This window comes from Squalius cephalus, assembly GCF_949319135.1.
Source record: "Squalius cephalus genome assembly, chromosome: 22".
NCBI classification, from domain to species: Eukaryota; Metazoa; Chordata; class Actinopteri; order Cypriniformes; family Leuciscidae; genus Squalius; species Squalius cephalus.
Genome location: NC_137143.1, coordinates 24,549,230 through 24,686,628, shown reverse-complemented (window position 1 = coordinate 24,686,628; position 137,399 = coordinate 24,549,230). Strand labels below are relative to the sequence as shown.

General features: G+C 36.7%; 11 protein-coding genes across 16 annotated transcripts; 6 read left to right on the top strand and 5 right to left on the bottom strand.

Annotated features, from left to right (window-relative positions):
• The first annotated feature begins 12,227 nt into the window (after positions 1 to 12,227).
• Positions 12,228 to 18,821, top strand: LOC307149973 (uncharacterized protein). 3 transcript variants are annotated; one of them, XM_079856649.1, is made up of 10 exons: positions 12,228 to 12,342; positions 12,441 to 12,617; positions 12,726 to 12,898; positions 13,327 to 13,542; positions 13,788 to 14,082; positions 14,178 to 14,311; positions 16,577 to 16,816; positions 16,990 to 17,151; positions 18,084 to 18,235; positions 18,359 to 18,821. In XM_079856649.1, exons 2-9 carry the CDS (start codon positions 12,443 to 12,445, stop codon positions 18,201 to 18,203), a joined length of 1,515 nt encoding a protein of 504 aa, XP_079712775.1. In that variant the 5' UTR covers positions 12,228 to 12,342; positions 12,441 to 12,442; the 3' UTR covers positions 18,204 to 18,235; positions 18,359 to 18,821. The 3 variants fall into 3 exon arrangements, with proteins under 3 accessions (XP_079712775.1, XP_079712774.1, XP_079712773.1); XM_079856648.1 differs by having other exon boundaries at positions 12,237 to 12,309; positions 18,084 to 18,173; XM_079856647.1 differs by having other exon boundaries at positions 12,237 to 12,342; positions 18,084 to 18,173.
• On the top strand, positions 18,813 to 28,754 carry pir (pirin). Its single transcript, XM_079856650.1, has 9 exons — positions 18,813 to 19,134; positions 19,213 to 19,305; positions 21,627 to 21,707; positions 23,496 to 23,702; positions 25,746 to 25,830; positions 26,633 to 26,677; positions 27,636 to 27,718; positions 27,832 to 27,898; positions 28,297 to 28,754. Exons 1-9 carry the CDS (start codon positions 19,039 to 19,041, stop codon positions 28,413 to 28,415), a joined length of 876 nt encoding a protein of 291 aa, XP_079712776.1. The 5' UTR covers positions 18,813 to 19,038; the 3' UTR covers positions 28,416 to 28,754.
• Positions 28,755 to 29,431: 677 nt separating this feature from the next.
• Positions 29,432 to 39,040, top strand: vegfd (vascular endothelial growth factor D). 2 transcript variants are annotated; one of them, XM_079857783.1, is made up of 7 exons: positions 29,432 to 30,067; positions 33,805 to 34,003; positions 34,119 to 34,309; positions 35,116 to 35,252; positions 35,613 to 35,716; positions 35,940 to 36,061; positions 37,911 to 39,040. In XM_079857783.1, the coding sequence occupies exons 1-6, from the start codon at positions 29,978 to 29,980 to the stop codon at positions 36,035 to 36,037; spliced, it is 819 nt and encodes a 272-aa protein (XP_079713909.1). In that variant the 5' UTR covers positions 29,432 to 29,977; the 3' UTR covers positions 36,038 to 36,061; positions 37,911 to 39,040. The 2 variants fall into 2 exon arrangements, with proteins under 2 accessions (XP_079713909.1, XP_079713910.1); XM_079857784.1 differs by lacking the exon at positions 35,940 to 36,061 and having other exon boundaries at positions 29,436 to 30,067; positions 37,911 to 39,036.
• An 18,420-nt stretch (positions 39,041 to 57,460) lies between these two features.
• On the bottom strand, positions 57,461 to 63,377 carry grpr (gastrin-releasing peptide receptor). Its single transcript, XM_079857034.1, has 3 exons — positions 62,864 to 63,377; positions 59,587 to 59,938; positions 57,461 to 58,600 (listed from the first exon to the last, which is right to left on the bottom strand). The coding sequence occupies exons 1-3, from the start codon at positions 63,262 to 63,264 to the stop codon at positions 58,220 to 58,222; spliced, it is 1,134 nt and encodes a 377-aa protein (XP_079713160.1). The 5' UTR covers positions 63,265 to 63,377; the 3' UTR covers positions 57,461 to 58,219.
• Positions 63,378 to 77,037: 13,660 nt separating this feature from the next.
• xk (X-linked Kx blood group (McLeod syndrome)) lies at positions 77,038 to 85,539 on the top strand. Of its 2 annotated transcripts, XM_079857033.1 has the most exons (4): positions 77,038 to 77,415; positions 80,285 to 80,547; positions 83,121 to 83,616; positions 83,726 to 85,539. In XM_079857033.1, the coding sequence occupies exons 1-4, from the start codon at positions 77,171 to 77,173 to the stop codon at positions 83,835 to 83,837; spliced, it is 1,116 nt and encodes a 371-aa protein (XP_079713159.1). In that variant the 5' UTR covers positions 77,038 to 77,170; the 3' UTR covers positions 83,838 to 85,539. The 2 variants fall into 2 exon arrangements, with proteins under 2 accessions (XP_079713159.1, XP_079713158.1); XM_079857032.1 differs by having other exon boundaries at positions 83,121 to 83,931.
• A 382-nt stretch (positions 85,540 to 85,921) lies between these two features.
• On the top strand, positions 85,922 to 94,037 carry cybb (cytochrome b-245, beta polypeptide (chronic granulomatous disease)). The gene is made up of 13 exons (XM_079857031.1): positions 85,922 to 85,993; positions 86,222 to 86,314; positions 86,739 to 86,849; positions 86,945 to 87,029; positions 88,075 to 88,223; positions 88,901 to 89,082; positions 89,624 to 89,756; positions 91,820 to 91,912; positions 91,986 to 92,239; positions 92,869 to 93,031; positions 93,165 to 93,311; positions 93,417 to 93,541; positions 93,782 to 94,037. The coding sequence occupies exons 1-13, from the start codon at positions 85,949 to 85,951 to the stop codon at positions 93,897 to 93,899; spliced, it is 1,698 nt and encodes a 565-aa protein (XP_079713157.1). The 5' UTR covers positions 85,922 to 85,948; the 3' UTR covers positions 93,900 to 94,037.
• Positions 94,038 to 94,471: 434 nt separating this feature from the next.
• Positions 94,472 to 97,881, bottom strand: dynlt3 (dynein light chain Tctex-type 3). The gene is made up of 5 exons (XM_079858021.1): positions 97,749 to 97,881; positions 97,240 to 97,281; positions 96,837 to 96,960; positions 96,610 to 96,687; positions 94,472 to 95,621 (listed from the first exon to the last, which is right to left on the bottom strand). Exons 1-5 carry the CDS (start codon positions 97,773 to 97,775, stop codon positions 95,545 to 95,547), a joined length of 348 nt encoding a protein of 115 aa, XP_079714147.1. The 5' UTR covers positions 97,776 to 97,881; the 3' UTR covers positions 94,472 to 95,544.
• An 857-nt stretch (positions 97,882 to 98,738) lies between these two features.
• On the bottom strand, positions 98,739 to 112,951 carry rpgrb (retinitis pigmentosa GTPase regulator b). The gene is made up of 17 exons (XM_079856645.1): positions 112,837 to 112,951; positions 112,090 to 112,215; positions 111,901 to 111,993; positions 111,229 to 111,291; positions 110,380 to 110,538; positions 110,097 to 110,246; positions 109,052 to 109,210; positions 108,803 to 108,958; positions 108,574 to 108,698; positions 107,580 to 107,756; positions 107,269 to 107,416; positions 106,517 to 106,614; positions 106,209 to 106,268; positions 101,153 to 101,365; positions 100,989 to 101,037; positions 99,617 to 99,714; positions 98,739 to 99,476 (listed from the first exon to the last, which is right to left on the bottom strand). The coding sequence occupies exons 1-17, from the start codon at positions 112,865 to 112,867 to the stop codon at positions 99,285 to 99,287; spliced, it is 2,097 nt and encodes a 698-aa protein (XP_079712771.1). The 5' UTR covers positions 112,868 to 112,951; the 3' UTR covers positions 98,739 to 99,284.
• On the bottom strand, positions 101,153 to 105,332 carry LOC307149972 (uncharacterized protein). The gene is made up of 2 exons (XM_079856646.1): positions 102,683 to 105,332; positions 101,153 to 102,026 (listed from the first exon to the last, which is right to left on the bottom strand). Exon 1 carries the CDS (start codon positions 104,965 to 104,967, stop codon positions 103,144 to 103,146), a length of 1,824 nt encoding a protein of 607 aa, XP_079712772.1. The 5' UTR covers positions 104,968 to 105,332; the 3' UTR covers positions 101,153 to 102,026; positions 102,683 to 103,143.
• Positions 112,952 to 113,352: 401 nt separating the features above from the next.
• Positions 113,353 to 135,307, top strand: plekha3 (pleckstrin homology domain containing, family A (phosphoinositide binding specific) member 3). 2 transcript variants are annotated; one of them, XR_013819663.1, is made up of 9 exons: positions 113,356 to 113,726; positions 114,129 to 114,245; positions 114,352 to 114,507; positions 115,417 to 115,553; positions 115,702 to 115,872; positions 117,343 to 117,386; positions 117,491 to 117,600; positions 117,758 to 118,070; positions 134,380 to 135,307. XR_013819663.1 is itself a non-coding variant. In XM_079857035.1 (8 exons), exons 1-8 carry the CDS (start codon positions 113,687 to 113,689, stop codon positions 117,877 to 117,879), a joined length of 897 nt encoding a protein of 298 aa, XP_079713161.1. In that variant the 5' UTR covers positions 113,353 to 113,686; the 3' UTR covers positions 117,880 to 118,900. The 2 variants fall into 2 exon arrangements, 1 of the variants encoding a protein (XP_079713161.1); XM_079857035.1 differs by lacking the exon at positions 134,380 to 135,307 and having other exon boundaries at positions 113,353 to 113,726; positions 117,758 to 118,900.
• On the bottom strand, positions 118,909 to 126,535 carry gucy1b2 (guanylate cyclase 1, soluble, beta 2). Its single transcript, XM_079857030.1, has 12 exons — positions 126,381 to 126,535; positions 125,841 to 125,940; positions 125,157 to 125,344; positions 124,700 to 124,811; positions 123,885 to 123,988; positions 123,353 to 123,569; positions 122,843 to 123,163; positions 122,609 to 122,757; positions 121,939 to 122,085; positions 121,692 to 121,846; positions 120,185 to 120,375; positions 118,909 to 119,629 (listed from the first exon to the last, which is right to left on the bottom strand). Exons 1-12 carry the CDS (start codon positions 126,480 to 126,482, stop codon positions 119,397 to 119,399), a joined length of 2,019 nt encoding a protein of 672 aa, XP_079713156.1. The 5' UTR covers positions 126,483 to 126,535; the 3' UTR covers positions 118,909 to 119,396.
• Positions 135,308 to 137,399: the final 2,092 nt, after the last annotated feature.

Below are 137,399 nucleotides of genomic sequence, written 5' to 3'. Positions count from 1 at the left end.
ACACACTGAAATTCAATTCCTTTTTTCACTGATAATACATCCCTCCAGTGAGATGACCTTGCCAGCCATGGTCACCACGAATGAACTGTCCTTGAATGACAAAGAGCTGCATGAAGATTCTTCAAAATTCTCCTTTTTGTGTTCCACAGATAAAAGAAAGTCTTTGGGTTTGAATAACTAATATCAGAATTTTAACTTTTGGATGAAATATTCCTTTAAAGTAAAAATGTAGTTTTACAAAAACAGCTTTATAGTAAGGTCAGTACATAGGACATTCTCACACACAAATACATGACAAAAACAGTACCAATGGGCGTACAAGACCCTCTGACACAAACCAGAAGGTAGATGTTCTTTAACATCCTCGAAACCTTTAGACAAGTCAGAACAACCAAACACTCTTAACCAATTTCACATATCAAAATAGAGGATTTCTCTCTGAATTGATCATGTAGCCCCTACAACAGACAGCATCAATACAAAACGAATACGTCCATATTTTCAGGTGAAAACTCTTGCAGAAATTCTAAGTCATCATGGCATTTAAAGGATAAAACAAAACTATGTTGACTTTGTGTATTTGTACTAAGTAACTTATAGGCAACACTTCTAGGATATACGCCAACTTTCTAATTTGTATGCTTATTTATTGACAATTGCAGTCTCATATTTGAAACTAAAGCATGTTTTGTAAGTTGCTCTTACACCCAACTCCCCCCCCCCCCCCCACCACCACCACACACACTTTTATTTTTTACAACCATTTCCTGCTTGTCCCTCCACAAACCTACATGCATGCTGTCAAACCACCCACTGCCAAACTCCCATTTATAGAGGTAAAACCGACAACAGGTTACATAAGGTAAAACCGACAACAGGTTACATAAAAATACAAAATGTATATGTGCATATAAAATAAAAATAATAAATAAAAAGCATTGGTTACACTTTGATGGTCCACTTTAGACACTCTACCAACTAACTTGTCAACTAACTCTCATTAAATCATTAATAGACTGCAGAAGACTGTTAGGTTAGGATTAGGTGTTAGGGTTCGGATTAGAACAATAAACTGACATATAGTTGCAAAGTTTCTTTGAAAGTCTGTTGAGAACCATCAAAATAGTAATAAAGTGTTAGCAGATATTAAGCAGAGTCTACTAATAAGAGTTAGTTGACATCTAGGGGCAACATTTCTTAGAATGTCTTAAGTGGACCATAGAAATTCAGTGTTACCAAAGTATTTTAGTAATAAGCCATGTCCTCAAAATATAGAACACTTTATAAAAATAAATAATAATAAAAACCAAGGGCCTAAAAAAAAAGGGCCATTTGAGGTCAAGATCACCCCAAGAATAACATCAGCTCTACATATTTCCCTGGTGTTATCATCAAAGGAATATATCACTCATATATCACTCACAGAATGAGTATCATGATTATACACATAAAACAAAAAGAGTACCTGTTAAGATGTAATGCACCTCAATGAATTAGTTATTTCTTGTTTTTATTTAAATATGTCAGTAAAAGCACCGGCATGTGTTTGAAATAATGCACAGGTGTTTCTGAGTTTGAGCAAAACCACAGGAGAATGACTGCATGGAACAGATGAAGTGTTACACAAACCACAAAGCTTAGGTGATGCTGAACTCTGTCCTCTACTCTCAGTATTCTTCTCTCAGCAGGAAGTGTGTCATGTAGCCATGGGTTGTTTCAGATCAAACAAAAAAGAACAGATATTTTGAACAAGAAAAAAAAATCCATCAGTGAGGGTGGGGAGATTATAATGTACAGAAAAGGGATTACGGTGCAACAAACACCATTTTCAATTTTTCCAAACTCAATTTTTTGAGATCTGAACATATTTCACATTATATCAACACACAATATCCATTAATTAAGGTCTAATTAACACTGTTAACAAAACAAGAAACAGGTTGTGCCATAATGAAGAAACAAGCTTGAGGGCAGCTACTAAGGTCATTTGATGAATCTAGGCAGTTCGTGACCAAGAGTTCATAGCCCAAAACATGTGGATGTTCTGTGACAGATGAAATGCATGGCAGAGGTTTTGGTTCATCAGAGGACAGGTGTTGCAAGCAAACAAATGCAGTTAGGACCAGAACTGGGTGAAGATACGCTCTTTAGACATAGGGTGTAACTGAAAGAAATTCAGCATATCCATTTTGACTGTATATTAATGGATGGTGAACAAAAGAAACAAGTTTAAAAAGCTGAACTAAAAATGAGAAAGAGGAAGGAAGAAGTGGTTAGCAGAAATAATTTTAACCAGAATCGAGAAATAAAAAGAAGATAACAACACCTAACAACCCCCAAAACCATGTTGGGTGTAACTCAAGATGAAGATGACGAAGGTTAGATTCACAAAAAAAAAGTAGATATTTATTAAACAAAACTGAATGAGACAGCGTGCATCAAACTTAACATGAACAATACTGGACAACATTCATGGATTCTTCAACATTCTCATTTTGTGTTCTGCAAAAAAAGAAAAAATTCTTAGGCAAACTATTACTTAAAATTAAATATTTCATTTTACAATAACAGGTCTGTTAGTAAAGTTTGTATATTAGTTAAGTTAAGTTACTTTATTGTCCCCCAATGGGGCAATTTGTTGTGCAGCAGATTATAATACAAATCACACACAGTCACACACACAATACAGATATAACAATACAAGTTATCTATGGTACTTTGTATAGTTTAACTTTGGAGTTTAAAGCGTGATCCAGAATGCAACATCTGAAATTCAGCCTGTAAGGGATGAGAACTATCTGACAGGATAGATTCAACCCTTCTTTGCATCTGCTGCTGATAAAGTTCCTCCAACCCTTTCTGCTTAGAACCTATAATGCAGCTGCTCACCTTAATTAACCTGGAAAGGGAGATTTTTTTTGTTTTACAGTAATGGACCCGTACCAACAGATTAAGGAAAAGGTGACAACTGACTCAACAAAGGACCTATAGAAAAGAGTCATCAGAGTCTTGTCCACAGTAAACTTGCCCAGCTTCCTAAGGCAATACAAGCGCTGCTGGCCTTTCTTGCAAAGCAAACTAGTATTTGGCTCGAAACACAACTTGTCATCAATAATAGATCCTAAATACTTATAATCTCTAACAACCTCTATTCCTGACCATTTATTCTAGTCTTTGAGGCATTCAGTTCAAGAAAGGCTTCCTGACACCATGTTACAAAGTGGTCAATAACCGGACCGTGTGAAGTTTCAAAAATCAATGAACACTTACGTCTCAAAAATCGAACAGGATTTTTTCACAAAAGTGACAGCCTTAGTAATAAGCTATGACGCAGTTCAGCGGCAACCAATCAGAATGTAGAAGTCCTCCGCCTGAGAGGATTCCAGAGAACGCAATCCTGTAAACATTGGTTTAAAAAGATCACGCCTTCGTTCTACGTCAGAGCATTGGAGCGTCCCTGAATCTTTCTCCAGTGTCCTTGGCAGGGCGGCGAGAGCGAATTTTGCCGCTCTTAGCACGTAGGCTCACTATTGGCTGACGCTGGTCGTGTGTGATGCGTGTGACGTACAACACATAAGTGCTGCGCTATTACACCATGTGAACTCACTCAGAGGCACACATAGAAGAAAATGAATAGTTGAATAAAGTCGTTATTTTGGAGTAACAACTGAAGTCGTATATTGTTTGTTTTTTACGCAATAAAAGTATTTGCGTCACTTGATAAACTTAAAGTTGAGCCACTGTAATCACTTGGACTATTTAAAACATTGTCTTAAATAACATAGAAGCCTATGAAGGAGTGAGCCAGCTCTCAGATTTCATCAAAAATATCTTAATTTGTGTTCCGAAGATGAATGAAAGTCTTACGAGGGCTGGAACAACATGAGGTTGAGTAATTACTGACAGAATTTTCATTTATGGGTGAACTAACCCTTTAATATTAAAATAAAATACACAAAAGTTAAGTGTTTAGCATAGCTTAAATATAACCTACCTCATCCAACACAGCCAAAATGTTGTGTATCTTTATTTGAACAACTCCTTTGGCATATGTTTGTTATTAATTATCAATTAATATCAATTAATATGTTGATTTAGTTAATCATGTGAATGTGTTCTAGGGGGGTGGTGGCGCAATGGATAAGACACATGCCTTTGGTGTGAGAGACCCGGGTTCGAATCCACTGTGAGACACCAATGTGTCCCTGAGCAAGACACTTAACCCCTAGTTGCTCCAGAGGCGTGCGACCTCTGACATATATAGCAATTGTAAGTCGCTTTGGATAAAAGCGTCAGCTAAATGAATAAATGTAAATGTAAATGTTCTTAATCCATGGTCATAATAATTGCATTGTAGCTGCCTCATAATACACTCCTGAGGTAAAAAAAAAAAAAAAAAAAAATGACAGTCTCAGCTGCTTCTCGACACTTTCACTTTGTTATACCCATTCATAATCATGAAAGAGGTCCACCAGTCGACCATTGTAAGTGCTGACTGATGGTGACATGGTGCGCATTTACCTCTCTATGGATGTTCCATTATTCCCTATGCCGTCCGCAGCATGATTCGCACTCGCAGTGCCCTTCGAACTGAACATGTTCGCTCCCTTCGGATTCGAATCTCACTCCACTTACGTCCACTACGGTCGATTGGAAAGCACCTCGAATCACTCTGGCGACTCATTACCCGAGTAAAAGATGAACGACCCATCACTAGAGTAGATTGTATAATTTTACATTTATATATATCTTTATTTGTTATAGACCCCTTTTGCGCCGACGTCACAGGTACGTCACGGCGCTAGCTGGAGGCAAAACAAACGGAAAACTGGAGGCGGCCAATACAAACCAGCACAGATTCGGCTACATAGGGAGCTTAAATTATTATTTTTATTATTAAATGTCATCTTGTTGTGTTGTTGGGTGCAAGAATCGATGAAAAATGAGTATGCTGTATCTGGAATTTTTATTTCTAGAAAATATTCATATCATTAAAATTGCACCGTAGTGTCACGTTACATTGTCGTCTTCTTGGCGCTGGCTAGGCAGAACTGCGGATCGTACCACACAAGTCTTTACATGACCATTCAGCACATAGTTATAGGCATCTAAATATATATATATGCCCTCAGTTTCTCTTTACCCTCGGTTTCTCTATCGGGTAGGTGTAAAGCAGGCTTCTCAACCGGAGGTAGCGTTAACGTTAATCCTGTCAGATCGTCCATTGACTGAGCGTGTACGGTCATCTGGTTACGTCCGTTAAAATTAACTTTTGCAAATAACAATCGCGGTCGTGGACAGTGAGTGACCTTGCACATTAAGACAAAATCGGATTTTCTACAGTCATTGTTAAAAAACAAGCTAACAAAACTGGCAAACTAGCGTTAGTGAAGCGGTCAGAGGGATCTTTCTGCCTCCAGCTAAGCTCCGCCCACACAAATACGTCACCATGTTTGACTGTAAAAGGGTCTATATTACTATGCTTTTAAAAAAGATGCCGCAAAATGTGACGTCATTTCACGACCGTTGCAAAGTGCGGACTGCGATCGCTTACTGTATCACCAGAAAATGAGATTCTTATAGTTTAAACAATATACAAAACACCTCAGAATTACAGACAATTGTAACATCTCACAGACAAGCTAAACTACTGATTTCAATGTCAACGGAAACGTTTTTTTTCACCACAGCTTTGCCAAACAAAGTGTACAAAAAGAGGGGGGAAAATCATAGACTGTAAAAAAATAGGGGAAAATACTTATTTTAACTGTGACTGGGTAAGAAATTGCATTATTATTGTTAGAAATGTCTTAATGTTACTCACGCCCAACTTTAGCAGGATCCGTCGAAAGTTCTCGAATGGCGGCAAAAAAAAAGTTTCTCGAACACAGTCCACAGCTCTCAGTGACACGCGCAGTAGGCGGGGTCAGGCCACAAACTTAAATTTCAGTCATTAATCCAAGTAAATTCACTCTCATTACATGTACAACCTTGGTAATTTACATTTCTTCTTCTTCTTCTTCAAAAAAAACATCTCCTTATACATGTATAATATTTGAATTGATCTAAAATAAGTGATTTATGATCATCCAATGAATGCCCATGAGCACTTTTTTGAGTGTAGGTGATGCTGAACTCTGTCCTCTCCCTATTTTTTTACAGTCTATGGTCCTCTCAGTATTCTTCTCTCAGCAGGAAGTGTGTCATGTAGCCGTGGGTTGTTTCAGCTCAAACAAAAAAGAACAGATATTTTGAACAAGAAAAAAAAAATTCCATCAGCGAGGGTGGGGAGATTATAATGTACAGAAAAGGGATTACGGTAGGGATGGGTAAATGAAGCCTCATGAATCACTGAGGCTTTCCCCTGACTGTTCCGGGAAAAGATTCAAAGCTTCGAGAGTGTCGAGAACAGCGCCGAGAACAGCGCCATCTGGTGCTTATTTAAAATAAAGCAGCCAGAAGCCTGTGTTGGAAGCTCTGGCAGATGAAGCAACCACAACACACTCCATAGTTTCAATGTTATTCTGTGTACAAATAAAAACCTTACATGTTTGTTTGTGTTTGATTTGTTCATTAAATAAATTCAGTTTCCCATTAAAGTGTGACAATAAAATAAAATATAATAGCTTAAGCTTATATGATTCAATAAGATTTAATGTAGGCCTACTCTCTCACTCTCTCTCCACACACACACACACAATGAATAAGGACATTGTCTGATAGGATCATCTGTTATTAAATGTCAATATCAATAATTGTAGCCTACATATCAACCAGACTGAGGCAACAATGACTCGTTAAATACGATCTGAAGTTCGAGCCTTCTGACACCCAAAGCGAAACGCGCACGTGACTGGACAGAAAGTGAGGCTTCGTTTGTCATCGATCACGTGACTCTAGTAAACACGCCTCGATACGGGGCTTCACTACACTACACGGGGCTTGTGTCGCTTATGTGATAGGCGCATCGAAGCTTCAGTGTCATATGTAACATCACTAGATTACGGTGCAACAAACACTATTTTCAAATTTTCCAAACTCAATTTTTTGAGATCTGAACATATTTCACATTATATCAATATCCATTAATTAAGGTCTAATTAACACTGTTAACAAAACAAGAAACAGGTTGTGCCATAATGAAGAAACAAGCTTGAGGGCAGCTACTAAGGTCATTTGATGAATCTAGGCAGTTCGTGACCAAGAGTTCATAGCCCAAAACATGTGGATGTTCTGTGACAGATGAAATGCATGGCAGAGGTTTTGGTTCATCAGAGGACAGGTGTTGCAAGCAAACAAATGCAGTTAGGACCAGAACTGGGTGAAGATACGCTCTTTAGACATAGGGTGTAACTGAAAGAAATTCAGCATATCCATTTTGACTGTATATTAATGGATGGTGAACAAAAGAAACAAGTTTAAAAAGCTGAACTAAAAATGAGAAAGAGGTAGGAAGAAGTGGTTAGCAGAAATAATTTTAACCAGAATCGAGAAATAGAAAGAAGATAACACCTAACAACCCCCAAAACCATGTTGGGTGTAACTCAGTGTTACGAACTGCTCCGAGACACGAAGGTTGAGATCCAAATGCAGCTTTAATTAAGGGGCAATCCAGACACGTAATCCAATATACAGGCAATAGGTCAAAACACAGGTAGGACAAACAAACAAACAAACAAACAAGCAAACAAACAAACAAACAAACAAACAAACAAACAAACAAACAAACAAACAAGGCAGGGGTCAGAGGCAAAAGAGTAATCCACGGAACAGGCAAAAAATCCAAACACCAAGAGACATGAAACCAGGGAAAACACTCAGAAATGCAGTGCAACAACATACAAAACTTCGCAGTGAGTGAATGAGTGAACATGGTATAAATAGGCTGAGACTAACAGGGTAATGAGACACAGGTGAATGCAATCAGTGATGATGAGTCCAGGCAGTGAGTTATGGGAAATGTAGTTTGTGAGGGAGTGATAATAGTCTGGTGTGGAGTGCCCTCTGGTGGCTCTCAAGGGCACTCCAGCTGGTGACCGTTACAATTACTTTTCCCTTGAAAAAATAAAGGGACTGTAATTTAATTACAGTTTACTTCAGATGTAATTACATTCAATACTGTATAGACTAGAACAGTTCTATATAAAACAGTACTGGGGTCACGCTTTTGTCCAATGAAGATGACGAAGGTTAGATTCACAAAAAAAAGTAGATATTTATTAAACAAAACTGAATGAGACAGCGTGCATCAAACTTAACATGAAGCAACATCTGAAGACAACATCTGAAGCAAACTGAGGAGAGATAATGAACTAAATGAAGACAGATATACTCATTAAATGAATCACCATGACAACAGATAATGGTGGGAAACTAAAACAAAGGAAACGCAGGAAACAGGTAACTGAGGAAATACAAACTAAAAGTCCATGAAAATGAAACTTACAACATAATTGTGACGAGTGGATTTAACATCAACATTTAATGCCTATTATTCAAATGTATGTTTTCAATGTAACCTTCTCACTTTAAATTCTTCAGTCAGTTCAAGAATAATAATTTATGTATAGTTTTATATTATTTATTTGACAGATTTAAGTCTATCCTTGTATTGTTCAACTGGTCGAGGTTGATATGGGATTTAGAAAGTAATTAGTAATAAGTAATGGAATACTATTTAGAGAGTGTATTAAGTACAGTAATCTAATTACACAGTTAAAGATGTCATTAGTAGCTAGTAATTAATTACTTTTTTAGAGTAACTTACTAAATACTGCCCAAAACACAATTACAAATATTTTGGACAAATATTTTGGACATCTCTCCCAGTGGACGTTTATACAGTATCTGTAAATGTACATTGTAAATGTAATCTACAGCAGCGCCTTAAACTTACTGATTTTCTAATGCTGAATAATAGATCATTTCGAATCTTTATCACAGAAATACCAGATAAACTGTTATAGCCTAATGTTTTAGCATGAAACCCCAAAAAAAACATCAGTTAGGAGGACTAAGGAAAGAGTAACTAAACACATGTCTCTGACAGAAAAGAAAAGAATCAAGAATATGTTTGGAAAACATAAATTAAAAAACTGTCCATGTATAACAAAGAGCTGCATGAAGATTCTTCAACATTCTCATTTTGTGTTCTGCAAAAAAAAGAAAAAATTCTTAGGCAAACTATTGCTTAAAATTAAATATTTCATTTTACAATAACAGGTCTGTTAGTAAAGTTTATATATTAGTTAAGTTACTTTATTGTCCCCCAATGGGGCAATTTGTTGTGCAGCAGATTATAATACAAATCACACACAGTCACACACACAATATAGAGATTGCCTACCTTGCAGGCATAGTTAAAAACAGTAAAAAACAGTAAATAATCAATAAATAGTATGTCGATAAGTTATCTATGGTACTTTGTAGAGTTAAGAAGCAGAATGGCTGCAGGTACAAAAGAATGTTTATATCTGTTGGTTCTGAATTTTGGGAGTTTAAAGCGTGATCCAGAACGCAACATCTGAAATTCAGCCTGTAAGGGATGAGAACTATCTGACAGGATAGATTCAACCCTTCTTTGCATCTGCTGCTGATAAAGTTCCTCCAACCCTTTCTGCTTAGAACCTATAATGCAGCTGCTCACCTTAATTAACCTGGAAAGGGAGTTTTTTTGTTTTACAGTAATGGACCCGTACCAACAGATTAAGGAAAAGGTGACAACTGACTCAACAAAGGACCTATAGAAAAGAGTCATCACAGTCTTGTCCACAGTAAACTTGGCCAGCTTCCTAAGGCAATACAAGCGCTGCTGGCCTTTCTTGCAAAGCAAACTAGTATTTGGCTCGAAACACAACTTGTCATCAATAATAGATCCTAAATACTTATAATCTCTAACAACCTCTATTCCTGACCATTTATTCTAGTTTTTACAGTGTCTGTGACATTATGCCTAAAATCAATACACATGTCCTTAGTCTTTGAGGCATTCAGTTCAAGAAAGGCTTCCTGACACCATGTTACAAAGTTGTCAATAACCGGACTGTGTGAAGTTTCATCAGTGTTCAGTAAGCTGACAATAACCGTATCATCAGCAGATTTCACTAAATGTGTCAGTTTTCAGTCACAGAGCGAGAGTCATTGGTGTACAGAATGTAGAGGAGGGGGAAAATATGACATTTTGATTCTGTGGTTTTCCTGCCAACAAGTCACTAGACAGTTTTACTCCATTCCGCACCACAAACAAACAAACACACACACACACACACACACACACACACACACACACACACACACACAAATACAAAGTGGCAAAAATAGAGCCTACATGGCCCTCTGACTCAAACCAGAAAGTAAAATGTTCATAAACATCCTCAAAACCTTTTGACACACTTACACAGATAAGGTAATACATTGGAAGAGCTAACAGCCACATTTTTGAAGTTGACACACACACAAAAACTTACTCTCTCGTGTTTGGCACATCAAAATAGAGGTTCCTCTTTGAATTGATCATTATGTAGGCCGTACATACAAAACAAACAAATACATACATATTTGGCATATACGTCCATATTTTGTGATTTGGCATCATATCTCAATAATCAGAGGTCTGTTGAAGATTAAGTGGCAGGTATTAATTTTTGACTTTCTGTCATTCTCCATAATTTTGACATGAAATAAAATATAATATAACCTTAACATCACTATAATTTCCCTTAATTACAATTTAATATACAGTTAATGCCCTAAAAGTCTTCCTTGCATGCTGCCATCTGTAATTTAGTGACATCAAGTCTAATTTACACAGTCTGTACACAGTTTATACAATTAGAAACTACACTGGTACTGTAGCACATTATTTTACAGTCCCGTTCCACCTGTACATACTGTACTTATTATAGTAATTACAATAACTGGGTATTAACTAAGTAATAACTCTGAACCTACCCCTAAACCTAACCTAACCTTAACCTCAAGAAAGTACACTGTAACAATACTGTAAAATAAAGTGCAACCACTACACTCCAAAAGGGGGTTTTCACAGCAATATGGATACTGCCATATTTATTTTTTAACAGGAATGAAAACAAGGCTGTGAGGATATAGAATTACAATGTGTTCAACTGATTATAGGCTACTGTTGTATAACAACATACTGATTGTTCAGCTGACGAAACATCTTTAAAAAAACCTTCATTAGACAAAAACTCCACAAAACAGTTTTGAAAGTTGTGAGTTGTGAAAATGATGTGATCCAGAACCTTTATACAGTGCATGCCATTGTAAAGACAGAAGAGCTGCATCTGAAATCACATACTTCCCTACTATATAGAAGACGAAAAACAGAATGTGACAAAAGATGTCTGAGTTCACAGTACTCATAAAAGCGTAGGCAAAAAGTACTAGGGTGACCTACTTCTTCCAGCGAGATTCTGAAGTGTGCATCTGATGGACACTTCACTATCCCATGAGGCCGCGGGAGAGGATTTCCGAATGACAGAGAAGCAACGTAACTGACGCTGCTAGGTCATGTGATAATGACAACATGGCGAATGTAGTACGTCCAGATTACATTCAGGCTACACACATGCATACTAACATCACAGCCTCGTTTTCATCCGTGTTCAGTTCAATATGGCATCTAACCTGACTAAGGCCTATAACATAGAAAAAAGCAGGGAACAGTTCTTAAAATAACCCCCTTTTTTCTAGTGTTAAGAACATTTTAATAATCTAAAGAACCTGTTGTACAATGGAAAGGTTCCATGGATGTTAAAGGTTCTTCATGGAACCATCATGCCAATAATGAATCTACACTCTAAAGAGTCTAAACTTAAATGAAAAGTAGATCAACTACCAACAATATTAAATTATATGGTCCTACGCCTTAAACAGATGATATATATTTATAAAAATAAATTTAGACCACTTAACATTGCTATCCGGAGGAGACCATTAACCAGCATAACAAAAAAAAAATCTGTGGAGAATCACCTATTGCACCTTTAATATATATATTAACAATATTAAAATGTTAATACATTTTGGACAATTTATTAACATTTAATGCAATATATAAAGTTATTGCTTGTTTAGATAACAGTGAGGAGTGTGAGCTAAAATTAAGCCCCTCTGCTCTAGGACAGAGCTATTCTGAGACCTACTTCCAGCCAATCAGGAGCCAAAGTATCTGGAGTAGACAGCGTACCACATGCCACACTATTTCCAAACCGAAAACTGTTTGTCCAACGGGACTGTTTGTCAACCAACTGCTCTTCATCTTCAGAAAACAGACCTCATCAGCAAGTACGAGATTCTACTTTCTGTCTACTAGTAACAGTAAGATGGTTCAACTAGGTGACATGCAAAAATAAATTCTTCCTTGCTTGATTCTGATTGCTTTTAGTAGTTCTTGTCTCTCTCTCTCTCTCTTTTAGTTATGTTGGATGTTTTAATAATTGGAGGTGGTCCTCATGCTCTAACCCTGGCTACCCTGCTCTCAAACCCTGACCAACCTCTCTGCCAATCTAGTGCTGACATCCTTCAGGGAATTCAGCTGAGCAAAACTAAAGCTAAAAGTGAACGCTACAAAAATAAAAAGAGACAACCCACCAGTAAGTTCAAGCAGTTTGTGATGAGGACAACAATTTGGTATTGGTTTATTCTTCCATCCATCTATCCCTATTGTATCATCAGACAGATTTAGATCTTCATTCCAACAGGAGCAGAGTTTGACACAGAGAAGGAAGCCAAACGTCTGCCATGTCCTCCGCTGCACTTCAAAGTGGTGGATTCCTATGGAAAATGGACATCACTGTGGGAAAGCCAGTTTACTGCCCTGAACATCCCTCACCTCCGATCACACACGCTGGTGCACACCGATCCATTTAATAAGGTAATAAATGTGTTGACATATGAGCAACCATTAGGATAATATGTGCTTTTGAAATACTGTAGTGTACAGTTTGAAAAAGTACAAGCAGTATTTGTCAAACTGAGGGTGAAGGAACTGCAAAGGTTTCTTGAGTTGGAAAAAAAAACTAAATAATTAAATGATTAAAAACAGCTGAAGTGAAATACTTACCAAACTAAAAAGGTTAAAACAAATTTAATAATTGAAATATTAACTTAAAATCTCAGAGGGTGCTTCAAGTAAATATTTTAGGTCAAAGAGTTTCGGCTGAAAAAAAGGTTGGAATTTGGAGTTTTATATACTTTGTTGTAAGAAGTTAAATTGGTCCGATTTTTGTACAAATAATAATGCAAAACAATAATGTTGCCTATCAAAGGTCTGATAGTTCCTGCATCTGTGTGCAATCTCAGAAGGCCTTGCAGGACTTTGTGGTGGAGCAAAATCGGGTGGAGGAGCTGTACCGTCTACCTGAGCGAATTTACATTCAGGACGAGAATGCATTTTTTAACGACAATCGGCTGGGAAAGAAGAACAAAAAGCTTCTTAGCGCAACAAACGGCCTGCAGAAACACCTGTATTTCAGTCTTCCAGGAACACAGCTCAGTATAGACTTCTTCCAGGAGCAGGTCTGAACGTCATGCAGCATGTGGAATCAAACGGAATGCCTGACTAACAATAATTCATAAATTAATTGTAAAACATTTGGGTTTAACAGCTCTTCTGGTATTAAGAAACACTGTGTTGCATGATGCCCAGCTACCATTATCAGATTTCTCATTTGGAATGCTACATGCCAATGTGTGTTAATACTAAACTAAATATAAATGAAATAACTAAATTATGGATTACATTGAAAAGGAATTTCACCCAGGTACGCAAATATGACCTGGACAGTGTCTTAATCAAAGCCACACTGGACAGAATCATCCCAGTCTTAACTGAGGATGAGAGCAAGGTGAAGTTTTTCAAGGCGACGCTACACACTGGGGAAAATGTAGAGGCAAAAACGGTTATTATGGCGACAGGGCCTTCGAGGGCGCAGATGGCAAACATCCCATGTTGGGTGCGGGCAATCCAAGAGAATTACCCTGAAGAAAGTCTGCAACACACAGTGCAGCTCATGCATTACTTCTGTACACATGAAGAGATGGATGAACCCTCCTCAGGTGGGTTTCTAAACGTGATCAAAACCTGATTATCCAGATATAAATCCAAGCAAACAAATAACCAGAGCAGAAAATGAATACACTCTTGTTCTCAGGTTCTCCTGCTGTGTGTCAGATGGGCCAGAGAGTGATGGTGGTAGGTGGAGGTCTGACCAGCGCCCACATTATCTCAATTGCGCTGAAGCAGCGTGCATGTCATGTGACCTGGGTCTTACGTAAACACTTACAAGTAAGTTACACCCAATTTGAGTGTAAACAAACATAAGGGATAACGTAGAATAAGATGATCAAATAACCAAATAATCCCTGACAGGGTGGTCACAACCCCAATACGAAGATTAGGGGTCTTGTATCATCCTGAAGGGATTTATTTTGTGATTAACGAACTGCTGCTTGCCACATAAATAAATAAATGAACATGGAATGATGATTTGAAGGTGCTCTAAACCAGAGTTTTAACGCCTACCACACACCAGCTTATTGGTGGAGCAGTATACAGCATATGGGGATGATTAAACCCCTACTCTGTTTTCGAAGAACATCCTGGGATTTTTAATTGAGCAGAAGGTCAGGACCTCAGTTTAACATCTCACCCGAAGGATGGTGCTTTTTGACAGTATAGTGTCCCCATCTCTATACTGGGGCGTTAGGACCCACACAGACTACAGGTTGAGCACCCCTACTTGCCTCACTATATAACAACTTTTTCAGCAGCAACATAGTATTCCTATAAGGTCCCTGCTTAGCTTCAGTGGGCAACCAGTCTTGGGCTACAGGGTGATATGGCTGCTGGCCATATTAACCTCCAAATGAACCATGTCCCCTTTTTCTGGGGGCGACAATACCCTGCCGATTTGTCGATAACCTTAGTATTTTTACCTGTCAAGAAGTGAATCAAGCTCGGGGTTTGTTTCCAAGCATGTAGACTGTAAAAGAAAGAAAGTGCATCTCCGCTTCTTTTCACTGTAGAAAAATGAATCCAAAATATCCCAGTAACGGTCTTTGCCGATTATGTTGTTAAGAGCCCGAATCTGTGCAGTAGAGACCCTGAGGTTGAGCTACGGTATCAAGGTCCTGCCCATACGCTCCCGCAGACTCAATCGCAAGCACAGCTGTCAATATGTTACCCCCGTTTTTATAGCATAAAAAAAAACTAAAAAACTAAAACCAAACTTATTGTTAAAACAAACGCTTGAACATAGGTCTGTGTGATGAGAATGACCTAAAATGACAGAAACTATTTTTTTTAAATGTAATTAGATTTTTTTTAGCTAGCATCCCATTCAATTACATGGAGAGGATGGGGTTTAAGACCTATACTGCAGCCAGCCACCAGGGGGCAATCAAAATGCTTTTTCAATGTTCACTTTTGTCTTGCTCTTTTAAGAAACTTCACCCTACTTCTAGGCTGTTTAAACCATTGTGGAAAAATTTGAAACTATATACATTTCAAACTACAATCATATATATAAATGTCTATGTTTCAAACCCGCAAACATAGCTTCCGGTTTCCCATAGACCAATATGTACTGCCCGATTTGAAGTTGAACACGTATAATGATTAATTGTCATGATTCCGTTCTGTGTCTTGTGTTTTGTAGGACTTTTATGTTGAAGTGTATTCTCAATTCCCTTTGTTTCTGTGTTCATTTCTGTGGCCATGTTTGTAGTTTTTCCTAGTCTTCCCCAGGTGTGTCTTGTTACTTATCTTGTGAAGCTTGTTTGCCCCTATATTCCCTTGTGTTCAGTTGTATTTTGTCAGTCGTTTTCATTTCATGTTCATGTGAAGCTGTCTTTGGATGTTGTTCCTGTTCATGTTTATGGTCTGGAAATTTAGTGTGGATTATTTTATTTGTGTTTGTAAATAAACTGTGCTGCATTTGGATTCTTGCCCCTTCGCAACCGTGACATAATGACTGACCAAAGACAATGAACACAAGGGTATACACAGGGGCAAACAAGCTTAACAAGATAAGTAACAAGACACACCTTGGGAAGACTAATCAACAGGAAAAACTACAAAACTACAAACATGGCCACAGGAATGAACACAGAAACAAAGGAAACTGAAAACACACTTCAACATAAAAGTTGTACAAAACACAAGACACAGAATTGGAAACATGACATTAATAGGAAGAAAGCGCCTCAAAAGCGTTCAGATTAAGAATTTGACCGTGGCATGGTCACAAATTCATGTTTTTGTAGTTGACACAGAGACCATAACGGTATTGTTTTCAAAAACTTAAAACCCGGTTCTAAAATCACATCTAGAGCAAACCCCAATGATCTAATCAATTCCCAATGAACAAAATCAAGTTTCTTGTTCAAGAAGCCGCTTCACTTGGATAGGCTATACGCCACAATTTGATAAGATCTATCACAACTTCTGTTTCATGCCGACTTTAAAGTTTACAGAGGCTAGGGCTATCAGAGATCGGTGTGATTTCACAGTAGTTATTTCAGTGATATTTACCAAATTTTACTCTCTCAGCTTAAGCAGTTTGACGTTGGGGATATAGAGAGTCTGATTGGACGCTATTCCCACGTTGAGCATGGGATCAAGATGGATGGCCTGGCCTACCTAAGGCAGTTCTATAATGAAAGAAGTCTTCACAAGAGGCTAGCAATGATAAAACTAGCCAGAAAAGGAGGAGCAGTGACCCCCGAGGCCTACTCACAACTTCAGCCTTTCATTCAGAGTGGCCAGCTCCAGATCAGAGCTCACTGCCAGGTGTGTCTTTATATCGTAAGGCTGCTATGCTTATGTGGGATGCTGTCTCAGGAGTCTTTGACAGTTGAGCACAAAGTTAATAGACAAGTTCTAGGAGAGTCCATAGCAGTACCAAAGTGGATTTCTTAACTAAATCATATCTATATTTTAATAATTAATGTCTTTATACCAAGGTGACTGAAGCTAAATGGTGTTATGAATCCCAGCGTTGGAGGGTCTCCCTGTGTAGCGGCGAACAGTGGATTGGGGAAAAGATTTGGCTGGCAACAGGCTGCAAACTGGATGTTACCCAGGACCCTTTACTCTCTGACGTCATGTCAAAATTCCCCATTCAAGTGAGCACATGGACATTTGCACTTATTATAAAAATAATATCTTTAAACCAGAGGGCTTAAATAAGGGTCAGTAATTATTATTTGATCTCAGACAATAAAAATAATACTGGTCAAAAGTTTAAAAATAATTATTTAAATTTAGAATAACTGTTTTCTATTTGAATATATTTTCAAATGTAATATATTCATGTGAAGGCAAAGCTGTATTTTATGATGAATAGAAAATTCAATGTATTCATTTGGAATAGAAATCTTTTTGTCTTTTGAAGTCACTTTTGATCAATTTAATGCATCCTTGTTGAATAAAAGGATTAATTCGATTTTTACCCCAAACTTTTGAATGGTAGAGCATCATGGTTTCCACAAAAAAATATAATATAATATAATATTATATAATATAATATAATTAACTTTGTCAATGATTTCGCTTAACTTACATATTATATATAGTTAAGTGAAATCATTGACAAAGTTAATAAGGTAATGCTCATAAATATTTAATACATTTAAGTGAATTTATAATAATTTAAATAATCATTTTATTGGTTTTGCAATGCAAGCATCATAACAAAAATATGTGAATACATGAATACTGTATACAATACACAACCCTGCTCCTGAAGGACCCCCAACACTGCACGTTTTCTTTGTCTCCCTAATCAAACACTCCTGATTCAACTCATCAGCTCATTAACCCATGTGATAATGAGCTGATGAATTGAATCAGGTGTGTTTGATTAGGGAGACAAAGAAAACGTGCAGTGTTGGGGGTCCTTCAGGAGCAGGGTTGAAGAACACTGCTATACAATACACAATGTAATATAGACCAGGGTCTTTCATTTTATTTCTCTCATACTGTCTTAAAACAGTTTTTATTTAGTCATATGCCCAAGATTCAAAAGTACAAAAGTAAAGCATTTCCTACTTGACAGGTCCTGGAGGGCTGGCCATGTATAACAGAATCACTGCAATGGACCGCAGGATGCCCCCTGTACCTGATGGGACAATATGCAGCACTACAGGTTCTGTTATGCTCTTGTTATGTAATATGATGTGTCATACAAGGTCAAAACACCTACAAGAAGTGAGTCATCACTGAGAAATTTTCTAGATAACACCTGCACGGCAACTTAACACTATCATATTTTAGGCTGTAGATGGCATCAACACAAGCACTTACAGTAAATAAATATATGAAATTCCACAGGTTGGGCCTCATGCTGTAAACCTTGCAGGGGGTCAAGCTGCGAGTATACGCATTTTCAAAGACATCATAGCTCAGCACAGTGGATTGGATGAGAGTGCACCAGCAAGGATGGAGAAGAGCCGCACTGAAGAGTACATATCACACATGCACGGCCTCATGTGGCTGTAAAATCCACCTGCGAAGAGGGAGGGATGAGCGGTCTCGTCTCAAGTGTCAAAGTGACCATAACAGAAGAGAATGATTCACTGGGGAAAATGCTGAGAGTGACAGCTTTGAAATGTCTTTAAGATGCTGCACTGTATAGTACAGAACTTGATGAATAAATAAATCACATGCATTTTTATTAATCTGCTAGTCATGTGTAAATGCACAGTCACTCTTTGTGGCTCAAAATATTGCAGAGTCATTGTGACTTGCACTGCGCCTTTAAATAGGCTAATCTAAATCTGCTGGTATTGTGATCTGTGTAGGAAGCCTTGGCAAACCCAAACCGGCAACATAAAACAAACACCTGTCATAGGTGAATACAGACAATCTGACAGCGAATGAAATTGCAAAGCAGAGTTTTTGTTTAAATAAATGTGCATCTGAATAGGCTTTTGACTTCCGGTGCATTTGGGCGCTCACAAACTGAGAGCTGAAGCAAAATATTGTAATCATAAGTAGATACCAAGGTGTTTATGATGATGATGAGAAAAGTTTCTAAGATGGTTTTGAGTGTCGAACAGTCTGAAGGCGTCGGAGCTCGAGTTCGCAGGAGCATTGGACGGAACGAGGTGCTGGTTTGATCACTTTCGTATTACGTGTTTGCTTCGAAATGCACGATAAATAAACTGCATTATGATTGATTTCAGCTGAAGAATCTCGACCCCTTTTTGATGCTGGATGAATTCTGTATCGCCAAACCAGCGGGTTTTCCTGATCATCCTCACCGTGGATTTGAGACGGTAAACGCTATAAGTCGTGTATTTTAAAACTATACCATTGCATGGAAAGGGCGACACTTGTCGAATTCGTGCAGTCAGGTGAAATAAACTGAAATTATTAGTGGATTAATGTTACTAAACCAATACCTTGTTGCTTCCGACCAGGACAACACGGAATCTTCCGCCAGAGGGCGCGTGACGGCTCAAAAAGCTAAATCTGGACTTTTATTTTTGATTTACGAAGTGCGTTGGTACACTTAAATGTACCTATTTAATTCTACTTAATAATAATAAAAAATTCTTCTGGCAAACAACCGGAAATCTGTTTACGGTGGGGCATCTAAATAGGATTCTCATCCTGTAATGACAAACGGGTTATGATAATCGCTGATAAAAGTAACAGGTACAACGTGATAACACCGTTCTGCGTGTTTATGAATGATGGTCCTGCAAGCCGTCTGAATGAAGTATTACATTTCTCCTTAAATTATGACACTGAGAATTTTATCAGTTTTTTCAAATAAGCAACGCTATGCAGAGAGTTAAAATAGAAGAATGAGGACCCATCAAAAGGACAATATTGACACTTCTTGACCACTAGAGGGCTCATATTCTTAATATTTTCTCACAGCACAGTCGCCCAAACTGGCTTTTAGTTCATGTATGTTAGCGATGAGGTCGTCTATATGTTTATGTACTCCCAAAAGATGGACAAAATTAACTTTTAGCAGATATGCATTTAAAATGTAAAAATATTGATGACTCATCCTACACTATAGACTTTTGTCCAATCAGATGCTCTCTAGAGTGATAATTCTTTGATATGCAATGTCCAAACACAGAAAAGAATATGAAAGACGTAAACTGGCGACTGGCGAGAATATATAGATCATCCAGTAAACCACTCCCGTTGTTTTTGGCAGTTTGTTTGAGTACTCAAGTTCTGTTCACTCAATGTGAGAGGATGTATGGTCATTAAAAACGCTTCCTTCAAAATGACAGTGTTTTGGCCAGATCTTGTCCTGAGAGTATTATTTGAAACTTGACTAAAGAAAAGCTGACCAACTCACTTAGCCTCTGAATTTATTTACAACATCTGATGTACTCATTTGTTAACTCACAGTTTGACAAAATGTCTAGCATAAACTGTTTCTATGGAAAGCGGTCAGTGCGGTTGTGGAAATCATTTAGACTTGTTTATGAGTGTGATGTCATCAATTGCCATCTGCATTCATTTCTTATAGAGGATGAGTCACTCTGTGTCACCTTCCTTCACGAATGGATTTGTCTTCTAATATTTGTCAGACTTGCTGGAAATGATTGCTTAAGAGAGCACTCTAAATCCAAATCCTGGAAAAAATAATCTAAAGAGGTAATTTGTTTTGCAGGGATATATAACACAGACAAACAATATACAATGGACTTCAGTTATAGGATACACAAATTAAAACGAGGCTGTGAGGCACAAATGTCCAGGCTGTTCATCGGGTCATCTATGTTGCTTGAGACATGCAGGTGTGTTTGTTCGCGAACGGTCACGTGACCATCAGATCGCAGCTGTGCTTAGAGATCACAGGCGGCCTGTGGCCACAGGTCAAGCAAGCCTCTGAGGGGTCAGATGTTGACCTCTTACCCTGCACACCGTATCCTGTTGAGAGCAACGTTGTCTGTGTGGGAGATGACATGCAATCCCTCCAGGGTGTATGTCGGACCACCTCAGCTGACCATGGAGATTCATTTTTGCTTTTTTTTCTGTGGACAAATGGGAAACGGCTGCAGGCAGATTTTGTTCATTGAAAACATGCTTATATAATATATGCAAATTTTAGATAATGACACATTAGCATCAAGCCTCTAGCTCTGTCTTGGCTTGGAAGAACTATGTTTTTTATGGTGCGTAAAAGACCTTTACTGGGCATTCATAAAACATGTACATTTTTATTTGTGCCAGAATTATTAACTAAGATTTTGATCAAAAATTCATCATCAGCGTCACTCATTAACAATTTAAATTTTCCATCTCACTGCATGGGATATATCTGCTTTTTGCATTTAACTTTATAGTCCATCAGGGCTTTACCAAAATCCCTTGAACATAAAAATTTTGTGTCTACTCTGCAAGCACAGCCTTGAAATATGTTTCACCTTTCACCTGTTCAACTTTTGACATGTTTATTTTTCTCTAAATGAACATCAAGTTGATGACTTTTCCACACTTTCTGTCTTTTGCGAGAATTTTTCCCCAAGAAACTGCTTCATTTTCAGAAAACTACAATCTTACACCTCATCCCTCTATTTTAAATACTTCAGACGTAAGGGTTTTGTTTTCATTTGTTTCACAGGTAACATACTTGTTGAGTGGAGTAACAGCCCATGAAGACTTCTGTGGTCACAGTGGGAGGTTGGAGCCTGGGGACCTTCAGGTAGAACAACGAGACCTCATTACCATCTCTCGAAATGATGAAACACTCATTACTTAAGGTGCTGTCATATTTACCATTGTTCAGCGAATTTGTGCTGGCAAAATTTAGATATTTTCCGTGAGGGTGAAATATTTTCCCAAGCAGACTCCGTGACAGGTTCAGGTTGGTCACATGAATTTGCAGTGTTGATGCCGTTTCTTGGTCTGAAAGTGATTTCTGTGTGCGCTGTGCTTCATTCAGCACTATACTATTGACAATAGTGTGGTGCAGGAATGACGTCAAAACCAGACTGCAGGTAAATGTGGTAAAAGGTAAATCAGGTGTTTTTGTGACTCTGTTGTTCCCATGACAGAGTGAACAGCACAAACCACATGGAATCTGGAATGGAATTCAGATGATCAACATTTGACACAATTCTGTGCTCATGGTAATCACTTCAGAGATCTTACATACTTGACGTTATCAAGAGTTGCGAAAGGTAGTCGGTGGAAGGTCAGAACTCATAAGTATTACAATGACAGCTCTATGCAAAATATGAGGGCCCGTATCATAAATGTTTAAAAATTCTGCTCTTTTTTTTCACATCCTCCTCTTTGTTTTTATACTGCCTGTGTTTAAATTCGCTGGCTTCGTGGCAGATCACACAATAAATAAATGCATAATTGCTTACTTTAATGTCTACCTTATTAACTTCCGTATGCGTGAAGTCTTTCGTCAATTGACGGTTTTATCAATTGAAATTGACCACTGCAAACCTTAGGAAATCACGTTGTATGATTCATTTAAATATTCTCCTCCCATAAATGTAGTGGCCTGACAGGGAAACTCCAACAAATGCATATGCAATAAGGTCAGATACAAAAATAACTGAGTCTAATTTCTCACTGAGTGTCTTAGTAAATCCTGACAGTCATTTTTATAATGCCAAAAGAGGATTTGCGCTGGCGCAAGCTGTTAGTAAATCTGACTCTTAATATCTAATATTGTTTTAAAAGGGCCTTTTACTGAACCAAAATTAATGTACACCAAAAGTATGTAGCTACACTTGGGCAAGTCATTCATAGATAGAATGAAAGCCACCATTTTTATTTTTTTATATGCATGCTGTAAAAATGCAAGTTAAAATTAATTAAAATGAAAGCTATAAAAAAATGTAATTTTATATCCATGCACACATGCACTCACCAAATGGACTAAGCTCGTATACCCGTAGGGCACTTTCTGTGTTTTCCTGTGTCGTAAAGCTGTCTCACTTTCTCCCGGGTCAGTGAGGGAATTTTAATGGGCCTTTAATAGGTCTGTAGCACTCACTACTTTAACTACAGCTCACACCTAACCTCCAGCTACCTGGGCTACTGCCTCACCATCAAACATAAGGGACTCCCTGATAATACCCGGAAAGCAGTGAAGAAAAAAGCTGCATGAGTGTTTCACGTTTCAAACCACCTATTGCATAATGGCTCCCTGAGAGGGGCTGCTAAACCTCAGAAGGAGTGGAAACTTTCACTAAGAGAGAACGAGAAAGGAAGAGGAGAAAGAAAAGTGCGCCATTAGGGATATTAAGCTGTTGTCGTAAAACTGCAGTTGTTCATTTTTACATTGAAATATAAGCTCATAAACCTCTCTCTTGCTCAACATGAAGATGACATTAACCAGTGTAAAAGCCCCTAAACCAAGCGGTTAGTCTGTTTATTGGTGATTACAACCAGATAAGTCTACCATTAGGAATAGAATAAAACATTAGTTTTTGTTCTTACTTGGCTATGTATTTGTTCTCTTTTGTGTTAGTGGATGACGGCAGGTCGTGGGGTGGTTCATGCTGAGATGCCTGTGTCAGACGGAAGCATTCATGGCCTTCAGCTTTGGGTGAACTTGAAAAGTGCAGATAAGATGGTGGAGCCTCAGTACCAGGAGCTGAAGAGCAAAGAGATTCCCAAACCCAGCAAAGATGGCGTCACTGTGAATGTCATCTCGGGAGAAGCTCTTGGAGTTAAGGTAGGTGTTTTATGGTCATAGAAACATCAGAGATTTCCCATTAATAAAATCTTAAAATTCATTATATTGCTTGTGTAGAATAAAACTAGCTCACAAGCTATAGTGATATCTGATTTGTTTGTGAATCATTCATTGGAATTATGCCCGGTACACATTGAACGATTTTGGGCTGTCCAAGATGAAAGAGGACCAATCGTGGCGATTTCTCCTAAACAGTGGTCCTATGTTGTACAGTGAGAGATTTTCAAAGACGAACGTTGTCACGGTCTTGCGACCAAAGATAGCCTACGATTAATTTTCTGACAGTGTCAGAAATTTAGCATGATTATCTCACAGTGTGTTTGTTTTTACGACTTGTTTCTACTGACTAGCCAATAAAAATGCAACATGAAATGGCGTATTGATCCACGCGACATGGCGCTAAAACTACTCCTCCTTTCTCCTCTTTCGCTCCCTACGATTCATCTTGCTCTATTTGTTTACATCTAGCGCATGCCGATGACATTTTATTCTTCTATACTAGCTTGCGTCATAGCCTACGATGTGTTGTGATTTGTAATGATCTTATAGGATTGCCGAAATCCCAGTCTGTAGCAGGCTTTAGACTTTTCCAGTCAGAACTGTTCACAAATTGATATGTATCATTCATAAGCGAATATATCTAAATTTGAATTGTTTTAAAAAATTTAGAACAGCATTTATCCAGTAATCACAAACAACTGGAGAAGCCATGGAAATTCATTTGGGAAAAGATTTGGGAACCCTCTTGAAAGGTTGTGGTTATCACAAGTGATTCATAGAGCAATCTTAGCCCTGTCCCAAACGGCACGTTAAATAATCGGGATCTTCCTATGAGTAACGTCGCTTTGACTGTCGGGAAGAAGTCTGCTGCAGAGCTCGCCTCAGTGTGGGCTAGGCAAAAGTACGCTTTGAGGCTGCATATCGACCGCAAAGGGGGCGTTCGCGAGCACACTTCTGTCTCGTGGACTTCACGATCACACTCAAGCTGCGGCCATTGCAAGTCAACAGGACCAAAAGTGCATATGAAGTGTGCCATTTGGTACAGGGCTTCAATCCTGTTTGTCTTTCTTCCCATAGTTTCCATTCATATCTCTCTTTTCACCATCAATACATGTTAAAACCTCCAAAAATGATTTCAAAAGTTGTTTATTGGAATAAAAAGGTGGAGGTTGGAACTGTCTCTGTAGTTTTCTGATATACTGAAACATTAATCTGAAGTATGGATGATTTTGCCAGCCAAGAGGACTGCTTGTTTATTAGGTGATAAAAAACATGCTCCTCATAATTATTCTAAACTCTATGAACCAAACCACTAAGTGAAAAAAAAAAAAAGTAGCCTGTACGCCTCCATCTCCCTGACACTTGCATCTGCTTATCGTCTGTAATTTTGCAAACATGTTCATTTGTCCATCCATTTATCAACACATTAAAGCTATTACCCACACTTCTGTCTGTCTTTTCTCATCTATGATTTAAGGCAAAAAACAAGAGCCTAGAGTCACTGCTATCACTGTATGTTTGATCCAAACGGCCGACTCCTTTGTAAATGTCCCATCCAATCGGAACGTCCGAATTACAATCTGATACTGGGGTTCATCACGCTAACTGTTGCTGCAAGGCCATCCTCTTCCCCCTCTCTCAGACAAACAGCAGGAAATTTGGAGCAGGCTTCATTGGAAGTGTTTTTTGCAAAATGTTTTAAACGTATAATGTGGTTATGGAGGGTTTCTCTAGGGCAGAGGGGTGGATGCGGCGCTGAAGTTAAATGTGGGTCAGCCAAATACTTGGGCTTACTGGAACCAGATATGCACTGGAACTCACACACAATGTTTTTACATCTGTTAGAGCTCATAATTTAAACAATATTGAACAATTTATCTAGATTTTTGTCTTGTAGCAATAAAGATATCTGGTAAAAATGCATATGTTATGAATAAAGAACATAAAATGTTGTTGTCACAGTAGTCTTCTGCTGTAATAAAACATTGTGCTGTGGTATTTACATGTTATTTCTGTTGTCAGTCAAAGGTTTACACGAGAACTCCAACCATGTACCTCGACTTTATGCTGAAGGAAGGTGCAAAGCATGTGCAACCTGTTCCTAAAGGTAAAAGATGATTATCAGATGTATTTTTTTTATTACATGTGTTTTCCCCCATGTTAGGGAGTTTTCCATTAAATCCCAAGTTACTTACAGAGCGAAATTACAATGTTGTTCACAATTTTGTCATTATAAACATGGTTTACCAGGCAAACCTTGTAAAGGCAAACACATTTAGCAAGAAATGAGTCTTAATTTTCCTTAAAAAGTGCGCAACTAAAACATCATTCCTCACTCAAAGTTCTGGGAAAATACAGTGTTTCATTTTTGCTCAAATAGTGAATGAAGTCATACTTGATTCTTTGAGTCACAACAGTGACTCCTCCTTTGGCTACAAAGGCAAGACGTCAAGTACCACAACTAATCCAAATGTATGACGTGTTTTTGTATACATGGAACAGTTTGACTCACACTTGAAGTGTTCTTAAAGATACAGTAGCCTACTGGCATCAGTATTGAGCTTGTTGTACATCATTATCAGAAACTGACCGCAGAAAATCACTCAAGGACCCCAAAAAAACGATTGGAAAGGTTGGGTCAGCCTTTTCAATCCTGGTCCCGTGTGCATCCACATGTAGCCCCAGAATGGCCTAACAAAATGTCAATCTTACATCTTCCGATTTTATTGCGGGTTTAAATCTCATGTTTTCAATGTGATCTTAGACTTTTGGACCCCACTGTATAATAACATATTCATGTAAATTGAGTCACTTTTTGACAGTTATCTCAATGTCAAAAGTATATTACTCCTACGCTTATTTTATAATTATACAGTTCCATTGTTTTAATTATCGTATTCCTTTCTCAGGTTGGACCGCTTTCATCTACACCCTCACAGGTTCTTTATGCACTGGTGAGTTCAAATGAAGACCACATAAAAAATAAACTTTGCCCTCCTGCAGGCAAATCCACTACCATAGCAGCTTTCTGACCTTGAAATTCGAGCAGGTGCTTTATGATTCTTTTTCTCTTCCTCTCTCTCTCTCTCTCTCGCTCTCTCTCGCTCACTCTTGGACATCTGACAGACATTTAGACTATTCCTATGATCTTGTGCCAATGGCAACTCTAAACTCTCACGTTGAGAAATGAGATTGCCAAAGCAGTGTTTGATGTGTTGATTTATCAGGTTGATTTTGATGATTTCCAGGTTGTAGGAAATTAAACACACAATCATTAAGAGTGAATACTCCACCTTTGACTTCAAAGAAGTTTCTAAATGAATCTTGTATTTGAATTTTTCTCTGAAATGCATTTAGCATAAATTGAGCAGCTGTTGAGAAACAGACTTCTTGAGAAATGATCTAAGTGGGTGGGATGCGATGCACGACCATCTTTACCCTACAAAGCACATCTCTTGCATAATTTTATTTGGTCTTCTGTATTTGGTCGCATCTGCAACCAATGAGCTTGCTATTCAACATTTGAATGGCTGGTTACCATTTACTATAGCAGTTTGCAGCGCACTTTCAGAGTTTGTCTAAAACCCTCCACCTTCCCCAGCTCCACCTGTATAGATCTGCTATGGGTAATTGATATATGCAATTTGTGCAGCAGCAGTATGTCTTACATAATCACAGCAGCGTATTGGCAGTAGCGAGTTCCTATACTTGCTCTGCAGCAGCAATAATCTACAACAATAATCAACAGCAGCAGCAATGTAGCAGATCTATTCCGCCAAGACCAAATGCATTAACATTGTCATATCCATTACCATGCTAAAAATCATGCAGAATTGTCATGATAGAACTAGTTTTAAAACATAATTTGTATAGGATTGTGAAATTTTTTTTGGCTGTTTGAATTCCCCTCAGGCCCAGACGATGATCTGCGGACGATTGAACCACACCACACAGTGGTTTTGGAAGATGGTGAATGCATCAGAGTGGAAAACAAGGTTTTCTTTTCCTATTGTTCCTGTAAAGCTACTCTGTTTTTTTTTATTTTTTTTATACAATTTCAGGTTTAGTCTAAATTCAGTCTCTTTATTCCCTTCATTATTATTTCTAGGCAGAGGAGGAGTCTCACTTTGTGTTAATTGCTGGTGAACCAATTAATGAGCCTGTGGTTAAGCATGGTAAGTTATAATGGTAGAGGTAGGTAATATTCTACATTTTAATAACCAAATATTTGAATTAAGGGTATCAAACAATTAAAAATGTGTAATTGAATTTAAATGCGTGATTTGATGATTAATCATTAATTAAATAAAATTAGTTGCATAAATCAGTATTTGCTGAGAAAAGACCCCAAATAAAGATTAAAAAAAATATATATATACAAATATTATTTACATGGGTGAAGGGTCAAGCATGCTTCTTTAATTTACATTAAATTGACAGTTAATTTGCATATACTGTATATTGCTTGTACATTGATTTTATTAAGATATATTTGCATTTTTATTTGTTATATAAACATGTATATCTATGTTATACAATTTATAGATTTTTCTTATTTATTTGTTTGTTTCAGGGCCCTTTGTCATGAACACACAAGAAGAGATTAATCAGGCCATCTCAGATTTCAGATCAGCCACTAATGGATTTGAGAGGGCAAAAGTTTGGAAATCAAAGATCAGTCAAAAGTTCTAAAGTTTGCATAAATATCCCCTTCTATAAGAATATATCCAATATGTGCTTAACTTTAACTGAGCAGCCTCAAAAAGTGGATATTTAAATCATGCTTTTGAAATAAAAAGTGGCACTTCCACTTTTTCCAACTAAAAGAAAAAAGAAATTCCAACTAAAATACATATATATATATATATTTTTAGGGTGCATTTAAATTTATATACTTTTTGGGGCCACTATATATGCAACATGTTACTCAAATTTCTGATGTAATTCTGATTGTAACAAAGGATTTGTAGTCTGATGTATCACCTGAAATCTGTCATTCTTATAATTAAAGAATATATCATTTGACTATTTATTTCTGTTTTTATTTTGCATCTGGCTCTGGTTCACATTGAATCTGGTTCAATGTGATTTACTTTATCTAATATCTGTGGCAAGTTTCCTTTTAACCCTGAGGATTTCCTTATATTGGACCACTGGGCCATCCACATTTTATAAAAGCGACCATGTCCGATCTACGCAAACAATCGTCCTTTGACTGCTGATAATAGATTCTTCTGAAGCTTTTAAAGTAAAAGCATTTAGATGATCCGATAGAGCACGTAGAGTGTGGGTGCAGAGAATGGCACTCACAACCCATTACGCTGCATTAAAGCTTCCTCTAATTCCTGATTTGTTTTACAAGCTCATTGTTGGATCTGCTTGAGAGTGACGCGCGCACTCAGAGAACGAGAGAAATGGCATGTCGGCTTGGCTCCCCTCCTTTTTCATCCCGCCACTTTGCTGCATTTAAGTGGGATATTGGCTGGATACAGTCTCTCTTCTCCTCGCACTCTCTCTCTCTTCTCCCTTCTTCCCTCCGTTCCCCCTTCCCCCCTCCTCCTCCTCCTCCTCCTCCTCCTCCTCCTCCTCCTCCTCCTCCTCCTCCTCCTCCTCCTCCTCCTCCTCCTCCTCCTCTTCCCCCTCCTTCACTCCTTGTCCTACGTAGAGGTCTGGATCACATTTAAAACCACATGTTCCTGTGTGTGAGCAACTGAGCCTGGAAGTCTGCAAGCAGGAAACGTGACAGTGGAGTGGGACTGGAGCGCACATCGACGGGACAGACATGCACGCCTCCCAGATGGCCTTGCACGCACTGGCGGCTGGAGAATACTGGATGTGAGCTTGTGGCGGATTTTGAAAACACACATATTGTGTGACACATCTGGGTCTGTGGAGAAACTGGGCCAAATTTGGCCGGTCCAAGACGGATGACAACACCAAGGTGTCGTCCTGATCAGAAAGAATCCTACAAAACAGAAGGGAAAGACTGAGAAGTTATTCCTCAGCCAAGTTCTCTCCTAGACCAGCACTGATTGATGCTTCTTTCTCCTCCTCTTTTTTTTTTTTTTTTTTTTTAAAGAGGAGATCCCATTTGGCTCCGGAAAGCTCGTTTTCACAGGTTTCTCTTGGTGTGCCTGTGTGGTCCTGTTTGAGAAAGCTGCCGTGTGATTTGTGAGTGTGCGTGAGTGTATACGCAGACTGGCCTCCTTTCACTGCTTAATTGCTGGACGGTACCCTGGAGAGTAAGTAGCAGGATGAAGACACAGAAATGTGCTGGATTTCACATGTTGCTACTCCTGTATGTCAGACTGATGCTAGCAGTGGACGCCTACAGACCCCAAAGAGTGAGTATAGCATATCTCAGCATACATTTAGAACACCAAGAGCAGCAAAAACTACAGGACACTTTTTGTTCGCAGTAGAATTTGAATGATACTGAGGTTTAATTCAACAGAGGTTTCATTTAGAACTGTTATAATATCCATATTTAGTTGTGAACCAGTTTGGCATCATTTATACTCTCAAATGTCCCGAAAGGTGTTTTTATTTTTATTTTTTTATTTTTTTTTTTAATTTTTTTTTTTTGCTGCGATGTCATGAAGAACCATTTTTGGTTCCCCAAAGAACTTTTCAGTGAACAGTTGTTAAAAGATAAAATTTTCTTAGCTCTAAGAACATTTATAAAATTAAAATTGTTGAATGAAAAGATTCCAGTGATGTTAAAGGTTCTAAATGGAACCATAAATGCTAATAAGGAACCTTAATTTTTAAGAGTATACTCACCTCAATGTCATCCCAAACGTGTATGACTTTCATTCTTCTGTGTAAATATTCTAAAGAATGTTTTTATTCATTCAATGAAAGTCAAAGGGGTCTAATACAATATTGGACCCCACTGACTTTTTTTTCATTTTTTTTTTCTTTTTTTTCATTTTTGGGTGAGCTGCCCCTTTAAAATACGTCAATTTGCGCTGACTCACTGAACAGGGACCTGTTACAAGATCAGGAGGGCCGGATGGGGCCTGATGGATGGTGACTTAATAGCAAATTTGATCATTTTCCTGTATGTTACCTTGGGAAATGAGGCTTGAATAAGTCTAAAGTCAATGAAAATGTTTGGAATTGCAATTTTTTGCGGTAAGATTGATGGTTCCTCTGGAAGCATGCTGGGGAACCCTATGGCTACTAGTAAGAATTTCCAAAGACAAGCTGTTAAGGCCATTTATCTGTTTTTCAGTGTGTGTATGTGAGTATATCAATGATAGGTTACATAAGAAGGGTGATGAGTTCCAAGCAGTGGTGCAATAGCATAATATCCAATTCGTTTTTACAGATACGCTCCATAAAGAGGCAGTGTTAGTGTGTGTGTGTGTGTGTGTGGCATGAAGCCTGGTATCCAAGTGCAGCCTGAGGCGTCGTAGGGTCTTTTATATGTTCAAACTCTCACTGTTCTCACCCGTTTAGTTTCTTCTTCCTTGTTAGGGGCCTCTACCTCATTAAGCTTGTCCAGGGAAAATTCACAGTTGTAACTCATATTCTTTCTTTTTAAACCCCTCCTCATTCTCTCGCTCTTTCTGTTTGTTGTTGCATTGTCTGCGTGGGTAAGTGGAAGCAGACGTCTCCACCCTAACATACTGAAGGGATCACAGAAGATAATGTCACTACACGACAGCAGGATGCGAGACTTCTCTGATGATGACTTTCATATCGCGTGCCAACCCTCTCCATCCCAGCCTCGGCTGTTTTACTTTCCGCCCGCTTTGTGGCTTTCCCGTCTCATAAAAGCATGATTGGGATTTGGAAGTCCTTTGGCCTCTATTGCTGTTTTTTTTTTTTTATTCAGTCTTTTTTTTGTGGGACACACCCGGTGTGTAGTAAACAATCAAAACCAAGCCAGTGCTGGTTTTTGCCTGCTTAACTCAATATTCTCAATAACTCATGTGGTATTGATTTGAGAGGTGGTTGACTTTGTGTAGGGGTTTGTGTGTAAATGCACTCCAGCAAACCTTACATGGGCATAATCTGCTCCATAAACTCTGTCCACTTGCTCTTCTGTTTTGTAATGAAGGATATTGGTGACTGATGTATTTATCAGGCTGGCCAAAAAAAGTACCCATATCCGATTAATACAAGTACTGCAACATTTTCTTTTTTTTCTTTAAAGTATTAATGAGTTTCAAGCTAATATTGTATAAAATAAATGCTCATCAAATCATTTGTTTTTATGATTTGTGTACATTTGTTATTCAGTTTTATGGAGGCCTAAAGCTCAGTGGTAGCCTATCTTTTGCTATTGGCTGCTAGTAACTGTACATTATCACCATTATCACTTGACTACTCACAAAGTAAATAAATACGTGGAAATTAAATACTGTTTTGATTTGAAAATTATGAAGTTATTTTATAATCTTATTTGAATATAATTTTCCGCTTCTGTTAAGAAAACAAATAGTCCACCACAGTGTACAAAACAATTCTCCTAGCAACAAGACGAGCACTGAAACTCTAATAGCGAAACTGTAAGTTTATCTGCTTAAAAACCGTGCCATTTTTAGTGAGAATTGTCATGTAGCTTTTAACTTGCTTAACTTTTTACTGATAAAATCATCAGAGCTTCGCTGACAACACATTTCTGTGCAAGTGTGTCCTCCTTGGAGAGAGCGGGGGAAAGATAGTATGTGCTTTCCGTACATAATAAAACATAATTTTGTGGCAAATGCAAATTTTTTCACATTTATTTGCTTGGTCAGTGTCGTTGTGGGTTTTGGTTCTTTTGCTGTTGTTGGCTGTAAGGAAATCATTTGGCGAAGTGATATGGAACTGTAATTAGGTCAAGACCTGTCTGGAACTACTTTAGCCATGTGTTTCCCTGAAAATAATTGCACACCTTAGAATGTTCATCAAGCAATCAGATTCAAGCATTCAACAGCCCCGTAGTAAAGTAGGAAATATCAGATCGAACCTCACATTTGACCAGTAAGAAACATCAGACAGAGCTGTGGTGTAATATAATATTGGCATTATTTTGACGATTTGCCCATTATTTACTTGACTTTCTAGGTATCAATATCGACATTAGTCACTGAAAGAGTGACCACTGGTGACTTTGTAAAGGTTATTCCGCAGCTGTCACCAGGCACTTAGTAGTTATTCAATCCATGTTTTGCAAAGCAGCCATGATCTTCTGTTCGTATTGGTGGCAGGCGTCCCAAACTCCAATCACTGGGATCTGTGTCTTCACTGAGCTTCTAAACAGGTGGTCCATACTGAGCTAATAGAGTGTTTGTTCCAGTTGTTTAGAGTGGGCCTCTGCCAGAGGGTGTTCTGTGTGTTTGGCTACACAAGTTGGTTTGAAAGCAGAAAATCTGAACTTTATGGCCTGACAACAAACATAGACTGAACACAAAGTTCTAGATAAGTTCTAAAGAGCTTAAAATTCAGTAAGCCTTGCAAAGTCTAATTGTGTATGTGTGTCCATTTAGAAGAGCTTTAGAACTGCTTCAGATGATTCAAGAGTTCATCCAGCCATCCATGCAGATTCTTTTATAGATCTTTTCAGCAAGTTGTGAGGGAACACTCTGTGGATTATATTGCAGTTGTAAAACTAAGGCGCTGTTTAAGGTCTGATGCAACCCTGGTATATAAGTCATGACGATAGGAACAGCTGCATCCTTTCCCTAGTGTAATACCGATTCTTTACACAGCCAAAAAAATGCTGAGAAATCCAACATTGATTATCACTACTGCCCTCTAGTGGACAGAATTCTCATTTAAATCTGTCTCAGAATGGTGTTGGTGGTTATATCCTACTGGTTGGCCTTTTATCGTGGCAAGACTTCACATACCTCACAGACAGCAGGGAGTTTGTATGATTCAAGGGGAAAGAATCTGTTCCTAATTTGTGTAGAATTAGGGCATTCATTTTTCTAATCCTTTTGATTTATCTAACTTCTGCTGTGCTCTTCCATACTGTGGCTGATTTTTGCTCAGCATGCCTCAAACATATTCTTCTGAGAATGGTTCGCCTCTGTACTAAAATCAGCAGCCCCAATGTCATTATTCAAGAGTGTTTTTCTCATAGGACATAAACCAGGAGAAGTGGGAACAAGAACTGAGGGAAGCTGGAAGTCTGGATGAGCTTCTGATGTTGACCGAATACCCGGACTGGAAGCTGTGGAGATGCAGACTCAAGCTGAAGCACTTTGACGACACTTCTCCACCTGAGAACCGCAGGTCAACTCGCTATGCGGCCGCATCTTTTAGCCCACAGATGCTAAAAGGTTGAGACCTTCATGCAAACACAATTGAGAATATGTGGTGTCTAAGTACACAGATTTGTGATTAGCAATGTGGTGGCAAATGTACAAGAAGTATAAATGTTTTTGTCTTTTTCAGATATTGATGATGAATGGCAGAAGACACAGTGTATGCCCAGAGAGACGTGTATAGATGTGGCTAAAGAGTTGGGCACCAATACAGCAGTGTTTTTCAAGCCCCCGTGCGTCTCTGTCTTCAGGTGTGGCGGCTGCTGCAACAAAGAGGGAGTTACCTGCCGTAATACAAGCATGACTTATGTCAATAAAACTGTGAGCACTACTCATTGCATTGCGTGGGTATTATATAAAAATTAATGTCCAATATAATCTCTTTGTACTTGCTTAATTATATGGAAATGATGTGCAGTTCATTCAACATGTTAAGAATTTGATATAGAGCATACTCAATATGCAATCTTAGGACTCTTTCACACAGAACATTTTTTGCATTGAAAAAAAAAACCCAACAACATAACATTTTTTAAAGTAGAAACTTTAATTAGAGCCATGTTTTTAGAAAGCACGGGACGCTGCAAAAGATCTGATTGCAAGGCTCAAACTTGTCAATGGAAAAGCAGTGCAGTGATATGCTGTCATGTGAGGCGCTGCACAAGATGTGAGATGCGAGTGCAACAGTCAAATATATCCCTCTCTCGCATGTTTACATAGAAAAACAATGGAAAGGCAGCACAGTGATATGCAAAAATGTGTTCTGTGTGAATAGCCCCTTACACAGTCTTAAAGGGACAGTTCATCCCAAAAATGCAAAAAATTCTGTCAACATTTACTTACCCTCATTTTAGCCACTTTTATGGTGCTTTTGTGTCCTTTTTGCAATTTTAAAGCATTGGTTGCTGTCGATTATAATTTAATGGAAAAGAGCGGCCAGTATCATTCTTCAAAATTTCTCCTTTTGTGTTCCACAGAAGTAAGTTATGCAGGTTTGGAATGATTTGAGGGTGAGAAACCAAAGACAGAATTAAAAATTTTGATTGAATTATCCCTTTAACATGTGTGTTTAATGTGCACATACTGTTCCATTTGACTGTTCGTAAAAGACGTCCTCTTCCTCACAGATATTGAGTGTGAGTCTGGCGCCTTATAAATCTGGACCAGAGCCTGTGCTGGTGAAAATAGCCAATCACACTGAGTGTAAGTGCCAGGAACACGCGCTGATCCGCAGACATGTTCGTGAGAAGCACAGGAAGAACGGGTCAGTACCAGACTCATATGTACTGTAACAATATGAAACTAGATAAATTGCATGCGATTAAATAATAGTGAATGTTTCTCCAGTTAACAGTTTTAGAGCTTGATGAAGTTATCAATAAGGCATTCAACATTCCCCTACTCTTACATTAAGTGCAATATATTTTTATTTAAATTGGCTGAGTTGTAGTGTATCATCAAACTCTTTGAAACGTTAGACCCAACCCTTGTTTTTCCAGTGCCACACTGTTATTCACTGCTGATACAACAGTGTTGCTCTAAGAGAAATTACAGATTGTGCCATGCTGAGTGTCAGCCATATGTAGGAGTGATTTCTGGCATAATAATATGTGTCTGTGTACAGTTGGTCTCCTACACGTAAGCCAGAAGACAAGAGGCTATGCAACAAAGGTTTAATATGGGACTGGATGGCGGAGCGATGTGTGACGTACTCCTCCAGCAAACAAGGTCAGTGAGCAATTGATTTCAACTCCCCGTATTGCCAATTCTTGTTCTGGCCTAAAGCACAAATGACTCCGTTACTTTTTATTTACTTGCTATATTGCAGGGACTTTAATTTAATATAGACCCAACAAGGAACACACAACAACATGATTTTTATATGTGATTTTTTTTTTTACACCTGCGATAACACATTTATTTTATTTTTTTGCATTTTTTTTTTTACCAGAACCGCCATCTTCCGTCAGTGAGGAGGACTGTGAGATTGATGTAGAGCGATGTGAATGTATTCCAAAAGTATGGACAGACAGATTCCACCATACGTGACACAATTCAACAAATCTTATAAAGGTAGAATTATTTTCAAAACTATACATTTAATTTATCTCACACTATTGGATACTTAAACTAATTTGTTTGCTGTTTAATACTTGATTCTGATTGGTCAGTCACGCCATTCCGCCATCTGGTATTTCAGTGCGCTCTTTCAGTCTCATATTGCACTCACGCTCTCTTTTGATTCAAACAAACGCAACTGCCGTTATCTTGCGTCTCATTTATCAATTGCAATACAAATCACCTCAGAAGACTTCAGCATTCATATTGTTGCAGTCTTCTTTTTCTTGTTTAAATGAAACTTATCCCATAATTTACTCTCCTTCAAGCCGTCCTAGGTGTATATGACTTTCTTCTCTCAGCCGAAAACAATCAGAGTTATATTAAAAAATACATCCTGGCTCTTCCAAGCTTTATAATGGGAGTGAATAGTGATTTAGATTTTGAAGCCCAAAAAAGTGCATCCATCCATCATAAAAGTAATCCATACGACTCCAGTGGGTTAATAAAGGCCTTCTGAAGCAAAGCTTCATAAACTTTATAAACTAGAATCACTGGCTTCCGTATGCGAGTCGAGTTCTGGCGGAGGAGTGAACTCTGACCCAACACATAATGTACTGACGAACACGGAAGCACAGAGGATATAGCAAAACAAAACACCGGCGACAAATTAGAAGTCTAAATATGTAGGGTCAGAGTTCACTCTTCCGCCAGAACTCGACTCGCGTACGCCCGTTACCGAAAGCTAGTGATTGCAGTTTATAAGTTATAATTATGGATATTTTACTTACAAAAACACATCACTTCACTTCAGAAGGACTTTATTAACCCCCTGGTGCCGTATGGATTACTTTTATGATGGATGGATGTGCTTTTTTGGGCTTCAAAAAACAAGGGACCATTCACTCCCATTATAAAGCTGGGAAGAGCCAAAATATTTTTTAATATAACTCAGATTGTGTTCGGCTGAAAGAAGAAAGTCATAGTATACACCTAGGATGGTTTGAAGTAAATTATGGGATAATTTTCATTTTTGGGTGAAATAACCCTTTAAGCCTAATTTATGCATAACATTATAAAGTAACGTTAGCACAAATTAAGGTTTCACGTCCACGTAGCTGTGCCACTCCACGTTGGGATCTGATGACCCTGTCAAGCTTTATTTTGACTCATTTTAAATAATCCCTTAACAAAGCTTTTCAGTCTGATACGCATAGCCTGTTATTCAGATCCGTGTCAAATATTAAACTACCCAGCAAACAAGAACATGCTCCTAAAATGTTTTAAAAAACGTTAAAAATCTTGGTTATTTTAAATGTTCTTGGCTATGCTAACATTTAGGTAATGGTCTATTTTGTTCCGTTTTCTATTTTTATTATCATTTTGCAAACATTAGTTAGCCTATACTTTGGCCTTTAGCCTATACACATACTCTGCCAAGGCATCACTTTATGTATCTTGTGTGACACGCCCTATGGAAGAGAGGGGTGGGGTGAGCAGTTGCTCATTATCATTTAAAGAGACATGCACCGAAACGGGTCGCTATGAACAGAGCTGTTTTTGAGGAGGTAAAAAGGGTGTTGTTTTACACAACCATTGAGTTTTAAAACCATTTTAACCAAAGTATGTTACAAACTTTACATGAAGATCCTAAAGAATCATACCAACTTAAGGAAAATGGGCATCCGATGACCTCTTTAACGTCACTTACATTTTTTTTGTTTTGTTTATAGCATTGAGAGAACCTTGCCAGAACGTAAGCCAAAGTCCTGAGAATGTTCCCTGTTAGCTGGGTATGGAGTCAGGTTTGAGCTGTTTCTCACCAACTAATCAATGACACTCTGTTTCATATATTCTTTCACAGCTGCAAGAGAGAAAACAACGATGAACACGACGCCCTGACGATCTGCAAGTGCCGAATGTAGAGACTGCAAAATACCATTTAATTTATTTATCTCTCTATTTATATCAAATAAAAATACTTTTATTAACATTTATTCAAACATCTCATCAGTATCATGGCAGTGATAGCTTTCTAAATATAACAACAACACTGCTTTTCCTGTCTGAACACAATGAAAAATGATATCTGAGTTATATGTCTCTTTTGCACTGAAGTCAACATTTCACCCTAAAGAATATCTGTGGAATTTCTTAGATATAATTTATATCTAAAATAGTTATATTTAAGTATAACTTATATTTTTCAAAATGTTTCCAAATGGGCTAATATGGTCATGTTTCCATTTCACAAGAGGACTTTATGCGGGATGGTATAAATACAGAAGTACTTGATGACTCAATGACTAAGCCTCTTTTTAAGTTTTGTTCACCACTGAGCATGCTGCCAACAGTAAGAAAAATGTACCGAAGATAAAATGCTGTTCAAATAAAAAAATGGCAAATTTAATAAATAGGCCTATGATTGTGATGTTTTCAAGGACCATTATAATGCTGTAAAAGAGGGTCCTTGGCATGTTTCAAGGACATTTAATTTATGTAAAAGGCCAAAAGCCCATCAAATATTACCAGAGCAAATTGTGCTCATATAATTGTCTTTCCAAACTTTGTTTTGTAGTTTTTGGTCTAACCTAAAATCAATATTAATCCAACAGTGAATATGGTTCTTTCAGTATTGCGTTATATAGACTGGGGTAGCATATAACTATGAGACAAATCCTTCATTAACTAGTCATTAAAAGTCATGAAATACCCTATGAAAGACTATAGCAGGCAGTGTTGGGGGTAACGCATTACAAGTAATGTGTATTATGTAATCAGATTACTTTTTGGATGCAACAAATAAATTTACGGGTTACACTTTGTTTTAAGGTCCCGTAGTTACATTGTACTTACTCAGTACTGAGTAATATTAATTTACTACATGTGCTTGCGGTTTGGTTTAGGGTTGGTTACTTGTAATTATGCATAATTTACACTTTGTACATAACGTGTAACTACATCATCTTAAATTAAAGTGTTACTAATTAATGCATTACTTAAGAAATCTACACATTATTTTAATTCATTTGCTTACACATTTTTTAAACTAATGAAATAAAATTCTCTTCTCCATAATATTAGTCACATAGAAATGGGCATTCATGTATGCGTTGGAACAGACAAAAAGTTCAAAAGTAACAAAACACTTTAATAGTAACTTAAAAAAAAAACACACAGTTGTGCTGTAGGTAATTTAACACGTAATGTTAAGAATTTTTCAAATGGCATATATAACTTTAGGAGTCAGGTAATTTTCTAAAAGAAAAATGAAGTTGTATGTTATATAGGCTGTTGAATGCATTACTGCGTTAAACATTTGCAAAAAAGGGTAACACTTTATTTTGATGGTCCTCCTACAGACATTCTACTGACTATAAGTAACTTTGCAAATACATGTCAACTTATTCTAACCCTAACCCACCAGTCTGCTAATTCTATACTAACACTCTAATGAGAGTTAGTCGACATGTAGGTGCAACGTTACTGATAGTCAACAGAATGTGTAAAAGAGACCATCAAAATAAAGAGAAACCCAAAAAAGTTCTTCTCAGTAAAAAAATAAAATAAATGCCTGCAAGGCCTAGAGGAGGGAGAGTATCAGCAAGATGAGAAAAACTAAAGCAAAAGCAACATACAGCATTACTTTAAAAAAAAAAAGTAACTTAGTAATGTAATTACTTTTTTAGGGGGTAACACAATATTGTAATACACTACTTTTAAAAGTAACTTTCCCCAACTCTCATAAAAGGACATATTGTCACAATGGAAAACTGCTATTTAATAGTCATGTGTGTTTACTGAACTGAATGGTGGAAATTTTTAAGGTGTGCTTTTATAGAAATATAGACTACTTCCAGTGTACGTTTGTTTTTTTGAATGTCAGATGAAATTTCCTGTAGATTTTTGTTCCAGATCTCCTTTTGTTCTTATCTACACTTATACACACAAAAATAATTTTCCTTGGTGATCTTTCTTTAAATGTCAGAATGCCCAACTAGAGACTAATTTTCTCGAACAAATACGTTTATAGTGTCCATGCTGGTTTTGCTTGACGCATTCTTAATCAGGTAAGATTTCCATGGAAACACTTCCATTTACTTACAGTAGTGCCATTATAGCCCTGATATTAATAATAGGTCTTAGCATCTTGGGGGCACACGTGAATAAATCATTATTAGCACAAAACATTTGTAAGAGCACCATGACTCACTGCCTGATGTCTGAACCTGTTTGATGATGACTATCAACCAGTATAACAAACGGATATCAAAGCTGACTCCAACGAAACTAAAATGACATATAGTTGGCTCACTTTTTTCAGAAATTATCCTGTTTTTCCCAACAAGTAGGGATTGAGCCGCTAAAATGCTATTTTCTGCCACATTGTATTGCAACAGCAGCTTATACCGATGCAAACAAATAAATGTTAACTCACTCTCTTAAAATATTTGCTCTGAATCGTACAAATGAAGCACTGAAATGTCTAACTCATTTAGAATATTGGGTCAATCAAATGCTTTTTTTGCAGCAGTAAACTAAATAATATGATGGATATTACAATAAGTGTGCTGCTTTCAGCAAGCACACTTAATAATAATTATATTAATAGGCATACAAAATACTGAATTATTGAGAAGATACAGTTTCAAAACAATTGTATTTTCTAATAGAGGGCTGTGACATATGTGGTTGTGATAAATGGGTGAACAAAACCTCCAGGATTTTTGCACTGAAAACTTTTCACATCAATTCCACAATAAAGGCAACCTGTCACTCTTGACATTTTCACTCAGAAACCTATTCATCTCCTCAAGATCATCATTGACACCCTCTTCCTCCAGGTTGCGACTTGCCCACATACTCTCTGTCCATTACTGTGTAAGGTCACAGTCGTTGCCCCCCCGGAGTGTTAAATGCCTGGGAGTTGTCCAAGATATCTTGACCTTTACGGATCACTTTGCGGCAAAGGCACAGTCCAGCCTTCACGTCCCTATAAGACAAATCCTGCACTCAATGCATCCCTACTGCCCTCATTTGCTCTATTCATCTCTTCACTCAAGGGTTGTAAATCATTCTGTTCATATGACCACTTGAAAACATCCGTCATTATGCCCCTTAAAGGAACACGCCTACTTTTTGGGACTTTAGCTTATTCACCGTATCCCCCAGAGTTAGATAAGTCCATACATACCCTTTTCATCTCCGTGCGTGCCGTAACTCTGTCTGACGAACCCACCGCTAGCTTAGCTAAGACTGGAGGTAAACGGCTCCAGCTAGCATACGGCTCCCTATAAGTGACAAAATAACGCCAACGTTTTCCTATTTACATGCAGAATTTACATTCTGCGGAGTTATTTACTCCAACTCTGAGCGAACTCTCTGCTCTTCACCACGGGGCTTCTCAGGTGCTGCGAGCAAATCACTCCGCAGAAGTAGCAGTGCTTCGCCTTCTGAGAATATAGTTCCCAGTATGTATACGGTTAGAAGATGGCTGTGTCTCATGTGACCTTGTTATTTGTACACACTGTGACTATACAAATCACAACATCTACATAGGAAAAGGTTGGTGTTATTTTGTCACTTATTGGGAGCCGTATGCTAGCTGGAGCCGTTTACCTCCAGTCTTTGTGCTAAGCTAGGCTAGCGGTGGTGCGTCAGACAGAGTTACGGCACGCACGGAGATGAAAAGGGTATGGACTTATCTAACTCTGGGGGATACGGTGAAAAAGCTAAAGTCCCAAAAAGCCGGCGTGTTCCTTTAAGCAATGATGGGACATTTTATCTCTGATAATGCGTATCTGCATTTCACATGAAATGCAATTTTTACAAATCTGTTTCGAGCTACGTGGTTTGAAATCCTATTCAAATCGCATGGAAATCCGTTTCAGTCTGACCGCTCTGATCAGATTTCACGTGGTTTGTGTGAATTTCAGACGTTATTATAGGAAACATGCTGAAAGTGCGGACATGCAGAAAATGACAAAACTGAACAGTTGCGATACACATTGTGGACAGTCAATAATTTTTAGATCAGATTTCAATCGGATACACAAATAATCAAATTTGGACTGACAGTGTGAACATATCTGGAGAGGCTCTCTTCACATGAAAGGCACTTCAAAGAGGTCATATCAAAGCTTTTTATAATTTCAATTTTCCCTGAGGTCTGCAATTAGTTAAGTAGCCTATTGTGCATCATTTTGTTTATCATCATTTTCCACTCTCTCTCTGACAGTTTCTTGTCGCTGTGCCTTTAGGACTTCATACAAATACTTTTCTGTTGAGTTCAAGTTTTTAACTGCACCATCATTCATAAGCAGATTCATAAAATAATGCATGCTGTAATGAGACGCACGAACTCTCAAGGTCAGACTGAAATTATCAGAGACATTTTTAATTGAATTAATTTCTTCTGAAAGTTCCAACATGATATAGTACAACAATGAATTCTTCTAGAAAGATAAAGGGAAATTTTTAAATAAATGTCTCTTTCAAACTGACCTTTTATAAATAACTGTAAATGAACTTTTTAGCTTCAAAAGATGAAAATCAGACAAAAAAAGGGGGAAAATTAAACAAAATTTCCTAAAATCAGGTTTATTTGTTACAACTGGATTGATTCTGATGGTTGCAGAACTGCAGTAAACGCTATTGTCTGTCCAGTGTTTTTAATCAAAAATAAAAGCCCCAAAGCAATCAAAATCAAATCCATTTGATCAAACTGTCAAAAGAACTGATTAATTTTGGCTATTTGCTACTTTATATTAGAAAAGTGTATTGGATTTGAGAACACAATTTTAGGATACAACAAAAACCTCAAACTGTTCAGTACAAAACAAAACAGTTTTGACAGCAGACTGACCTCCTTTTTTTTCTGATGGTCTTCGAAATCATGCTTCCCGTAGAGATTCAATTTCATCTTACAGTTTTGAAGCTCCAGTGCCGGCATTTCCACACAACATTCTCCAACATATTCATGGAAGAGCCACAGACACTTATTCAGGTCAGCCTGTCAGAACTAAACACTGCTTGTCAGCGTGCGAATGGGCAGCATGTGACCTCATCTCTACATGAAAGGGTTCCAGGGCATAGAAGAAGTGCAAGGCACAACAAAATATGAAAAATGGGAAATGAGAGTCTCATGGGTGTTTTTGTCTGCGTTCCTACATCATACTGAAATATTAGTGTCCTGAACCTGTCTCAACTCTGTGTATTTCTACGTTATAAAATTATGATATAATAAGCTTTGATCTTGTTTAGATATTTCTGTCTGGCTCTGATCTAGTTATCTTAGTCCCAGAGGGGAGTTAAAAATGTACAGTCCAGTAAAGCTCATAAGAACAAGAAGACGCTTATAATGAGTTTTAATCAAATTATAAACAAACAAAAAATGTTACTTTTAAGTTTAAAAAAATGGTGTCCAAAAGTCTTGAAATTGCCTTTAACAGTTATTGATTGGTGACATTATCATGAACTTTGTCGTAAACTTTGACTGACTTTCAGTATAATAGATTTTTAATAGATTAAATCCTTGCATAAGAAAACTACATAGAAATATGTCATCCTTCATTTCTGCCTTTGATATATACATTCTTGAAAAGAAGATTTATGAGTTATTGTCTTTTAACCCATATAAAAAAGTACACAAGCATATAGACAGCAAAAGCTAAAGCTATATTTTGTATAGCGTTGTGCTTTTGGCATGAGTGGAAATAAATTTAATTACTTCTGAATTTTCCAGTGTTTATGAAATGCAATATGTGCACAGATAAGGTGGATCGGATCTGCTCTCTTAAACTTTCATTTAAGTGTTTGAAATATTTCCAGATTAAATTAGCTATGCTGATAATACCTCTGAACTAAACAGTGTTTGAACTGCATTTTTTGTTCTTTAAAAAAAAAAAGCTTTGTCTCATAAAATATCATGCCTGTCGCATGCAATTCTTTATTAGTAGGCTTATAATTTCATGCCAACAATATGCCTAATACTTTCAATGGAAAAAATAAACAGGTTGTTATCTATCCACTCACCCAACTGAGTCATTGAAATTTCCATATAAACAACATACAGGCCTGTTTCACATATGCCATTCCAAGGATCTTTGTTTCCAAGGATCTTTGGCTTTCTTTGCAAAAAGATTTACGGTTGTAAAAAATAACACCTTACTTTCTGCGATTATACTGGTGGAGATACACCTAAAATAATTAAGGTAATCAATGCAGCATTCTTTTTTTCCCACTTCCTGAGCCTATGCTTTTTCCTATTTTTTTTTTTTTTTTGGCTGGCTGGCATTTTTATCCTCTTGCTATTTGCTATTCACCCTTGTCTCTACAAAGAGAGCGGCCGACAGAGGGCGGTTTGCACGTGCCCTATAATCGGATGCGCTTTAAAATTAAAAAGCTTTAAAAACGGAATTACCATAATTATGAGATTCCGACTTGTAAGGGCCATGACACACAAAGCCAACGATCGGCTGTTGGTGAGTGTCTGTTGGGCTAGTTTTAGTGTGTTTCACACGTCGGCGGCAATACAGCATATAAATCGGCGTCAGGGCCATAAGGTAGAGACACACCAAACCAACACCAAAGAACAAGCGCTGATGAAAGCTTCTTTTTTTGCCTGTGACGGGGCAAAAAAGCTACGCTTGAACACACCGAAAGGACTGGAGGCGACTGTCAACTAGCACGCGCGTTCTGCGCCTGCGTGTAAAGGAGATATCTGTCAATTTCTGCAGATACACTGTAAAAAATGGCTGTGAAATCTACAGTTATTTACTGTAGATTTCACAGTAACATTACTGTATAAGATTTTTACAGTAGAATATTGTAAAGTTTACATCAGAGTGATACAGTATTTAAATTGTACAGAGAGAAACTGAATTTACAGTGATTAACTGTTGTATACTGTTTATAGTACTGTATTGCATACAATACATAAAAAACAGTGCTTAACTGTTTTTTGTAAATGCAATTGAAATCACAGTATTTATTTTTTTCTTCTACAGTAAAACAATCAATACTGTAAATACAACTAAAATCACAGTGTTTAATTGTTTTTTATTTTACAGTGAATACACAAAATATTGTAAATGTAAGTACAGTACCCTTACTGTAAAACGTATTCACAGTAACTTATTGGCAACAATTAGCCAGTAAGTTACTGTAAATACAACTAAAATCACAGTATTTCATTGTTTTTGATTTCACAGTGTATACATAAAATACTGTAAATGGAAGTACAGTACCCTTACTGTAAAAAGTATTCACAGTAACTTACTGGCTGATTGTTGCCAGTAAGTTACTGTAAATTTTACGGTACATTTTTTACATTGTATATTTGTCTATATTCGTCAAAAAACCAACACAAACCGTAAACAAATCAGTGTGTGCTTACTGTTTTGAATATCAATCATGCTGATTACTTTATTTATTCCACTTGCCTCATTTTATTATTAAAATATTTGCCCAGGAACACTCAGGTAAGATGGTGTAAAATTAGAACAGCCTTCTGTCTGTACCATCTGTGGACTCTCTCTCGACTCATTTACAAAACTGAACAGCCAATCAGAGTTCTCTCTTTCACCGACAACACTACGCCAATTCCAGCCTACATGATGAATCGCCGCCCAAAAAACCTGACCCTTTCCGACTAGAGCCAACGGTGCAGAACACACCGGAAAAACCAAGTCGACCGAAGCTTAAAAACAGCCCGACGGCCGATCGTCGGCTTGGTGTGTCCCGGGCTATAGAGTGATACAGGTGCTTCACTTTGTAGGCCAAACGGCACAACAACAACAACAACAACAACAACAACAACAAAAAAGCTCTTTGATCAGCAAAAGTGTATGATACTTACACAATTTGTCCATCAAGGTAATCATCATAGTTGAACACAACTTTTATGAATTTAGACCTTATTTCAGCCATTTAACCAAAATCCCATTAAAAAAACCCATTGACTTCGGGACATGGAGCCAGAAGTGCTAAAATCCTAACTATAGTAAATGCTAACTATATTTTCATTACAAAGTGAGATGCCTGGATTGAAGACAGTGATAAACATGATTGATATTCAAAATGGTAAGCAATTAAGCACTGCTTTGTTTACATTTGTATGTCTGCAGTTCAAGTTTCAGTTTCTCTTTTTGAATGATGAATATATTGATACCTGCTAATAAAGATAGTTATTTCCTTACACAGTTGTTCAGACACAGGTTTTGGCCAAGACACAGCCAACGCAAAGGGACAACGCAGTCTGCTTTTGTCGCCTCTAGTTCTTTAAAGGCCTTAAAAAGCTTTCAGGTTCTCGTAGAACTCGTAATCACAATTTGTAAACTCTATATTTTCTGAGAGCTTGTACTACCTGCCCTCTGCAGATGCATTTTGCCGTTATTAGTGTTGCCATAGAAATGCATAATACAATTATGACATGTGAAAGCAGCATTAAGGCCTGTTCACAACAAGGATGATAACTATAAAGATAATGATAAAGATATATAGTTCTAAAAATATAAAAAGCTACAAAGAAATAATATATTGTGTCAATTAAAGTTTGTTTTTTTGTGACTAATCTTGGTTACACTCTGCACCTGATGCATATACAGTAGATGGACTAATCCACAGTCATTAAGTGCTATTTTTGTATTATGTTATTTCTCGCTCACAAGAGAAATGCGAGACAAAATGTATCAAAATGGCTTCAGTTGCATAAATGTTGGTTTTTATTCCATAGTGGCTTTCTTGTAGGGCAGTTTTAATTGGAACAATTTTCATGGGGAAAGTGTAATTGCAGGGGTCTTAGAGTGTAATTGCAGGGGTCTTTTTCACAATCTACAGATGCATACAAAGAAACTTTTTGAATGAGGTGCTTTTCAAGAACATACACATAGCCTATTCATCCATGAAAATTTCTTGGCCTTTTATGTCCGCTCAGAACAATCTGCACTTGAGGTACATATAATGGTTGCTTTAAAGGTTGTCTGTTGGGTTATTTATGGACTGCCACATGGTCTACTGGATTATTGGTTTTATTTATTGGTTTGATGGTATTGAATTGACTGTTGTTCCATGCATTTTATTTTGAGTTTATTTGATTCTTTACTGGTTTCTTAAAGGGATAGTTCACCCATATATGAAAATTGGACATAATTCCAAACACTTTCTCTGTTCTGTAGAACACAAAAGTGGAATTTTTGAAGAATATCCTGTCTGATCTAATGGAAACTGTGGATGTCAAGCTCCAAAATTACCATAAATGTTTCATAAAAGTGGTCTATATGACTCATGTGCTATATTCCATGTATTCTGATGTCATACAGTCCCCAATCATTATATGGAGTGACCAGGTGACCAGGATATTTTTTAAAATTTGTTCTTTGGTCTTTTGTGCTCTACAGATTTGCAATAACATGAGGGTGAGTAAATTATAACTGAATTTTAAATATTTGTGCTAACTCTTCTATTAAATACGTTTTCGGGAAATAATAGTGCTTCTCGTTTTGTCTCTCTCTTCAATCAATAGCCAACACACAAATGAGAACAGTTTGATGTTGATTTCTTAATTTTCTTTTTTTTTTTCTGTAATTTTTTTCTTTTTCAGTTTTGAGGACTTTCTGATTGAAAACATGGGCACCCACTAGAGCTGCCAGTCATTCTGAGAGGAAAGAACCATTTAAAATCAAATTCACTGGCAAGTGTTCAGTCCAATGAGGCTCTGTACTTGGCTCTGTTTTCCAGCTGCTTCATCTTGACACTTCTACATTTAATCCATTTCACTTCACAGACCTTTTCAAAGACCTTTTGTTTTGCTGATGTCACTTTCACACATGTAAATTATTTTTATTCAGGTTCTACACAAGATTCATTCATAATTTAGTGCACATTACTACCCATGCTTTGAGAACAGTTCTGTTGGGAAAATAAGTCATTTTATAAAGCCTAGCAAATTGGATGCAGATTCCTCAGCTCTTGAGTTCTTTGATTTCTCCGAGAATAACAGTGTTACTTTGCATGACTTTGTTGGGACGCCCAGTCCCATGACAATTAGCAACTGTTTGAAACATTTTCCATTTGTAATACTTCTCGCAATTGTTTCATTGTTTGGATATTGCAGAAAGTCTGATGAGCATCGATACAGTCATGTGTCTGTTTCATTCGTGATCATTAAGCTAACTTAGTTTTTTGCAAAACCTTTTTTATTTTTTGCACAGTTGTGCTATGTTTGTGAAAATGGCTGTTCTGCCTAATGAAGTGGAAACGGCAGTACAGTGTCTTTTTGCAGTTACTGAATTGCATTCCTTGCGATTAACTTTACACTGGCAGATTAGATTTGGCTATAAATATTGTTTAAATATTGAAATAAAAATAGTAATTTGTAGCATGATGAATACTACAAACTTACAGTCTCTTACTTCTGCCAAAATGGATAAATGTTTTTGATGACATTACTCATCAGATTTTCTGTCCAATCAAATGCTCTCTAAAGCGTCACGCCCCCAACATTATAAAAATGTTCGATATGTCCCGCTCTGTTTTCCTGTTTCAGTGGAAATACGCATTTCAAGGCACTTCAGTGGACCTTTAACTCAATATGCTCGCAATCACAACGTTGAATAGGGCACAGCCGATTGGTTCCTACTGTATCAGCAGCCAATAAGCTTGTTACTCAACTTTCATATATGGTCAGCGTTTGCTGTAGCAGTTTCAGAAACCCTCCACCTCCCCAGCTCCACCTGTATAGATCTGCTACGGGCAGTGCTGGGTAGTAACTGATTAAATGTAATCTGGATTATTTAATCAGATTCCAAAAACTTGTTATTAGATTATATTACATTTTAAAATGCTCATAATCAGATTACAGTTACTTTTTATGGATTACATATTATGGCAGTAAATGATTCATGATTTACTGATTCTTTCCATCACACTCCTCTGAGCCCATTGCTCATACTCAGAGGAGAATGATGGAAAGTTACTGTCCAATCAATGTTTTAAATTTTCCTTTCTAAAAAAGCCTATTGTCATACCTTTTAGTTTTGACTATATTCACAATGTAGAATGGCATCAGCAGAGGCAGCGTAGCAGATCTATTCCAAACAGACATATTTTTCACATTATCCATTATTACCAATGCAAAACACTCCGTCATGACATATATGTCTAAAGTATATTGTAATATTAGATTTTTGGTCAATTTAATGCATCCCTGGTAATTTCTTTCAAAAACTTGAACGTGATTCTGAACAACATAGTGTATACAGTATACTGTAAAATACCTATAGTGTATGATGTTATGTTATAGCTATATAAATTATATTATCCCTGTTTCTCTATTTACTTTGAAAGGTTTTATCATTATTTTTCTTTCTGTATGACATGACTCTTTACAGGCACATTTTGTTTCAAAAGCAAACCTTTATGTACAGTCCACAAATCTGGAATGTTACTCAGGAAATGTTTTCAGTGGTTTTACCCCATTAAAGTGATAGCATCAGAGGACAGAAGCTTGCAAAAATATCTGATTAAAGATCAAAGGCTATAGCTTGTTTTTGCAAGGTTTTAGCTAAGAAATTGACAGATTACCAAAGCAACTGTATAATTAAGAGAATGATCTGAAGACTCGTAGGACATGACTCAACACGGTTATGAAGGCAGAAAGCTCTCATTTGTGCACAAATATATTTTCTGAAACACTTAATATGTTGTTAAAGATGTTATACATGCATTGCACAGCAACTGCTTTGATAAATTTCCCACGATGCCCTGATATTGATGATGAGGTACTATTTACAGGAAGTTCGCACCCCATTGCACATACTTGAGGAGAGTGATGGAAAGATACTGTCCATTAAAGAATAAAAACAGGCCCACATTTAACATTCCAGTTGGTGTAGTCAGTTTGATTCACTCATATTAAATTATACGATATGATTTGAAAGCTACGTTTAAATATGATATATGATATATAGTATTCAAGTCCTTGGACTTGCAGTTGTAAACAATGTACTTGAACCCAATGTGATTCAATGAGCTCAGTATAGCACCACAATGTTACCTCAGTTCTGTGACGTCATGTAAAGTTGTAATACAAGATCAAATGTTTAATTATACATGATAAAACCTGCTGTTAAATTTATTTTACCTGTCATCTGCAGCAGTGTGGGGCACATGAAGGCTGAATTTTACCACTTGACAATAAATCCAACCTCATCATTGTTGACCTTTAGTGCAAATTAACGACTTAAAGGTGCAAATTCACTCTAAACACACACACACACACACACACACACACACACACACACACACACACACACACACACACACACACACACACACACACACACACACACACACACACACACACACACACACACACACACACACACACACACACGCACACTACTATAAGCTGTCCCCATAAGGTCAAAATCTACTGATATTACTATCCTTGTGGGGGACATTTGGTCCCCATAACGTATGGGAATACCAGGTACACACACACACACACACACACAGATGCGCATAAGCAAAGCACTGATGCAAACTGACAAGTCAAAACCCACATCAGGGGAAATGTTAAATGCCAAGTTATTCGAAAGCACATAGCACTTTCACTTGTTCACTAACCAGCAGCACTAACACAATATCATTCTGAATAAATACAACCACATGGTTTAATCATAATTATTCCTGCAAATCACAATTCAGATTATCACAATAAATCACAATAAACACTCAGTATAAACAGATACATTCTTGGTGAAAGTAACTTTACTAAAAAATTACAGTTTTTTACAATCACTTTGCTACTATTTTCAGAACCTTGATGTCATTTTTCAAAACTCTAGACACAAAACTCAAAACAGTTATCACTTGTAACACAGGCTGTCTAATGTTCAAAACATTGCATTGTGCATTCACATCTTTAAAGAAATCTTGCACTTGCACAATCATTGGTTCAAAAAAACAAATTTACTGTGAAATACCATTGAAACATAACTATAGATCACCCCACAAGCAACCGATAGTTTCACTGTGTCATTGTTCGTACAATCATTAAATATTGTAGAACAAAATAGGTGATACAGGTTTCATTATGGTACTACATGTACAGTAAATACATCTCTGTAAAAGTACTGCAGTAGTAGAGAGAATACTACAGTGGAATCATTGAACAAAGTTTGTAATATATTGATGCAAAACACTACAGTACAATCACAGCATAGGTTTATTTGAATCACAGCAAAAATAATTAGCTATGAAATAGAAAAGAAAAGACAGTACTGTAAAACATCAAATGCAGTGTTCCTCAACTTGCTTGCTTGTACTGTAAGAAACAAAACAGGAGTGATTATCTATACAGTGCAGTGCTGTCAATACTGTAAATAGTCTGAAAAGGTGGTACAGTATTTGGGACCATACACTGTCTGAAATAGGGGTACAGTAGGAGTCCATTTCTGTTCCCCAAGGTACAATCTACACTAACGTACTCCATAGGGCTTATTTATTGGACCTCAAGGTACACTGAAAAAAATGATTCATTGACTAGTTGAATTTACTAAAAAAAATTATGTTAATTGGATCCACATAATTAATTTTAGCTACATTTAAACAAATGCATTACGCTGAACTAAGTTCAGCTTAATGCATTTGTTTAAATGTAGCTAAAATCAATTGTGTGGAACCACTTACGATAATTTTTTTTAGTAAATTCAATGATTTCAGTAAATTCATTGAATTTACTAAATGTTTTTATCGTAAGTGGTTCCACACAATTGATTTTAGCTACATTTTAACTAATGCATTAAGTTGAACTTAGTTCAACGTAATGCATTTGTTTAAATGTAGCTAAAATTAATTATGTGGAACCAATTAACATAATTTTTTTTAGCACATTCAACTAAGTCAATGAATCATTTTTTTCAGTGTACTTTATTTTCTGAGAGTGTAGACACAGTGTCTGATGAAGCATTATGATAAAATATTAGGCTACATCCATGGATATTGTAGTCTAATTGGTTCATGCTCCACGCTAATTGGTGACAATGAATCTCGTTATCTTGAAACTTTCATGATTTACAGTAAACATGGAAGATTGTTTGTCTGTTTCCATACAACTATGCATTAAGAGTAATGCAACAGTTACTTATCATTTTGAGCAGTTGTATCAATTGATAGTTAGATCATTGTAAGGAAATGAATAGACACTCAATTGAAATGTAATGTGTGAATTGTCTTTTGAAATAGTAGTACTTTGATGTTAAGTTGTGTCATTGAACAGGTGATTTTTGTTGAATGAACAAATGATCTAAGTTTTATGTGTATTGTATCCAAGCAATTGAGAAAAGGGTTAGAGTTTTGAAAAATGTGCATTTTGATCATTGGTTTTGAGTTTTGTGTCTAGAGTTGTGAAAAATGACATCAAGGTTCTGAAAATAGTAACAAAGTGATTGTAAAAACTGTAAATAAGCCTTTTAGCCTGACACACAGAGACTGGCTCAACCAATAGAATGAGTTCGGGGGTGGGACGATCTGTCTGCCCAACCAATGGAATGTAGGGGGAGTGTTCGAGAAACCTGTTTGAAAATGATTATCTTTGCAATTCTGTTTGATAGAAACATTAACAATCAGCATAAAGTCAAAGATGAACAGAACACCTTGAGAAAAAGTGTGGGTGCAGGAAAGATTCGTATTATCGTTCATAACTCATGTGTTTTCTCTTTTTATAAATTTTTGCCCTGTTACTGTGACAGATTTACATGTCTATATTTTTGTTTATATTGGCTTTACTGTCAATAATGAGGGCAATTATGTTCTTATACTAGTGTAATTTTAGTATTTAAAATACTAGTTTTTATTAATATTTTTCATTAATTTATATTTTTAGCTTTTCCATTTTAATTTTAATTAACATTTTAGTCATTTTGTTGTGTTTTTGTCATTTTTTAAAAAAATATGTCCATAGTTTATATATATATTTTTTTTCAGTTCATTTTTTTTATGGCTTTAGTTTTAGTTAACTTAGTCATAAACTAAGCAAAAACAGTAATGGGTTGAATGAAGGAAAACAGATTATGTCTTTAACTGCTGCCAAATAGAAAACAAAACAAAAACAATTTAATTACAGATTGATTAAATGACAGCAGAGAAAGCAACAGTGGGAAAACAACTGATATTTTTCAGTACAACCATTCTTAAAAGGCCTGACTGGCCTCAGCGGCACTTTTTGCTCCCATACATCTATTTTTACTTGATCTAATCTCCTTAAATATCCCTAAGGGACAGATATGGCTGTTAAATGCTTCTAAGGAGAGAGTTTATCTCTGATATGTTCTCTATTTTATATCTAAATTTGAACTTGGTGAGAAAATACTTAAATGATTTCTACCCTGCTATTCTGATTTGCAAATTAACGGAAAAAAAATAATAACCCACATAAACGCTCAGTGTGTTTATAGCATCAGTTGTCTGAGCATTAAATATCTGAATTGGACAAACACTGGGCACATCCAAATGAGTTTTGATCTCAATGAAAGGTCATATTAGTGCATTCGGCATTATGCATTTAAATATCATTCATTTATCTTTCTCATCATCAATCAGATTAATAAGTATGCACTGATTGTCCATCTCATCCAAGAGGTCAAGGTTAAGCATGGTCCAGTTTGCCCCTGTTGGTAGATGTTGTAACTACATCACTCAACATCTTTCTCCCTTCATCTTCTCCTTTTTTTCATAGTTTTAGCTCTCCATTTCAGTTGACTGCCTTTTTCTTTTGTTTTTTGTTGTAGTGTTTTTTATATATATATATATATATCCAGATTGCTTGTTGATTATTGTACTGTTTGTACACACTACATTTTCAAAAAAGGGACAATCACATGTAATATTCAACTATTTTGCTGGGTAAATGCACCATTTTATTCACAAAGTCAAATACACTTGAGTTTCTTCATGTGAAACAAGATCACAAGTCCACGACAACAACATGATTGCATTCACAATAACCATTACAGATCAAAAAGTTATGATCATTCACAAAATGAAAAGCATAATCATACTCTTCAGAAAATACAATCAGCACAAAAAGCATTATGAAGGATTGAAGCACAAAACAGCAATGAAGGAAATAGTTTCATGAAAATACCAAGGATGATTCCATAAAGGCACCACATAAGCACTTCAGAAACCCCAGTCCATTCCTGCCAGGATTCAACTTGTACACAATACTGACTAAATAATGCAGCAAAACATCAAGCAATGATCAATACAGCTCTTTTAAAATGACTTTTACTTGTAAAGCAGACAAGGACACTGACTATTTTTTGTTCACATTTGAAAACAGTGAAGTGCTTTCTCCAAATCAATGCCCAAAACACTAACCTCTGTAAACTTAAAACCAAAAATCTTCATGAAAAATATTTATCTATTCCAAATATTTAGAAAAATCACAGTCCCAGTTACCTCATTAGAACTACAAGTCACCATGAAAAAAATTTTTTTTTTTATATATATATATATATATCCAAACAGTAGAGCCGCTGCTCCTCCACATCGAGAGGGGTCAGTTGAGGTGGCTCGGGCATCTTTTCCGGATGCCTCCTGGACGCCTTCCTGGGAAGGCGTTCCGGGCATGTCCCACCGGGAGGAGACCCCGGGGAAGACCTAGGACACGCTGGAGAGACTATGTCTCCCGGCTGGCCTGGGAACGCCTCGGTGTCCCCCCGGAAGAGCTGGAGGAAGTGTCGAGGGAGAGGGAAGTCTGGGCATCCATGCTTAGACTGCTGCCCCCGCGACCCGGTCCCGGATAAGCGGTAGAAAATGGATGGATGGATGGATATATCCAAATATTGCAAATAAAACAAAATAAATACATACTAAGTATATTACAACAAATTTGTTCATTCCTTCACATTAAAATGGGGTTTCCTCTCCAGCGGCGCCTGCAGGTGTACGAGTATATGGACAGGGCAAGTGGTTTGACTGTATAGAGAAACTTTTCTCTGCTAATATTTCATATGAAAACATACAAATGAGAAACAAATTAATCGGAATTAGCTACAGTATTAAGATGCCAAAACATAAAATAGTTACAAACTGCCATGAGGTGTTGGATATTCACCTATAAACTGAAACAAAAGACTGCTTTTTGAGTGGTAACCAAGGGGCCGTTTACACGGCACCGTTTTCAACTAAAACTGAAAACTTTTGATGTGTTTTGGCCCTTCATTTACATGACAGTGGTTTTTTGGGGGCCTGAAAATGTAAACTTTTGAAAATGGGATTCAAAGTGCATGTTTTTGAAACCGATTCCATTATTGTCTCTGTGTAAAGGCTGTGTAAAGCATAGATATCCATATAAGGCTAGATGTCTTAAGGCGGAGTCTCGAACGGCATCACCGGCGGCCATCTTGTCACAGGGAAGCTTTCTGGCGAGCTCTGTGGTATCTGAAGTAAGGTGAGTGATCAGCACGAACACAAATCCTCTTATCTTGCTGAAATCTTGATGGATTTACAAACGGTTTGGTTTCTTACAAACGTTATTAACGTGGCTATAATTCTGAACGCTGGAACATGTTGAAATTGCAGATTTTCTTAACTATTCATATGTATGCAGTGTCATAACTACATCTCTGACGTTTATAACAAACCAAACCGTTTGAAAATTGGTAGAAAATTGAGCAAGTTATGGTTATGCACCATTAAAACACAATGTTACGAGTGAGCGAGCTCCCTGTGGCAAGATGGCCGCCGTGTGCGGACGTCGACCTCCATTGGCCAGCAGCGCGGACGAGACATCTAGCCTTTATTATATGATATCTATGGTGTAAAGTCTATAGGCACAAAGTGTTTCTTTATAAAGTGACATCGCCAACTGCTGGCCTGGCAGCTTAATACAGTGCTTTAGTCGCTTTCGCAGGGATCATTTTGACAACGTTGATGTCTGTACGCAAGGAAAACGTTTCCGTTTTTAGAACATCGTTGGGATGTAAACGTATAAGGCCTGTTTCACACTGGACGTGTATGCAGAGCATAAGCCATGTTAACGAGCAGAAGCGGCAGTCATTTCAGCACAAGTCTATTTTTTGCTGTGCCATTCACGCTGAATTAAAGCCACAGTGCCTTGTTCTTGATCAAATGACACCTGGGTTAACAAGTACCTGTAAAAAGTAAGGTGTGTGTTTTTCCACATAAAAGTCACCATATGACTTTCAGCACTATGAACTTTTTTTAATAAAACAATTTTTTGGTGTATGCAAACCTCAAAAGCTTGTTTAAACGATTAAAACTAGAGGTATAGCTTAACTTTAAGATAACTTTTATCACATATAAACAACATGTTATATGCATGTATAATATGTGTGTGAGGGGAACGCAGTAGCATCACAGCAGAGTATGCTGCACATCATAAATCAAAGCATGTTGCAGACAGTGTTTGTCGGAGAACACCTGAAAAAGGTGACACAATGGATAATTCTCGTCTGCATTTGCAGTACACGAGCCGTGGTTCAGCCGCGCGCGACAAATGCTGCCAGTTCAGGTGCGTTCACGCCATGTCGTAATTGACGTAACGATTCTGAACTGTAAAAAGCCTTCACATGCTTGTAGAACTTTTAACTTCAAGAGACAACATGTAATTTGCTAAGAGCTATGACTTGTATCACATGGCTGCTGTACCACATGAACCAGGTAATTTATGGTCATTTATGGTAATTACAAAATGGCGTGAACGCAGCAAAAGCACAATTGAATTGACACATTCTGCTTCTGCTCCACGTGCTTACACTCTGCTTATGCGTCAAACAGCATTCGTTCACACCGAAAGTGATTTTGTGTTCACCTGCATTGTTTTTCAGTTCTTATATGAACATGCACTACATGAATGTCTTTGACTATTTCGTTGATTTTTGAGTTTTAAAAAGTGTTAGACACCTTCGTTCTGTTCAGTTGTCCAATTGCTCTCACGGATCGTTTGATCTAAAGTGTCTCAAATCTTATAGAAGTGAGTAAGGCTACATAAATACTAGATAAATTCAAGAAAATGACTTCTCTCAGTTTTAAGTTGTTAACATTTTTAAACTTTTTAGTGTTGTTTTAGTAACGCAAATCATGAAAACGTGCAAATAACCAACTATGAAATCCAAAATAAAATTCTTTGTTGTCTCTTAAAGGAGTCATAACCTGCAAATTTCACTTTTCCACGAGAATCAATGTATGTTATGATTGCATAATGATTATACACTGGCCGGGAAGCCGATATTTAAAAGTGAAGCGTTTGTTTACCTCAGGGTTTGTAAAATAGCCCACGTGCACGCGCACTAAAAAACGAGATTTTGATTTCAGCCCCGTCTTGACGTCAAGACGGGGCAGGATATACCATATATGGACACCGCAGCAGGAAGCCCACCCTTCCCCTCTCCCCCTCATATTCAGTTCAGTCGCGAAAGATGGAGAAACCGAGTGCACACGTGAGTTGCTCTGTGGTTGACTGCCAGAAACAACATGCGAATGTGTTTTCTATACCAAAAACGGACCAAACTATCAGGGACCAGTGGATAAAATTCATTTTTAATGACGCTGTCCCAGCAACACTTTCAACTGGCTTATTGTTCGGTGTCTGCGCTAAACATTTTACGCCGGAATCATTCACAAATTTGGGCCAATATCAGGCGAAGTTGGCCACGAAGCTCCGTTTGAAAAAAGGTGCCATTCCAACCATCCGGGACTTGCCTGAAATTGAAACGGTAAGACTGTTTTTATTGCTCTACTGTGTGTAACAAACAGCAGCTAACTACTAATGCGGCTATTGTATGTAACGTTAGCTTCAAGGTAAACACGGGGAATGGACTCTACGTCCACGACAGCCAAAACATCGCATCAGATCTCGCGAGACAATAATGCCTTCAGAAATAAAGGTTTTAGGAGCTCTGTTTTTATTTTTTTTTCCACTTTTATTTTTTAGAAGGGCATGAAAGACTATAATACAGCAGTAGGTATCCAAATTAAGACTAGGTTATGACTCCTTTAAACTAAACATGATTAGTTTTAAATCTTTTTTTTTTTGTGGAATGCAAAAGGAAAATTTTGAAGAAGAGAAGTTCTTCTTTTGGTTGAACTAGCCTATTCCTATAATTTAACTCTGAAGAAGAAGCTAAATATGCTTGTTCAGCTCTAATGGCAGACAGCGTGGCCATTGACCAGGCTGAAGCTGGCCACAGAGTGGTTCTGGGTGCTTTTGAGTGAACTCAATCGCATGTTACGCCTAGTGTTTTGTGAACGGAGAGAGATGGATGGGCAGCAGCAGCAAAGCTGCTTGTTGAACTGCTTCCTAAAGGATTTGCTGAGCAGATAGAGGGCGAAGGGGTTCACACAAGAGTTGGTAAAGGCAAGGATACGTGCGCACACACTGGAGATGAAATGTGCCATTGAGGTGTCCACTTCTGTGTAGTGGTAGGACCGGTAGAGGTAAATCACATGGTTGGGGAGCCAGCAGATGGCAAAAAGACCCACGAACACCAGCACTGTCTTGGCAAGCCGCATCCGTGACTCAATCTAGGAAGCAGAGAGGTAAATAGCCTATCACATGTACAGAAAAGTAAATATCACAGGTTGTCCTAATATAATCATAAATCATAACAACAGCAGCAATTTGATAAAGGAACATTTAAATTGTTCCCGCATGGTTCCTTTCAAATGCATACAGACTGTATTATTCACATAACAATGGAACCGCAGAGCAAATGTATCCAGTCTCGTTTTGTTTTGTGAATACCTTTCAAAAATAGCTACTGAATCAACCTTTCAAAATTAGTTACAACAACCAGAGATGGAGGTTCAGTGTAACATTACCTCTATCTGCATTTTCAAACTCAGCAATGGAAAAATATTACAACTACTCAATAGAAGTAAAACATTCAAAATATATAATATAATATAATATAATATAATATAATATAATATAATATAATATAATATAATATAATATAATATAATATAATATAATCTTTTTATGTTGAGCAAAAACATTCTAACACCTAGAAAAAAATAATAAGAGCCTACTTATAATGGAAAAGCCTTACATAAAATTACATGGTGCTTGTTATAAATACATCTTTTGAAACTGGAATATCAAAAATGATAACTAGGCTGTGAGTGTGAGTGATATGTATGTGATATGTGACATATCACTAAATGATACAGTATGTATGTTGTGTGTCATCATGCATGATTTGGGTATATTAGATTAAATTAAGTTAAAACTATAGGATATTTTGTATAAATCAGAAAAACTGACAAAATGAGTTGCTGTTAAACTTACAGCACTTTTAAAAAAGGAAAAAATATATAATAATAACAGGTTTGAAGCATAACCTGTGGACACAGCGTTATGTCATTTTAATGTAAACTAGGAAAGTCACTGAACTTTTGTTAATACATTTAGAAAAATGTATTATATAAGTTACTCAGCTGTTCATTGCTAAACAATTAAAACTGTTAATCTAACTTCAACAACTGAAGCACTTGATCTTTGTACTCACCTGCCTCCGAATGTGCGCATTTCCTTCCACAGGCATGTTAATCGCACTCTCAATCAGACTCCTGGCAATGAAGATGTAGTACACAGAAATAATGAAGAGAGGAATGATATAGAATAAGAGAAAGGAGGCCATGGAATGGATTTTAGGTTGCAGGTCTCCAGCGTGAGGGTACGGGGCGCATGCTTTAAAGGTCTCATTGCTTTGTGGGATGTGGAAGGTATGGAGATCGGAAAACACCGCCTCAGGAATGGCCAGGGCCATGGAGAGCAGCCAGATCGAAGCAGCCCTGAGGCAGACCTTTAGCGAAGCTTTAGATGTCTTGATATCCATTGGCTTGACAATGGCCTTGTATCTAAGAGACAGAAAAAGACCCCAGGAGCAGAAGGAGATATTTTAATTAACCTTAAGGACAACGTTTTAATTAAGAACGAACACACATAAAAAATTTGACTAATTAACTCAGTGTCTGAGTTGCTGAGTTCAGTCAAAGACAAAGTCCCTTTCAAGGAAAGTCTGTTCACTCGGCGGCCATATTTGCAACACCTCTGGGCATCCAAGACCAAAGTCCAAAGTACTTGAATGGGGGAATCCTGAAATCTCAAAAAATGCTTGCCGAACTCCTAATTAAATATCATTCTGAGACAGTCCTAAGTGTGAGTCTCAGGTTTCTATGGGAACCGGAGCTTCTAACAGCTGCAGTGACGCGGTGACTTCACCAATCAGCGATTGGCTCTTTTATTCCGCCATATTGCGCATAGCAGTTTCTCCCCATAGACCTTCTGTTAGGGATCAAAGACTTACTGTGTTTTCAGTTGCAGCCATCCGCAGTAAAAAAGCTGTGTAAATCTCCTAGATCACTTGTAATTTTCCACAGCTCATACTGGTTTTTTTTTTTTTCCAACTGAAATTTCTTGGATAGATATTTTTGCATTGTTTCGTCAGTAGAACAATCCAAAAAAAATGTTTTTATTATAAAGATAATAGATATAGAAGAAGAGAGATAGGAGTAATAGGAGTGACCAACCTTAAATATCTAGTCTTTGGTTCAGTTTAGTTGTATGTAACCTAATGTTACAATTGTCTTAATGGATCAGCTGAGAACAGAAAAATTGCCCATTAGGCCTTTAACTAAACAATCTGCCTATAGCAACAAGTTAATGCTTTTGTTGAAGTACATTAGCCCACGTTATTTCAACTGGTTTTTTAAATAATAATGTTTAATTGCAGGCATGTTGAGAAACAACATTACTTATGATTCAGCAAAGAAACTCCACCAATCGGAGAATTGCAAAAAGCAAATCATGACAAACACTTTACTGTCTGCCTACTCCCAAGAAGCACTTCAAATGATATAGAGTCAGTTTCCCTACACTCTCAAAATACTTTGTATGCATAATAATATACATATTTTGCAATGAATGGAAAATATATTGTAATAATATATAATATTATAATAATATGTCTTTCAGAACATTACAAACTTCAAATCAGCATTTATAATGTTGTGATTCACTTCGTAGCTGATGGATTTTTCCTGATGGAAAAAAAAAAATACTTGCAATACCAAGGTAAAATCTGAAAAAGTGGTTGGGCACTTTTGGAATTATCAGATCACTGGATGCAGGATTGGCCAATCAGAACTGACTATTCCAGAAAACCCATGTAATCTTCTTTTTTTTTTTTTTTTTTTTTGTACCAGAAGTGAGAGTAGCCTATCCTATGACTGATTTGAAGCCCATCAGATCCAGACCACAGGAAAAGATCCTCCCACCTACGAGTTCCATTTACCATCTGTTGTTTATTGCCGTTCACCTAAACAGATTAGCCTCCAGTGCTAATCAGACATCAGACTCTCCCACCACATAGATCATGGCACAGTCTTCCTGCTTATTCATTTTTCCTTTTCTTTATCAGAGGGAGATAAGTGTAAGTGGAATTTAATTTCAATCACATGAATTTGGATAGTGCATATCACAATATCCGTGTTGTTCCGAAGCAGCTTTACAAAGAACATTGCCTCACAATCCCCTCAGTGAACAAGTCAAAGTCAACAATGGCAAGGAAAAACTCACCAATAAATCTCTGACAAAGCACCTTCAAGTTCTGTCATTGATATAAAAATATGAATCACTTCACCACACTATCAACTGTTTCTCATTTAACGCGAGGGCAACTCAACCCTCAGTTGATCCATTGCTCTGGAGGTGAGTTCTCTAGAATCAACACTAACAGGCAGAGGAAGCAGTTTTCTCCATCATTAAGCATGTTCTTTTTCATTTCCGTTCACCTGCTACTATCAGACACCAAGTCACACACTTCCTCAAGAGAACTGACAGACCAAGAAGGCATAAAATTGGAGCCTTGAGTATATGGGATATAAATACAGATGTTTTATAAAAAAAATAGAATAGAATAGAATCAGTCCCTGGATTGCTAAAGTCTGGGTTTATTATACACCTTTTCTCTTTTACATTGTGAATTACACAAAAACAGTTTTTTGTGTGTGTGTGTGTGTGTGTGTGTGTGTGTGTGTGTGTGTGTGTGAGGCTAAAGTGGCACTTTGAGTGGGATTTTGAGTTACCTGCATGTGGCATTACAGTTTTCTTCTATTGAGACAGTCTGTGCCCCTACTCGAAAAAGCATGTCATCTTTAGATTGTCGTGATGGAATTTCAGGTGGCTAGTTACTGGTCTATCAACCCTACCAACTTGTTCAAGGTCTGCCAGGTCAGTCTCACTCACACTTACTAGTCACCTTGGACCAGACCCTGAAGCCTACAAACCCTCACAAATAAATAAATAAATACATCTCTTGTAACAGTACAAATACATTTTATGTAATTGATCATTCAATAACCATTTAAAAAACACAATAATGTTTTATAGCTGTCTTTTTATAGAGGTTATGTTTAAAAAGAACATCCCCATTCTCAAGCTTGATTAATTGACAAAGACTTTAGAGGTAATTATTAATGACTTTCACATTTTAATCGCTTCCTGATATCTAAAAGGCAATCAATCATGAAACTTAATGACTCATTTTACCTGATCTCAGCATAATAATAATATTTAGTGACATTTTACGTTAGTGTTTATGTTAATGGTGTAATAATTTGTAGTATGTAGTATTGTAAAATGTAGTAATTTCGTAATCATTTCGAGGAGCTTGCTTCATCAACACATTGTGATGACTGTAATTAATGACATTAAAAATATATTTCAAATGAAATGGTGTTTTGCTTTCTGAACTGATGCTAATAAAGGATATATCTCGTTACCTGTCCGCTGCCAGCACTGTGAGCGTGAACACCGACACTCCGACTGAAGTCAGTTGAAAGAACGGAATGAGTTTACAACCCATCCGCCCAAACAGCCACTCATCCGCTAGAAACTTGCTGGCATCCACGGGCGCACAGGTGACCAGTAGCAGCACGTCTCCGAGGGCGAGACTCGACATGAACAGATTGGGGACATTGCGCATGGATTTCACGATGCAAAACGTCCTAATGAGCGTCACATTACCAATGAGTCCAGCAGTAATGAGGAGCGCGTAAACGGTTGCGATGATGATGCCTGAATGCAAGTGTGGATGCACCGGAGCGGTGCTGGTGTTGTTGCGCTCCAGAGAGTCGCTCAGAAACTTTACATCTGGTGTCGGGGTTAATGTTGCGTCAGACATGTTTTCAAATCAGTTCTTGCGCATTTCGAAACTCAAGTGTCCAATAGACGCATATTTCCATGAATACGGTTTAGTCCGGTGATATTCCTTTCCAGCTCATCCTGTGCGCAAATGGCGAGTCCATGCGAGGATTGGCTCCTATATGCCAAATCGATGCGCCTGCGCTCTCATGTGTTGGAAACCTACATTTTATTTAGCCATAAATCCTGTCTCTAAATAGTGATCTAGTATATATGTGACGCTGTTCATGTCGATATGCAAAAGCCTCTAAGTGCCATCTGAAATTTTCTTCTAGAATGATAATTTTTATCAAGCTCGTATATTTAAGTTCAGTAATTTCACTTAAATGGCAATGAAGATTACCTATTAATTGTCATTTAAGTGAAATTACTGAACTTAAATATATGAGCTTGATAAAAATGATTTTTACAAGTAGTGAATAAAGTCAAAACATTTTTGATGATTTGTTGGGAGTTTTGAATTAAGAGTTATGAAAAGTTACTTGTGAACAGTTTCTATTTTCACCTATTATTGTTACTAATTAATTACTACTAATTATACTAGTATAGCTCTCCTATCAATTCTGCTAATTACAAATTATATTATTTAGATTTATTTTTTCCCCCCACAATCTCTGTCACTGAGACAGTACCCTTCACAAGGGTTCTAATGCACCATTTAGGTACTAATATGTACACTTTTGGTACCAATATGTACCTTTGAGGGACTAATATGCACTCAAAGGTGTACCTTTTGAAAAGGTACCACCACAGTGACAGCTTTTGTACCTTTGTTTCTGAGAGTGGCATGCTTGTACAGCTGGGCATAAAAGGTCAACTAGATCCTCATGGCAACGGTGAATCATTATTATAAATACATTTTAAAATTCATTTACAGATAATTACTGATAATTGTCTTGATAACACTTTCATAATCCTTTTATAAATGTATAATCCCGAATAACTCTGAAATCTGATGTAAAAATGAATAGCTCTCGGTTTGTGCAGTTCTTTGAAGCTTGTTTGTAGCCATCTACCCTTATAGGGTGAAGGTATGGTCTGAATGTATGATCTGAATAAATGGTCTGAAAGTACAGAACACATATTACCACAGAGTGACGGTCTCCAACAGACTTTAAAATGAGTGCAAATGAATGCAATGCAGATATAAGTGTTTCACACAAAACAGGTTGATGACTAAAAAGAAAAGTTGACACTCAACAATGGTTGTGCATAAATGATCCATGTTAACGTTTTCCAATGATCCAATTTGCACTGCGTTGATTATCCGAACCAAAACTACATCAGAATTGATTTGCTGAACTGATTAACAATTAAGCTGAATCAGTATCATGAATGCCGGCGTGCATTTATTAACCAACCACTCCATAATACACAAGAGACACCAGCTATCAACACAAGACAGCTGTTCACATAAAGAGGCTTCAAGTACTGTACAGCTGAAAGATCTGGCTGTATAGTGGAGAAAAACATTTACATCTCCTTCCCATAAACTAATGCCATAGTCAAAGCCATAAGCAGAACTTAAGATGTACATTTATCATATGTCATGCAGCTGGGAGAATGGATGAAGTGTGTTTAGTGAATGAATAGGGCTCAGACTGAGGCCTCATTGTGTTGGTGAGATAATCTTGTATTACACAAAGAGAGGGAATGACACACAAAAGGCATTTCTAAAATCCATCTCCCAGGTTCCCCACTTCCCAGACCTCCCACACCTTGCCATTATTTTGCAGGTGAAATGGTCCACCTCATTTTCAGTCAGAACATGCTTTACAATCAAAATGCCACATGCGGTTCCCCAATACGCCCGCCCTCCTCTTCTGAGCACTTCACTAAAAAAAAAAAAAGAGAGAGAGAAGAGGTTCTTGTGTCTTTTTTAAGACTTTTTTTGTGTGTGGCTTTGCTGGTTCAAGGTCACTGGTAACATGCAGAAATCTGTGTTATTGATGGTGATACTTACACAGCAACAGCTTTATGAGTGCCAATGAATTCAGAAGTGCCTATTTGTCACCGTTTATCACAATCCTGCAGACCACTTTCAATGTCCCAGAGCCCATTATTAAAACAATTATGATAAGTGTGATATCTATGTGAAGCTGTATAAGCAAAGCAAAAATCATGTCTGAACAATGTCAGCAACAGGTGAATTGATTTGGCTAGTCAGGTTTGACCAGCATGACCAGTATATGTTGTGTTGACACCCACAAAAAATGAATTTTGGGACATGCATGCTTCTTAAAAATGTTTAATACGCCTTCAGGCTTGATATGCAAAAGGAAGTGACCGCTGAGAGCAAAAAATGGGTCGCAGATTTGCAGACAGCAAGAAAAGATGCAAATAATACAATGCCACTAACCATATGTTCTTATAGTTAGGATAAAATAAGCAGGCTCATATCTTTTGGTGTTTATGTCAAAAGCAGTGCACAAACTCCATATGGTGTTTTCATGCAAACTCATCAGTCACTTTTTAGTAGAAACTAGCCAAATTTGTCAGAAGCCAACATGGACAGACTGTGTGACATGACCTCATCCTCAAAAGCATAAACAAAATGATTTAAATCAAATTAAATTAAATTAAATTAGTAGCCAATATCATGTCATACTTTTAACACACAAACAGATATCTACATATGTCCCCTACTCACTGTTTAGGGAGCAATGAACAAGGGACCATTTGAATATGAGCACATCCTTATTGATTAACACTGATTAATACTGACAAAACTTAACTTTCCAAATGATCTGTAACGAATGAGAGTCATGTGAGATATTAGAAATCCATGATTAAAATGAATAATAATAATAATATTTAAAAAAGCAGAAAAATGAATTATAATATTTCATTTGACCCACCGTGTGCAGGGACACATATTTTTTATTTCTAATTATAAAAGTAAATCTTAAGCAACTTCTGGAGGAGTTTGTAAGTTAAAGTAAGACTTATAATAAAGTTATAAAGTGTGTAAAATACAACTCTTTTACCATGATGAAAAGAAAAGCTATGAGAAGACTTTTTATATAATATTGATTCTTTTTTCAGTCTGCTCTGAAACGCTTCTCAATTGCCTGTTATTCAAAATAATGTCTTTGTTTCTCTTTGAAATACAATTCCACTTCAGTGTGGCAATTTTCCTAAATGTCACAGCATAGGACATATATAGGACATTATTGAGACACCACTCCTTCCAGATAGGCAGAAAGGATTTGGGAAAAAATGCTGCAATTACTGAGTCGCAGCCAAACCCCGGATATGTTGATTAAATGTCATTCTTTATTATGTTCCATAAGCAAATAGACAAAGAGCCCAGCTATGGGCTATGAATCCAATCCATAATAGCATTTCTCAAAGAATGACAAGAAAATGGTTTTCTTTTCTTCGTCACGAACAATGGATAAATAAGAAGACAGATATTTTCAAGTACATATTTATATCATGCAACACAGGACACCTTCCTCATGTGTTACAAATTAAACAACAACTTGATACCAAGTAGTAATAAATTCTGGAAGGAAGAAAAGACTAATCATGAAAAACAAGCAAAGAAAATTCATGTCAAAGGTTATCAGGCTGGCAGAAAATTGCTGTAACCTTTTCAGTAAAACCGACGATGAAACGGTTCAGTTGAGACCTTTGCTTCTTATCAACTATAGAGATAACCACAGAATGATAGTGCTGTGTTATTATCTCAGCAATAAACAGAGCACATTCCTGATGATGGAAGCATGATCGAAAGGTTTCTGCTTCAGTAAATTTCAGTGCGCAGAATTTTTTTTATCTCCCTTTACAATATTTCTGATATTTCCCAAACGTTCAGGAGCATGCAAGGTTGTTGTTGCTGTTTTTTACAGTATTATTCTGTACTGAATTACTTTGATGAACTCTTCTATTCATCAAAGAATCCAATAAATGTATTACAGTTTCCACAAAAATATTAGCACAAGTGTTATCAGCATCAGCAATAATAATAAATGTGTCCTGAGCACTAAATCAGCATAGAATGATTTCTGAAGGATCATGTGACACTGAAGACTGGAGTAATGACGCTTTGCCATCAATAAATTACATTTTAAAATAAATTCAACTTTTTAAAAAAAATTTTTTTATGCTATTAGTCTAGTTAATTTTGATGTTAATTCTTTGTTTGTTGCTAAAATAATAAAAAATCAGGGTTTAAAACTGTAGACATGCCCCAAAGATTGATGGGGTGTCACGAACCCCTGGTCGTGATCCTGGCTCTGGCTGATTTGAGATTGCTGGTGGGCGTGTTCTCGAGTGATCCTGTCTTCTCACCTGAGGTTCATCACGTCAATCAAGCACACCTGTTTCATATCAAGCGATCAACTCTCTTATAAAAGCCAGACCAACTTTCCAGTCCCCAATGGATCGTTGAACCATTCAGTACGAGTACACGTCAGCCGACCTATATCCTAAGAGTTCTGTATTTTGTCTTTTGTTGGGGAATTGAGAGCTAACTAAGTTTTTCCTATTTTTGATCGCAGTGTTCCAGTCTGAACCTTGGAATCAAATCTCTCACCAGAACCTCAGGACACAGATCACTGGAACTGGACCACCAACCCTCTGTTCTACGAGAACATACACTGCTCAGCTTACATCTCTGTTTACACTTGTGGTTAATAAATTCACCTTTAATTGAACTGACACTCTGGTCTGCGTTTGAGTTCTGGTTCCCGGTCCTGACATGGGGTTGAAAGATTTGAAGAAAAAAAAGGTCATAACAATTTCAGATAATCAATCTTTCTGAAGGTTAAGCACCTCTTTTGACAGACCTCCTCCTAAACACCTCCTCTGTTTAAAATCATGTAAGGTTTTTTTTAGTTAGTTTGCACGAAAACATGACTTTTTTTTATTTTTACTCCGAGTACCTAATTTTGGTCTGACTCACATTCAAAGATTAAGGAGAGACTAAATTTGTGAATTATATGAGGGCAAAAATGGCACTAATATTAGGGAAATTAACATTCTTTCCTATGAGTGATGGCTCAGTGTGAGGGGGGTGATGGATGATGGCAGAGCAGAACAGTGAACAAAACCTTATGAGCAAAAATGGTGAGTAAATTTCAAAGAAAAAAAATTGGGCTGTAATATTTTTGATTAGCTGTCTTTTTAATTATCCTCTGTTTAAAATCATGTAAGATTTTTTTTTTTTTTTTTTTTTTTAAACAAGGAGATGGATTTTATTTCCTTAATCAAACAGCCTGATCAATAGTGGACTGCAGTTAAACCTATAACATGTACTCTTAGTCATGTGTCGAATGGCAGAAGATACTGTATAAGTCTGCTTGATCCCTGGAAATCATTAATGGATCTGAGGGGGTCCTGCTATTTGCTGCTCGTGTAACTCTATGACATTTTCACTATGCACGTAAATGCCATCTTTGCACTGATGGTTGAGCACGGATCACATATGTCCTTATAAATTGATCTCACTTGTTCACACATATGAACACTTACATAGGAAGGAAACCATAGCAACCTCACAACCATTTGCCCATGGCAGTTGCCTTGCCTAGTTCGCACGAAAACAGGACTTTTTTTTGGTCTGACTCACGTTCAAAGATTAAGGAGAGAGTAAATTTGTGAATTATATTAGGCCAAGATCAAAAATGGCACTAATATTAGGGAAATTAACATTCTTTCCTATGAGTGATGGCTCAGTGTGAGGGGGGTGATGGATGATGGCAGAGCAGAACAGTGAACAAAATCTTATGAGCAAAAATGGTGAGTAAATTTCAAAGAAAAAATTTGGCTGTAATATTTTTGAATAGCTGTCTTTTAATTATTCACATTCAAATGATAACCATATTTTATCCATAGATCAGTCCCATTCACTATGTTAGCTCATTGCAGCTTTCTAAATGAACTACTTTATATGCATATATACTTTATATTAGACTTTAGGATGGATGGATGGATGGATGGATGGATGGATGGATGGATGGATGGATGGATGGATGGATGGATGGATGGATGGATGGACAGACAGACAGACAGACAGACAGACAGATAGATAGATAGATAGATAGATAGATAGATATAGAGAGATAGACAGATAGATGATAGACAAACAATAGATAGTCTGAGATAGACAGACAGACAGAAAGATAGATAGATAGACAGATAGACAGACAGACAGACAGACAGACAGACAGACAGATAGACAGACAGACAGACAGACAGACAGACAGATAGACAGATAGATAGATAGATAGATAGATAATTTATTATTTTTATTATTTATATTTATTATTATTTTCCTCTTTATCAGGGCCAACAGAGAGTGATTCATGGCAGATTTTGCCTGGAAACCATGATAAATGTGTTTGCAGTTCTAAAAAGCCTATATTCTCGCAATATTCTCACAAAATCCCTGCAAGCAACAAATAAAGCATTTCATGACTGTACACTAGCTTTCTCCAGGTATTATGGAAATCCATGAAACACATTCACACAGCGTCATTTCCTCTTTGCTTTGATGAACCTACATAAATGAAATGAAAATGTAACTCAGAGAAAATGACGTAATTTATATCCCCTAACACTCCCTTTGTATACATCATTACAGAACATACAGGCCTTTTGCTGACTACAAAGAAATAAGAAAATGATAAGGAATTGAGACACAATTGACAATTAAATGAACCCATACAAGGCACAGCTGATCTCTATGGGGTTTCCACTCACATAAATGTAATGACGCAGAGCACTCTATTCAAAGTCATTTATCTAACAGCTACAGAAGAGGACCTTCTGTCCATCCTCTTCCGTTTACAGGGCCCGATCTCAGTGGAAAATCACACAATGATTACGCCTTTCGTTCTCTTTAGTATTTCTGTATAATTCAACTTTAGAATTCAAGTTAGATTACCGCTGGGTTTTATTACACGCTGGTCAAGATAATGCATAGCCTGAGCCCACCAGAAGGATTTTTATTAGGGTATTCAAACTTGATAGTTACATTTGTAATTCACTTGTTTAATTGGAAACCCTGTCAATGAGGCATCAGTTGTCAGGAGAAAATTCTGGATTTCTGTGGTCTGTTAAAAACACAGTAACAGGTAGAAGTGGAAATTGGGCTATTATTATATTATCTTGATTTTAAAATTACATTTCTGATTGTTTTATATTGTACGTGTCTGGCTTTTGAATGAAAATCTAGCTATCTGTCATTCTTCCACCTCTCTAACCTCTCGCTTGCTTCCTCTCCCGCTTATGAAGCTGTGTGTTTATGTTTGAGGGTCATATCCAATTTATCTTACATTCTCTTGAGTCAGCGCCAATACTAATCCCGTTTGGAGTGCCTGGAGGAATAACAGGGCAGAGTGGAATGGGGGTCCGTAATCATTGCAGAAATCAGTTCCTGAAAAACTGTCAAATTACACAGAAATGGGATCCTATTACGTTGCATTTTAAAGATTAGCTCACAAAACACACACAAACAGAGCTTGCTAAATCGATAAGACTATGGGAATCTATCTCAAGCATTAAATGGGCACACACTGCACTGTAAACATCGCTCTTATTCTTACCACTCACTGGTTTTAGGATTTTCCGAATTGAATTTCCCCAGCCTAGTGGATCAGGCAGAAATGGCACTTACTGCATAATGAATGAGACATGTAGGGCCTACTGTATAGTAATAAACACTTTCACCTGCATTTAATCGGTGCCTTTTGTTTCAGGGCACATCACGTAAGAAGGTATGAAAGTTAGCCTCAGAGGACATTTTTTTTAAATTTCATGTAAAGTGCAATCACACTTTGAGATGTAAAGTCGCAATTGCAGGAAATGAAGCAATTTTTGAGATTGAGTATTTGAGTAACAGTTTTAGTATGTGAGAGAGGATTTGTGAATGGTGATGCAACACAACTAGGCCACATGATTAAGACAACATGGCAGATGTGATACGTCCAGATTACATTCATACTACATACTAATACTATTCTTACTAATATATAGAACACGTTCTTAGCAGTCGTGAAGTAATCAAGAGAGTATGCGATTTCGAACGCAGCCATAGTCACAATGTGAAATATAAAGTCGTAATTATGAGAAATAGCTTTCTTTTTTTTTTTACTTAAAGATTGCCACACTGAAAAAAAATGATTTGTTGAATTTAATAAAAAAAAAATTATCGTAAGTGGTTGCACACAATTGATTTTAGCTACATTTAAACAAATGCATTAAGTTGAACTTAATCAATTTTAGGTCAACTTAATGCATTTGTTTAAATGTAGCTAAAATCAATTGTGTGCAACTACTTACGATAAGAAAATTATTAAATTCAACGAATAATTTTTTTCAGTGCATTAACTCGTGTTAAAGTTTCTATATATATATAAAAAAAAAGAAAACTGGAAAAAAGAAAAAAAATGGAATGGATTGACTTGTCATACATTTTCATTACTTTGCCATTTAGTTATACGGCATTTGGCTTTACTTTAATTTTAGTTAATTAATTTGGTCTAATGAGCTCTTATTCAGGGTGACTTGCAAAAAGTGCTTTTTAGTTGTACTTTCAGAAAGGTTATTTTCAGAAAAATAAGTGCTTCCTGTATACAAAGAATTGCTCTCTACAAAACCTGATTGAAACAATTTGGGGTTTTTTTAACAATCAAATTGGTACAAATACGCAAACACAAATAATGAAAATATTGTAGGAAGAGGTGAGTCATCATGAGTCTGTACCTGAAGATTGGGAGGAGGTTGATTATATCCTGACCCTGGGGTCTTAGAATATAAAGCACTGGGCCCTGCTGGAGGGGACAGCTCTAATTGGGCAAGCCATGGTCCAAGGGATAAGCATGTATAGTTTGTACTGTAGAAGGTTGTCCGTTGACTGCCATGTATGCTACTCAGGCCCGTCGCGACAAGGCAAGCAAACCAAGCAATTGCTTGGGGCCCCGAGCTGGCCTGGGGCCCCAAGACAACGACTGGTTAAAGGGTTAGTTCACCCAAAAATGAAAATTTTGTCAGTAATTACTTACCCTCATGTTGTTCCAACCCCGTAAGACCTTCGTTCATCTTCGGAACACAAATTAAGATATTTTTGATTAAATCTGAGAGCTGGATCACTTCTCCATAGGCTGCTAGGTGACCGAAACTTGCTGGCCCAGAAAAGTTATTAAAGAGATTGTTAATATAGTCCAAGTGACTACAGTGGCTTAATCTTAAGTATATCAAGCGACGAGAATACTTTTTGTGCGCAAAAACAAACAAAAATAACGACTTTATTCCACTATTCATTTCCTTCTCTCTGGGCCTCGTAGTGTTTTTGCGCAGTGCGTCTGTGTTGCACGTCAACACGCATCACACACATGACCAGCGTCGGCCAATTGTGAGCCTACGTGGTGACGTGTAACACAGACGTGCTACGCAAAAAAATCTACGTGAATAAACTAGAGGCCCAGAGAGAAGGAAATGAATAGTGGAATAAAGTCGTTATTTTTGTTTGTTTTTGCGCACAAAAAGTATTCTCGTCGCTTGATATACTTAAGATTAAGCCACTGTAGTCACTTGGACTATATTAACGATCTCTTTAATAACTTTTCTGGGCCAGCAAGTTTCGGTCACCTAGCAGCCTATGGAGCAGTGATCCAGCTCTCAGATTTAATAAAAAATATCTTAATTTGTGTTCCGAAGATGAACGAAGGTCTTACGGGGTTGGAACAACATGAGGGTGAGTAATTACTGACAGAATTTTCATTTTTGGGTGAACTAACCCTTTAAGAATAAAATGCAACGACAAACTGTGTGAGCGCCCCTTTGATAGTCAATGCAGTAAAGTGCAATGACACTGTTATCGGGATCCCCCTCAAGGGGGCCCCTCTCAGTAGTCGCTGACAGCAGCCAGCCAACCACGTGATCTCTGCTGCCGGCAAAATACAAAACCTCCTCGGCAGTCATCATGAAGCGGAATTATGCTTCAGGAAGCCAGAAAAGAAAGAAGAGAAAGGTAAAACAAGATAGTGGTAAGTGATAAATTACACTGGATAAAATAGCTCTACTTGTCTTGTACAATTGGTGTAATTTTCCAGCAGGTAGCTAGGCTAGCAAAAATATGTTTATGTTAGCTACCTGCCTATTTACAAAATGGGGGTTAGGAAAACCACACAATAAATTCCGTGCATCAAACATTAGCTTGGATGTTTTTAAAGCTACGTTAGCATGGAAATGCTAACATATCTTTTCGGTAACACTTTATAATAACCATCATTAATAGATGGTAAATTGTTAGTCATTTAATCTTTAGTTAATTGTCATATAGCCTAACTGTTAGCAAACAGTCTTTTTACTTAACAAATACTTTGTAACCCATCTATAAACATTATTTTATAATGTTAAAAAAAAAAAGAAAAAAAATTGGGGGGGGGGGGGGGGGGGGGGGGGGGTTGGGGGGGCTGTGCTCCATGTCCATTTTGCTTGGGGCCCCCAAATTCCTTCAAACGGCCCTGATGCTACTTATGATTAATCTGAGAGCACTCAATAACCACTATTTTATCAGTGTCTAAAGCGCCCTCTATTGGTGTTTGCTATTCATTACAGCTAACGCATGACTGTTATGTTGATGCACAGCAGTGCTATTAATAATCCAAAAAATCCGTTCTAAATTCAAATGAAAAATTAGTAATTATAAAGTCCCATAAACTATTAGCTCTACCATATCTGGACTAGATAGGCCACAATCCTTTAATATGAATATATTATTTCATTATTATCCTATGGTTTCCTTTAAATTAACGTTCAACCCGACCACCTAGCATGATAACTTTTTCTCTGCAGTTATAGACCTTCTGTAGCCCCGCCCTTTTTCAGCACTGAGCTCGTTGTGCTCTGTATTTTTGTACTTTGTGTTGTTTGTATTTCCACAGCATGAAGGTAAGATTTAAATCTCCCCGGTCCACTGACATTTGTTATGACATCCGCTTCTAACATATCAGTGCTCATGATAATTTTTGTTAACTCTACAATAAGTAAATCCACTTCACCAGCTAATTACTCTTCGGCAGCGATTCCATAGAGATTTACTGAGCTACTGCAAAAATGGAAGTTCAAAGACGATATTCTAAAGATGGCTGCACACTTGTTTCTCTGTCCCAGATGGCACACTTCGACCCTGTCCTAAATGGCACTCGTGGTCTTCCTCTGAGTCGGTCCTTTCGTGACGTAATGCCGCTTTGGACACCGGCACGGACACCGGCACAAACACCGGTGTTGTGCCGAATTTCGACCCCCTGCCAAATTATTACCCCCCTCGTTGAAGTCAGTACCTGATTGCCTAATCCTAACACCACCCCTAATCTTAACCCCTCCCCCACAACTAATCCTAAACCTACCAATACTAGGGGGGTAATAATTTGGTGGGGGTCGAAATTCGGCACTACACCGGCACATACACGAACACCGGCACACACATGGACACCGGCACGGACACCAGCACACACATGGACACTGGCACGGACACCAGCATGTACAAGAACACCGGCACAGACACCGGTATGGTCACCAGCATGGACACCGGCACGGATAAGGACACAGGTTACTGTCCACCGGTTACTGACATGGACATGGACACCGGCACCAACATGGACACAACGGAATGGACACCGGCACGGACACCAGCACGGATAAGGACACCAGCACGAACATCGGCACAGACACCGGAACGAACACTGGCATTGATAAGGACACTGGCACGGACATGGACACCGGCACCAACATGGACACAATGGCACGAACATCGGCACAGACACCTGAACGAACACAGGCATGGATAAGGACACCGGCACGGACATGCATGGACACCGGCACCAACATGGACACAACGGCACGGACACTGCACGGAAACCGGCACGGATAAGGACACCGGCATGGACACCGGCACCAACATGGACACAACGGCACGGACACCGGCACGGACACTGGCACAGACACCGGCACGGATACCGGCACAGACACCTTCACAGACACCGGCACCAACATGGACACACCGGCATGGACACAAACACCTTCACAGACACCGGCACCAACATGGACACACCGGCATGGACACAAACACCGGCACCAACATGGACACACTGGCACAGACATCGCTACGGTCACCGGCACGGATAAGGACACAGGTTACTGTCCACCTGTTACCAGCACGCACACCGGCACAAACACCTGCACCAACATGGACACACCGACACGGACACTGGCACGGATAAGGACACAGGTTACTGTCCACCGGTTACCAGCACGGACACCGGCACCAACATGGAGAGAATCTATTTTACACTCTTGCTGGTTTACCAGTCATTGCTTATTTCTTAGGCCTTATCTTTTATTTTAATTACTTTTTTTAAGAGTAAGAAATTTGAAATTCTGAAATTATACATTCAAAATTGACTTTTAAAGTTAATTTTTTATTTTTTAATGTCTATAACCTTTGTCAACATTTCGCTTCAGTATAATTTCGACCAGTAGAAATTCTTGCCAGTAAATTTAGGTAGGGCAGATTCTGGGTCTTAGAGCTAGTTTATGATAAACATTTTATAAGCTTTATATTCTTATCAGAGAGCACTGAACACATCAGACACACTTTTGGCAGAATTCTCATGTCCTTGCGTCATTCAGCCTGAGGGTGGCGCTCTAATGATGATTGACATACTTTAGTCCACGCGACAAACGCATAGAATGCCATCTTAATGTATTTATTGCGTCCGAATGTTGTTTTAGAATGCTGCAAGTTATGTAGGAATTCCAGCGAGGAAAAAAAAAAAAACATAAAACAAACACAATATAACTACTGTATCTAAAGGCTATTCACATGAGCACGTTTAAACTAAAGGGTTTATACTTGTAATAATTTGATACGCTAGTCCACATAGGAAGAACAGACTGTTATTGTGACGGACCTGGTGCAGACACGTAGGGTTAGAAATCTGAGAGCGCGCTGCAGTTCCATTTTCCCCCACAGATTTACATTGGAAATGCTTGGGGCGCTGTAGAGCTAGGGAGGGCTCCGAGATGGCACGCTTACTATCATAATACAGCAGCGCTGCTCACTTTACGACTTAAAACAATCTAGAAAATCCGAAAAACATTTGTTACAGAATGCTGAACACATTTATAATTTATTATTATTTCAGTGTATATAGAGGTCTATGTTTGGATTAATATTTTGGTATATTTGGTATATTTTGGTATAGGCCTATCACCTGCCCATACAGACGAGCCGCGGCTGATTTCGACTGTTATATCATAATTATGACTTTTTAAATCATAATTTTGACTTTTCATATCATATGTAATAGACTTAGGAATTTCCACTTTTTATTTGATAATCATGATTTACAAAAGCATTGCTAAATTTGGAACCGCATAGCACTGCTATTACTATTTTTGCCATAGAAAGAAAATATGGTAAGAGTAGTAGGCTACGAGTAGGCTATAGTATGCGGATCTGAATTCAGCACATGACTTTTTTTCTTGTGTGGCATAAATTGGCATTAATCCATCCCAGCAATAATCCATCATATGGAAACCTAACTCTGGATTGAAATACTTACTTGTAGGTATTTTAGCATTATAATATGGCACTAAATGGGCTCAACCAACCCAGGATGTCAGATAAATGCCGCTGGTGATCATTGTAGTAGAACGTAGCATGTTCGTGTAGCATGAACACGCTGCCGACACTGACAGCAGTAAATATTGAGCTCACTGCGCCCTCTACCGGTTAGACGTGTAATAGTACTAGATCTATTCGCCGCGGTGATCAGCTGTGAATCTGCAGCTGGTGGTTGATGCGTCCACTGGAACTTCAAAATGCTGGCTCGTGAGATCAGAGAGCAGAAAAGAAACATGGCTGAGTGAGGATGAGACTACCCAGCTCTGTCCTTGTGTCGGTCTCTTTGTTTACGGCCGAGACCACGGCGGCTCTGTATCTGAGCAGCACTTACCGCTCCGCTGGTGATCAGATTTGGCAGTGTTTCACGCTCCTCTTCACGCTTGTGCCATCCGTGCTGGTGCAGCTCACACTTATCTTTATTCACAGAGACCTGAGCAGAGACAGACCTCTAGTACTGCTGCTTCATATATTACAACTAGGACCAATAATAAGGTAAGTGGCGACTCTCATTTTGCGTTTCTAAAACGCGACAAGCCTTGCAAGGCTCTGTGGAGGGAATTATACCCATCATCCACATAATGGATAAAGATACAAACGATGTCCATTGTGAGCGACTACACATAACAAAGGTGTTTCCCCTCACCCCCCTTTTTTTTCTCACGCGCAAGATGAACCTGTGCTTTACCTATTCATACATATTATGAATATTTGTCGATTAATTTATAGTCCAAGGTGCGCATTCATGTCAACGGTTTCATGGTTCAAGGATTCATGTCCCCGGGACTTTCCATAAAATCTGTACCTTCTCATTTTTGAAAAGGTGATTTTGAATAAATGTTTAAGGTGTTAACATTCTATTAGACATACATTTAATGTATATTTGGATAGCTTAGACCTATATATAAAGACGTATAAAGACTGCAAGGGTTATTAGTTTACAATTCGTTATCAGATTTTTTTCTCAAGGCCATGGAATTGCAGGTGTTTATTGCAAATAGAATTTAATGCTGATAATTCTACAAAAATGCAGTTTCATTCATTATTATACTATACAAAGTAATGGTAATAGCACTGTAAAATAAGAGGCACATCACATCATAAATAGATGATGATGTCATGATGATTCTTTTATTTTATTTATGGAATTTAGCAAGTGAATTCATGACAATAAGCGGCACCTAACACCCTAGCAACAACAAAGCGCTCTTGTAATGTTATCATAAGATTCCTGTTATTTTATTTTAGGTTAGGTTATTTTTTTGTGAACCAATTACTAATATTACTATAATTAATTATCATTTCTATTTTTAATAAATTGGTCAATGAATCCTGAAAAAAGTATCACAGGCTCCAAAAAAATATTAAGCAGCACAACTGTTTGATAATAAATCAACATATAAGAATGATTTCTGAAGGATCATGTGACACTGAAGACTGAAGTAATGATGCTGAAAATTCAGCTTTGCGTCACAGAAATAAATGATAGTTTTAAGTATATTATGGAAAATTTAATTCTGTATTTTTGATCAAATAAATGCAGACTTGATGAGCATAAGAGACTTCTTTCAAAAACAAAAAAAATAGTAATGTTTCCAAACTGTACCATGCCACTTATGGAGAATTTGTGTCCTTAGATTATCTAGTTATTGGTGTTATTGACAGCTTCCATTCCAGTCCATGCCTCAGTAAAACTGTTCCATCTCTATCAGTCCGTGTGTTGTTGCATTGACCATGTGTATAATTGAATCATTGATATATTGCCTCTATTTCTCTAATAGTACAGTTTAGCAGCACAACATGGGCCAGCTCATTCTGATTAAGCTCAGCACAGTTTCAGCCCTGTGTCATTAATGTTTCATTCAGTTGTTTATTTCCTTGAGTTTGTGTGAATGGCCTGTGAAATCTATTCTTGGCCTTCTCTTAACAAGCTCTCATCCATCACATTATCACCAAGGTTGCCGACAACCTATTACTGTAAGATGGCAAGGTTGTTGTCAAGGTTTGGGATAGGAAATGCTCACTCAAGGATTGGCATCCACTACCTGTCCTGTGAGACATAGTCTCTGCATTTTAAATGAAAGAGATGGACAGATTGTCCACTGAGGCCTTAGAATAGCTGTCCTCGGGTAAGCTACAACTGAACTGGTGAGCTTTCATTGGATTGAGTGCAATTCTCTGAGCACTGACATGGTCTACTATGACACGGCGGATGGATCCAACAATTATAAGACATTCCAGCAAACCCAGCGACCCCTTCATATAAAAATGGAAGCTTTTCTGGGTTGCTACGTTTAATTAAATAACACTACTAAACATTATGGTAAACCAGTGCTGATCAGGTTTCTGGTCAATTTTGCTTTTGTTTTTTTAATTTAATTTTAATAATAAAAATAACCAAAGGCAATATATGCTGTTTCTTTCAGCTATAATTTAAAAGGTATAGAACAATGTTATTTTATATATTTATTTTATTTTAAAAATAAAAATAACTAGGATTGTAACGATACCCACATATCACGATACTGAACTCACGATACGATATTATTGCGATACTCCAAGACATATAATAAAATGTACTGTTGATTAAAATGCTAAATTTGATATTTCATTGTGTGTGTAAATTAATAGTCTTGGACTTGATGCTGGAAACCCAAAGCACAGGACAATAGAGACACCAGAATAACAATATTCATGATTCTGAAGATGAAAACACAGAATTATTTTAGACGAATATGCTTGATCTTGAGATATATTTAATATAATGTAGGACACTTTTTACTGGTAACATCAGACATTATCAGGACACACAAATATGCATTATTAAACATTATAGTCAACATTATATATAGTAGTTTAATGTAGTACTGACACTAAAACTCTGAAAACGTGAATTTTTTTTCACGAACAGTAATTTTTATTTTGGGTGAACTATACACAATACATATTGTCACTATAAACGATACATACTGATGCATTTTTGTATTGCGATATATTGTGACACGATATATTGTTACACCCCTAAAAATAACCAAAGGCAATATATGTTTTTTTTTTTCAACTGTAATTTAAAAAGTTGAATAACTATTTTATTTTATTTTATTTTATTTTATTTTATTTTATTTTATTTTATTTTATTTTATTTTATTTTATTTTATTAACCAAAGGCATTATATGTTGTTTATTTCAACTATAATTTAAAAACTTGTAAAACTATTTATTTTATTTTATTTTATTAAACAAAGGTTTATTTCAACTGTAATTTAAAAAAGGTATATGACTGTTTTGATTTTATAAAAAAATTATTATTTTCTATACCTTATCATTTGAAAGGCTATATAACTATTTAATTTGATTCCATTAGGTGCCTGGATGCCTTTTGTATCTATGGCAGTGCTGGAAAGGTGGAGGAGCCGTATGTCACCATCACCCGTAAGAAGCAGATTCCCCGGGACGGGCAGACCGAAGAGGTGGAGCAAGAAGTGGGCCAGGCGGAGGGGAAGTTAGTCACGCACAGAGCCGCTTTTGCCAGGACCTCGGTCATACAGGCCTTCCTGGGCTCTGCACCCCAGCTCACGCTGCAGCTCTACATCTGTGTGCTGCAGAAAGGAGTGTCTGTCGGCAGAGGTGAGAAGTGAGAACACACACATTCGCGATCACGAGCACTCTTGTGTATAGGGAGCAGCAGTACTGACAGATTTTTACACTGAATTCTGCTGCACTGTGCTGCGACTCAACCTTTCAGGCGCTTTCAGGTTATAATTGTAGCGTCCATTGTCCAACTGAACTAAATGGTTTTTATTTCTATATAAAAGCAAAGAACAGTGGAGCTGTAATGTGTATGGCCAAAAAACCTTTAACACCAGTAACACACAGACTACTGCAGCAAGTCCGTGCACATAATTATTTTTTAAATTCATGTGCCCTCGTATTCTTTAATCAAAATAACTTCCAGCAACGTCTCTTCTCTTCTCTGACGATGTGTTTACTGGCATGAGGGCATGACAACATGTCAATCACACGAGATCACAGCAATAGCAAACCACACCCAATCAGTTCCTGATGGACAAAATCAAGTCCCACCCTACATTTTTTTCTAGTTTGAGAAGCCGCTTCACTCGGATAGGCTATAAGTCACAATGAAAAAAAAGACAATCGCAACTACCATTTCATGCCGATTTAAAAAACAAAATGCTGGACAAATACATTTCCAGAATGAGACTTTTTAAGTCATCTTAAGGGTTTCTAGAGCATGACTAAGTCTTTTCTTATTCTTGCTTTGTTTTCGTTCTGTTATCTGGCCTTGTGAAGTACAGCAAAGTGGAGCTTTGCAAGCTTATGAGTTTCACTGTTGATGAGTTTTGTCATTCTCCACCACATCTGTAAAGTGTTAAATGTCAGGGAGAACAATTGGTTTTTATGTCACTGAGGCATGTCATGTTTCCACCCAACAAGTATAATCTGTACACAGTCTTTGTTTCATATTCTGCAAGTTTATTTGGCAAGTTTCCTCCATAGAATATCTTTGTAAGTCCTCTCTATTGGAGGTGGAACTATTCCCCACGTCACTCGTCTAAATTTAACAAGCTCCTCTCAGTGAGACATTCTGCACACATGCTTGAGTTTCAACTAATGCCTCTGAAATGACTTTGACTGGTGTACTTATCTATTTTCTCTTGCTATCACAAGGACGCACACTTTGTTTCTGAGAATATCAGCTAAAATAGATAGCGTGTTTTCAGACAGGGCCTCAACAGACAGAAATAATTTCTAAACTGGACAACAGATACATTCATTTAATGAAATCCCCTGAAGCAATTCACAACAAAGGAAATTGGAAATCCCTGAAAATTACCAATAAACAACTCATACGCTGCCAATGTATAGTGTGTCTGAGACTACAGTACATTAACAATCTTTTATATTTATTCACTATAAACATAAATATTCAGAAAGTTTAATTTTATTAATGTATTACTTTTATTATTTGATAATAAAAAGCTGAAATAAATTGAAATTACTTCACATAAAAACTAATAATAAACGAAGTATACTGCCAATATACTACGCTACAGAACACTACAGTCAATATTTTTTTTATTGTTTATGTTTATTGTTATTTTTTGTAAACCTGGAAATAAACAGAACGTTTTATGAATTTGCATAACCAACCCCCCCCCCCCCTTTCCCTGGAAGTAAACTGAAAGTTATGCTGGTAATGTAATTAATTAAAATGTAAAATGTGTGTTTTATTACTTAAGCAAGTCTATTTTGGACTGTTGGACCCCACTGTAAATTGTTGGCATCTGTGTCACTGTACACTGAATATTAAGATATATAGACCCGACTCTGCCTCGTAGGTATTTTGTCATCCGCACTGCATGAGGAATGTGTTGGCAGCCTTGCAGTCTGTCCTTGAAAGCAGTATTGCAGATGGAAGACCATAGTGGACAGTGAATCAGTCTGACCCCATTACCCATGAGGCATAGAGTAATGAAACGGTGACTGACTTTAGATCAGATGGAAGGCTGAAAGAGGCCATATGTTTGCACTGCTGGTGGATTTAGGCCTTCAGGGTTTCTGCTTTTGTTATTCTTTTATTACTTAACAGCATAGTAAATTATGTAACCAAGTGGCAACATATTGTGCACCGCAGTTATGGAGGCGGTGATTAAAGATAAATGAATATATATAATAATATGAGAATAAATGACTTGATAAAACAAACACAATTAATTTGAAATTAAATTTAGTCCTGAATTTATTATTTTCTGTATTTATTTTTAACTTTTTTTTTTTTTTTATATTTATTTATGCATTCATTTATTTTTTATTTATATTTATTTATTACCATATGTGTTTAGTTTAATATTTATTTAGATATTTATAGTCTATTATTATTTTTTACATTTCTTTGAGTTATGAATTTTATTTTATTATTTATTATTTTATGTTTTAATTATTTATTTATGCTTCATTTATTATTATATTAATTTATTCCAATATTTAATTGAATTTTTATTTTATTTTATTTTATTTTATTTTATTTTATTTTACCTCCCTACATAGTAGAGTGGTTTATTCCATATCCACATATCTAACACAAGATCTTTGTTCAATTGCTAGTTTTAACCACAAATTCTGTTTTTACTGAATTTTGTGATTTTGTTTTTTGTTTTGTTCTTTTCTCTCCCTACCAGGTACATTGATGGTCATTTCCCTCCTCTCAATTGTATATGGAGCCCTACGCTGCAATATTCTCGCCATAAAGATACGCTATGATGATTACGAAGTGTCCGTGCGTCCGTTGGCGTACCTGTGCGTGTTCCTGTGGCGAGGGTTCGAGATCGCCACGCGCGTGACCGTGCTGGTCCTCTTCAGCTCAGTGTTGAAGGTGTGGGTGCTTCCGGTGGTGTCGGTCAACTTCGTCCTCTTCTTTCTTCGCCCGTGGGTTATCTTCTGGAGCAGCCGCTCTCCGTTCCCGGAGAACATCGAGAAGACGTTGACGCGTGTGGGGACCACTATCGTCCTCTGCATGCTGACCTTCCTGTACGCTGGCATCAACGTGTTCTGCTGGTCCGCTGTTCAGCTCAGATTGGACGATCCCGATTTGATCGATAAGGGTCAGGCGTGGAGGCGGGTGGCAGTGTATTATTCCCTCCGTTTTGTGGAGAACACGGGGCTGACTTTGATGTGGTACGTCCACCGGACTGAGTTCTACCAATGGGTGGATGCTCCCGTGTTAGAAATACTGCTGTTGTTGGGTTATGCCACAGCTGTGTTTTTTATGTTACTCTTTTACCAGTTCTGCCACCCTTGCAGGCAACTGTTCTCATCCAGTCCAGCACAGGGCTTTTGGGAGTGCTGTGGATCTCTCTGCCTGCTACGCGGGACTCTACCCCAGCCGGGCTCCATAAGGACCAAACCACCAGGGAAAGACAATGGAGATGATCCACCCTGCGTTACCAAAGGGGACATCGGGCAGAGTTTGTGCGGCGCCGTGTGAGCAAAGCACAACTTAAAGGAATAGTTCACCCAAAAATTCAAATTCTGTCATCATTTACTCACCTTTATGGTGTTCCAAACACATAAGATATTGGTTCATCTTCGAAACAAAATTATATTTTGAATGAAACCTGAGACTGTCCCTCTGCTGAAAGTCCACGTAACCAAAACATAGAAGATCCAAAATGGTCATAAAGGCATCGTAAAACGAATCTACTTGAAGTCTTGTGAAGAGATATGATAACTTTAAATGATTTATTCACATTTAAACACATGAGAGCGCATCACTTATGGTTAGAAGAATTCTCATTGGTTCTCGTGAGTGTGTGAAGCATGTGATGCATGTACAAGCTTCTGTGTTTATAATATGTTTAGTATGTGAAGATCACTGTTTAGATGTAAACAAAAGCCTAAATTAAATCTGTTCATCATATAAAGCGGTCGTATCTCTTCACAAGACTTTGATTAAATGTTTTGATTTATATGGATTCGTTTTACAATGCCTTTTTGGATCTTTTAAGTTTTAGTTTTTTGGACAGAGGGACAGAAACCTTTTGATTATTAAATAAATGACGAAGTCTCATTGGTTTGGAACGACATGAGGGTGAGTACATAATGACAGAATTTTCATTTGTGGGTGAACTATTCCTTTAAAAACATTGTCATGAAGTGTCCTTTAAGGATCAAAAGGGAAAAATGAAATTAAAATGTTGGATTTCTGCCTTTTACACTTTATGGTGGAATGTAAGAGGCAACGTTTGTTGAACTTTCAGATGAATATACTTTTTTTTTCTTGTTTTGTTTACAAAGCATATGAGCCAGCATGGTCCACTGAAGTGCATGTGAATTTCCCTAACAAGATGAAAGCGCTGCTTTTGTCTTGAAAATGTGATGTGGGAGCGCTCTGTCCCTTGTTCGGTGTCGGTTTGATTAATGTTGTGGCTTCTAATCTCTCTCAGTGTCTGCATTATTTACAGCAGATTTATTTAAAAGATTGTATTTGCTAAGTTATAAGCTTTCGTTGATTTCTCCATCACTTTAAGGGCATTGCTTTCTTGACAACCTCTCAGGTTCATTATTAGTACTTCTTAATACTAATTTAATGCTTCAAATATTATTATCATTTTATTACTTAAAGAACAAAAATAGTAAGACTGTTAAATTAGTTCTGATTGTTCATATGATCTTATGACAACATATGGCCTAAATTCAAGTATTTGCCTAAAAATGCTTTCAGATTGTAATGATTTATGAATAGTAAAGATTACAGTTGGGTTACCAGGCCAGGACCGTCATAATCCTGCAAAGAATAATTTAATTGATTGTTTTTCCTTTGTTTACACTCCTATTTTGAACTCGTCTCATCTGGTCATTCATCTCGTCTCATAGGGCCTACTCAAAAAGTATAAAATGTCATTCTTTTCATAGAGGGCAGTATATGATTGTATCTTAACTTTACTGCCCCCCCGTGGGGTATTGAATGAACGAGTTAACTCATTTAGCAAGACTGTGGTCAGGGTTGCATCTGGAAAGTCCCTTAAAAACATGTCCATAAGCACTGTATAGCACATCACATCACTGCTTTTGATATGTGCAACTGTCAGCTAAACCCATAATAAAATAAATAAATAAAAGAGAATGATATTTTGTCCATGAAAGGACATCAGTTTATTGATCTTTTCTGTCTGTCTATATGTGGGGGGCCAGGTTCACTTAAGTTAAAACCAATTTAACGAAAGACTGTAACAATTGTAGAAACATTATTTAAATCATATAACCATAACAGTTTTGACACTATAATAACAACTAACATTATATTAAAGATTAACATGCAGGCTGAGCTATAAACCAGAAAGAGAAGTGAGAGTTCACCTGATCCATCCCCTAGGGTTGAGGAACTACGCTTGGTGGTTTCTGATTTGTGATGACATTTCCTGACTTGCTTCAATGCTTTATATCCCCATTTATATTGTGTCTTACTTCAATTCTCTCTTGATCTTCTCTTACTACACAGCTCAAAACCATGGGAAACTTTGCAGCAAATGAAGGACTATCCATTTTTGTTATTGTAAGGATTAGGATTTTAGGATCTTATTTAAATGAACTTTTTAAAATCTTTTAATAATCTTTGGATTCTAAAGTTCTTCCTTTTTTCAGATTACTTGCTTTTTGTGTTCTCTTTTAGCACAATTATTTGTTAAACATACTGAAAAACAGAGATACTATTAATGTTTTACACTTTAATTACTTTTAATCAGTACCAAATGTCTTAAACGTCCCCCGTTCTGTTTTTCAGCTTGTGTGGCTCGGCATCAATGCGTTTCTCTTTGTACATTTTTACATGGCATTTTTGTTTGACAGATACTACTATACTAGAGTCATACTTGGGGTAAGTGTCAAATCATTTATACATTTTAAATATTTAATTTGTTCATTAATATATTACTATAATTAATGTATTGTTGTAATTTTATAATTATTTTAAGGTCAATTATTATATTGATGCCAGTATGTTTTTCTTAAATGTATGTTGTGTAATTTGTAATTGTAATAATCTGTGTAGTTGAATATAACGTTATATAGTTATATTGTAAATCTAATTTATTGTTTGTATATTGTACTTTCATTTCTATGTTAATGTATTGTTAGATTCTACTCAGAACTTCTGTAAGAGTACAATGTTTATATGTAAAATGTTACATTTTATCCGGAAGGACTATATATTTAATGCGTATTTTAATGCAGATATGTTGTTCAGAGCTTAAAATAGGAAATGAAACTTCCCCTGTCTCTCTCTATCTCTGTGCCCACAGCATGCTCTCTCCTGGGCCAGAGCTCCAGCTGCATGTCTGAATTTCAACTGCATGTTGATCCTGCTTCCCGTCTGCAGAAACCTGCTCTCATTCCTACGCGGATCCATACAGGTCAGGAGAGGAGCATCAGAGCGAAAGTGAAAGGCTTATCCACTCCAGATAGTGAAAAGTGATGTGTCTGTGTTTGTGTGTGTGTGTGTTCACAGTGCTGTAGCCGCACTGCAGCCCGTCAGCTAGACAGAAACATCACTTTCCACAAACTGGTGGCCTACATGATTGCCTTCCACACAGGTACAGTAAGAAAGACACTTTCACTTAGTTTCCACGTTTAAATCCTTTTCCTAATCTTTTTTCGATTTTCAAATCTGTCTAAAATGCCACTAAACTTAAAATCTAAATTTGGTGTAGAAACAATTTTCACTCAGTAAATTGCCAATAAATTTCACAATTAACTGTGGATCAGAAGTTTGAATAATTACTGTTTTTTATGTTTTTGAAAGAATTCTCTTATACTCACAAATGCTGTAAAACAGCACAACAGTAAAACAGTAATATTGTGAAAAATTATTTCAATTTAAAATAAATGTTTTCTTTTTGAATATATTTTAAAATGATATTTATTCCTGTAATGGCAAAGCTGGATTTTCAGCATCATTACTCCAGTCTTCAGTGTCACATGATCCTTCAGAAATCATTCTAACATGCTGATTTGGTGCTCAAGAAGCATTTCTTATTATTATCAAATTTGAAAACAGTTGTGCTGCTTAATTTATATTTTTTTAAAAACTAGAAATTAGTACTTTTGTTGTGCAAGGATGCTTGAAATTGATTCAAGTGACAGTAAAGATATTTATTATATTACAAATTTCTATTTCAAATAAATGCAGTTCTTTTTAACTTTCTGTTCATCAAAAAAATGTATCACGATTTCCACAAAAAAATATAATAACTGAGCAGCAAATCAGCATATTAGAATGATTTCTGAAGGATCATGTGACACAGACTGGAGTAATGATGCTGAAAATTCAGCTTTACCATCACATGAATACATTAGATTTTTAAAATATATTGAAAACAGTTATTTAAAATTGTAATACTATTTCACAATATTACTGTTTGTACTGTTTTTTTTTTTTTTAATAAATGCAGCCTTGGTGAACAGAAGAGACTTTCAAAAAGTCTTAATTATTCCAAACTTTTGACCGCCAGTGTAAAACATGATCTTTGTTTTATTTACAACTTCAAAAAAATTCATATTTACAGTGTAGCCTATACGTCTTGCATGTATAATATTTTATAGATAATTAACTTGCTGATTTCTTGTATATTCCCCCAGCCATCCACATCATAGCTCACCTGTTTAACTTTGAGAGATTCATGGATTCCCAGCTCATGATCAACAGCAGTTACCTGCCTTACGTGCTCTCTCAAATCGGCAACAATGACAACAGATCCTACCTGAACCCCATCAGAACCAATGACACGGTGAGTCTTTCCAGTGAGTTTTGCAAGGTTTTTACTCATTTCAGTCACACATTTTTGTGTCAGAGTTACACATTCTCAGTGTCAGCAGAAGTTCCCTCTAAAACACTGATTCTGAAGCAGCTTCCTGCTCATTACGCAAGGAACCTCCAACTGATCTGACTTTAGGCCCGTAGGATACCTCCCACTTCCACCCACGGTTACATCACAGAACCATCATGCTGCTGCCGATGTTGTGGTCACATGATTTTTTAAAATTCTGTTGCCATAGTGTTGCAATGATGACCCAGTGGACAATAGCCAGAAATAGAAAATTGAGAGGATGAAAATCTTATGATCATAACAAAAACATTTACAGTATAGTGCCATGTTGAAACACAATCGACACTGCTAAAAAAAAGTATACTGTATTTATAGCTGTAATTGAGAGAACCTACAACAGATTTGAAATTTTCTTTAATAGCATTTATTTGAAATTTTGTAACATTTTAAATCTCTTTACTGTCACTGTCCCTGCTGAATAAAAATATGAATTTCTTTTCCAAAAAAACAATCTTTTTAACAGTAGTGTACATCAGTCTGAAAAGTGCACAATGTTCATTTTTGCTGTCTACTCTAACTTTGTCTCTTTTTGACAGTAATGTTTTATATGGTAATTTTTGGTGTTTTGGATTTCCCAGAACCCGACCATAGTGATGTTCACAACTATAGCGGGACTGACGGGGGTGGTCATCACCCTCGCCCTCATCCTCATCATCACTTCCTCCATGGAGGTCATCAGAAGGTCGTATTTCGAGGTGTTCTGGTACACCCATCACCTGTTCATCGTTTTTTTCATTGGTCTGGTGCTTCATGGAGTTGGGTGAGGGTTATATTTTTATTTTTTGTTCATCGAAATCTAAACCAAATCTGAATCTCACAATATGATACATTAGATAATCCTGTTTTGAACAAACAAATGCAATAATACATCTAGAGAGAAGTTTTTAGTTCTTGAGCAGCAAATCATCATATTAGAATGCTTTCTGATGGATCATGTGACACTGAAGACTGGAGTAATGATGCTGAAAATTAAGTTTGCCATCACAGGAATAAATGACATTTTAAAGGTAAGGACACACCAAACCGACACAAAAAAAAAACTAAGTCGGCTTGGTGTGTCCCTGGCTTAATAGTTGTTGATTTGAAAACACCAACTCATTTCTGATCATTCATGCTAGTGAACACACAGTTGGGGTTATAGTTGCAAGCTAATAAAAGGCAGGTTTTCCAGCAGCCTTTATTGAAGCATCATGTAAATTGATGGCACATCTCAGTCATAATACAGTACTTGTTGACTGGTACATAATGCTAGCAGGAGAAATATCATGCATTATTCATGCAATAACAGTATGTCTGTGTAGGCGTATTGTGCGAGGCCAGACTCTTGAAAGTGAAAAAGTGCACAACCCTATTGAATGTCACAGCCAGTTTGAGACCTGGGGTCAAAATGGCACCAACTGCCCTGAACCTGTCTTTGCTGGGAACGCACCGATGGTATATCATAAATCTCAAATACAATCTATAATCTATGGAAGCTTGTTTCTGCCACAGGGCAGATTCATTTTGACTTTAATCAAACAATTCTTTTTTTCTCGCAATTGCTAGTTTATATCTCCCAGTAAAGATTTTATAACTCACAATTGCTAACTTATATATCACAATCACAAGAAAAAAAGTCAGATATAAACTCAGAATTGCAAGATTAAAAAGTTCAAATTGTGAGATATAAACTTGCAATTAAAAATGCAACTTTTCATCTCACAATTTCTTTCAACCTGCACATAACATGCAGAAGAAAATATTAGCATGATTTACTAATTTGTTCCCTCGTTTTAAGTAAATTGTGTACACAATATAATAATTTGTTCCCTCACTTTACCACATAATGCCCATGACATTATAATTTGTTCCCTTGTTTTACTAAATTGTGGCCATGTTGTAATAGTTTGTTCCCTTGTTTTAGTTAAAGGAGCTGTATGTAAGATTGTGGCCAAAACTGGTACTGCAATCACTTTCAAATTACTGTAGAGCAGTGTATCCGCTCCCCCTCCCCCCTGACTCGAGGTTGCCAGACATGCTGCAGGATCCAGCAGGAACGTAGGCTGCTACAAGGAGCTGCAGCTGTGGTAAGAGCAGCAGAGCTGGCAACCCGGATGCCGAAACACTTCTGACTTCGTGATTGGTAGATAGGTGGAGGGTGGGGCTTCAGGCCAAAACACAAGATGACAACATCAACATCAGTTGAGGGCTGCAAGTTCACTTTTTAAATGACAATATCCTGGCCGTACTACTGTTGTCAGCGATATAAGTATTTGAAATGAACATGATTTCTTAATGTCTAGTGACATATCAGGGCCATTTTATGATTAATTGAAATACATTTCTTACATACAGCTCCTTTAAAGGATTAGTTCACTTTCAAAAAAATGTTTGCTGATAATTTACTCACCCCAATGTCATCCAAGATATCCATGTCTTTCTTTCATTAGTCGAAAAGAAATTAAGGATTTTTCTCCATATAATGGACTTCAATGGCAACCAACTATACCAATGTTTAAAGAAGGTTAAAATCTCAGTCTCAATGCAGCTTCAAAGTCTCTACACGATCCCAGTCGAGAAATAAGGGTCTTTTCTAGCGAAACGATCGGCCATTTTCTAAAAAAAAAAAAAAAAAAAAAAAACTTTTTAACCACAAATGCTTGTCGTGTACCATCTCTGAGATGTGCGACGCATTGCATCATCATGTTGGAAAGGTCACGTGTCACGTCATCTATCTAAGTTATTTGTTCAAAAAGGTAGGAAAGGGTGAAAAATTCCATCTCATTTTCTCCTCCAACTACAAAATCGTCTGACATCTTTGTTTTAATTTATTATTAAATTTTTTTTTTTCGTGACCTTTCCAACGTGATGACGTAATACGTGGCGCATCTCAGAGATGGTACAAGACGGGCATTTGTGGTTAAAAAGTATATAATTGTTTTGTTTTGTTTTAGAAAATAGCCGATCGTTTCGCTAGATAAGACCCTTATTTCTCGACTGGGATCGTGTAGAGACTTTGAAGCTGCATTGAGATGGACATTTGAACCTTCTTTGAACATTGGAATAGTTGGTTGCCATTGAAGTCCATTCTGTGTAGAAAAATCCTGGAATGTTTTCCTCAAAAACCTTAATTTCTTTTCGACTGAAAAAAGAAAGACATGGATATCTTGGATGACATTGGGGTGAGTAAATTATCAGCAAACATTCTGTTGAAATTGAACTAATCCTTTAAATCAAAACGAGGGAACGAATTAGTACAACATGGCCACTAATTACTAAATCGAGGGAACAAATGAATAAGTTGTGAGAATGAATTTGAAGTTTGTGGGCATGTTTTAAACTAAAATAAGGGAATGAATTAGTAAATTGTGTCTTAATTAAATTTTTTCTTGCAATTACCTTTTATTTTATTTTAAATTTCATGGTGGAAACAAGCTTCCATAATAACCATATTTTAGCACATAAATACATACAAATTTATTGTCAGCATTTAAAACACATGTACTTTCTTTTTACAGACGTGGAAGTGGGTGGTTGGCCCCATGTTTCTATACGTCTGCGAGAGACTGGTGCGCTTCTATCGCTCACAGCAGAAAGTGGTGATCACCAAGGTTAGGAAATCAAGTTATTTAATTAGCAACCAATCAATTTCTTCCCCTCTCACCATATTACGCCACTTTGCAGGTAGTGATGCACCCTTCCAAAACCCTCGAGCTGCAGATGAAGAAGAAGGGCTTTAAGATGGAGGTCGGTCAGTATGTTTTCATCCAGTGCCCGTCGATCTCTCAGTTGGAGTGGCATCCCTTCACCCTGACCTCTGCCCCGGAGGAAGACCACCTTAGCGTGCATATCCGAATTGTAGGGGATTGGACAGAAGCCCTTTATAAGGCCTGTGGAGGTGACAAGACTGTGGTGCTGGATGCTTGGACACTACCGAAGTAAGATTAAAGTGACAGATGTGTTATTTAAAGAGATGGTGAACATTCTGTCATCATTTAACCCAGCCTCATGTTATTCAAATCCTGTATGACTTGTTTTGGACAGCACTAAATTTCATTGTATGGATAAGAAAATTTGCAAAGAAGAAAATCTGCAGAAGAAAGAAAGTCATACAGGGTTGGAACAACATGAAGGTGAATATTAATGTGCAAATGATCATTTTTGGGTGAACTATCTTCTTAATGTCAAATTTTTCTTATGGAACTCAAAAACTTGAATTACACAGATGCAGTGTTTTAAATAGTACTTGAGAGTTTCACTTGTAAAATGTGAAAATACATGTGTAAAAAGGGGATGTGGGCGTACAATCACAGTTGCAAATAAGAGAAGTATGGGAAGACCAGGCTTCTGTTTGAGAAGATGGCAGGCAATACAGCGATTTCAACATGGGTGAATTTTTGTTGCCGTTTCTTCTGCGTTCCCTAATTTCTTCCTCCTTCAGTACAGAACTGGAAGAATGCAAATTCTACAACACGATAAGCGAACAATGCAATGCTCAGTTATTTCTGTGAAACGTTTTGCAAAGAATGTTCCCATGCATAATGGCTCTCTGGTGTTCTCTGTGTAGGATGGCTGTGGATGGGCCGTTTGGGACGGCCAGTGAAGATGTCTTTCGTTATGAAGTTGTGATGCTGGTTGGCGCCGGTATTGGTGTGACACCTTTCGCTTCTGTTCTGAAGTCTGTGTGGTACAAGCACGTCCAGGAGAACAAAAACGTCTTCACCAAAAAGGTGATGAACAGCACTAAGTTTAGCAGTTGAAACTTTGAATGATAAAACCATACTTTCCACTAGTCTGAAAGAAGTCAAGTAATGCGGATTGCAAGGGTTACTAAAGTAATGTTCTGACATTTGACTTGTGCAGATCTATTTCTATTGGCTGTGTCCGGAGACACAGGCTTTTGAATGGTTCGCAGACCTTCTGCAGAGTTTGGAAAGACAGATGACAGATAAAAACATGAGGGATTTCCTCAGTTACAACATTTATCTCACACGCTGGAAAGACGCTGAGGTGGGCGAAAAGATGTGCTTGTTGAATGGCAGATAATGTAAACCATTTTGAACTTCACTGAAATACGAACAGTCCTCTGATAGTCATTTTGATTACTGTTTAAAGGCGGCCCACCTTAGGGTTCAATACGAGGCGGAGGATGATCCTATCACTGGGCTTAAGCAGAAGACTCGGTATGGTAAACCCAACTGGGACAATGAGTTCAGTGCCATCGCTACCCAACACCCAGGGTATGTAGAGTGTGCTAAAAAACCCATTATTGTTCAGATTGTTCCAGTCCTTGATTATAATTGGTTGAGCCACGCTGTAAATTATTCTAAAAACAGTTGTGCCTAACAACGCACCTTAGCTGTTCTAAATTCACCGTAAACCTCGGCCTCTTGGGGCTTATTGCTTTAGTGAAAAAAATGCTTTTTTTAAAGGCTTTCTACATTTGCTGAGTATTATTTGTTTTCTCTTCCTTCTCTCAGTTCAAAAGTTGGCGTTTTCCTGTGTGGTCCCACGGCACTGGCCACAGCTCTGGGGAAGCAGTGTCATTCACACACAGAATCTGGAGCTGAATTTATATTCAACAAAGAAAACTTCTGATGTGCTTCACCACCATTTGGACAACTCATGTGTATCAGAACCTATGGATACTGATGAACACATTTTAAATCAATGTATACACTGCAACAAATTCTTAAGAGTATTTTTGGACTTGTTTTCTAATAGGCCTATATATATATATATATATATATATATATATATATATATATATATATATATATATATATATATACACATATATATACATATATATATATATATATATATATACATATATATATATATATATATATATATATATATATATATATATATACATATACATATATATATATATATATATATATATATATATATATATATATACATACATATATATATATATATATATATATATATATATATATATATATATACACACACACACACACACACACACACACACACATATATATATATATACATATATATATACACACACACACACACACACATATATATATATATACACACACACACACATATATATATATATATATATATATATATATATATATATATATATATATATATATATATATATATATATATACGTACAGTAGTCAACATTTGAAGTGGATCAAAACCTTTAATCAAAGTTATACATGAATTTTGAACAATACCCATTCTCCACCTCAAAATAAAATAAAATTACTGTGTACAATATTAATACTTGTTTTCAAAGATTGTATCTTGAATACGCGTTTTGTCTTACTGAATTGGTAGAAATGTATTTCACTTTTAGTTGTTTAAAACGGTTTATGTTTTAAAATAATGAAATTCTTAAGAATAGACTTTTTTCATTTCAAGTTTTTGTCATCATGATGCAGAAATAATTGATTTTTATATACTATAAAGATCAGTGTTATTTTACTGTTAGTGTGTGAAACTACCCTGTTGTCCAAACATGCTTCCCCTTTCTTAAGTGGAAGTTGAATAAACCCTATGAAATCTTGAGTTGTGAATTTTGGTGGTAATCACTTTCAGTTCTTTTCATTCATATTAATATGGTAGATAGTGGGTTCCCGTTTGAAAGTTTTTAACATGGTGCAACAATTCTGTATGGGATTTATAGATGGACGTGTGTGAAAACTGAATCTACTTAATTTATAACTCTTTCAGCAAAATTATTGTGTGCTTGCTGGTTTCAAACTTAGGAGAAGTGGAAAAACTCCCAGAAATGACATCAAACATTATGACATGAAGTGAAATTCTTGCATTGTTGTAAATGTCCCCTAATATTTTGTATGTGGTTCTATCAGAGTTTAAATAGCCTATATTTTCAGATATGAAAAACATTTCTTTGGGTGCAAAAAAAATAATGAAGACAAAACATTCTGATATATAAATTTTCCTCAACTGGATTATTAAACCCAAAGCAGACAACTTTAATAATTAAACATCAACATATTCTATACAGAGCAAAGGTGCATGTAACCTTTGCAACTCCAAAAAACAAACAAAAAATACATGTAAAATGTGGACAAGCACTTGCAGATTAGGTAAAGCAGACAAGTTGAACATGGTTTAAGTCTTAGCCGGTGTGTTGAAGGCTTCATAACAGACATGATGGTATGATCGTCAGAGAGAAGGTATTTTTCCCGATCTGTGTCTGTGTGTGTCACATCTCAGCCCTGGTTCCTGCTCATAGTGCAATAGCCACTGCAAACACACTGACGACGCAGTACATGGTGCGGTTCTCCCACCTAACTGTGCAGCTTCCTGCGAAAACACACACACATGCTAGAATGAAATCAGATGCACAAAATGCTTCATCTTATTTAGTTTATCTGAATCATATCTGGCAAAATCATGTGATAGTGCCACATAATTGCCATACTTTTTTTTACAAATGCAGGTTTTAAAACAAAAAAAGTAATAAGAATAATGAGTATTAGTGATCACCATGCTTTAATTTATTACAGATGCAATGAATATAACGCACAAGAACACATATTTGGGTAGCTGACATGAAATTTAGAAATTCAATGGTGTCCTAATGCATGCAGTAGTTAATCTTAAATTATTTGAAACTTTTCATGAGAGACTATGGAATATTTGAACAGTAAAAACACTGCAGAACTTAAAAAAGTGAATAAAAATAAAATAATTTAATAAAATATAATAATAATATAAAAATGATAAAGATATTTGCATAAACTGTCCAATGATTTCCTATTATACACATTTTAAACAAATGTAAATTAAGCAAATTTTATTTAAAATACAATAACATTCAATAAAAATGACATGTATTAAATATAAAAACATGGCCATATTAACTGAATCTTCATAGATGCGACATAAACATACTTTACCAAATTAATGATATGCACTCAATGCATCTACTTCAATTTTATTTGTCAGAGAAATATCAAGAGTGAAGGCCAATGTGGACCATATAATGGACATATTTATATCAAATATATGGACCCTTTTCAAATTTCTGGGGTTCTCAGAAGCAGAAATGGTCATAGTTGGGAAAAATTCTGTAGCTGTGAATGGGAGACGACAGCAAATATAATTTCTGTATTCGTTTAAATTCGTTTTCCTGTAATTTCCTGTCAAGGTAATAAATCTGTTTTTTTTTTTTTTTTTTTAATGCATCATCACAGTCTGAAAAGGGTCCATTGTATTGCTATATCCTTTTGGTCCAGATGAGCTAACACTATTGAAGCACTAAGCAGCTCTAAAGAACTAAAAGCTTTACCGTCAGTGGTAGTGTCCCAGTAACAAGAGTTGGCTGTGTGAAGACCTGCGCCGCTTTTCTGCATCACAGCACAGTTGACTGAAATATATACATAATATACAATCAACAACTGCACTTTGTCTTTCAGCTTTGTGCAAAGATGATGTATAGCCTTATAAATATATTATCAGATCTATAACCTATTAAATATTTGTATACAAGATGAACTCAAATGGAAAGGCTCGTACCAATATACTTGAATGGTTTCCCCTGTTTCACTAACTGAGTGAGAGTGTGTTCGACTATGCTGGCTGTCCACTGGTTCACTTTGTTCTGGCTGTAGTCCACACCTCCAATAATACCCTCAATGCACTGACCGATAAACACACACACACACACACACACACACACACACAGAGAGAGAGAGAAAGAGAGAGTTAATGGAGCAGACTTGCACTCAAATAAATAGGTTAGCATTAATCCTGCAGGCATGAGTTAGACATGAGACTAACAACAATGCAACTCATTCAGTGAGATAGGCTACACACCATAGGGTGCTTAATGATGTTATAAATAAATATATATATATATATATATATATATATATATATATATATATATATACACACATTTTCTGACAGTGAATATTACCTCCTTAACAACATTACTTGCTTCATCTGGGCTGAAAGACATCTGAAATTAGAGGTTTTGAAAGGTGAGAAGAGATGAACACACTATCAAACTGGTTTAAAGATGCATCCACAACATTATATTTAGTGACCAAAATGTACATTTCAGACATGTATGTTAGGGGAAAAAAACTCAAAATGTCCAAAAATAATAGTTTATGATATTTCAACGGTGTCCTTTATGATTCAAGCTGACGTTATGATTTGGCCACACCCTGAAGCATTTTCCATTAAAACGTACAACAAAAAGATGTAAATTCTAAATCGAAATGAACTTTTAGTGATCTGTGTATACGTAAAAGATGTAATGATGTCAAAATATGAGCGTTTAAGCATGATGAAGTGATATTATGTTTCTATCATGAAGCGGTTAGCAGGCTAGCGGTAAAAGCAAGTCTACTGTTTACCAGCTTTGAAAGCTTATACAGATAATAACCAGTCGCACCATGTAATGCCTTATATAACACCTACTTCATCTCCAGAATGATACTCCTCCATCTTATCAGTTTTAAAACCAAAAAATCTGGAGTCTGGACAACAAACTCTGTTCAGATGACTGTAGCTATTCTCTCACTGACAACTAAGGCTGATGTTAGCAACAAAATGGCGATTGAGTGCTGCCACCTACTGGCGCTCTCCGACTCAACATGTCTATCTATCTATCTATCTATCTATCTATCTATCTATCTATCTATCTATCTATCTATCTATCTATCTATCTATCTATCTATCTATCTATCTATCTATCTATCTATCTATCTATCTATCTATCTATCTATCTAATCTATCTATCTATCTATCTAACTATCTATCTATCTATCTATACATTGTTTATACTGTATTCGATCAAAAATACAATAAAAACAGTAATACTGTGAAATATTATTACAATTTAAACTGGTTTCTGTTGTTATATATTTTAAAATGTAATTTATTACTATGTGATGGCAAAACTGAATTTTCAGTGTCACATGATCCTTCAGAAATTCTAAGGTCATTTCTTATTATCAATGTTGAAAACAATAAAAAAAAGGCACTGCCATTCAAAAGTTTTGGATAAGATTATTATTAAAAAAGAAGACTAATAAAAAAATACTTTTATTTAGCAAAGACACATTAAACTGATTTAAAAAAAACAGTAGAGACATTCATGAAATTAATAAATAGTACAAAAAAGTATGTATTGTTATAAAAGTATTTATAATAAATGCTGTTCTTTTGAACTTTCTATAAAAACATTAAGCAGCACAACCTTTTTAGCATTAATAAAAATAAGAAATGTTTCTTTAGCACCAAATCAGCATATTAGAAAAATGTCTGAAAGATCATGTGTTTTTACTGTATATTTGATAAAAATTAAATAAATGAATGTAGCCATGGTGAGATTGAGACTACTTTCAAAAACATTTGACCGGTACTGTATATGTATATATATATATATATATATCAAAAAGGAAGGGAGACCATTTTAAGTTGTTTACTTGTATCACATCAAATACAAAGGTTGTTAGATGATTCTCACAAAAATGGACAAAAAATTGTCACATTACCCTGAAATTTTACATATATAAAGTGCACAGGTGCTTTGAAAGTCTTTCATCAAATGTAAATAAATAGGTATAAAACATACATAAATATATCATTATTATCATTTTCTAGATATACGGCACATATTGGTAAATTTACTCCCCAGTAATGACTTTAAGAATGCCTTTGATAAAAAAGTTGTATAAATCAGACACTGCAAACATATAAAGGAAAAATATTATAAAATGTAGTACCAAAACAAAACCATTATAGCTCACAACTATACTTAAATTAAAATTAGACTCCCTAACTAACTCAGTTTTCAGTTAAAGCTAGTCATTTTCTGTGGTCTGCTTTGCAGCACAAGGCACAGTAACATTAACACCACCAACACCAACAGGATGTTGCTTTGTTCAATTTCGATTCCAGTTTTTGTTCCAGTCTCAGCATAAACAGCATGTCAAACCCAGCTGAAAGGTGTCAAAGCAGATTGCAAGTGGCTGAACGTGATCGATTGGATGCAGTGGTTGGGCCTCCGGTCTGTGTTTGACTGCTAGAACTCTCTGGTCCTCGAGTCTCTGAGATCTGAGGTGGACCATCGGCTGCTGGTTTGCCTAAAGCGCTGCTCTCTGCTTGATTCCCTTTGGTGGGAGATCTCTTGAAAAGAGAAAGCTGAAGATAGGAAAGAAGAAACCGATCAAACAAAGGTTAAACTCTGATGTGCAAAGATTATTATTATTATGTGCATGATTATGAGGTGGTTGCTTACTAGTGTTTATTATACAGATTAAAAGGTTTGAGTGGTTAAATACCCTGTTTCTAGAGCCGAAACGAGTTTTAGGTTTGTCTTCTGTAACTCCATTCCTCTCTGACTCTGTCTCCTTCTTTATAAGCGTAGCAGGATCAGAATCTTCAGAAACAAAAGAGAAAGACAGAAAAAAGCTGCTTAAAACCAATACATTTGATTTTGGTGAACATACATTTCATTTATGTTCACCAAGTTATATTATAGTACATTGCAATCACTTTCTACCAAAAATGTCTGTAACCAAAAAGTTGATGGACCCCATTGACTTCAATAGTAGGAAAAAAAAAAAATACTATGGAAGTCAATGGGGTCCATCAACTGTTTGGTTACAGACATTCTTCAAAATATCTTCTTTTGTGTTCAGAAAAAATAAATTCTTACAGGTTTGAAACAACTTGAGGGTGAGTAAATGATGACAGAATTTTCATTTTTGGGTGAACTATCCCTTTAAATAGTTTATAGGTGCTTCTCAATACTCTAATTCAGGGTTCCTCAAACTCGGTCCTGGAGGGCCACTGTCCTGCAGAGTTTAGCTCCAACCATGATCAAACACACCTGAGCAAGCTAATCAATGTCTTCAGGATCACTAGAAACTCACAGCTAGGTGTGTTTGATCAGGGTTGGAGCTAAACTGTGCAGGACAGTGGCCCTCCAGGACCGAGTTTGAGGAACCCTGCTCTAATTGATGCTTCCTCTTTTCCTCGCTCCTCCGTCCTCCAGCCCGTGACCTGGAAACCGACCGAACTCAGCCATCTTGACGGGCTTCTCAATTCTCTTGTTGAACTGTGAGAAGGCGAGGAACGAGGAGCGAGGAAGCTTCCTGAGGAGTCATGAGCGAGGATACACAGGTGAGACACGAGGAAAGGAATAATAAAATAAATAATAATATAAAAAAGGTAATTGTGAATTTTTGTCCTTGCAATTGTACATTAGGATTTTTTCCCTAGTTTATATCTTTTATGTTGTTTATTCTCAGAATAGTGAGTTTACATCTCACAATTCTGACTTTTTTTGTTCAGATTCCAGATTCTCTCAATTCCATTTTTCGCAGAATTCTGCAGGTGCATGCGGTCAGGATAGGTGTCCAAAAAAAACAACAACAAAAAAAAACAAAAAACACAGAATTCAGAAAAAAAAAAACTCAACGTCAAACTGAACGTCAAGATGTAAAAAAGGTCAGAATTGTGAGATATAAACTTGCAATTGTGAAAAAACAGTTGCAACCTCTTTTATATACCGTGGTGGAAATAAGCTTCCACATATAGATGACCTCAAAGCTAACAGACGGCCTAAAAGCCACAAAACTCTATTTTTTTGGTTTTCTTGGGGTCTGTATGGGAATATGAAAGGGTGCTGAAAAAGAAATTAAAACTCACCTTTTATCGGTCCATCAGGGACGGATGCCTCTTTTATAATCTGCTCTTTCTGTAGGAGTAAGAAAATTACATCACACAAACAAATCAAAGCAATAGAGCCACGCTAAAGCAATATGAGCATACTAAATGAGTCTAAATTATATGAATGAAAGGTTTCAGGGCACCTGTATGTCTGGCTCTGTAATGCTTTGCTCCTCTGTCTCTTTTCTCTTCTCGTCTAGAATATCTTCCTTCTCCTCACACTTTTCCCCTTCTTTTTCCTCTGGATGCTCTTCCTCATCTTCCTCCTCCTCATCATCATCATCTTCTTCATCATCTAAATATTCTTCCTCCTCATCTTCTCCCTCCATTTTTCCATTGATCTCATCTGTCCGGAGCTGGAGAGATCGGTGATGGTTGTGCAAAAAGTGAGAAAAGACAAATCAGTGACTGTGAAACACAAAAAGAGGGTTGAAGAAACTAGAATGGCAGGAGAGGGTTCAATGTGAGTCAGGAAGTTTTAAAATGAAAATGAACTAACAAACTACACGTATAAAGAAACACAAGTAGGTGGGTACATGACTAGGGATCTATTTAGGAGGACTAGAAAAGGACCAGCTCTACGGAGAGAGTGCCTCACCTGTCCAATGAAGGATTTTCGGGTTTTCTGCCTGATTGCAACTGCTTTGAATTTGGAGATATCTCATATGGCTTTCTTTATTTGCATGATTGCAATTCAAATTCAAATTTGCTTATTATGCTGCTGAAATTCTCTAGTACAGCATTATAGATTTATATCATGTCGTTTTCTTTATGTAAAGCATACAAAATGTTAGCTTTCGAAGTCAGTTTGGAAAATCTGTGCTTTTTATATTTAAATAAAATGCAATGCAATGTTACTAAATTGGAAAACAAGTATAAAACAACACAGGCATTAATTTAAATACACATGCAAATAGTTATAAATAAATGAAAAGTTTATTGGCTATTAAATGTAACAAAAAACTCACAGAACAAGCACAAGTGCAAAATTTGAACTAAATGCTACTTAAAGGAGAACTCCGGTCAATTTTAACATTGAGCTCATTTTTTTGTAAATTTGGAGTGCTGTCAGTACAGAGAACAACGACAAAAATCGGTGTTGCCTACATCGTGTTATCCTTTTTTTTAAATTTGCACCCTGTTGACTTCAATGGGGCAAGTTTTAAACCTGCTTTTAGCCTCTGAAATGTTATTTCAGCCAGCGCTCATACCTGTATTTACATCCTGTTTTCGGCTGAAGTCCACAGTAGTCGATTGTCGAGTTCACGCGCATAGGTTTAGTACGTATGATCATGCACCCGAACTCGACAATCGACTACTGTGGACTTCAGCCGAAAACAGGATGTAAATACAGGTATGAGCGCTGGCTGAAATAACATCACTTTTATTCATATCTTTCACATCTACTGCAGTCAGATTCACCGCGTGTTCACTCTGAAGGAATCACTCACATGACCTGTGCACTTGTAATGACACATCAAGGATGTTAAGAGGCTAAAAGCAGGTTTAAAACTTGCCCCATTGAAGTCAACAGGGTGCAAATTTTAAAAAGAGGATAACACGATGTAGGCAACACCGATTTTTGTCGTTGTTCTCTGTATTGACAGCACTCCAAATTTACAAAAAAATGAGCTCAATGTTAAAATTTACCGGAGTTCTCCTTTAATGACGACTAACCTTATTTTTTTCCAAATATTTTCTTCCAGTCATAAAGATCACGAGCTGCCATTTTATTTTACATTTGAATTTTTGTAAGAGTAGGCATCTTTAAATGTGCCCTGTTTGTATTTGTAAGAATTTGAAGTCATTGATAGTGCTGATTCATGGTCATTGGCAAATCAAACACATTTGTTAATAAACGAACATGGCTGTCCATCAGATACATATGTCCTAAGGCACATCATGAGGTCTTCATTACTGCATGAGCGTATCATTACTTATGAAAACATAAATAATTAAATATAAAATAAAAAATGTGAAGCAAAACATTTAATAAAAACGACATGGGCGAAATTGCAAGAATAATAATGGCGAAATAAAAATATTTCAAATATATATCACAAAAGCAAGAAGCAAGAAAAAACATTAAAGGCATGTACATAATACTCAGTAAAAGCAGATAGAGGTTGTTGAATTATTTTAAATTGAGGTATTGAGGAAGAACATCATCCCAAAACTGCTGAGACTCCTGGGACTCGTCGTCTGACTGCTGGCGTTGCGCTCGGGCCCGTTTGGCTTTCGTCGGCTGTTTTGTTGTTTTCACACTTGACTTTTGTTTGGTGGCTTTTGGTTCAGAGGCTTTTTCACGTTTTCTTTTGGCTTTGGCTTTTTCTTCTTCTTCCTCCTCCTCCTCTTGTTCTTCTTCCTCCTCCTCCTCTTGTTCTTCTTCCTCCTCTTGCTCTTCTTCTTTGTCCTCCTCTTCTCCCTCCTCATCCTCTGCTTCTGCCTCCTCTTTTTCTTCAGACTCTTCCTCCTCTGCTTCCTCTTCCGCTTCTTCATTGCCTTCCTCCTCACCATTACTTTCTTCTTCTTCCTCTTTGTCTTTACTCTCCTGCTCTTCTTCCTCTTCGTCTTTGCTCTCCTGCTCTTCTTCCTCTTCCTCTTTGCTCTCCTGCTCTTCTTCCTCTTCGTCTTTGCTCTCCTCCTCTTCTTTCTCTTTGCTCTCCTGCTCTTCTTCCTCTTCGTCTTTGCTCTCCTCCTCTTCTTCCTCTTCGTCTTTGCTCTCCTGCTCTTCGTCTTTGCTCTCCTCTTCTTCCTCTTTGCTCTCCTGCTCTTCTTCCTCTTCGTCTTTGCTCTCCTCCTCTTCTTCCTCTTTGCTCTCCTGCTCTTCTTCCTCTTCGTCTTTGCTCTCCTGCTCTTCTTCCTCTTCATCATTGCTCTCCTGCTCTTCTTCCTCCTCATTTTCACTCTCTTCTTCTTCCTCTTCCTCATCATTCTGACTCATTGATTCCTCTTCATTGCTTTCGCCCTCTTCCTCGTCCTCTTTAACTTCCTCACTCTCCTTCTCTGCTTCACTCTCACTCTCCCCTTCATCATCATCTTCAGTCTCACTTTCCTGCTTTTCTGAATCATCCTCTTCTTCTTCACTAGTCTTTTCACCATCTTCATCTCCTTTATCTTCAGACTCGCTCTCTAGCTTTTCAGAATCTTCCTTTTCTTCACTAGTCTTTTCACTGTCTTCATCTTCCTCTGCACTATCACTTTCCACATCATTTTCTTCCTCATCCTCATCCTCACTATCTTTCTCCTCTGACTCCTCATTCTCTTCATCTGATTCTTCCTTTGAGCTCTCATTTTTGCTCTCTGTCTCTTCCTCTTTGCTTGTTTTGCTTTCGTCCTTTTCATCTCCACTCTGCTCTTCAGTTTTTCTACTTATCTCACTTGTTTCTTCTTCCTCGTCTTCTATTCTATCACTCTCCCGTTCCTCAGCCTCACTCTCTACATCCTCAGCTACCTCGCTTTTACTTTTATCCTCCTCTTCCTCGCTTTCCTCATCCTCACTAGAACCTTTGATCGTTGTATCACCGTCAACCTCAGAATCATCATCGTTTGCTACCTTGTCAAGGGTCTTGCTCTCACTTTCCTCCTCACTGTCATCCACTTCCTCACTCTCATCCCTTCTGTTCACCAACCCCTTGCTTTCCTCCTCTTCCTCCTCATCTGATTCCTCGTTTCTTCTATATGTTTCCTCAGAATGAGCCTCGGTTTTGGACTCAATGCTGCTTCTTTCCATGTCCCCATCTGAAGTTCCTGATTCTGTCTTCATGTTGATGGTGACAGCCGTCTTCTTGGCTTCTCTATTCTCCTCCTGTCTTGAAACCTCATCGGACTCACTCAGGGACGAAACATCAGATAGAGTTCTTTGTTTTGAAGGAGGTTTTGGCATCTTTTGGGGTGTGGACTGGGAAAGGAACTGACTGACTGCTGATGCTCCAAGTAAACAAGCAGAACTTCCCATTCCCACATCTTGGAGAAAAGATGTCACCTTGATGAGAGGATTCTCCTTAATTTGCTCAGATTCTGACGCCGATTCAGATTTGGAGCCAACTTCGGAGACAATGGTAGGCCCCTTTTTTGTGTTTTTCAAGTTGTCTTCTACTAGCAATTGGCTTTGTTCTGCTCTTGATTTCTTTGTCTTCTTTGTAGAAACATCTTGTTGTGATTGTTGTGAAGTAGTGGAGATCTCTTGTATTGTCTTGCTACTTTTTGAGTATTTTTTTGAATCTGGCTTTTTACTCTGTGGGACAAAATTTTTGTTTTCTGTCTTAGCAGCATTCGTTTCACTTTTCACCTTGTGAGCTTTTGGTAAATCATCTTTTGAGATCTTCTTACCTGTTGGGTCCTGGTCCTTATGTGTGGTCTGTTCAAGATGATGTTCAACAACAATTATGGGTTTCATTTTTACTTCCTTTTCTTTCCCCACATCTTTTTGAGGCTGGCTTCTAACTTCCAATGGACGATCTTTGGGTTTTGCTTTACCTATTCCCTCTTGGTTTGGTTTTGTACTTCCTTTTGATTTTTGAGCAACCTTCTCGCTTTCAGCCTCTTGATTTGGGTGGGCTTTTCCAGTTGATTCTTTTTTAACTTTATCCCTTGACTTCATCAATTCTGTGTGCTTGGGCAGGTAGGATTTGGATCCAGCTCTGCTTATGTCCGACCCCAATCTGGTGTTACTTCCACCAGCTTGGTGATATGCAGGCTTTTTGTTCTCCAAAGCGATAAGTACATTTTCCTTATCATGACCATGTCTCTTAGGGGACTTGTGGTGCGTCCCTGACCCAAGACTGTCCCCGACTACTGAGCTACCACTTGAGCTTCTAAGTAACTCAGTAGGAAGAGCTTTGCGAGCTGACAGCTCCGCCCTCTTACTATAAGGGGCGTGGCCATCACTATGCTTCTCCTTACCGTGCTCTTTCACAACCTTAACCTTCTTCTATTCCAGGAAGCAGAGGATAAAAAGAAGGAAAGTGTTAGAGAAATGAATGAACATGCAGAGCAGGCTGAACGAGAGCAGAATGAGCTTTAAGGCTGCAAAGCAAATGAGAATGAGTCAATGAAGAGAAGACAGAGAACACAAGCATAAGGGGGAGGTCTAAATGAGTGCAGCCCTTTGAAAAAATTTACTAATTTTTCTCCTCAACCTTTGTTTGGCCATATAAATAGCTAATTTCTTGGACAACAACCCAGATGAGCTCTTACCTTCTCCACAGGAGACAATGTGAGGGTCTTATCACTAGGGTCCATCTTAATTATGTGAGTCTGAAAACAAAGAAACTTTTGCATTAGTCTTAGAAGATTTTATACCAGCAGTTCTCAACTGGTTTTTCTACATGACCCAGATTTTACATCAAATGGCAAACCAAGACAGTATTTACAGTAGTCTGTGTCATTTTTGCTTTTGAAAGTGGATTTCAACAAAATCATTAAATGTCTACTTCTACGTATTTTCTATAGATATTATAAAAGCATGCATGCCTCTTTCATAAGTGATGGTATGCTTCTCCTACCAGGTTTAATAAGTCAGTGGTTTCTCCAAGGTCTTTTACGCTCTCACTATCCTCCACACTGCTTCTGTCATCAAGAGATTTCTCTCTCTTTCCAGGAACTTATTGAGAGAGAGAGAGAGAGAGAGAAAATCCATAAAAACATGAGTATAATATACACTACAGTTCAAAAGTTTGGTATTGGTTAGATTTTTAAAATGCTTCCGAAAGATGCCTCACCAAGGCCGCATTTATTTGATAAAAAATACAGTAAAACAGTAAGATTGTTGAAATATTATTACAATTTAAAAGAAGTGACATTTTCTATTTCTTTTAAAATGTCGAAATTTCAGCATCATTACTCCAGTCTTCGGTGTCACATGATCATTCAGAAATCATTCTAATAAGCTGATTTGCTGCTCAAGAAACATTTCTTATCAATGCTGAAATCAGTTGTACTGCTAAAGGATTCTGAATAGACAATTCAAAAGAACAACATTTTTTAAAATAGAAATCTTTTGTAATAATGTAAAAGTCTTTACTGACACTTTAGATCAATTTAATGTGTCCTTGCTGAATAAAAGTATTAAATTATTTAATCATACTGATTCTAAACTTTTTAACAGTAGTGAAAATGAAAATAAATGTGTGCTTTTTGATTGAATGATGTCTTTTTATAAGTGGCAATAGCATTTGTGAACGAGGAACTTGTTTTCCTGTGATTTGAAACAACAGATATTATTTTTAATACTTCAGTTTTTTGACAAGGCAGTTACTTTTGAGGCTGTTGTGAGGGATCTTTCCAGGTTGGTTACTGTGGGAGTGACGGATCTGGCTGGGAACAGATAGAGATGCACTCAGATGATTTCCACCCAGAGCTGGGAGTGTTCGAAACATTTGTCCAAACTGATCTGGTGAACGCTCCTGCAGAAGAAAAGCAACACACATTGCATCCATATTTAATTAGTTTATATAATTGTTTAGGTAATATATTGCATTAAAATTGTATTACTCATCTTGAAATACACTTCCACTAGTCCAATTGATAATCAGTTGCACTTATTGCAATCCATTAGGGTTGACCTACCCGTTCTCTGCGTCTGACCCGAGCCGAGAGACTCCTGTTTAGGGTGTCCCCCAGTAGTTCAGTACAGGACTTTTCAAAGTAGTCTTCTGTGATGTCATCCTCCTCCAGGATCAAATCCTCCGACCTTTCAGCCCTGGGCTTTGCCAACACAAGCATGTGACACCCACCACAAGTAACCTGTAAGCACACACACTGTTTACAGATGCCATGAAATCAAAATAGAATTTTGTGGCTTTTAGTCCTTATTGTTCCATAAGAAATGACGATACACACGTTTAGCAGATTAATACATTTAGACTACCATTAAAAAATTTGCAGTCGGTAAGATTTTTTTAAAATGTATTATGCTCACCAAGGCTAATTTTATTTTATCAAAAATACATAAAAAATTTGTGAAATATTATTACAATTTAAAATAAACTGTTTTCTATTATAATGTATTCCATTTATTCTTGTAATGGCAAAGCTGAATTTTCAGCAGCTCCAGTCTTCAGTGTCACATTATAATATGCTGATTTAGAGCTTAATAGATATTTCTTATTATTATCTGCATTATTTGAACTATATTTTGTAAGTCTTTACTGACACTTTTGATCAAGTGAATGTATTTTTGCTGAATAAATGCATTCATATATATATATATATATATATATATATATATATATATATATATATATATATATATATAAATATGTAAATATGTATATATATACATATAAATATGTATGCTTTTTATGTTTTTTTGCAATAAAAATAAAACAAATAAATAAAATGTTCTCTCTATTATTAGAAATAAAATTAGAGAATGAAAGCAATAAAAAAGGGCAAGTACTTTGATATGTCCAGACCTTTCTGTCTCAAAATAAATTGGGGTCAACAGGGTAATGAAATTTATATTGGTCAAACCATTTCAAAGCAGAAAATGTATATACCTGATAGAAATCAAATGTATTATATATTGTATCATAAACAGTAGATAGCCAGTAATACGTACAGAATGTACATGGCAGTTGAGGAATCTCGTACACAGGGTCGGTCTGAACTGGTTGGTGAAGTTTTCTTCTCCAAGTCCCAGTTTTCCATGCCGACCATCACCAAAGGTGTACAAAAGGCCGCTGTCTGAAACCAGCACATATACAAACAGAATCGTATATATTTTAGAGGAAAGACACAAAGAGGAAATTATATCACAACAAATAAAAGGATGTTGTCAGGTATTTTACCAGTAATCAACGCTGTATGGTTCTCTCCACACTCCACATGTTTAACTCTGCCCCTCCTGAAATGCTCAACCACTCTGGGTAAACGAGACTCAAATATGAATGTGCCGTGTCCAAGCTGTCCAAACTGACCCAGGCCAAACGAATACACCTTGTGCTCTGCATTACCAGACATGTGTAACATTTAGTCTTCACAAAGAAGAAACACAGACAAAAAAAACAACAACCACAAAGCAAAAGATGTTCCCCTACCAGTAAGCGCCACCGTGTGCCCTCCTCCACAGGACACCTTTACCACCCTATCAGAGATGCCGGTCACCTGTTGAGGCACTTTATGATTGGCCAGCTTCTCTGTGGACAAGCCCAGCTTTCCACTGTCTTTTTCTCCGAATGTGAACAAGGCCCCATCCACTGCAACAAATAAAACAAGCATCACCTAGCAACAATCCAGCCTTCACAGAAGGTCAAATTATGAACATTTTATGAATTCAATGCCACCATCCTGTGCTCTATAGATCATGGAGAGGAAGTAGGAAAGTCATCATGAATTGTCAAAAAATGGGGATTTAAAATGATGGATATTCCAATGTAACACAGTTGAACACAATTCTTAAATCATTTTGATTCATTTATTAAATATATCAAGTATTATTTATAAAATAATAGTAATATTATGCCATTATTTTAAATGTTTTTAAAATTATTTATTTAATGTAATTTATTGTAAATGTATTTATTGTAATACCATTATTGTAACTAACTAGCATAATTCACTATAATAAAATTTTTTAATTATAAATGAAAATACTTATTTGATGTATTTGATGAGTTTTCTTTTTTAATATATTTTCAAATGTAATTTAAATGTAATCAGCATCATTACTCCAGTCTTCAGTGTCACATGATCCTTCAGAAATCATTCTAATATGATGATTTGCAGCTCAAGAAACATTTATGTTGTGCATTTATATTCAGGATTCTTTGATTAATAGAAAGTTTAAAAGACCAGCAGTTTAATGCATCCTTGATGAATAAAAGTATTTTTCTTTTTCTTTTTTCTTGAAAAAATTGTACTGACCTTAAACTTTTGAGTGCAAACTTTAAAAAAAACAACAACCTTTTTTACTATTTATGAGTAAAATAGTATAATATTATAAATATATATGTATATACAAAAGATATATTTCAGATTAAATAAAATGTGAATGTTGAGCATAGAGTTAAACATGTATTTAACCCTGAATATTTTGGTATAATTGGCCGTGGTGACGAGGTAATACTTCAGTGGCATACATACCGGTAACAAAGGCAGAATGATAATATCCACAGGACACCCAGGACACTCGTTTCCCCACAGAAACCTCCTGAGGAGTGAGTGCATTACTCTCCTTTCCTAACCCAATCTGACCCTCGGAGTTATCGCCCCACATATAGAGCCTGCCATCCTCTGAGATGACACAGACATTTTGTTACATTACAGTTAATATTTGCCGTTACATGTTATGTATGTCACATTTTCGGTTACATGTTTTGTCAGCAGACACTGCTGCACTGTAAGGCAGATGGAACAAAACTCTTACGCGTCAGGACAGCAGATGTATTGGAACCAGCAGCGAGCATTTTGATTGGCCCATGTTTGCTGAAGAAGTCCACCAGGTGGAAGGAGGTTCTGTCATCGCAGTCACCAAGACCAAGCTGTCCTTCATTATTCCCTCCAGAGGCATACAGGTTACCACGGGCTGCTCAGCAAAGAAAACAAGTATTTTAGTTGAGGATAAATCTATAATGTTGCAAATAGTTATCTATAGTGCTATCAAAACATTTGGGGTCAGTGACACTGAAGACTGAAGTAATGATGCTAAAAATACAGCTTTACCACCACAGGAATATACATTTCAAAAATATTACAATAGAAAAAAATTATTTTGAATTAAAAATAATATATCACAATATTAAGGTTCAAAAACATAAAAAAAATATCTTACTGTCCCCCAAATTTTGAATGGTAGTGTACATTTAAAAAAAAAATTTTTCATGTTTTGGCCTTTGCAAATATTGAGATATCATCATATCAAATATATGAATAATGAATTACTAGCCTTACATGTTATGATCGTTTGTCTTTAAGGTTATGCGTGTAATTTTTTCAATGTTAAACATTCTCTTATCCCCGTTTAATTCGCAGAGACAATTATAAATTCCCAGAGAGTTCCCACTGTGTTGCCCTGTAGCCCTTTCAAAACATTGCTGTTTGTTTCAGTGGTCTGGGATGGCAATTTCTGGCTTGACTAATGGAATAAGTACATAAATAAGAATATGTAAATAATTAAGGTAACAGAAAATGAAGGAAAACAAGTTTCACCTTTAAAAAAACAGGATTGATTTACTAGACTCAAAAAACATAAAGCAAATATGATGAATAAACTTACATGTATAAACAAGTGAGTGAGTTCTTCCACAGGCTGCGAGCTTCACGCTTTCAGATTTTAGGGCTTTAAGAAAACAAATACGGTCATTGCATGTCAGAAACATGTTGACTATACGATTTATTCTTACTAAACACAATTATTAATTATACAACCTGAATATATATATATATATATATATATATATATATATATCAAGCTAATTTGTTAAAATGTTGAACTCCTGCACACACTTCCCCTCTGCTTTCCAGATTAATGCAGATTACGGACCACTCCAGATTGGTATTAAGACAATCTATGGCTTTATCCTGAAAAGATCTCCTTTTTCTTAAAGCTACTTACAAACATGTAATTGTGTGTGTCAGATTATATATTACTGCTGTGCTGAATAATTCAAAGTCACTAATCATTACTATTTGATAAACTAATGATAACTTTTCCAAACAGCTAATTGTGACAGACAGCATTGGAGAATGTGTTGAAGTGATTTATCAGCTGTGGATGGCAGAAAACACTCAGCACTGCTCTCTCTTTGACTATGACAGGTTTGCGTAACAAACTAGCCCAATCGCGTTCCGGGGGTATAAATCGAGTTGCCAGGGGTCGCTTCAACCCGGGGCAACAGTGTAAAAGTAGCCCAATTCCACGGGAAAACACTGACACTGAAAGTCGTACCTTTCACACAAGTGGGTTTATTCACAGTGGTCTTTGTTCCGAGGCCCAGCTGTCCCCAGTTATTGCTGCCAAACATAAACAGCTTCCCATTTTCTAAACACAATAGGAATAGTGACAGGATGAATGCAAAAAATTACAGAACAAGACTTTATTTACCAAGATATCCACTAATAAACTCATAAATCATACCTGTTACTAGTGCTGTGTGCTCATCTCCACAGGAAACTCTCAAAGGTACATCATTTTTTAACCAGAATTTACTGGGGGCATTATCTGCGAATTTACTCTTTCCAAAAGTGAAGACAGCTCCGGATTCTAAAACAAAAATTGAAAAATAGAACAATAGCAAATGCAGACAATTTTCATGTTATGCCTTAAATTATTCAAATGACTGCTGTTTCAAGCTGTATTACACTATATTATGTCGTAAACAAATAATAGTTTGTATGATTTTAATTCGCAGTTTCTGTTTCTCTGTATATATATATATATATATATATATATATATATATATATATATATATATATATATATATATATATATATATACACAATCAGATGGTTAGTTGTTTACTTTATAGAAATATTATAGAATTGAGAGCGAGAGGCGTGACCACATGGCGTGGTTGCCTTGGCGACAGGAAGCCACAGGAGTCAATGAAAGAGCGGGACAGAGTGTTCAATGAAATAAAAAAACAAAACACAACGAACAATTATATGTATAAACACAGAGAAATATAATATTTGCAGTGCATTAAAACAGTTAAAACATATTTACACCAGTATAACATATGATTCGCTTCCACTATGTAGCACCGTTATATTATAGCCTATAGGCTAATCATAAACAGACAATAAGGCTAAAGAGACACGTGTAGCAACTGCAAATAACACAACTGTTTACATCGACAACTAATGTACTACAAAATATTTTACCAGGGATCTCATCTTCTGTCTCTCCGGCCATCTCCCCCGACTAATCAGCTTATTTACGCTGGACTCTAAGAAGTGTGACCAAGAAGTTTCTAAAACGACAGAAACTCTCCGCTCTAGATTTGCTTCCGCGTTGAGGTGTCACGTGTTACTCATTAGCTCCGCCAACTACAGTAACTTGATGCGACATTTATATCATACATATTTATATGTACAATATATTATTTTATATACTTTTATAGTAACTTAAATAATTGCAAATATTAAATTATGACTGTATACATAAGATAAACACACATTTACGTTATATTAGACAATCGTGAGGAAAAGGAAATGAGAATATATCTGCACAGCTATGTTTTTCTTTATCTGTATATTTTGTCTAATAAAGTCACAAATATCCAACAATAATAATTCGCAGGAAATTTCACTGTCTGTAGTGAAATTAGAATGTACTTTGTGATGCTTTCGAGTGGCTTTCCCTGTCTTTTCCATTTTACAGTGGAGTGGCTACACGGCGAAGAATCTCTAAGTAAAACGCCTCTTCCGGTTCAGCCTGTAAACAGTGATCTCATCCCTAATCTTGCTCCGTCTGCCTTTAGTAGAATCTCACAGCATGTGCGGCGCGCAGTCTTCAGAGAAATGACCGTGAAAAAATATATATTGTTCTCGTTACCTTACGATCCGCCCGCTCTTTTGACATAATGACGAGTAGATGGGGGTCATTGAGTTAGCCTGGAGCATGCTAGCATGCTAATTATCCTGTGAAGGGGGCAAACAAGCAGCTGCCTGGTGCAAGCTCTGTTAAAGCTGCTTTAAAGTGTTTTTCACCGGGGTTTCTGCTTGGAGAATAATGGAAGGAGTGCTTTACAAATGGACAAACTATATGACAGGTAAAAGTGAATGGCACTGTGCACACTTGAGCTGCAGTCAGACAGGACACTGCAAGTATGCACAAGATGTACTCAGTTTGTATGATGATGTCTCTATACGACAGAGAGCTGCGGATATAAGCAACATTGTTATATTGCGTTTTTTTAAATTGCTTCTTTTCTTATACGCTGTGTGTCTTTAAGGTGTTTTTGAATGTCAAAGCTCCATGTTAAGTTAGAGTAGCCTAATATACCAAATATGTCATTAGTCAAACTTCCTTTCCTGTCATGTGATGGTATGCTACCTGATTGAATGGAGTAACAAGACTAGTCATAAATCTCAAGTTTAGAATATTCAGAAATTGCATGTTTTGTTTGATTTAAATGTGTGTTTTTTAACCTAATAATTATGTTTTATGAAAGGATGGCAGCCAAGGTGGTTTGTGCTGGACAATGGCATTATTTCATACTATGATTCAGAAGATGACGTGTGTAAAGGCAGCAAAGGCAGTATTAAGATGTCAGTATGTGAAATTAAAGGTGAGATGATCGTGTATCTTATCAGCAAAATCTTCCTTCTGTTCCTTACGAGAAAATAAACGGGTTATTTTTATGTCATTTTTTTACTTCCTCATGTTTGCTCCAGTTCACCCAACGGACAACACCCGTCTGGAGCTGATCATACCAGGGGAGCAGCATTTTTACGTGAAGGCTGTGAATGCAGCGGAGAGGCAGAAGTGGCTGGTGGCTCTGGGGAGCTCCAAAGCTGGACTCATTGACACTAGAACCAAAAAAGAAAGGGGTAGGGCTTCTCTGAAAATGTTCTCATCTTTTCATGTCATTGGTCTTTTATTATTTCCATACGCCTTCTCATAGCAAAAGACTCAACTCACAGTAAATGATTGGTAACACTTTATAATTATTTTGTATATATAAATACACACACATGCATGTATATATTTAAGAAATATTTGCATACATATACTGTATATATATTTATATAGTTTATATTATATATAAATATAATTTTTTTTTATATATAAATAACACATTTTTCTTAAATATATACATGCATGTGTGTGTATTTATATATACAAATGTAATTATACACAGTACACACACATATATTATTTAAAACAAACTTTTATTTTGGATGCGATTAATCGCGATTAATCTTTTGACAGCCCTAATATATATATATATATATATATATATATATATATATATATATATATATATATATATATACTGTTATGTTTGGCAGCACTAATACACACACACACACATTCTTGTACATCTATCTTTATGAGGACATTCTTTGACACAATGCAATCTCTAGCCGCTTACCCTAACCTTACCCATCACAACTAAGTGCCTAACCCGAACCCTTACCCTAAACCTACCCTTAACCTAATTATAACTTTGTCCCTAAAACCAAGTCTTGACCCTCAAACAGGCCTTTAAAGGGGTCTCAGAAAGTGAGGACCGGCCAAAATGTACTGGCTTTACTCTCTTTGTCCTCACTCCAATGGTCTAAAACTCAAACTGGTCCTCACAAAGATAGCTGTACAAGTACACACACACACACAGACACACAAAGGCTCTCATATACTGAATTAATGTTTCCTAGTTGAACATTAGTAATCCTGACTGCTAAGCAATAAGAAGGGCCATTAACAGTTGCATTTCCTCTCCTAATGGTTTTTTGCAGATTTAACAGAAACCACAGAATCACTGAAAACCAAGATGTCGGAGCTGCGTCTGTACTGTGACTTACTAATGCAGCAGGTGCACACTATTCAGGAGTCTGTGGAACAGGAAGGAGAATCTACTGTGGCCAGCACTGAGGTTAGACACTCACTCAGCTGTTTTTTCATTCGCACCACAGTAATCACAGCAATTATTGCAGATAGGTCGATCTGATATATAAAAAAAAAGGTTATCATAGAAATTTAGTCTTTTAAACCAAATGGTTGTATTTTCTTATATTTCCCAGACAAGGAATGAGGCGTCCTCATTACTGAGTGCCACCTGTGAAACCTTCATCAAAACACTGGAAGAATGTATGAAAATCGCCAGTTCCAAGTTCCAGACTGACATGTTGCAATCCAGTCCATCTGATTCCATAATGTCCCCTGTGTACCCCTCTCCCGTCCAGATGTCTCGGGTAAAGACACAAGCACAAATCACATACAGTTTACCTTCATTTTTAATTTTTTACCTGGATAAAGTTCCTTTTGCTATTTGTGTGTAATATGGTTATTTTATTTGAGATACAAGTTATTTGGTTGAATCTTACAATATCATGTCTAGGTCATATTTGACCCCAAAATCAATAGGAGAAAACATATAAAGAGTATGTATATAGGAAAAATATACTTGATTTTTTACTTTACATTTGCATTAGTTTTATGATACATTAGTTTTCATTGTTGAACACTGTTGATATTTTAAATCAACCTAAACAAACACACACCTCCCTTCATTTCTCCGCCCCCAAAATGCACAAACACGCAATGCAAGAGTTGATGTCTCTTTATCATAGCTGAAGTGAAGCGCAATAAAGCTTTGCGAAAAATAAAGCAAAGATGACGAACAAAAAATAAACACACAGTACACGAGTATATACAAGCAATAGTTCGTTGTTAGTCGACAGCAGCACATAAAACTCAAAGCCAATGTTACTCACGTATGGAGCAGAAATAACACAACCTCGGCATCCGCTTTCCACTTAGGTTTCTCCAGTGCTGGAAAGCTTTTCTAATATTAACGCAGGTCCTAAAACTCTTGCCTGATCATAATCCTTCTTTTCCCAGTAATATTCTTATGAGCTTTTCTCTTTTGTAATGTCTCTCAGCCATCTCTCCTTCTACAGTCTCCCTTCAAATCTCCCTCTTGCTCACTCTCTCTCCTCCCCCATCACGAGTGGACACGCCCCCTACTGCTGATTGGCTACAAGTCTGTTGTGGTGCTCGGTCCTATCCACTTTCCACAGCATTTTCAGAAATCGCTTACTGCACCTTTAAATTAAGCACATTTTTCTCATATAATTAAATCTTTGCCTATTTAATAATTGCTATTTTTTCACATTAATGTAATGAAAATATTTTTTGCATCACAGTAATGAGAACTGGAAGGAAATATGCCTTAACTGAAAAAGGCTTCATTTTGTTTATGGAAAATAAATTACTAAATTTTGCATTTTGGGGTGAAATATGACTTGGGCATGTTCTTTACTCACCCATTTATTGGGAAGATGTATGACAGTGCTATTTTAGTATTATTTATATAGTATTTATCAATCATCTGAATTTATCATTTATTGTTATATTTTCAGTTTTCATTTAAATATATATATTTATATATAGCCTATATATAATTTTATTTTTCATTTATAAAAAAAATATTTACATTTTTAAATATAATTTAAAATATAATCTTTCATTTATTTTATTTTTTGTAATTTTTGTACTTCAGAATAATGTTTCTAGTTTTCGTTTTTCATGCAATATTTGATCTTTATTTCAGTTAATGAAATAGTTTTGGTTAGTCAGTTTTAGTTAACCATAACACCACTGGTCTGGCATGTGATTGTTCATAAATTTTAAGTCAAACATATTTTATTCTTATTGCGTAGATGAAGCGGTCGATCAGCCATCCCGGCACCTACAATTATGAAAGGTACACAATGTTTACAAAACATACAGACTTCTTGTTTTCAGTCCAGACAGCTTACGCTGTTATTTTCTGAGTGGCTATAAATGCAGGTGCTGTTTTCCTTCAAGGTCGAGCTTGCCAAAAGAGTGCATGGCATTGCAGAAGTCCACCCAGAGGCGGACGCGGACATGCTCAGATACAGAGGCTCACAGCGACAGAGGGGCCGAGGATATGGAGCGTGAGTCTCTCACACACACACACACACACCATTGAACATACACACAGATCAGATTCAAGGCTTGAGCAGTCACTGAAGCTTGAATAAATGATTATTGTTGTGGCCCTAAAAATGATCGGCTTGATCATGATCACTTCACCTCTTGTGTTTTTCACAGGCTTGATGTTTCACAGAGCCAACATCAACGGTGACTCCACTCCGAGTATCCCAGAAGAGGTTGGAACGAGCACAAAGTTCCTGTCGGAAACTGACACTCCGGAATCTGACCTTTCCCTCTGAACCATGCGAGACGGATTATGAGACGGGGAATAAAAGGAAAACACGTACTGCTATGCAGTCAAAGATTGCAGCATTGTATAGATGGATTTGACTTCTAGTGTTGTATTTCTTGACGATGAAGAATTCGGCGGCACTTTATAAAAATAGATGATGAAGAAAACAATCTGAGTTGAATGTTTATACTCTTCCAGGTATTTTAAGAAATTCGTTTGCCTTGATGCTAAGATGTTTTTCCTTTTTTTGTGATACATAATTATTACTGTATCCCTTCAGTGAAGAGTTGAAGATGTTTGTACTGGATTTTTAATGTGTTGTGCAGTTGCCTTTGTTAAATGGGAACCTTGCTGAAAAGGTTTTTGTTACTGTGCCAAGGGGTTGTGCGTACGTGCTGACATTAACTTCAAAGATTTGTTTTTTTATTCACTCGGCATGCAGTGTTGTTCATTAGTTTATGATGCAGAATACATTTATTTATTTTTGTATGTCACTAGAGTCTCCCCCTCCCCCCAAAAAAACATTTTTTGGCCTTAATTCTTCGCATGGAGGAATTTAATCTATTAATTATTGTAATGTTTGGTAAAAACTATTAAAAAGATTTAGCAAGATTATTATTTTATCTCCAAAAATATAAGAGTGTCTGGTTACACTTTACAATAAGGTCCCATTAGTTAACGTTAGTTAAAGCATTAACTAACAATGAGCAATATATATGTTACAGTATTTATTATTATTTGTTGATGTTAGTTAATAAAAAATACAGCTGTTCATGGTTAGTTCATGTTAGCTCAGGTCCATTGAATAATATTAACAGATACAACTTTTTTATTCTAATATTGTAAATGTTGTAATGTCTTTTTTCACTGTTCATGTTAATTAATGCAGTTGATTAATGTTAACAAATGGTACCTAATTGTAAAGTGGATTTCATAATTATGAGTTGTTTTTTTTTTTTTAATATTATCTGTAATCATGTTTTCCTCAAACACAGAGGCAAAGAGAATTAATAATACATAAGAAACATTTTCATGCAGTCATGTTTTTATTTGAGAGAAAAAGAGAGATTGCATGGTGTTGAATGGCATTGAATAATTAGTTCCCATGTTACCTAACAGACGGCAGATCCCTGTACAGCAACAGTATGTTTATCTTCCTCTGGTCATCTGTGTTTGCCATCTGATTTCCACTTGAAAACAGTCTATAATAAGTGATTAATTTCTCCAGAGGAAGATTAGCTTTCTCAGCGGGGAGGTGCTACTGCCGGCCATCACCAGCGGACAACCAAGCAGGTGCAAATGAGCACTGGGAATCAGCGTGAAGACTTGCTTTTCCCAAATGATAAATCTGTATCAACAAAGCAGAAATCCCCTGCTGTTTCTAGAAGAGTTGTGAAAAACAGTCATTATACACTACACAGAGCATGTGGTACCGCCTATTTTTGGTTACGGCTGTTAATTTGTGGTACTGGCCCTCTGAACGGCAGGCTTGAAATTAAATCTTAAAACTTGGTGATGTTGGGACTAAAGTATCGAGCAGAACTTAGTATTAATGCTGTCTGAATGAAGACCATTGTGTAGATGTCTAAAGTCAGTGGGGTTGTCGTACGCTGGTGTGACATCGAACTGAATTAAACGATCAGGGGAGATTTTGCCTGACTGGAGAGATGATGATGCATGACTTTTTTCATTCTCAACCTTTTCCACCATTTTTGTGTCCTCTTTCTGCACATAATTTGCATCTTCATGGCTCTCCTCTGTGCAAATGACAATTTGAAAAAAAGCATACATGTAAATACACTGCTTAAAAATTAAGCAGCACAACTGTTTTCAACATTGATAATAATAAGAAATATTTCTTGGGCAGCAAATCATCATATTAGAATGATTTCTGAAGGATCATGTGACACTGAAGACTGGAGTATGATGCTGAAAATTCAGCTTTGCCATCACAGGATTAAATTGCAATTTAAAATATATTCAAATTGAAAACAGTTATTTGAAATTGTAATAATAGTTCACAATATTACTGTTTTTACTATATCTTTAAATAAATGCAGCCTTGGTGAGCATTTAAGTCTTTTGAACAATATTTTGCAATATGTAACTGGGTCTCTCCACCAAAAGGCCTTAAAAAGACTCCTGTGATGGGTTTATATACTGTATAATATTACAAATATCTAATAAAAAAAAAACAGGTTTTAGACTAACCCTAACCCTAAAATCTGGCAGGATAATAAGAACGTGTTGAAATGAACAACATGTCCTACTTTAGTGAATGGAAGGTCAATGGGTCAAAAGAGTTTCCTCACCCTTCGAGTCATCTGTCACGACCTCTGTGTCTTCCTGGTACACGCACGTCTCTCCGTCGACCAAACCCATGATCTGTTCATCACTCTTTTGGAGGTTCTTCAGCAGGAAGTATGTTCTCATCAGCCCTTTGCCTTTCACCTCGATCTCACCCCTCTCAGCGATCTCAAAGATTCCTTTGTCCTTTAACACACTGTGGACAAGAAGTGATGTTCTGTTTAGTGCTATTCTTAGATCTGGGTTTCAGTGGCTACACACAAGGCCTCAGTGCTTATCAAGACCTCGCTTGTCTCTTATCCTCAACAAGGCTGCATTTATTTGATTAAAAAATACAGTAAAAACTGTAATATTGTGAAATATAATTACAATTTAAAAGAACTCATTTATATTTGAATATAGTTTCAAATGTAATTTATTCCAGTGACGGCAAAGCTGAATTTTCAGCAGTATTACTCGAGCCTTCAAGGCAAGGCAAGGCTCAAGAAACATTTCATATTATTATTAATGTTCAAATTCCTTACTTGAGTGAAAGTACAAATACTACTGTACTGGTCAAATATTACTCCGCTACAAGTAAAAGTTGTAAATATAGATTTTTACTTAAGTAAATGTACAGAAGTACTCGTTTTTAAAAGTACTTAAGTATCAAAAGTAAAAAGTAAATGTCAATGCATTGTTTTATTATTGTTACATTGTTGTAATACTTGCCTCTGAATCTCTGCCTGCCTACCCTCATATCAATATCAAATTTATTTCTAGAACACAGTTCCAGATTGAATGTGAGATTGAATAAGTGCACTCAATAACGTCCACAATGGGTTCAGACACCCAAATGGCTGTTCCCTCAAATAGTGCCCTGTTTAAAGTTTTTTTGGCTTTTAGTATGAATATGTTAGCCTTACTGTTATCTATAAGCTAGTGTGCTCCAAAACAATGATAAAATTCGCATTTAGAAGACCAAACCCAACGTTAAAAATGAAAATCAGGTTGATGTCAGAATATAACATCAGATTGACGTTAATCTCCAACGCTGGACAGACGTTGTATTTTGGTTGAAAGTTAAAAACGGGTTGACGTCAGAAACCAACATCAGTCAGGTTCTGACGTCAACCCGACTTTCAATTCCAACCAAAATCCAACGTCTGTCCGACATCAAAAATGACGGTTCTGACGTCAGTCCGACGTCGGGTTCTGATGTCAATCTGACTTTCATTTCCAACCAAAATGCAACCCTGCAACTAAAATCATCCCCTGACTGACGTTACTACTTTCTACTCAAGGACCTTGACAGAAATGTAGTGGAGTACAAAGTCTGATATTTGTCTTTCAAATGTATATTGAAGTTCAAGTAAAAAGTTTCCAGAAAAAAAGAATACTCAAGTAAGGTACAGATACTCAAAAAGTGAACTCAAGTACAGTACTCAAGTAAATGCACTTTATTACTGTCCACCTCTGCATTTAGGCCATGTGACAATAGGAATCTAAACCCATTCAAAAACTAGCATTCACCTGTATGTGAAGGGGCTCACGTGTATGTGATCAGGGACGCCGTGGCTCTCCATTCGAGAGGCTGTATTGACAGTGTCTCCAAACAAGCAGTACCGTGGCATCTTATCACCTACAACACCAGCCAAAACTGGACCGGTGTGCAGGCCAACTCGGATCTAGATTGACAATAAATCAATAAATTAAACAAATTACAAGAGCATACTGAGCTTCTATTTACATAGAGCCGACTGTTTAAACACACACATACCTGTATGGGCTGTCCTGTGACAGGGCTAGTCACCTCCCTTGCAGCAATTCTCATACCGAGGGCAAAGTTTGCCACCCGCTCCGCATGTGTTTCTGTAGGAATGGGCACACCGCCAACCACCATGTAAGCATCACCTATCGTCTCTACCTGTTGTGAGACAGTATCATTTTGTTACATTTTTTTATTTCTCTTTGATTAATTGTAAGTGAATTATCCAATACATTCTGAAGGTTTTCCTTATAATTTATGTATAAATAATAACATGATTTTTATAAATAAAATATAATAAAATATATTAAATTACAAAATAAAGTAATATAATAAAATGCTGCTTACTAATTATTATAATAAAATAATATAGAATTTAATATATATATATATACATATATATTTTATTTTTTTTACATTTTTTACAGATTTTTTATTTATATAAAGCAAATCACTATATATATATATATATATATATATAGTGACTTGCTTTATATAAATAAAAAATATATGAAATATAAAATATAGTAATATCATTAAATTATATTAAATATTACAAAAATATATAACTTAACATATAAATTTAATATATAATCAAATAAAATTATGTGTGTGTGTGTTTCTGTGTGGATAGATGGATAGATAGATAGTAAACAATTGGAACAACCAATCCCACACAAACCTTATAGACAGTATGAATGTTTGTAAGGCGATCAAATCTGGAATACATTGCGTTGAGCATGTTGACTATCTGAATGGGTTCGCAGGCTGCGCAGATGTTAGTGAAGGTGACCACATCACTGAAAAGGATGGTGCACACTTTGAATTCACCTGAAAGATTAACAGAAAGAGTCTGATCCATGTAAAGAATGGAAAATGACAAGTGTTCTGTAGGGTGTTCCTCTGGTTTCTTTACCTGCCTCTACTCTTTTGCCCTCTTTAAGCTGGTTGGCAACGTGTGTCGGCAACATGGCATAAAGGAGCTTTTCAGATTTTTGCTTTTCGATCTCTAAGTTGCGTGAGAGGATTCTTAACTCCTCCTTCTTCCTCTCTAGCTGATTGGAGAGCTCGATCTCCGCCAGCCTCTGCTGGTTGAGCAGGATCAGATCTCGCGTGGTGTCGTGCTGGGCGATGTCTGCCAGGTGAAGACCCCTTTCCTCCAGTTCTTGGAGGCTTCGTAGCTTAGGAGAGCACAGATAGATCATGCAGTTCAGTGACTCCATCCACATCATCTGTCCTAAAACACACACACATGCAAATGAATCATCAACCAATAGGATATATGCAAAAAAGTTTGCAAAATTACATAAAGATAATTTTACACTAATTTCGGAAGTAACAAAGGAAACCACTTTTCTCAATCAGAATCGTCTACGCACACAATAGCACAATTATCAAGTGTAATAAATCTCTGTGGATGAAATACCTCGCAGTTTGAGCGTGGCCTGGTTTTGCTGGATCTCTGGTAACATTTCTCTCCTGGTCTTCAGCACAAACTGGCTGTTGATGAACTTTTTGATGCTCTGGATGTTGCAGGTGACCTCTGGGTGAACAATGGTGAAGTATTCATCCAGACGGATACCTGAGGTCTGCAGTCCGGGAACAAACTTCTGAATGTTGACACCTGTGTGCTTCACCACCAGCTAAAAAGAAAAGGTTAAAACGGTTCATAATGACTCAATGTGTTTAACATTTGAACTGTTAATAAAAATAAATGCAAAGTTAGGGCCGGTTCACACAGAACGTGTTTTCGCTGTTAAAAGCGCAAGATGCAGGTCAGTGGAATGAAAAAAGTTTTAAAAGTTGAACTTATTTTAACTTGAGAGTTGCGTGTTTGCACGTCATGCACGAGATGCTGCAAAAGGAAGCGAGACGCAAGTGCAACGGTTTAAGACGTCCGTCTGGTACGTGTTTACTTGGAAAAATGCATTCTGTGTGAACTGCTTATACTTCCTTACGTTTTGATCAAAAACGATGTGAAAGGGAAAAGCATTACAGAAGGCTTGTTCGTCAATCCACAGTCTTTTTGGGTAGCTGGGTGTGAATGATTGCCGCAGATTGCCTTAAGAGAGATACAAATGTAAAACCATTCATTCATGTAATACTTGCCAAAAAAAACATGCCAAATCAGGGGAAAAAAATTTGTTATAGTGGGGTCCAACAAAATGTATTTTTAAAAAAAATTGTTTTATTGATATTTAATATAGCTTTTATTGTTATATTTTTAGTTTTCATGTTAATTTTAGTTTAATTTTTAGTCATGTCATTATGTGCTTGTCATTTTATTTTAAATATTGATATGTAAGTTTAATTTATTTCTATTTTGGTTTTTGTTTTATTATTTGTTTTAAACAGAAACGTGTGTGATTGGTTATAATTCTCAATCCAACAAAACAAAATCTGACAGAATGCCGCAGTCGGATAGATCGAAATGAACGTAAAGTATTGTGGTTTGTTTATCCAATATTATCACTTATATTCTACTATATAAATATTTTTGAAACAAATTTCCATGACTTTTCCAAAACATTCTGGGTTTATTTATTTTTCCAAAACTTTTCCAGGACTGGAAATTGCTATTTCAAAATTCCATGACTTTTCCAGGGTTTTCATCAACGTATAAACCTTTGATTTTCCCCCTAAAACCTTTAAAACGTTTATTAAAACACATACAAATTAAACTAGTTATTTTGTTTTCTTGTAATTAATTCAAATGTGCTGTATAGTGCCAAAAGCAAAAAGAATAGTTAGCGTGACTGAATATCTGTCAAACCTTGGCCCAGCATGACAATGCTCCTCACAATCTCCCATGGAGATCGTTTCCTTGGACACAGCTGCAGGTTGGCATACCTGGCCGTCATCCTTTTCATTGTCTCCTCCTTGTCCTGTTGATATAGGAGTTGTCATGGTTACATACTTTCAACCATGCTACTTATGATTTCAAAATTACAAAGACAGCAGACAGTTGAGAGTCTAGACCTACTTCAACATTCATGATGGTTCTGAAACTGATTTAAGTGTCTGATCTCTGAGCAGGTAAAGCTACTTGAAATGTTAACACTCCTTTATTGTGTTATACATGATAATGCCAAAGCAACTGATATGCACTATGAAAAAGAACACTTTTTAAAAAAAGCATTGAACATCATAGAGAGATGTTCAAATATAATTTACAAGAGAAATACACAACAGTTCCATATTTTCTGCAATGTCTTCCTGGACTTACACACCTCTTTCTCTGCTTGTATTTCCTCTTCACTGCCTTTCTGAGGCTTTCTTTTGGCCACCTTTTCCTTCTGTACCATGTGGAAAACCACATGTTCCTTCTTTCCAGTGCGCTCATCTTCTTCTGACTGGTTCAGAATGGTCATCGTAACCTCACTGTCAAAGAAATCCTTCGCCACAGCCTCAATAATACCTGGCCAACAATTATAAATACAACATGAAAAAAGAAAAGAAAAAGTAATTGATAAAATGTGCTTATGATCTCAAAGAAAATTCTTTAATGTATAGTCGCATATAAAAATATATATATATATTTTAATATAAGTTCTAAACTGACATTTTTTTTCACATTGAAAATATAACTATTTAGTGTACAACCTAAATACCAAAATATAGTACAAAATGTACACCAAATTTTGCCTCAGGAGGCTTTTTTTATTTTTTTTACTAAATTCAAAGATTTAAAATGTTTTGGACTATTTAAATATATTTAGATATTAATATATCTGATTTTTTCAAACAAAAAAAGAAGAAACATAAGTAACTAAATTGTATTGAAATATGTATGCATATATTTTCACATCTACATTAACTAAATATTTTGTCAATTTTATGTAGGCTATCTAAAATATATATTTTGCTGTATGGGGTTGCTGATAGCTTTATGCCTTTCATGTTAAAACTCTCACCTGGCACAATATGATAAAGTCCTTTCCTGTCTGAGTAATAGTGAAGAAGAATTCGGCCATCATCCATCCGCTCCACGCGAAAGGACGGAGCATTCATGGCCTAAGTAAAAAGGTGTGCCAAGTTACAAACCATAATTAGTTAATCAATAATGAAACATAATAAAGTTCATAGTTTTTATTTCATATGTAGCCTACTCAAACATTTGTACAAACAAAACACTGAGCCAACATCAAATGTCATTGTAACAACATTTGCAAAGGAAGTAGGCCTATAATAAGTGGACTGAGATTACATTTGAACTGAGATTCATTTTTAATTAAACACTGTATGATTCACATAGAACGTGTCTTTGAGTTCCACGGCGCTGCATTTTTATTGTTTTTCTCTGTCTTTTGTCTCGCACATGACACGGCATTCTAAAAACAAAGTTCAACTTTTAAAAAAATGTGTCTCTAGAACTCTTTTTCTGTACACTGACCTGCATCTCATGTTTTTGCTTTTAAAAGTTTTGAGTTTTGAGAAGCATTGAGTATTCTGACCTCATAAGATAGTGCCAAATAACTGTGTAGAGCATCAAGATTTTCAATGAATTCCACCAGGTTTCCACCGAGAGTTCGCAGCATAGTGTCATATCCCGACATCTTACAAAAACTGAAAAAGTATTCTCCAAACAGCTTCAAAACCACCTCGGAGGAGACATCTAGAAGAAGAATGAAACAGAACTTACATTCAGGCAGCAGTTCAATTTCCTTTTCAATTGCGTCTAGGTCATTGCGAGACCAGTTGAGTGGAGTTCAGGTGTGTGACTCACTCAGAGATTCACACCTGTCCTTGTCCACTTACTCTCAGGGACATATTGGAGGACAGGTTAGGACATCAACCATCATGATGCCCAGTGGACTATTCCCTCAGTAGGGACATAGTTAGCACTCTCTCAGACACTTGACCAATGTCTGCAAGTCCCCAAGGACATTGTGACAAGGCAATTGTGAGGCTTTTCACGGTCTACTCGCTCTTTTCTCAAAAATGTATACACAGACAGACATTAAAAAGTGGATCCAAACAAAAACTGGCCTTTTAAAGAAGTGAAACATTCTGGTGAGTCAGACAAAGTCCCTAACCTGTTGAAAGAAAGTTCCTTAGCTCAACCATACTCTTACATAGATTAAAGCATGCCCACATACACACATATATAGACAAACATAAATGCAAATAAACACAAATGCATATAGATCTAAGCTTGCAGTTACAGGGAACAATATCATACTAAGATTCTTAATACAAAATGATGCTCACCCAGCATTTTACAAGCCTCTTCCACTAAACGAAGAGTGATGAGATCGTCGTAGATTTCATAGGTCATAAACGTCTCCTGGACCCCGGCCATTAATCTAGGAAAGATTTTGTTTAGTTGAAACAAATCTTTCCGTGATTTCTTTACACGTTACATGTGTTGTACACAGACCTCAGTTTCTCCCATGTTTCTTCTCCAAACCTTTCAATGACCAGTGACTTCAGACAAGTATTGATGAAGCCGTACTGTGAGACAAACACACCGTTATTTGAAAGTTGCTGGAATACTGTATATTATGTGGTATACTAGAGAAAGCTATATACAAAAAAAATTTAAAAGTTTTTTACTTACCATTTCTCCAAACCACAAACAAACTGTTGCAATCCCAAACTTGTAGACTCTACTCTCTCCACACTGAGCAGAAGGAGATGGTCTTTAAATTATGGTGTGTAGATTATGTAGACTCATGCAGATACACAGACACTCCCACTCAACCATACTCTTACATAGATTAAAGCATGCCCACATACACACATCTGATGATAAGGAAATCACTGCTCACTCAACTAGGGGAACAGGGATGCATTTTAAAGAGAATGTTTCACTTTGCAATTAATATAATATTCTCATATTGGAAACTCTAACCTGTTACATTTGTAGACAGGCCTAGGCCTATACCATAAATTCAAGTGCCCATATTATGCTTTTTCGAATGTTCCCTTTCATGCAGTGTGTAATATAGCTGTCTGTGAATGTAAACGGTCTGCAAAGTTGTAAAGTTGAAAGTGCACAATAAAAAAGTTATTGTCTCCCAAATGAAAGAATCAACTAATCGAACCACCTAAATGAGTAGTCTGGAATTTCAGTCTCACTTCCGTGTCCTGCATACGTAAAGTGGGAATGCATTTGCATAATGCCCACCTATGGTTTTCATTGTGCTGCCCGCGAACAACCTCTACTTTGACCCAACCTCAAACACTGTAGCTGGTTGGTGTTTTGTTCATGTGTCGAGAAGACAGTTTTCTGCTCTGCAAAAGCAAATTCAAACTTCCAAAGGATGAGGATGTGAAGAGTCAGTGGTTAAAATGACCACAGCGATACAATAGCCTTTTGATGATTGCTTCTCAAATCTCCATGAGGTCTAAGTGGGATTTACAAAATGCTTATCCATTAAAGATAGGACTTTATTTGTTTCCCAGAATCACAACCTGTAAGATTAATTATTGAACTATATATTTTCTACCAGGTGTTCAAAATTCATAGTTTTGTGTTTTATATTGTGTAGGTCTCTGGCTAACTGGCTAATTCGTGTTATTACTGTCTTACTGAAATAGTTATGCTGTGTGTGGGCCCAATATGACCAAAAATTGTGTCCATCAATGCAGATTGTCTGTTGTTCTTACTCATTTGAATAATGATAAAGGATGGAGCAAGATTTGTTTTTACAAACTTTAATGTTAATCAGTCATTCACGTTAGTGCATGGGTAACGTATGAGCTGTTACTGATACAGTTAATAATAAAGTTATGCTGATAGTGAGGAATTACAGTTGCAACGTTTCATATTGTACCTCAAAATCATATCGCTTAGAAACATCCTGCTCAAGTCGTCCTTGCAATGGAGGTTTGGATTGAATAACCAACGCTATCTCACGACCAATTCGTACAAATTCGTACGAGTGATAAAAAGGTGGCTAATTCGTACAAATTCGTACGACCTCACTCATACGAATTTGTACGATTTGTCTAAACCCACGTGATGGGTAGGTTTAGGGGCGGGGTCAGGGGTAGGTCATTCGTATGAATTCATACGAATTGGGCAATTCGTAAAATATGTACGATTTAGCAAAAATCTTACGAGTGAGGTCGTATGATTTCGTACGAATTAGCCACCTCGTAGAATTCGTACGAATTGCCGTGAGATCAGGCTGGAATAACTAGTTCTTCCAATGTTTCATCATCGGACTCACCCTCAGATTGATATGGTAAAATCGACGCCATCGTTACTGTCTTTACAGTGTGTACAATCTCTGAGCTTTAGGAAGCATCCGGAGCTGAAGTTCAGTTATGGTGATGTGCATTTCGACACGCACTGGCAGACAAATCACAATAGACTCACTGGGCCATCTTACACTCTAAAAACTGCTGGGTTAAAAAATAACCCAACCTTAACCACACCGCTGGGTCACTATTGGACAGAACACGCGCTGGGTTGGTTTGACCCAAGTGCTGGGTTTTACCATTTAACCCATATTTCTGGGTCATTCATTTGACTCAACCAGTGGGTGAAATTAACCCTCTTGCTGGGTTAAGTCTTACTCATGTGCTGGGTTATCTCTTGTCTCATTGCCTTAATAAAATTAGTAACAAATATTTGTTATATTACGAATGTAAAAAAATTATTATCTCTGTAATACAATAAACCAGAGAGGCCACAGTATATGTGATTTCAATCTCATTTAATTTTTTAAAAATTTTATACATTTCTTTAATACTTTTCGTTATTGAATACAAATGTTAATCAATGTCAAAGGTCTGACATGTCCCCCTCATTTAATCCCTGAGGCACAGAATGTGCAGCAATTCACCAGTCATCTTATTTTGTAAATATTCAACCATGTTGGCCCTCACCTGTTGATTACACAAGTCAAGTAAAGTCATCTTTAATTATATAGCACTCTTTACAATACAGATTGTATCAAAGCAGCTTCACAGTAATACTGTAACATGAAAATAATACAACAAAGTTTGTTTCTAGATGAAAAATTGCGTCATTGTCCACCTTAAGGCAAATCAATAATATTTTTGAATATTAAATGTCCCCAACTAAGCAAGCCAAAAGCCAAGGCAACAGTGGCAAGGAACCAAAACTCCATCAGGAGACAGAATGGAGAAAAAAACCTTGGGAGAAACCAGGCTCAGTCGTTCAGTTCTCTTCTGGCCATCGAGCGAACGGTGTATGATTATGATTCAGGCAGCATTACAGGTCAGAGGTCAGATTGAATAAGAAAATTCAGAATATTTATCCAGTTCCATCTGGTTGGAAGTCGGAGTCATCACACCGGTATGGAGACGAGTTTGTTGAGGATCAGTCGTGTCGATGAGGCCTTCACAGGGCTGATGAGGCTGGCCCTTCAGGGATGCGTCATGGATGGGTCCAGGCGCAGGACAGGTCCACCTTCTGATCTGGATATGGCCTGGATCCGGCTGACTTCAGTAAACTTTAGAATGAACAGAAAGACAAAAATTAGCATAGATGCCATTCTTCTTATTAAATAATGAGTACATCAGGTGTTATAGGAAAGTGTCCCTGGTTCCGGCTGACCTATGCAGCCTAATAATCATTTAACTGATTTGAATAATAGAAATGTATAATGTTCTATATGAATACCAGGTAAAAGATATGCGTTTTAGTTTAGATTTAAACTGACAGAGTGTGTCTGCTTCCCAGACAATCACTTAGAGTGTTGCAATAAAACTGACATGCAAGTTAAGTTTTTTTTTGTGGAAGTATCAATTTATTATTGAATATGCAATTAAAATATTGCAAACATTAAATGACCAAATGTGAAAAACAAACAAAATGTGTATTCAGTATTTGCAAACTGAATTATAGTAATAGTAATAAAAGAGTAATTTGGACAAATATTATCAACATTAAGGCATTCAAATAAAACATTACTTTATTAAAAGTAAAATATTACTGTAATGTTGATAGTGTCTAACGTTAAAACTCACAAACCCACAAAGCTGCTCGGTAATCTCCTGACTGGCGCTGATGATCGCCTCGTTTAGATGTTACACACAATAAAATACTTCGTGTAGGCTATCATGTAAGTTTGCATTTTTTAAGTTTTAAATATTGACGATCATTCGTTCAACTAAACGGGTATAATTTTCTTCTCAAAACTGACGCCTGTCCATTTATTTCTCCTTTCCTCAGTCGCTGTAACGTTATATAAAGATTGCAAGTCATATCCTACATAATAAAAACTAGGCTATATCAAGCTCTTGAAAGCCTTTTTTTGGCAGAAACGATGGTTCGAGACATTACAGAAGACACACGCAGACTGTGCTGGAACTTGCCTCAGTCACTTCTTCTGACGAGTATTTCTAAAACTACGCCAGCAGACTTTTCACTCACAACTCACTAGCTAGCCTAGAGACTCATTTCCCGCTGATTTTACGTGCGAGCCCTGAGAGGAAAGTGCGCGTATGGATTTCATACAAAACGCTTATCTCACTTTTAAATACGCAACGTTCACAATGAATAGGCCTACGATAATTACATGATGAATTTAGAATTTAAACTGCATATTTCAAAAAGGCTGCTGATATTGCTGGTTTAATTTCAACTAAGGATTTAACGTGGCATTTTGTCAAAAAATTCTAACCGGCTAGCTGTGGCTATTTAATGTTTCACAGAAATAAATAGTTACCCCTCACACTTCCATATCAACGACTGTATGTTGAACAGTGAAATTAGCTTGCTGCTACCACCACAACTTATTAAAAATATAGGTAAACATTCATATTAACTTACCATAAAACACTGCCTGCTCCGAGTGGCGTGCTCCTCGAGTCAGAAGTGAAGAATCCAGAAAGTTCCACAAAGAATGAAAAAAGTAACCAGTTGCTGGGTCAAAATAACCCAACCAGCGGTTTATTTGTGAATGACCCCCTTACAACTCATTTGACCCAGCATGATCAACCCAATAATGTGTTTACAGTACCCCAAACAGCCCAACTTTTTGACCCAGCATAATCAACCCAACAATTTGTTTACAGAAACAACCCAGCATTTTTTTGAGTGTACCAATCAGAGCAGAGCAGGCTCGCGGAAAGGAGGGATTAATAGAGACTGAATCTTCGGACAACTCGTTTGAGAATCATTGAAAAATCGGGTGATGTGCAATGTATATTATGTGAAAATTAAAGTGTTTTTTTTTTTTTTACCTTGATGCATGTATAAGCTATCTGCTGTGGGAGACATCCAAAACAAAATTAGCAACCTTTAAAATAGCATAATAGGGGCATTTTGAATGTTTTTTTTTTTTTTGCAGGAAATCATGAACTGTCTTAACCCTAGTCATAGGTGTTGTTGCACAAGCTTAGAAATGCTTTCTCTTTCACTTTAATCTCCACCAATTGAAAACTTTGTTTTAGATGGAAAGTACAGTGCATAACCAATCTTATAATCAAGAGTGAAACAGAATACTTAAGACAGACAACTTCTGTTCTTAAAACAGACAACTTCCCTTACACCTTAACCAACCCTAAACCTTACCAAACTTGTACCTTATATAGGCTACCCCTATCCCACCTCAATAGCAGAAAAAGAGTTTTGCATTATACTTATTTTTTGATGTAGGCCTAAGTAGGCGTCCATAGCAGTTAAGGACACACATTATGAAAGTGTGACCCGATTCTGTTCTGTTTTATTTAATAGTGTATGGATGTCTGTGTGCAATTTGTCATGTGGCCTAAACGGTGTAACAGATTTCCCGAGTGCACTAAAAATGATCAAAATGGGCTTTATTATTTTAATTATGTTTTGATATGAAGGAACATGCTGCGTATTTATCTCCGCTATATTTGTCCGTTTTTATTTAACTCTCTCCAACTCACAGAACATATTGACTGCTCAAATTAGCCTCATTTTTTATTTTTACCTAAAAAAAAAAAAAACTGAAATAGCAGCATGCGTTTACCTGAAATGTCCCAGTAGCCTGTATTTGTCAATAGAATGTTACCGTCGTAGCTACAAGTTTTTGTTATAGTCTACTTTTTTATTATATCAGAATAATAGTAGGCCTGCATGTGTTTAAATTCAAATTTTCCATCTTGGAAATGAAGAGGATAAGAGACGTTAGAAAAATCTGGCATAGGCCCTATTGGAAGTTCAGGGAAAGTTTCGTGGAAACTCTAGTAAAATTCCGCATGCAGGTGGATGTAATAAAAGCCGCGGGTAGTTCTTGAGTCTCACAGTTGCTACTGTAGCAAGTCTAGGCATATCCTTTAGAAAGCACCGTAAGAAGACACCTTGGGTCACTTGGAAGTGTTTACTGAAGACCTTTGGACTCCCTATTTTATATTTGATGGTTAATTGCGTAGGGAATCTACCTTCAGGTGCAATAAAATCTAGTTTAAAAGCTGCGTTTGCTGACGCTATAGCCGCAGTGTTTTGACGTTCGTCGCATTGACAGACGAGGCGAAATCAATCAGATAAAATCAAGGTAAGATTTGATTATTTTTTCAGCTTCTGTCCCTTTTTTCTTTATGCAAACAGTGAATGCGTCTTCTTCCAAATGCAAAGTTCTTAAAGTAGGTCAGACTTTGAATCAGGCAAAATTTTAGACCAGTGAGATGCCTACATTTTTGGCATCATAGGCTAGCTCCCGACAATCTTAAATTAATCACTAATGATAGTCCATTTCGGTTAAAATCATAGAATATCATAAATTAGTCATGGTTATGAAAAAGTTGTCTGAGGATAAGCTGGTTTTACTCTGGCGCAGACACAACAGTTGTTTATTCAGTTTTTAAACATAAATTAGGCTATAAATGTTTTTTAAACTTAATAAAACAACTGTTCTGGGTGTGTTTGTAATTCAATATTCCTTTCATTCAGGTGTATTTTTTAATAATCGTCGTCGTGATCGTCTTGTCACGTGTAACCTGTTCCTTTTCTCTGCGCATTTCACGATAGCCCAATCATTGTCTTTTAACATTACAATACTGTTTTTTGTTTTGTTTGTTTTTTTTTGTTTTTTTTTTAACTCGTGTTATAAAGATTGTTTGTGCTGGTGTTTCGTATTTGTTTTCCCGATAGCCAGTCATTTAAACTAATAGATATGAGCAATTATACTTTTTTAGTGTATAACCTACATATCTTCAAATAGACAAAATGTCTTGACAATTGAATACAGATGACTCGCATAGTGCTACCCATGGTTAAAGGTCTAATACAAATTACTGATTTTTAAAAAATTTTTTTTTGAATTTTTACATAATTAATATTTAAAGCTTCCATGGATACATTATTTTCAGGGGAAACATACAGAGATTAGTATAAAACTGAAAAACAGAAAAAAACTGCTGATAAATTATGATATTGTAAGCCTATATATAATGAAGAAAGGACAGCATCCGACTTGAAATTTCAAACTAATGGAGTAGGCATATCTTGCTGCAAAAGCAGCAGCGCAAATAAAACATTTTATTGAAATTGTATTCTTTCCTTAGATGTTTTGTGAAACTACTCTGTGGAGCATAGGATGCGACAAGCATCTTCAAACAACCAGGGATCCGAAATGCCTGATGGAAATCTCATCGTGGAGATCTGTTTCCACTGGGGACGTGAGTGGAGAAGGATGGATATCTGAACACCAGACGCCATCCAAAAAGAATCACAGGATCATCAGTAAACCACAAACGACAGCCACGAGCCGAATCTTTCACTCTGAAAAATTCTGGACCTTCCTCCAGTTCAAGACATCCACACCAGCATGATGAGGACAAGCGACCCTGATGTGTCAAAAAGACTTTTAAAAAGGACTTGCAAATTGAACATGTTAATGTATCATTTAGTAAGCATTTTTTTATACTTTTATTTAGTCGTAAAGAAAAGTAAATGTGATTTCTATTTATTAAGGAGAAATTAGATGTTTGTTTTTTAGGCACATTGTTGTACGTATTGTCAGGCATCTGCTGTTGCTTTGAATTTCAACCAGAGGGCAGCGATGAGTCACTGGCACTGTAATGAAACATATGTGTTGACCAAGCAGCACTTTGTAGCATATTACTGTAGGCTGAGCTGGTCAGATCTGACTATTTTGTGCAGAAATTTAACAAATACAATATTAAGTACACTTCACTCAAAGATAAAGTTCAGCTAAATGTTTAACTGTTCCTCCTGCTTTAAAAAATAACTAAACTACATATGATTACATAAGACATGCATTTTCTTAAATGTCACTTTAAGGGCTTTATAATGAATGTTTGAGCCAGGTTTAAAATGCAACAATTTTATACAGTATGAAAGATGTGATTTCTCTATTTGCATTATGTGCTTATGTTTACAGCTAAATTGAAAATGCAACATAAAAGTCTTTCAAGATGTGTATTTGTATATAATATATTCTATATTATGGTTTATTAATAAAATATGTTCTAATTGTAGCTTGTTATCTCTTTGTTCGAAAGACAAATAGACAAACAAAGGTCAAACAAATAACCTGAACAAAGTCTAAAAGCAGGGCATGTTCACTAAGTTTCATAAATATAAATGAAAATACATTATTGATTAGAATTCACACATCAAGGATGGCAGAAAACAATATGGCAGATCATTAAAAAGGGATTGGATGCCAGATTCAATTCATAAGGGGTTTGTTTGTTCGGCCCACCCAGGTGAAAAAGACGTAGTATTAAAAAATGTCCTTGAGGATGTTTTTAGTACAAAACAAATATACTAAATTTTTAATACATTTAACAGTACGCCGTCTTCACCTCGGGATACAAAGTGCCCCCTCTGATCATTTGCATTGAGGCCTTGAAAGAGCTTGAACACAAACACGCTCTGGCATGATCTAATTATATTTTCCAAACCTGGATGTCACTTTCAACTTATCATGTTGTCCTCATTAAATCTAGTAATGGCAGAAAAATAACCGAAAAGGTAATCACACTGGTCTGCCTTCACATCTCTTCTGCAGGCCTGAAAACAGTTTTGAAAATGGATTTTAACGTTTTGGTTTTACACAATGTACTAAAAACAGAAAAGATTTTTCAGTGCTTACTGGTCCAAGTCAAATCCAAACCCAAGTTAACCCAGCAAAAATTGTACTGTCTACTAATTAAGTCTTCTAGTACAAACGTTTAATTGCAATGAAGCATTTTTTTAACACGTCGCTTCAAACAAACATGCAGTGCAAGCAACAAAATGTGACAATAGCAAGCAACACTTGTGACAACATGTTTTGTCTTTTGAAGGTTGAACGTCCATTGGAGGCAGTGCGTCCCTTTGGGATATTGATAGTCAAGCACAAAAGTCCAGCCTTGATCCCAAAGGAATACGTACAATCTCCTTTGAACTCAAAGACCAACGACTTGAAGCAATGAAGGTTATTGAGAAAATAATTCAAAGCGGAGCCTTTATCATGACCCTACAGACTGTATCTGGCAAAGAAATCCCAAGTGTCCATAAAGTAATTTCCGAGACATAAGATGATATTAACACAAAGGTAAGGAGAGCAAGGACTGAAGACCTCAAATCAAACCGAAGGGCATCCTTTTCATTCTTCTCATTACAACCGCCTTTTCTTTCTCTCCTACATCAAACTGAGCCTTGGACACACCTGAAAGAAGAAATACACTCATTAAAAGGTTTTTCCCTTAAACTGTCAATTTTCTGTGTTTGCCAGGTCCGTCTAGAATGCGTTTGTCCTAAGGGATGTAAGTATGGTCAAGGCTAGGTGTATAGAAGAGACATTCTACAAAGAGAATTCAATCAAAACTCTCACTTTATTTATTTCCATGTCTTAATTTTTATGAGAGACTGAAAGAGAGAGAATATGAATAAAAAAAAGGCTTTGAATAAAGGCCTATAGTGCACACATGTAATATCAGATCAGTTAATCATGTTACTGTACGCTACAAAGCTCCCCCTCCGCCAGCACTCAGCCTTGACCTTGTCTGTCCTTATTCACATCCTCAGTTCAGCAAATGAGTTTTATTACAGGTGACAGCTCAGATTCATGCTTCCAAGATACAGGCAGAGACAAACAGCGAGAGACTGTCTGCTGAAGCTCATGTTTGAGCTTGTGCTCCGTCGGTCGTACGAATCAGTGAATGTGAATGCTGTGGATAGCTTTTGCCTCTTTGATTGCAAATGCTGTTTTGCTGTTCATTAAGATTTCAGCAGCAGCATATTTCTCAATACAAGTTAAGCTCCATCGAAAGCTTTTGTGACATAATGTTGATGACCAAGTTATGGCGAGGCAATTATAATGAAAGTGAATGTGGCCAATTTTTGCAGGATTTTTAAAGCAGCTCTGAAAGATATTTTTTAAGAAATTTATATTTTTATTCAGTAAGGATACATTACATTTATTGAAATTTTTATCAAAAAAAAATGTATCATGGTTTCCACATAAATATTAAGCAGCACAAAACATTTTAAATATTGATAATAAGAAATGTTTTTGAACACCATATCATCATATTAGAATGATTTCTGAAGGATATGACACTAAAACTGGAGT

Excerpts from the sequence above, each read along its gene's own strand:
- LOC307149973 (XM_079856648.1), top strand. The coding sequence starts at position 12,443 with ATGTTGGATGTTTTAATAATTGGAGGTGGTCCTCATGCTCTAACCCTG. Across the intron at positions 13,543-13,787 it reads TAGACTTCTTCCAGGAGCAG|GTACGCAAATATGACCTGGA; the intron begins GTCTGAACGTCA and ends AATTTCACCCAG. Across the intron at positions 17,152-18,083 it reads TGTCAAAATTCCCCATTCAA|GTCCTGGAGGGCTGGCCATG; the intron begins GTGAGCACATGG and ends CCTACTTGACAG.
- pir (XM_079856650.1), top strand. The coding sequence starts at position 19,039 with ATGATGATGATGAGAAAAGTTTCTAAGATGGTTTTGAGTGTCGAACAG. Across the intron at positions 19,306-21,626 it reads CTCACCGTGGATTTGAGACG|GTAACATACTTGTTGAGTGG; the intron begins GTAAACGCTATA and ends TTTGTTTCACAG. Across the intron at positions 25,831-26,632 it reads TGTGCAACCTGTTCCTAAAG|GTTGGACCGCTTTCATCTAC; the intron begins GTAAAAGATGAT and ends TTCCTTTCTCAG.
- vegfd (XM_079857783.1), top strand. The coding sequence starts at position 29,978 with ATGAAGACACAGAAATGTGCTGGATTTCACATGTTGCTACTCCTGTAT. Across the intron at positions 30,068-33,804 it reads ACGCCTACAGACCCCAAAGA|GACATAAACCAGGAGAAGTG; the intron begins GTGAGTATAGCA and ends TTTTTCTCATAG. Across the intron at positions 35,253-35,612 it reads GAGAAGCACAGGAAGAACGG|TTGGTCTCCTACACGTAAGC; the intron begins GTCAGTACCAGA and ends GTCTGTGTACAG.
- grpr (XM_079857034.1), bottom strand. The coding sequence starts at position 63,264 with ATGTCTGACGCAACATTAACCCCGACACCAGATGTAAAGTTTCTGAGC. Across the intron at positions 59,939-62,863 it reads ACAGTGCTGGCAGCGGACAG|ATACAAGGCCATTGTCAAGC; the intron begins GTAACGAGATAT and ends TCTGTCTCTTAG. Across the intron at positions 58,601-59,586 it reads ATGCGCACATTCGGAGGCAG|ATTGAGTCACGGATGCGGCT; the intron begins GTGAGTACAAAG and ends TCTGCTTCCTAG.
- xk (XM_079857032.1), top strand. The coding sequence starts at position 77,171 with ATGAGACTACCCAGCTCTGTCCTTGTGTCGGTCTCTTTGTTTACGGCC. Across the intron at positions 77,416-80,284 it reads CAACTAGGACCAATAATAAG|GTGCCTGGATGCCTTTTGTA; the intron begins GTAAGTGGCGAC and ends TGATTCCATTAG. Across the intron at positions 80,548-83,120 it reads AGGAGTGTCTGTCGGCAGAG|GTACATTGATGGTCATTTCC; the intron begins GTGAGAAGTGAG and ends TCTCCCTACCAG.
- cybb (XM_079857031.1), top strand. The coding sequence starts at position 85,949 with ATGGGAAACTTTGCAGCAAATGAAGGACTATCCATTTTTGTTATT. Across the intron at positions 89,083-89,623 it reads CTGGTGCTTCATGGAGTTGG|GCGTATTGTGCGAGGCCAGA; the intron begins GTGAGGGTTATA and ends ATGTCTGTGTAG. Across the intron at positions 93,312-93,416 it reads CACGCTGGAAAGACGCTGAG|GCGGCCCACCTTAGGGTTCA; the intron begins GTGGGCGAAAAG and ends TACTGTTTAAAG.
- dynlt3 (XM_079858021.1), bottom strand. The coding sequence starts at position 97,775 with ATGGAGGAGTATCATTCTGGAGATGAA. Across the intron at positions 97,282-97,748 it reads AGTATCATTCTGGAGATGAA|ATGTCTTTCAGCCCAGATGA; the intron begins GTAGGTGTTATA and ends CTCTAATTTCAG. Across the intron at positions 96,961-97,239 it reads CAAGTAATGTTGTTAAGGAG|TGCATTGAGGGTATTATTGG; the intron begins GTAATATTCACT and ends TTTATCGGTCAG.
- LOC307149972 (XM_079856646.1), bottom strand. The coding sequence starts at position 104,967 with ATGGGAAGTTCTGCTTGTTTACTTGGAGCATCAGCAGTCAGTCAGTTC.
- rpgrb (XM_079856645.1), bottom strand. The coding sequence starts at position 112,867 with ATGGCCGGAGAGACAGAAGATGAGATCCCTG. Across the intron at positions 109,211-110,096 it reads TCATTCTGCCTTTGTTACCG|TGGATGGGGCCTTGTTCACA; the intron begins GTATGTATGCCA and ends TATTTGTTGCAG. Across the intron at positions 107,757-108,573 it reads TCAACTGCCATGTACATTCT|GTTACTTGTGGTGGGTGTCA; the intron begins GTACGTATTACT and ends GTGTGCTTACAG.
- plekha3 (XM_079857035.1), top strand. The coding sequence starts at position 113,687 with ATGGAAGGAGTGCTTTACAAATGGACAAACTATATGACAG. Across the intron at positions 114,508-115,416 it reads TAGAACCAAAAAAGAAAGGG|ATTTAACAGAAACCACAGAA; the intron begins GTAGGGCTTCTC and ends GGTTTTTTGCAG. Across the intron at positions 115,873-117,342 it reads CTCCCGTCCAGATGTCTCGG|ATGAAGCGGTCGATCAGCCA; the intron begins GTAAAGACACAA and ends CTTATTGCGTAG.
- gucy1b2 (XM_079857030.1), bottom strand. The coding sequence starts at position 126,482 with ATGTCGGGATATGACACTATGCTGCGAACTCTCGGTGGAAACCTGGTG. Across the intron at positions 123,989-124,699 it reads CATTGTCATGCTGGGCCAAG|GCAATCTGCGGCAATCATTC; the intron begins GTTTGACAGATA and ends ATCTCTCTTAAG. Across the intron at positions 123,570-123,884 it reads ACATCGTTTTTGATCAAAAC|CTGGTGGTGAAGCACACAGG; the intron begins GTAAGGAAGTAT and ends TTTTCTTTTTAG.